Consider the following 139,900-nt stretch of genomic DNA (forward strand, 5'->3'; position numbering starts at 1 on the left):
GAGGGCAGGTTTGGGTGGACATCAACCACCCCTTCAGATGTTTTCTAAAAATACTAAAACTGGGGCATTCCCTAACAGTGGACCTTGACAGATGGAACCGAAGGACCCACTCTCCTTGCATCAGACCGGTGCACTCTCTATAGTAGGGGCAGAGCTGGAAACTGATGGAGGATCTTCATCAATTTTCCTGGTGGAAGTCACTGAGGTAGTCAAACAACTTCACAGTAGCAAAGCCCAGGGCGTTGATGAGATCCATCCAGAAACGTCAAAGGCTCTGGGTGTGGAGGGACTGTCTTGGATGAGACATCTCTTCAACATTGCATTGAGGTCTGGGACAGTGCCTAAGGAGTGGCAAACTGTGTGGTGGTCCCCATATTTACAACCCCAATTCCAATGAAGTTGGGATGTTGTAAAAAATGTAAATAAAAACAGAATACAATGACTTTCAAATCCTCTTCAACCTATATTCAATTGAATACACCACAAAGACAAGATATTTAATGTTCAAACTGATAAATGTTATTGTTTTTGTGCAAATATGTGCTCATTTTGAAATGGATGCCTGCAACACATTTCAAAAAAGCTGGGACAGTGGTACGTTTACCACTGTGTTACATCACCTTTCCTTCTAACAACACTCAATAAGAGTTTGGGAACTGAGGACACTAATTGTTGAAGCTTTGTAGGTGGAATTCTTTCCCATTCTTGCTTGATGTACGACTTCAGTTGTTCAACAGTCCGAGGTCTCCGTTGTCGTATTTTGCACTTCATAATGTGCCACACATTTTCAATGGGCGACAGGTCAGGACTGCAGGCAGGCCAGTCTAGTACCCGCACTCTTTTACTACGAAGCCACGCTGTTGTAACACGTGCTGAATGTGGCTTGGCATTGTCTTGCTGAAATAAGCAGGGATGTCCCTGAAAAAGACGTTGCTTGGATGGCAGCATGTGTTGCTCAAAAACCTGGATGTACCTTTCAGCATTGATGGTGCCATCACAGATGTGTAAGTTGCCCATGCCATGGGCACTAACACACCCCCATACCATCAGAGATGGTGGCTTTTGAACTTTGCACTGGTAACAATCTGGATGGTCTTTTTCCACTTTTGTCTGGAGGACACAACGTCCATGATTTCCAAAAACAATTTGAAATGTGGACTCATCAGACCACAGCACACTTTTCCACTTTGCATCTGTCCATTTCAAATGAGTTCGGGCCCAGGGAAGGTGGCGGCGTTTCTGGATGTTGTTGATGTTTGGCTTTCACTTTGCATGGTAGAGTTTAACTTGCACTTGTAGATGTAGTGACGAACTGTGTTAACTGACAATGGTTTTCTGAAGTGTTCCTGAGCCCACGTAGTAAGATCCTTTACACAATAATGTTGGTTGTTAATGCAGTGCTGTCTGAGGGATCAAAGGTCACGGGCATTCAATATTGGTTTTCGGCCTTGCCGCTTACATGTACAAAAAGTTGTCCACATTCTCTGAATCTTCTGATTATATTATGGACTGTAGATGATGGAACCCCTAAATTCGTTGCAATTGAACGTTGAGAAACATTTGTTCTTAAACTGTTGGACTATTTATTCACGTAGTTGTTCACAAAGTGGTGATCCATGCCGCATCTTTGCTTGTGAATGGCTGAACCTTTTGGGGATGCTCCTTTTATACCCAATCATGCCACTCACCTGTTTCCAATTAGGTGTTCTTTGAGCATTCATCAACTTTCTCAGTCTTTTGTTGCCCTTTCCCAACTTGTTGCAGGCATCCATTTCAAAATGAGCAAATATTTGCACAAAACCAAAAGGTCTATCAGTTTGAACATTAAATATCTTGTATTTGTGGTGTATTCAATTGAATATAGGTTGAAGAGGATTTTCAAATCATTGTATTCTGTTTTTATTTACATGTTACACAACGTCCCAACTTCATTGGAATTGGGGTTGTAAAAAGGGGGACCACAGACTGTGTGCCAACTACAGGGGCATCACACTACTCAGCCTCCCTGATAAAGGATAAGGGTCTACTCCAGGGTACTGGAAAGGAGAGTTCGGCTGATAGTCCAACCTCTGATTTAGGGATGCCCAAGTTCGGTCCTTGAGATCTACCTTCCTGACACTCTTAGTTCTGTCCCTGTTCCAATATTCCAACACACCTGAATCCAATGAAAGACTCGATAGCAGGCTTTTATTGAGCCTTTCATTTGATTCAGGTGTGGTGGAGCAGGGAGACAACTCATTGTTTTTTTTTTTTTCTTTTCTTTTCAACTTAACATTACTTAATAAACAACTCAGCTCATAGTCCTTATAGATTCAGCCTGTCAGGTGCTTTGACAGTGCGCGATGATCTTCTCAATACTGGCACGGCAGTCTCTACAGCTCTCTGGTGATCATCCGGCAGTGGATCATCTGATGCGGTGGGGCTGGATCTCCCTGTGAATCTTCATCTGTCTGTTCTTGCCAGGTGTCTTGTGTTTTTAGTAGACTCCGTTGATTTCTTCTAAGGACTTGACCATCTTCTGTTTTGACATTGTAAGATGTTGGACTCACTTCCTCAAGAACTGTTGCTTTCTTGCTCCAGGTGTTGGAATCATGTATTCTCACTGTGTCATGCCTAGCCAGTGGCACTAAGCTTTTTGTTGACTTGTCATAATTTGCTTTTTGTCTCTTTTGAAGATGTTTTTGCTTCACTTCCTTTTGTTTCTGTTCTGAGGTGTATGGAAGTGTGGTGCGTAGTCTGCGTCCCATAAGAATTTCTGCAGGGGACAGGCCATGCTCAAGAGGCAAAGCGCGATAACTCAGCAGAGCTAAGTATGGATCTGAATGACTTTCTTGCGCTTTCTTGAGCAGCTGTTTGACTATGTGCACACCTTTCTCTGCCTTTCCATTTGATTGGGCATACAGGGGACTAGAAGTCACATGACGAAAGTCATATTCTTGTGCAAAATCCTGAAACTCTTTGCAGCTATAGGATGGACCGTGGTCACTGTACACAACTTGAGGAATCCCATGCCTGGCAAAGATAGATTTCATGTACTTAATCACACAGGCTGCTGACATGTTGGAGAGCAGTGCAATCTCTGGATAGTTGGATAGGTAGTCGATTACAAGCAGGTAATTCTTTCCATCCAAGTAGAACAAATCAGTCCCAACTTTTTGCCAGGGCTCGTCAGGTATCTCTGTGATTGCCATGGGCTCTTTTGGCTGCTTTGCTTGATGTTTTAGACATGTGGCACATCTTGACACCATTCTGTCTATATCAGTATTTATACCTGGCCAATAGATCGAGGTTCTAGCCCTTCTTTTGCACTTTTCCATGCCTAGATGTCCTTCATGTAATCTTTTAAGCATGTCTGGTCTCAGAGACTGAGGAATGACTATTCTGTTCTTTCGCAACAGCAGTCCATTAACAAAGCTCAGCTCTCCTCTAATGTTGTAATATTGTTGACACTCACCCCGTGGCCAGTCTTCATTTATCAGCTGGATGACTCTCTGCAGGACGACATCCTTCTTTGTTTCATCAGCGATCAGCCTGGATTTCATGTCGGACATGGGCAGTGTCTCAGTGATAAGGTTCACATGAAGATTCACTTCATTTTCAGTGGAACACTCGGCCTGCTCCTCGCTCTGTGTGGTTGCGCTTGACAGAGCATCAGCTAGCACTTTGTGCTTTCCAGGTGTGTAAATCAGGTCAAAATCATAGCGTTGTAGCTTCATCATGAGCCTTTGAATGCGTGGTGACATTTCACTGAGGTTTTTCTTGATGATGGCTATTAACGGCTTGTGGTCTGTCTCTGCTCCAAACTTTGGTAGGCCATAAACATAGCCATGGAACTTCTGGAAACCCTACACCAGTCCCAAACACTCTTTTTCAATTTGAGCATAGCGGCACTCTGCACTTGTCATCGTTCTCGACACATAGGCGACGGGCTTCCAGTCTTCTCCACATGCCTGCAGCAGAACAGCTCCAGTGCCATCCTTTGAGTCGGTGGATATCTTTATCCTTTTAGATGGATCGAAAAACGTCAACACTGGCTCTGTTGTGAGAGTTGTTTTCAGACGGGACCATTCTGCCTCATGTTCAGACGTCCGCTTGAACTCACACCTGTCACGCAGTAGCTCTCTTAAGTGCACAGTCTTGGAGGATAAGTTCGGTATGAATTTTCCAATGAAATTGATCATGCCTAATGCATGCAGCACACCTTTTTTGTCTTCCAGTCTTGGCATTTCCAGTATTGCTTTGATCTTGCTTTTGTCTGGTTCAACACCGGCTGCTGATAACTTATCACCAAGAAAGGTGATTTCCTTCACTCCGAACTGACACTTGGATCTGTTTAGCTTCAGCTAGTACATCTGGACTCTCTGAAGCACTTTGATGAGCCTTTCATTGTGTTGCTCAAGAGTAGATCCCCATAAGATCAAGTCATCGACATACACACGTACACCTTCAATGCCCTCTATGATGTGCTCCATCGTTCTGTGGAATACTTCTGGAGCGGAGCATATGCCAAAAGGCATTCTCTGGAAGCAGTAGCGCCCATACGGTGTATTGAAAGTGCAGTACTTTGTACTGTCCTCATGCAGTTTTAACTGCCAGAAGCCTTGAGAGGCGTCCAATTTACTGAAGTATTTGGCACCGGCCATCTCGCTTGTTATCTCATCTCTGGTAGGTATTTGATAATGTTCTCTTTTTATGTTGTTATTCAGATCTTTTGGATCCATGCACACACGTAGTTCTCCATTCGATTTTCTGACACACACCATCGAATTCATCCATTCCATGGGCTCTTCCACTTTCTTTATCACACCCAGTGACATCATTCTATCCAGTTCTTGTTTCAGCTTTTCTCGTAGGGGAGCTGGAATGCGCCTGGTAGCATGGACGACTGGCTGTGCATCATCCTTCAGTTGTATCTTGTAGGTGAATGGTAAGACTCCAAACCCCTTGAAGATGTCTGGGTATTGGTTCACTATTGACTCCACACTGGTCTGGCTATTAACATTGTTAATGCAGTAAACCCTCTTCATTAAGCCTAAATTTTCACATGCAGTGTCACCTAATAATGAGTCATGTCCATCCGGAACAACTACGAACATAAGGTGATGCTCTTTTCCTTTAATTTTCACTTTTAGTTTGCATGTGCCTTTTGTGTCAATGTTGTGTCCATTGTAGGCTTTGAGCTTCACTGAGCTGGGATGGATGCATGGTTTCACCTTCATTGCTCTGATGTCGCACTCACTGATTAAATTGGCCTTTGCCCCTGTGTCTAACTTCAGCGGAATGACTGCACCGTTTATCTCCAGTGGCACCATCCACTTGTCCTTTCCAACACAGGTTGCATTTGTGCACTGTTCAATGTCTTTTGGCTGTGCTGCCATGCTATCTTCAGCCTGCACTACCATGCCGACAAAGAACGAATCAGCAAGCTCCGTTTCCTCCACTGTGTGGACTCGATCACTGCCACTCTGTTTCCCTTTGGAAAAGCATTGCTTAGCAAATTGATTCTTCCCTTTACATTTGCTACACGTTTTGCCAAATGCTGGGCATTGTTTAGGTGCATGCTGATTGCCACATCTTTTGCATCAAAACGTCTCCGTGTCTTTTTGTTGTTTACTCTGTTTTTTCTGTTTCTGCATTTGCTTATTCACTGCAGCCACGGGCACCATTGCACTCTCCTGATCCTTCTGCCCACTGAATGTTTTTGCATGCTGCTTAGCCAGTTCCCTCGCGTTGACAATTTTAATAGCTTCAGCTAACTTTAGTTCAGGTTCTCCTAGTAACCTCTCTCTCACTTTTTTGTCGTGCACTCCGAACACTATTTGGTCACGAATCATTGAGTCTTTCAGTTCTCCGAAGTTACATGTTCTTGCTTTCAGTTTCAAGTCCGTCACAAAAGCATCAAAACTTTCAGTTTGCAATTGCATGCGGGATCGAAACACATACCGTTCGAAGGTCTCGTTTTTCTTTGGTGAACAGTGTTCATCAAACTTTTCCACGACTTTGTCGAACTGTTCCTGGTGATCCCTTTCAGCAAATACGAACGTATTAAATACCTCCACAGACTGAGGTCCCGCGACGGTGAGAAGCAGTGCTATTTTCCGTGCGTCTGGCTTTGTGTCCAGGCCCAGTGCTTGCAGGTACAACTTGAATCATTGTTTGAACGTTCGCCACTCACAGTCCACATTTCCAGTCCAATTCAGAGGTTCAGGCGGCTTCACACTTTCCATGACAATTGGACCACTCCTGGTACCATGTAATGTTTCTAATGTTATGGAAGAAACTTGGGTTTGTCACTAGTAAGTCCCTTCGGCTGCTCCCTTGTTTGCACTCGGGGTGGCCACAGCAAATCCAAGGTGGATCTGCATGTTGAATTGGCACAGGTTTTACACCGGATGCCCTTCCTGACGCAACTCCACATTACATGGAGAAATGTGGCAGGGGTGGGATTTCTAACATAGCGAGTCAGGAGGATACAGGTACACCGTGATATGTATGTTTATTCTTCTTCTACTGATTACTTCCAACACACAGACACACATCCGGGGGTACATCATATCTGCAGCCATCTAGTGGCAGGGGGTAAAACTGCAACTCATTAACTTATCATTACAGTTTCTGGTGGGGGTTGGCCTCTGCCAGGGCTGTGCCTTGTCACCAATCCTGTTTCTGATATTCATGGACAAGATATCAAAGTGTAGTCACGGGGAGGATGTTTTTCAGTTTGGTGGGTTCTGGGTCTCATCACTGCTTTTAGCAGATGATGTAGTCCTGTTGGTTTCATTGCCCGGTGACCTCCAACACTCACTGGATCGGTTTGCAGCCAAGTGTGAAGTGGCTGGGATGGGCCCTTGGGCACATATTTCGGTGCTTTGGGATTACCTTTCACTGCTATGCTGATGATACTCACGTATACATGCCGATAACTGCTGGTAATCTCATCCACATTCAATCCTTAGAAAATTGCCTTGCATCAGTGAAAAGTTGGATGTCAAGAAACGTCCAACTTTTAAACTCTGATAAGACTGAAATGATGGCTCTTCGTCCAGTGAGACATCGAAATCAATTTGACCAGTTAACACTCAGCCTAGGCTCGTGTGTCATACATCACACTGACAAAGTGAGGAGCCTTGGGGTAATTTTTGACGCTACATTGTCCTTTGACCTCCACATTAGAAATATTATACTCAACAAAAATATAAACGCAACACTTTTGGTTTTGCTCCCATTTTGTATGAGATGAACTCAAAGATCTAAAACTTTTTCCACATACACAATATCACCATTTCCCTCAAATATTGTTCACAAACCAGTCTAAATCTGTGATAGTGAGCACTTCTCCTTTGCTGAGATAATCCATCCCACCTCACAGGTGTGCCATACCAAGATGCTGATTAGACACCATGATTAGTGCACAGGTGTGCCTTAGACTGTCCACAATAAAAGGCCACTCTGAAAGGTGCAGTTTTGTTTTATTGGGGGGGGGGGGGGGGATACCAGTCAGTATCTGGTGTGACCACCATTTGCCTCATGCAGTGCAACACATCTCCTTCGCATAGAGTTGATCAGGTTGTCAATTTGTGGCCTGTGGAATGTTGGTCCACTCCTCTTCAACCGCTGTGCAAAGTTGCTGGATATTGGCAGGAACTGGTACATGCTGTCGTATACGCCGGTCCAGAGCATCCCAAACATGCTCAATGGGTGACATGTCCAGTGAGTATGCCGGCTATGCAAGAACTGGGACATTTTCAGCTTCCAAGAATTGTGTACAGATCCTTGCAACATGGGGCTGTGCATTATCCTGCTGCAACATGAGGTGATGTTCTTGGATGTATGGCACAACAATGGGCCTCAGGATCTCATCACGGTATCTCTGTGCATTCAAAATGCCATCAATAAAATGCACCTGTGTTCTTCGTCCATAACAGACGCCTGCCCATACCTTTACCCCACCGCCACCATGGGCCACTCGATCCACAACATTAACATCAGAAAACCGCTCACCCACACGACGCCACACACACTGTCTGCCATCTGCCCTGGACAGTGTGAACCGGGATTCATCTGTGAAGAGAACACCTCTCCAACGTGCCAAACGCCAGCGAATGTGAGCATTTGCCCACTCAAGTCGGTTACGACGACGAACTGGCGTCAGGTCGAGACCCCGATGAGGACAACGAGCATGTAGATGAGCTTCCCCGAGATGGTTTCTGACAGTTTGTGCAGAAATTCTTTGGTTATGCAAACCGATTGTTTCAGCAGCTGTCCGAGTGGCTGGTCTCAGACGATCTTGGAGGTGAACATGCTGGATGTGGAGGTCCTGGGCTGGTGTGGTTACACATGGTCTGCGGTTGTGAGGCTGGTTGGATGTACTGCCAAATTCTCTGAAACGCCTTTGGAGACGGCTTATGGTAGAGAAATGAACATTCAATACACGAGCAACAGCTGTGGTTGACATTCCTGCTGTCAGCATGCCAATTGCACGCTCCCTCAAATCTTGCGACATCTGTGGCATTGTGCTGTGTGACAAAACTGCACCTTTCAGAGTGGCCTTTTATTGTGGGCAGTCTAAGGCACACCTGTGCACTAATCATGGTGTCTAATCAGCATCTTGATATGGCACACCTGTGAGGTGGGATGGATTATCTCAGCAAAGGAGAAGTGCTCACTATCACAGATTTAGACTGGTTTGTGAACAATATTTGAGGGAAATGGTGATATTGTGTATGTGGAAAAAGTTTTAGATCTTTGAGTTCATCTCATACAAAATGGGAGCAAAACCAAAAGTGTTGCATTTATATTTTTGTTGAGTGTATGAGGACTGCTTTCTTCTACCTGAGAAATATCGCGAAGATTCATCCCATCCTGTCTATGGCTGATGCTGAGACCCTGATCCATGCGTTTATCTCTTCTAGATTGGATGACTGCAATGTCCTATTTTCTGGTTTACCGCAGTCCAGCATTAGGGGTCTCCAATTGGTTCAAAGTGCTGCAGCCAGACTTTTGACATGAAGCAGAAAGTTTGATCACATTACACCCATTTTGGAGTCTCTTCATTGGCTTCCTGTCCCAGTGAGATCAGTTTTTAAGGTTCTGCTACAAGTCTATAAAATTTTTCACGGACTGGCACCTCCCTATCTAGCTGACTTAATTAAACCTTACGTACCCGCCCGGGCTTTGCGTTCTCAGGGTGCAGATCTACTTTGTGTCCCTAGGGTGAATAAGAAGTCTGCGTGTCATGTTGTGTTCTATGGAATGATCTCCCTGCATCAATAAAACAGTCAGGCTCTGTGGAGACTTTCAAGTCCAGACTTAAGATGCACTTATTTTCCCTTTCGTATGGCTAGCATACTGGCATAGTGTAGTTCTACAGTTTTTACTCTTTTTAAATTAATTTTATTAGGAAACGGAGCGGGCCACAACCTCAGCTTTGCCTAAATTCTGGGTCTTTTAGTGAAGCTTAGGGCCAGTGGCTGGTGATCACCTTAGTATTTCCTGTTTTTCTTGTTATTTAATGCTGACAAATTATACTGTATTTCTTGTCTTTCTGATGTCTGATTCTGTTTTTTTTTTTTCTCTCTGTTTAAGGCGCAGCTCCATCCAGAGATGGTTGTGGTATTTGTGCTGGAGACCCTCCTGTCCTGTGCACCAACAGCATTTCCTGTATATTCGTTTTGTGAATTGTTCTGTAATTTATGTCTGTAACAGCAGGTGAGTTCATCCCTTTGAGTCTGGTCTGCTTGAGGTTTCTTCCTCAGGAGTTTTTCCTTACCACTGCTGCTCTGGGGGTTAGTAAGCTTACACGTCACTTGTGTGAAGCGCCTTGAGGCAACTCTGTTGTGATTTGGTGTTATGTAAATGAAAACAAATTGAAATTGAAATTGAATTGAAATGAGGATCAGCACCTCTAAATTTGAGGCCATGGTTCTCAGCAGGAAACCGATGGATTGCCTACTCTGGGTAGAGAATGAGGTCTTGCCCCAAGTAAAGGAGTTCATGCACCTCGGGGTCTTGTTCACAAGTGAGGAGACAATGGAGTGTGTAACTGGCTGGAGAATCGGTGCAGCAGAGACGGTGTTGCATTCACTCTACTGTGCTGTTGTGACGGAAAGGGAGCTGAGCCAAAAGGCGAAGCTCTCGATCTACTGGACAATCTTCATTCCTACTCTCACCTGTGGTCATGAGGGTTGGGTCCTGACCGAAAGAACTAGATTGCGGGTACAAGCGGCCGAAATGGGCTTCCTCAGAAGGGTGGCTGGTGTCTCCCTTAGAGATAGGGTGAGAAGTTCGGTCATCCATGGGGAGCTCGGAGTAGAGCCACTGCTCCTTCGTATTGAAAGGAGCCAGCTGAGGTGGTTTGGGCAATTAGTAAGGATGCCTCCTGGGCGCCTTCCTCAGGAGGTGTTCCAGGCATGTCCACCTGGAAGGAGACCTCGGGGAAGACCAAGGACTCGATGGCGAGATTATATTTCCACACTGGCCTGGGAACACCTTGGGATCCCCCAGTCAGAGGTGGTCAATGTGTCACGGGAGAGGGAAGTCTGAGGTCCCCTGCTAGAGCTGGTGCCCCTGTGACCATGCAGATCCCAGATAAGTGGTTGATGATGAGTGAGTGAAAAAAACCTGTGACTTATGCACTGGAAAGTACATCCAGCCTGTTTACAGTTGTTCTGGGTGTGTGTATCAGGTATGATTCTGAATCCATTCTCATTTGTAGACAGTCATCTGGAAAGTGGGAATGTTAAAAAGGATTCAGTCCAAAAATTAAGTGATATTTTCAGAATGTCAACAAAACACAGTCGCAAAATGACGGAGTTTCCGCTGAGTGATGGAGGGTGACTGCCAGGTTTTGTCCTCTTTGTCTGAGTGTCACTCCAGTCAGTAACTATGGGGATTCCACAAACGGGCATGGTCCCGGACCCTCTAAGTTGGACTTTGCGACCTGGCATGCGCGGCCACACGTTGGTAATGTCACGGTTTCGGCCAGGTCTGGGAGTTTACTCTGGTTTTTCCCCTTTCTGTTGTTCTTTTCAGCTTTGATTTATTAATATTTATTTTCATCAGGAGTTATTCTGTCATGTTTTTCTTGTCACTTTGTTCTGGTTATGATTCACTAGTTACTTTGTTTTCTTCATATGGTTATTTTCTGTTTTGAATTGTCACTTTGTTTTGTTACTTTATTCTTTTGCCGTCCATTCTGTTCTAGTTGCTTTCAGTCATTGTTTATTAAGTTATCACTTGTTCCTCTTGGTTATTATATTTGTTGTACTGTTGTGTCAGGATTTGTTCTGGTTATTGTTTGGTCACTGCTTTTTCTTATGTTTTGTCTTACTGCCTTGTTTTCTTAAGTCAGTTTGTGTTTAATGTCATTTTAGTATTTTGCTCCATGTCTCTGGTTCTAATCTGTGTTGCCAGTTCATGTTTAGTTTAGTTCTCATGTTCATGCCTGCTTCCAGTTGTATTATGTTCTGCCATAGTTCCCTGGTTTTTCACACACCGCTCTGCACCTGCTCTATGTTTTCATCCTTCTTCCATCTCCATCTGTGTTGTCATGTCACTCCACTAGTTCTGTGCCCTCCTCTCAGACTTTGTCCCAGTCTGCTTTGTTTTCATTTAGTCACATTCTTGACACCTGTTCACACATCTTTGTCTTTTCTTCTCTCCACCATGTGTTCTCTTCCCTCACTGTCTTGCACAACATAGTATCTTTGTTCATTAGCCACGCCCCCTTTCTGGATCCTTCCTCTCACATGCACCTTGTTAACACCACCTGTTCCTAATTACTCCACATGCATATAAACCCTCACAGTCCCTCGCCAGATTGTTGTCACTTCCAGCATACTTTCCAGCCTCTCTTTGCCTTGTTTAGTCTTGCCGTGTACCAGTTCTTTGCTCTGAGTTTCTTGACCGCACCTTTTTGCCTCAGCCTACATGCCTGTGTTTGCTCGTGCCTCAGACCCCTGCCTGAAAATGACTACGTTTATGCCTCGCCCTGCTTGTACCTCTGCTCCGCTATCTGATCACCTGTGTGCCAAACCTCAGCCTGTAATAAACATGGCGACTTCTTATACCACAAAGCCTGGTTTGGGAGTTTGTAACATGGGTCCACCTGCTCCTGGTGTCGGGCAGCCGCCCTTCATGACAGGTAATTTCAAATGTTGGCAGGTATGAAATAGTTGCATCAGTGACCAGTGCGAATGTGAAATGACGAAACTCTTCAATTAAATGTTCCCATCAGGGCGATCAAATAGCAAGAAAAAGATGAAACGCCGATTATAATTCCATTCCAGGATGATTTTAGCATTTGAAATCTTCACCTAGCAAAGCTCCTGTCCATAGGGTGGGTAGTTTGCTAGTATGGTTTAATCAAATCAAATCAAACTTTATTTGTATAGCACGTTACAATAGTAACCACTGAACCAAAGTGCTTTACATGAATACATAAAATCAATAACAATAAACCAACAAAACAACAATCATAATAAGACTATGCACTAAAAGCAATTCTGAACAAATAAGTTTTTAACTTAGCTTTGGAGACAAGATACTGATCGAGTCCAGCTCAAGGGGCAAAGAATTCCAAAGTCTAGACCATGCCACAACAACAGAGCGGTCAACCCACTGCCTGCTTTTGGTCCAAGGACCTCCAGCTGATACTGACCAGCAGACCGCAAAGTTCTGGTGGGTGTGTATCCAGTTAACAGTTCACAAAGATAAGGTGCAAGTCCATGTATAGCTTTAAAAACAAATATTAAGAGTTTAAAATCAATCCTAAAATAGACTGGAAGCCAGTGGAGAGTGGACAAAACCGGAGTGATATGACTATGTTTGCGAGTGTTTGTTAGAAGGTGGGCTGCAGCATTTTGAACCCTCTGCAGATGTTGAAGTATGCTCTGGTTGACACCCACATACAATGCATTACAGTAGTCAATCAGGGAGCTAATAAATGCATGCAAAGCCTTTTCAAGGTCTGTCTGAAAGAAAAGGTTTAACTTTAGACAGAAGACGAAGCTGAAAAAAGCTGGCTTTCACTACACAGTCAATTTGCTTCTCATCAAATCTGAATTGGGGCTGTACTTAAAAGAATAACTGTGAACTTTCCTTTGCAGATGAAGACAGCCGCATGGCTGATGAACTGTACAAAAAGGTGCGTATTCTTTGCTGGGTGATGACTTTCCCCAAGAACTTGAAGACCAAGGCTCAGTATGCGAAATCTACGTGGACTTGCCACTGCAACATTGTAATCTTCATGAGCTCTGTGTACGATCCAGACTTTGCCACAGTGGGTTTGGGTACTGGCGAGGGTCGTAACCAGCTGTACTGGAAAACTATCCGAGCCTTCCATTATGTCTATGAGCATCACACCCATGAGGCCGACTGGTTCCTTAAAGCGGACGACGACACCTATGTGATTGTGGATAACCTACGGTGGATTCTCGCCAACCACACACCTGATGAACCCATTTACTTTGGCCGAAGGTTCAAGAAGGGCTACATGAGTGGTGGTGCTGGCTATGTGCTCAGTAAAGAGGCTCTTCATCGGTTTGTAGAAGGTTTTAAAACCCAAAAGTGCACTCACAATATCCCTATCGAAGACATGGCAATGGGGCAGTGCCTGGACAAGGTCGGAGTGCAGTTAGGAGACTCTAGAGACACGATGCACAGGGAGATGTTTCATGTTTTTCCACTCGCACACCACCTCACTGTCAAGTTTCCTCCAACTTGGTGGTATCTGAACTACTGCTACTATCCAGTCTCACAGGCAAGTGCAAGCTTTGTGTATTTTCTCCATGTTGTCCAAAACTGCTTCTGTTGAGCTTGGTGACCTACTAAGAGCATTTCATGTGACACATTGTTCTCCAGCCTGGTGTGTACACACACCCGAGAGTAACAATCTAGTGATAATTCTGGGACAGAAAACGTTACTTTGATATCTTGTGTCTGAGTGGATTATGGAGAGAGGGCAAGCGACCGTGTCCGTGGCTGTTCCACTCATTCACGGTTCATTGTTCACATGAAAATTCAGTAAGGTATATCTTATATATTATATTCCAATTCTAAGGTGCAACTATGCTAGTATATAAAGGTATATGTAAATATCTAAAAGGGAGAGAGTAGAGTAGAGAAACTTAGGTGCCTGGTCTTGAGAACACTGAAGAACATTTACAAATTCTTTCTCTCTCCCCCTCAGGGACCAAACTGCTGCTCAGACCTTTCGGTGTCTTTCCACTATACATCTGCTTTACAGATGTATTTAATGGAGTACTTCACCTATCACCTGCGTGCGTTTGGCTACAGACACCGTTATCAGCCCCGTGCCCAACTGGGATCCTGGGATGTTGTAACAAAAAAGAAACGGGGAGACGAAGGGACTGATCTGCTCACAGCTGAGAAGGAAGAAGATGCAGACCCCACGTCTTCAGCTGAAAGTCCTCCTGATAATCCAGTAGGCAAATGAAAGTGAGTGTGTGGGTGTGTCCAGGGGCTCATCGTGGGACTCTGTTAATTCTGATGATGATTTTTGGGTCATGTTTCAGCAAACGTCCGCAGAATGAATGTGACTGATCTGCTGGAACAATGGAGCTGGTTTATGGTGCCTTTTGTCACTGGAGATGATCTTTAAAGAATGGACAGAGGTAAAAATTACTTCCTTTATGTTAACTTCAGTAACTACAGAAGTGGTCAGAAATTTACATACACTAATCATTATTCTTTTAATGATGTCTCTGAACTGTTCTTTTTGTTGTGGTGGAATGATTGAACAGCAAACATCAATGACTTGAGGTGATGACAAATGACACTGGAATTATATTAATAATTATATCTTCTTGCTTTTTATTTTACCTTGGGGCTGTCGTTGTTCTTTTAGCCTTGGCACTGTTGTCATTTTGTCTTGTTCTGTGTTTCTCTGTGTGTTTACAAAACAAGATGACTCACTCACTGTAAACCAAATTTACCCAAGGGTATAATAATAATCTGAATCGAATGGTTTTAATCTTTTTTTTTTTTTGTATTTTGTTCTGTTTGGTGTTTTTAGATCTTGTGAAGTACTTAGAGTTTTCTCTGGAATGAAATGAGGTTTATAAATAAATATGACTTGAAACAAGTTGGCTACCGCTTCTTCAGCAATTTGAGTTTGGCTGCTCGCGAGCCAGTGAAGAGAACAACAGTGATACAGAACTGGGCTGGATGACAGTCAACCAAAGGACAAAGATCAACAAGAAGAAAAATAAATAACTAGTGTGTTGCCCGTGGTGATCCACGGGCTCTAGATTGGGTAACATTTATAAAATAGGTAGCTGACATTTTTCCAAGGGTGGTAATAAATTAAGCAAAGTTTCTATGAGTTGGAATGGTGTGTGAGTCCAGAATGTTTTTAGAACCTTAGACCTTAACAGTTTTTAGAAGAGAAACTCAACTCTTTAATTTCCTGTTAATTATGTAATTTTTTTAATGTTAATTTACCATCTTAATGTATTTATAAATTGTTTAGGTTCTTGTTATCATATACATCCTAATATGCATATGTCACAGACATGAACGCGCAAAGCTCGTCAGCATCTCACCATGTCATTTACAGTAGTGTTCAGAATAATAGTAGTGCTATGTGACTAAAAAGATTAATCCAGGTTTTGAGTACAACCCCTGGCAAAAATTATGGAATCACCGGCCTCGGAGGATGTTCATTCAGTTGTTAAATTTTGTAGAAAAAAAGCAGATCACAGACATGACTCAAAACTAAAGTCATTTCAAATGGCAACTTTCTGGCTATAAGAAACACTATAAGAAATCAGGAAAAAAAATTGTGGCAGTCAGTAACGGTTACTTTTTTAGACCAAGCACAGGTAAAAAAATATGGAATCAATCAATTCTGAGGAAAAAATTATGGAATCATGAAAAACAAAAGAACGCTCCAACACATCACTAGTATTTTGTTGCACCACCTCTGGCTTTTATAACAGCTTGTAGTCTCTGAGGCATGGACTTAATGAGTGACAAACAGTACTATCCATCAATCTGGCTCCAACTTTCTCTGATTGCTGTTTCCAGATCAGCTTTGCAGGTTGGAGCCTTGTCATGGACCATTTTCTTCAACTTCCACCAAAGATTTTCAATTGGATTAAGATCCGGACTATTTGCAGGCCATGACATTGACCCTATGTGTCTTTTTGCAAGGAATGTTTTCACAGTTTTTGCTCTATGGCAAGATGCATTATCATCTTGAAAAATGATTTCATCATCCCCAAACATCCTTTCAATTGATGGGATAAGAAAAGTGTCCAAAATATCAACGTAAACTTGTGCATTTATTGATGATGTAATGACAGCCATCTCCCCAGTGCCTTTACCTGACATGCAGCCCCATATCATCAATGACTGTGGAAATTTACATGTTCTCTTCAGGCAGTCATCTTTCTAAATCTCATTGGAACGGCACCAAACAAAAGTTCCAGCATCATCACCTTGCCCAATGCAGATTCGAGATTCATCACTGAATATGACTTTCATCCAGTCATCCACAGTCCACGATTGCTTTTCCTTAGCCCATTGTAACCTTGTTTTTTTCTGTTTAGGTGTTAATGATGGCTTTCGTTTGGCTTTTCTGTATGTAAATCCCATTTCCTTTAGGCAGTTTCTTACAGTTCAGTCACAGACGTTGACTCCAGTTTCCTCCCATTCGTTCCTCATTTGTTTTGTTGTGCATTTTCGATTTTTGAGACATATTGTTTTAAGTTTTCTGTCTTGACGCTTTGATGTCTTCCTTGGTCTACCAGTATGTTTGCCTTTAACAACCTTCCCATGTTGTTTGTATTTGATGCAGAGTTTAGACACAACTGACTGTGAACAACCAACATCTTTTGCAACATTGCGTGATGATTTACCCTCTTTTAAGAGTTTGATAATCCTCTCCTTTGTTTCAATTGACATCTCTCGTGTTGGAGCCATGATTCATGTCAGTCCACTTGGTGCAACAGCTCTCCAAGGTGTGATCACTCCTTTTTAAATGCAGACTAACGAGCAGATCTGATTTGATGCAGGTGTTAGTTTTGGGGATGAAAATTTACAGGGTGATTCCATAATTTATTCATCACAATTGAGTGAGTCCATATTTTTTCCCTCTGCTTGGTCTAAAAAAGTAACTGTTACTGACTGCCACAATTTTTTTTTTCCTGATTTCTTATAGCGTTTCTTAAAGCCAGATAGTTGCCATTTGAAATGACTTTAGTTTTGTGTCATGTCTGTGATCTGCTTTTTTCTACAAAATTAAACAACTGAATAAACATCCTCCGAGGCCAGTGATTCCATAATTTTTGCCAGGGGCTGTATATTTCTTATTGTTATATGGGAAACAAGGTAACAGTAGATTCAGTAGATTCTCACAAATCCAACAAGACCAAGCATTCATGATATGCACACTTACGGCTATGAAATTGGGCTATTAGTAAAAAAAAAAAAGTAGAAAAGGGGGTGTTCACAATAATAGTAGCATCTGCTGTTGACACTACAAACTCAAAACTATTATGTTCAAACTGCTTTTTTAGCAATCCTGTGAATCACTAAACTAGTATTTAGTTGTATAACCACAGTTTTTCATGATTTCTTCACATCTGTGAGGCATTAATTTTGTTGGTTTGGAACCAAGATTTTGCTCATTTACTAGTGTGCTTGGGGTCATTGTCTTGTTGAAACACCTATTTCAAGGGCATGTCCTCTTCAGCATAAGGCAACATGACCTCTTCAAGTATTTTGACATATCCAAACTGATCCATGATACGTGGTATGCAATATATAGGCCCAACACCATAGTAGGAGAAACATGCCCATATCATGATGCTTGCACCACCATGCTTCACTATCTTCACTGTGAACTTTGGCTTGAATTCAGAGTTTGGGGGTTGTCTCACAAACTGTCTGCGGCCCTTGGACCCAAAAAGAACAGTTTTACTCTCATCAGTCCACAAAATATTCCTCCATTTCTCTTTAGGCCAGTTGATGTGTTCTTTGGCAAATTGTAACCTCTTCTGCACATGTCTTTTATTTAACAGAGGGACTTTGCGGGGGAATCTTGCAAATAACTGTCTTTGATCATCCTGGAGCTGATCAATGGGTGAGCCTTTGCCATTCTGGTTATTCTTCTATCCATTTTGATGGTTGTTTTCCGTTTTCTTCCATGCGTCTCTGGTTTTTTGTCCATTTTAAAGCATTGGAGATCATTGTACATGAACAGCCTATAAGTTTTCCCCTCTCCAATCAACTTTTTAATCAAACTACGCTGTTCTTCTGAACAATGTCTTGAATGTCCCATTTTCCTCAGGCTTTCAAAGAGAAAAGCATGTTCAACAGGTGCTGGCTTCATCCTTAAATAGGGGACACCTGATTCACACCTGTTTGTTCCACAAAATTGATGAACTCACTGACTGAATGCCACACTACTATTGTTGTGAACACCCCCTTTTCTACTTTTTTTTTTTTTTTTTTTTTTACTAATAGCCCAATTTCATAGCCTTAAGAGTGTGCATATCATGAATGCTTGGTCTTGTTGGATTTGTGAGAATCTACTGGTACCTTGTTTCCCATGTAACAATAAGAAATATACTCAAAACCTGGATTCATCTTTTTAGTCACATAGCACTGCTATTATTCTGAACACTATGTGGCTCTGCCCTCTTTTTTTTTTTGTTCTTTAACCCTCTGGGGTCCGAAGGCCAGAGGTGTCAAGTAACGAAGTACAAATACTTCGTTACTGTACTTAAGTACACTTTTTAGGTATCTATACTTTACTCCATTACTTATTTTTCTGCCTACTTCTGACTTCTACTCATTACATTTTCACACAAGTATCTGTACTTTCTATTCCTTACATTTTTAAAACAAACAGCCTCGTTACTCTTGGCTTCAGTTTAATGTTTATATATATATTTTACGTCATGTGCGCCTGTAATCAACTTTTCTGCAGCGCGGCTTTGCTTTGAACCGTGAACCAATCGAAGCAGTGGTTCGCAGATTGAAGCAATGCTTCGACCTATTGCTTCGTTTATTCTTTCTTTCGCTTAATTTTCCCCTGAGTATTATTTACCTTTTCTATGTTAAACCGAACTGTTATGGTCTTCTGAAACAGTTGATAGATGTATTTTATAACTTAAAAACGGGAGCGATGCTAACGCGTTAGCATGTCTATGGCATTTTCAATGTTAAAAGTTAGCATTACGCAACTGCAGCCGTCATCACGTTCGGGTGCATTTGTTTTCAAATTATAATATTTCTTAAATTTATTTTTGTTTATATATTAATAATCTTATGATTATTATATACAATTTTAGAGAAAGAGGCAAAAACCTGACACAACAGAAAATATAAAAGCAACTAACAATGAACATACATAAATACATACATACATAAATAAGTGTTTCCTGTGAACACCTAGTGACTCTTACTCCTCCACTTCATCCCTGTCTTATTTAATGACAGTTTGTTTCGGTCAAACCATATTTTCAATTTGTTAATTTCTTCAGTGATTTCCTCCAGAACTATCTGCCAAACTAGAAAACTGTTGCATCCTAGTAAGAGCAGAATACTACTGAAATAAATTTGAACAAGGAAAGTTTTGGGGTGTTTTTTTTTTTTTTTTCCTTCACTAAATGGATGCTGCACTCACTGCAGTTTATTGTCTGGAATAGTCCCAGATTGCATTTCAGAGCTTCTAGAATTCAAACATTTTTGTGCAGGTGGTGTTGGGGGGTAATTTGGGTTTTGGGTCTTGGGCCACATGTAGAACGAATCAGTTTTTAAATTAAGCTTTCAATTCATATAATGGCATCTACCTTTTTTTTTTAAGGTTACTTTATACTTTTAAGTAGGTTTTGGAGCACATACTTTTTCACTTTTACTTGAGTAAAGAGGTCGAGTTGATACTTCAACTTTTACCAGTGTTTTTAAACTGCAGTATCTATACTTCTACTTAAGTAACAAATGTGTGTACTTTTGACACCACTGCCGACGGCATTTTTTGGACAGTTCACTCGCCTGGCATAAATGTTTTATTATTGCTGTTAACTGCTCTCCCTGCATCCCACAATCAAGTTTTATCAAGTTTTTTTCAGGACAACCTGTGCTTTCATAATATATATGCTTTTTTTGTGTTTTATAAGTGTAATAAAGGTTTACAATAAGAAATAAGAAAGGAAGAAGTAAAGTGGAAAATAATTTTCCACACATTTATTCAAAACACACAGCAAACTATAATAAACAACTGTTTTGACACTTTATAAAGGCAATTTGTCTTGTGTGAAAGACTGTACAACAAAAGGTTCAAACAATAAACACAAATGCACATTTTGAACAATATATACAAAATGGTCTATGCATTTTGTTTGTCCTCATCTCAAAGCAATTTCTGTCTGCTATTCCACAAAGGTTACATCACAACCTTCTACTGTGTTTTGGAGTGCTCCTAAAGCAGCTTTTCATTCACACTTTGGCTCAAACCTGGGTCCCACCGAATAATGAAGGATGAATAAGGAGCCACGCATGGGTGTGGAGTGATTATTCAAAGAATGACCCACGTTTTCATCTTAACACGTATCCACTACTAAGGTGCTTCTCTATACCCCGCACGTGCCACGTAGAAGCCACGACCGACAGGTCATTAGAGCCTCGAATGGCTCGTATCAGCCATGCTAAGCCACGTATGAACCACGCAGTGCTGTGTAGTGTGATGTTATCAAGCTATAAAAACATTAAAAATAGTTACCTTAAGCTGTTCAAAATATATTCCACATGGAGCAGGAAAGAGAGGGGAAAAAAGTGTCCAGATGAAACAGTCCTCTGTGATTCCAGAAGTGATTAGAGGTGTTTTCAGCATCCAAGGTTTGGCAGAAAATGATTACATTATTTATATAGAGCTCAGCGCACAGAGCAGGTGGAATTGTGTAACTGCCAGGCGCATGGATAATGGGCTTTTAGTAGACTCATAATCACCTCTAATGCCTCCAAGCCGTCGCAGTAACTCGAACACAAACTGTGCCACGCTGTTGTTGCTAAATTTTGAACATCTTGAAATTAGCGCCACGCTCAGAGAGGAGCCTCGTCAACTGAAGATAATGCCCCTAAGAGCCACTCTGAGCCACTATACTGCCACGATAGCTCACGAAACAAAAAAAACAGGGTGCATGGCTCCTTCTTCACTCGGTGGGACCGAGGCTTTAGTCTGAGGAGCGGCCCTCCTCCTCGCTCCATTGATAAGGTAAACAGTGCTTTATGCAGAGAAAGCAACAGAGGTATCCAGTAACATTCACATGCAAACTCAAGGAGCAATCCTGATAGTTACACACTCTTTGTTTGAGCATGTGAGATTGTCATCAGAGGCTCTCCGTCTGCTTTCACTGATTGCTGTGCATAATGGCGCAGGGTGCATTGAAGCCCAATAGCATGTACTCATTGGAGCACCCAGGGGGCTATTCAAACGGGCCAACTAGTAACACATCACTCCTGAAAACAATCTTTGGCTTTTCACGTGAGGTAAATCTGCCCTACAATTGGATTTTAGAAAACCATGTGACGGTGAACCAATTCCGACTGGACACACATTGCTCACGTCATCACACAGCTTCTATGAGGAGTACAAAGATGGCTGATGGCTGGCTTGAAAGTCTGCAGAGTTTAACTTTAACTTTTCAGCAAAAAAAGTAAGTTTCTATCTCATATCATTCAAGTTATTTATAATTTAGTAAAGCTTGGTCTTAGCCATCGTATACGACGGCGTCTGCCCCAGTGGGTTAAAGATATTTAGGTGTACCTTAGTAAACACTAGTAGATTTGTAATGTATAATAGAAGATATACCTTACCAAATTTTCATATAGGTGTGATATATGATATGACTATGATTTGACAAAAAGTGCAGCAACAGTGAAAATTAAAAGTAATAATACCACTCATTTTGCATTCATCATAAGGTTAGGATACTGTGCCCTCCAAAAGTATGGGAACACTTGGAACTTCACACATTTTAATTTGTTTGTCATTTTAAATACAAGACATGCAAAAAATAATTAAAATTTCTAAAATTATCTTCCTCAAACTCAAACTGAAAGCAAATCTCTAAAACTTGATAAAACCTGTAAATAATAATCAGTTTTATTGGCAGTTTTCTTCAGACAAGTCAGGGGATGGAAACATGAACATTTCCAAGTCACTGAATATGTCTTGGACTTTATTTACATCAATTACGAAGAAATACAAAAGTTTTTTTCACCAAAACATCAAATCCAATCTTTCATCCCAAATGTACGTACTTTGTCAAATTGTAGCTGAACTTTCAGGTCTTCTTTTTAAGAAAATCCTCCTCTACACCACTCCTTACATAGGGGACACCTGATTCACACCTGTTTGTTCCACAAAACTGACAAACTCACTGACTGATTGCCACACTACTATTATTGTGAACACCCCCTTTTCTATTTTTTTTTTACTAATAGCCCAATTTCATAGCCTTAAGAGTGTGCATATCATGAATGCTTGGTCTTGTTGGATTTGTGAGAATCTACTGAATCTACTGGTACCTTGTTTCCCACGTAACAATAAGAAATATACTCAAAACCTGGATTAATATTTTTAGTCACATAGCACTACTATTATTCTGAACACTACTGTATGTATTGTTATTTACTTAAGAAATTTACACTTCCAGATTCTTATTTAAAGTTTCTCAGTTGAGTAAATTCTATTGTGCAGTTATTTTACTTATGCATGGTTATTTACATAAGAAATTTACACTTTCAGATTCTTATTTAAAGTTCCTCGGTTGAGTAAATTCTATTATGCAGTTATTTATACTTATGTATGGTTATTTACTTAAGAAATCTACCCTTTCAGGTTCTTATTTAAAGTTCCATGGTTGAGTAAATTCTATGGTGCAGTTATTTGTACTTAATAAGTGCAAATTTCTTCAGTAAGTAATACACAGAAGTACTACATATGTAGTACTTGTACTACTTACTTTCTACTACAAAGCATTTGTGCTTAGGGCACCCAAACGGCTAGCACCATCCCTGCTGAAAAAAAGAAAAAATATATTCTGACCATACTGTCGAAGCTCCAATACCAAAACTACAAATCATTTTTATACAGAGACAAAAACCTTTAGAATGATTTAATTTAACAAAAAATGATTAGTCAGAAATAAGAACAGAAAACGTATGCATGTATATAATACACAAGAAGTAAAAACACTATGTTTGACAAAATGTTTTCTGCCATTAAAAAAAGAAGAAAAAAAAAAGCTTGGACACACTTTTGGGTTTCACGTCAAACGTTTTCTCTAATTATTCCAGAGCGACACATGCTGGCATTCACAGAGAAGATTCTTCACCATGCAACATTTGTCACTGAAAAAGGAAATGTCTCATCTCAAAAAAAAAAAAAAAAAAGCAAAGCCAGTGTCGATTAAAAAGAGTGACCTCATTGTAAGAACATAAAACGTTAAAGATGGGTGACGTTAACTTGAGCGATGACGGGTGGAAAGGTTTTGTTACCGGCGGGCAGGTTTGGGCATGATGTACACTTTTACCGACTTGCTAAATGGAATGGTTCCCTCTACGGCAGCCTCTGGTGGTGGGAGGCTGTCAATACTGTCACTAAAAACCAGTTTTGAAGAAGAGGAGGAGGCGGAGCTATAGGCCAGCAGAAGGCGCACTTCCACCTGAGACGGCTCTGAAAGACAAATGGGGACATCAGCACTCTAAAGAATGAGTCACACTAAACTTTTTTTTTTTTTTAAACGCACCTGTCCACGCACTGTGTGACAGGTAGACCTGCGTGATAAGTCTGTGTCGGTCCGGCCCAGGCTTCCTGAAGTCTCCAGGTTTAGGATGGATTACATGACTCTGGCCATCTGGATACCGTACCTACAGGGGCAGAAGGCGCTTCTCAGGTTAAATCTCGCTACATAGCAGAATCCCCACATCCACAGAGCCTGTTTTCATTTTCAATTTCTCAAAGTGACAAAGGCTCATATCACCCCACCGACGGAAAAGGCACAGCATACAGCAGCTTTTTCCCCAAAGTGTGCCAGATTTTTTCCCAGCTATTCTGAGTGCCTTAATATGCAAATCTCTACACTTTTCAGAAAGGTGCTGTGTCATCACTGCAACACCTTTTCAGGCAACTAATCAGATCAGAAGGACAGAAACAACAGAAACAGAAAACCTGATCTGGGACAGCAGATTAGACTATGCTCCTGATGAGGGTGAGTGCTTTTGTGACTCAACGCATAAGTTGTTAGCTGTTATCACAGAAATACATCCCAAGAGGACATAAAGAGTGCGTTTTGCTTTTAAGAAATTGCTGAGATGAGGCACTCATATTGTTTGTTGGCGCCCTCTCCAAAACAAACACAACTTCAACAAGCTCGCACATCAAAGTCCACACCCACTGACGATAGCAAATATACCTGTACAAACATTTGAGATGGTTGCTGCCCTCCTAAACTCATTTGTTGCAGTCAGAGTTTTTAATTTTCATGGTGGGTTAAACTGGTTTTCTTTGATAAGGCAGATAAATATTTACACTGCTACTGTCAAAAAAGTATGCTGAAGTTCAAGTAATAAGCTCACTGGTTTCTTCGGACTTCATATTCTTCAAACTAGCATCATTATCAAATTATATGTCCTGATAAACATCAAAATCGGTCAATGTCAATGTATTTTTGCTAATATCACCCAGCCCGAGTCTCACTAAGTAACCGTTTGTTCAACACAAAGTCATTCCAGCGGTTTCCAAAGACCCTCTAAGACCTGCTACCAAAATTATCCAGTGGGCACCTTAAGTCACTGGTTAGAGTTCAAGTCTCACAACCATACAGCAAGACAGAAAAGCACCAGAACCCCAAAGACTTGGACTTTCATTCTTCTGAAAAGAAGAATTTCTGAGTATATTTTTTTTTTAATATAGGCGTCAAACTGACAAAAAAATCTGACAAAAATTTTGCCCCACCTGCACTTTCACAGAGTTCTGGGGATTGTGCACATGCTCCAGCGTTGCATCAATGTCTAGCGCCACCACCAGGCCAGAGGTGAACCTCAGCGGGTTGTCAGACTCTCCTGTGGGCTCTATGATGGTGGCTGTAGCTCGATGGATCTGTTCACAGCACAAAGTATAACACTTTGAAGGCCATTGGACATTACCATCTTTGTCCTCGACTTGTCACATGTTTGATACCTGCTCAGGCAGGCGCAGTTGCAGCAGGCCACTCTGCCTCAATGTAGTCTGGAGGATCTTTACCAGATCTACTGGTTTACAGGAGGACAGCCGGGGCATCAGCTCCAGAACCTTATCCACAAAACTGTCCTGGAGGTGGGGCAGTTCAGTCAGAAACATCCTGAGGGGACGACAGGAAAAAAAAATTACACCAAACTAAACATCTGGCCTGGAAACCTCTCAGGATCCTCCAGCCACATGTAAGCGATAGAAAAATATGGAAATATCGATGCTTTAATGATGAATGTTTATGCTGGCATGCAACATGCAAAGAAGAGTGTTGGATTACCTCTGAAAAGATTCCACTTCCTGCAAAAACTTCTCACTGCTGCTGATGAGAGGATCCAACCTGGAGAGGAGTCAATGAGGCATGAACAGTGCTGGTGAGTTATTAAAACAGCCTTATGACTCTGTCATTGTTAGTTTATTGTAGGAGAATGAAACCAGTCATGGACCTGTTGTTGATCACTTTGGCAGGTGGTGTGAAAAGTCTCACCTTCAGCTGGACACTTTAAAGTCTATAGATATGATTGTGGATTTCAGAAAAACCCCTGTACACCTGAGGCCATAGTCAATAAGGATCAGAAGGTAGAACTTGTGCAGTCGTATAAATACAGTGAGGAAAATAAGTATTTGAACAACCTACGATTTTGCAAGTTCTCCCACTTAGAAATCATGGAGGGGTCTGAAATTTTCATCTTAGGTGCATGTCCACTGTGAGAGACATAATCAAAAAAACAAAAAAAAATCCGGAAATCACAATGTATGATTTTTTAATAATTTATTTGTATGTTACTGCTGCAAATAAGTATTTGAACACCTACCAACCAGCAAGAATTCTGGCTCTCACAGACCTGTTCATTTTTCTTTAAGAAGTCCTCTTATTCTGCACTCTTTACCTGTAATTAATTGCACCTGTTTGAACTTGTTACCTGTATAAAAGACACCTGTTCACACAATCAATCACACTCCAACCTGTCCACCATAGCTAAGACCAAAGAGCTGTCTAAGGACACCAGGGACAAAACTGTAGACCTGCACAAGGCTGGGATGGACTACAGGACAACAGGCAAGCAGCTTGGTAGAAGACAACAACTGTTATGATTATTTATTATAAAGTGGAAGAAACACAAGATGACTGTCAATCTCTCTCGGTCTGTGGTCTAAGGATGATTCTGAGAAAGCTCAGAACTACACAGGAGGACCTGGTCAATAACCTGAACAGAGCTGGGACCACAGTCACAAAGATTACATTAGTAACACATGATGCTGTCATGGTTTAAAATCCTGCAGGGCAGCAAGGTCCCCCTGCTCAAGCCAGCACATGTCCAGGCCCGTTTGAAGTTCACCAGTGACCATCTGGATGATCCAGAGGAGGCATGGAAGAAGGTCATGTGGTCAGATGAGACCAGAATAGAGCTTTTTGGAATCAACTCCACTTACCATGTTTAGAGGATGAGAACAACCCCAAGAAAACCATCCCAACCATGAAGCATGGGGGAGGAAACATCATACTCTGGGGGTGCTCTTCTGCAAAGGGGACAGGACAACTGCACTATTGAAGGGAGGATGGATGGGGTCATGTATTGTGAGATTTTGGCAAGCAACCACCTTCCCTCAGTAAGAGCATTGAAGATGGGTCATGGTTGGGTCTTCCAGCATGACAATGACCCCAAACACACAGCCAGGGCAACTAAGGAGGGGCTCTGTAAGAAGCATTTCAAGGTCCTGGAGTGGCCTGGCCCATCTCCAGACCTGAACTCAATAGAAAATCTTTGGAGGGAGCTGAAACTCTAAACCTGAAAGATCTGGAGAAGATCTGTATGGAGGAGTGGACCAAAATCCCTGTTGCAGTGTGTGAAAACCTGGTGAAAAACTACAGAAAACGTTTGGCCTCTTTAACTGCAAACAAAGGCTACTGTACCACATATTAACATTGATTTTCACAGGTGTTCAAATACTTATTTGCAGCAGTAACATACAAATAAATTATTAAAAAAATCATACATTGTGATTTCCGGATTTTTTTTTTTTTTTTTTTAGATTATGTCTCTCACAGTGGACATGCACCTAAGATGAAAATTTCAGATGCCTCCATGATTTCTAAGTGGGAGAACTTGCAAAACTGCAGGGTGTTCAAATACTTATTTTCCTCACTGTAACTGGGGACTACGGTAGACTGTTAACTTTGAGACCAATTGTGAAGCTGTGTGCAAAAAAGGGCATCAGTGGTTGTTTTGTTAAGCCCTGGTCCCACCGAATAATGAAGGATGAATAATCAGCCACGCAGCATGTTTTTTTGCTAAGAGAGGGTTTATTCAACTGTCGTGGGAGAACAGTGGCTCCGAGAGGCTCTCAGAGGCAGAAAATTCGGTTAACAACGCTCATCTCTGAGCATGGTGCTAATTTCAAGATGTTCAAAATTTAGCAACAGCAGCACGGGACAGTTTGTGTGCGAGTTATTACGAGGACTAATGAGAATTATAGAGGCATGTTTGTGGTGTGGACGAGGCTGCTAAAAGCCCATTAGTGGAGCGCCTGGCAGCTACGCGGGACCTGAGAGGCTATTTTTGGAGCGGCGTCCCTCTGCCGTACACAATCCCATCTGCTTTGTGCGGCAGACGCTGCATATAAAATAATTATTTTGTAGTGGATGAATAATTTTCTGTCAGTTTGGATGTTGAAAACACCTCTAATCGCTTCTGAGAAGCGATTCACAGAGAATCGTTTCATCTGGACCCTTTTTGTCCCTCTCTCACCTGCTCCATGAAGATTTGGGAACAGCTTAAAGGTCATTAGTTTTATTGTAATAGCTTGGTAAAACAGTTGCATGTTCATTCCTTCTTTATGAGCTGCTGTAAAAATATGTTTATGATAGATTTAACATCTTGTTAATGATCAGATGAGCTCCTCCGCCGGCGGTGCTGGTGTGTGGTGTGGGGCTTCTGCCACTGCATGTGATGGGGCGAGTGCGGCTGCTGTCATGCCGTGGTACTGGCCAGCAATGAAGAATTTGTCGGCGTCCCTCGCCAGCGCACAGCAGTCTGTGATTGTGGTGCTGGCCAGCGCTGTGCGCATGTGAGGAGGGAGTTGGTAGTAGGGCTGCAGCTATCAATTATTTTAGAACTTGAGTATTCTATCGATTATTCTGGCAATTAATCGAGTAATCCGATAAAAAGTACTTTTTTGTTTTTAACAACATCAACAGTCTAGGGTTCTCCCTAAGTAATGGCACAATGTCGCTGCGTCATCACGGAGATTGTCAAATTTAGTGTATCTCTTTCTGTTTTCCTGTCATCATTCATTTTTTTCACATCTTTACAAGTTTTGGATCTTTCCTGGTGTCAGGAGTTCAGCCAGTCAGGCCAAAGTTTTTTAAGGTTGGTAAACTGGGTCCCTGCGTGCTGTTTTTATCCCTCTTTCACTGTGATTCAGCAGATGCATTTCAGGTGGAGACTGAACATGCAAGCCTCGCAGTTTTTTTTTTAATTATTATTTTATTAGAGTTACCGTGTTTGTGAAGCGTTGTGTGTTGCCCAAAAAAGTGAAAATTAAAAAGTGAAACACTCAGTGCGAGTGTGAGTAAAACACAGAAGGAAGAGTGGACTTCTTACAGAGAGCCGCTCACACCGGGCAGAAAGAGGCAGCCGCCGCACGAAGAGCCATTCCCCATGTAGAGCGGAGAGCAGGCAGCGGACAAAACAGTGTTGTTTTTTTAAACAGACAAACACACTGATTCGCTTTAAATGCGCAGTAAGCTATTTCAAATGATCAGCATGGCACATTCTTCTTCTGTTTGTTTTTCTGGGGACGTTACAGCACCACTTACAGGCCTGGCATATGTACTACAATGTTAAACAACGCTTTGAGGCACAGAATTTGCCTTGAACATTTTTGTAACTGAATTATTTGAATTACTCGACTAATCGTTTCAGCCCTAGCTGGCACACAAAAAGTCCGGCCAGTGTCCTCTCAGGAGCTTCAGCATTCTGTCCACCAGCCCGTGCAGAGAGAAGACCCTGCTGGCCCTTTTTTGAGGAGGTGATCCTTGATGGCTGCATATTTTTTTGCACTGGAGGGGGGGTGGGAGCTTTGCAGGAGCGTGATCAGCCTCACTGCCGTGGAGCTGCTGAGAGTTGACACAACATAATATTTCGTGTCGTCTGTGGTGATCTCTCAGAACGAACTGCGCCTCGGTTTGTGAAAACAAAAAAGCCTCTTTCACACCGGCGCAAACGTAGAGTTGCGTATTGTGGTGTACCATCTATGCAGAGTTAAGCAGCTCTATGCCCAGTTTAAGCAGCTCTATGCCCAGTTTTTGCACCCTGCACAGCAGTATGCTAAGGGCTATGTGTGGAGGACACAAAAAATTAAACCTGTTTACTTTTTTCTGTGTAGAGCGCTGGACGCAGAAAGCACACAGTTTTTAAGCAGGTCTGTGCAACACGGTGCTACTATACACATCCAAAAACTGAGTGCGTGCATCCAGAGTGAATCAGCTGGAGAACAGGTGTAGAGTGTGTGTGTGACTGCATGATCACGCAGCTCGCAGCGCCTCTGTGTGCTCAGAACAGGTGATCGAAGCTCAACTCATGAATCCAGAAACAGCAGGTCTTGGGAAAAAAAAGAGCGGAGACACAGCACTCTCTCTCTCTGACTCTCTCTCTCTCTTTCTCTGTTGCTCTCTCTCTCTCTCTGTCGCTCTCTCTCTCTCTCTGTCTCTCTCTCTCTCTGTCGCTTTCTCTGTTGCTCTCTCTCTCTCTCTGTCGCTCTCTCTCTGAGTCTCTCTCCTCTCCTTATTGTCTCTTTCTCTCTCCTGTCTCTCTCTCTCTGAGTCTCTCTCTCTCTCTCTCTCTGTCTCTCTTTCTGTTGCTCTCTCTCTGAGTCTCTCTCCTCTCCTTACTCTCTCTCTTTCTCTCTCCTCTGTCACTCTCTCTCCCCTCTGTCACTCTCTCTCGCTCCTGTCACTCTCTCTCCTCTCTGTCGCCCCCCCTCTCTCTCCGTTGCCCTCTCTGTCACACACTCTCTCTCTGAGTCTCTCTCCTCTGTCGCTCTCTCTCTCTCCTCTGTCACTCTCTCTGTGTGTCTCTCTCTCCCTCTCTCTCTGAGTCTCTCTCTCTGTCGCTCTCTCTAAGTCTCTCTCCTCTCTCGCTCTCTGAGTTTCTCTCCTCTCTGTTGCTCACTCTCTCTGTCACTCTCGCTCTCTCTCTAAGTCTCTCTCCTCTGTCACTCTGAGTCTCTCTCGCTCTCTGAGTTTCTCTCCTCTCTGTTGCTCACTCTCTCTGTCACTCTCGCTCTCTCTCTAAGTCTCTCTCCTCTCTGTCACTCTCGCTCTAAGTCTCTCTCCTCTCTGTCACTCTCGCTCTCTCTCTCTCCTCTCTCTCTCTATCTGTGTCTCTCCTCTCTGTTGCTCTCTCTCTCCTCTCTGTCGCTCTCTCTGAGTTTCTCTCCTCTCTGTTGCTCTCTCTCTCCTCTCTGTCGCCCTCTCTGTGTCGCTTTCTCTCTCCTCTCTGTCACCCTCTCATGTGTCTCTCTGTGTCTATGTCTCTGTCTTTCTCTCTCTCCTCTCTGTCTGTCGCTCTCTCTCTCTGTCGCCCTCTCATGTGTCTGTCTCTGTCTTTCTCTCTCTCCTCTCTCTCTGTCGCTCTCTCTCTCTCCTCTCTCTCTCTGAGTCTCTCCTCTCTGTTGCTCTCTCTCTCCTCTGTCGCTCCCTGAGTTTCTCTCCTCTCTGTTGCTCTCTCTCTCTCCTCTCTGTCGCCCTCTCTCTCTGTCGCTCTCTCTCTCTCTCTCCTCTGTCAGTCTCTCTCTCTGTGTCGCTCTCTCCTCTCCGTCGCCCTCTCATGTGTCTCTCTCTCTGTGTCTATGTCTCTCTTTCTCTCTCTCCTCTCTGTCTGTCGCTCTCTCTCTTCTCTCTGTCACTCTTTCTCTGTCTGTCGCTCTCTATCTGTCTCCTCTCTGTCGCTCTCTCTCTCTCTCTGATCACACCTGATTGCGTTCGACTGGTGTTTTAAAAGTTTAATTCACCACAGGTCTGTGATGACCTGATCAGAAAGCAACCAGCGCTTTAAAAGTTTAAAGAGTCACAGCACTTCATTCACAGCAGTGTTTACCACAGCCAGACAATGAAAATGATCCACCAAGACAAAAAATACAACGTTAAATTACTCTGTTTCTGACCTGCACCACACCGTGCAGTACCAACCCGAACCACTTGGTGGAAATGGGGCTGTCGGCGTCCGCTGGTCATCAAGGTGATTTTTAATAAATGGTTTGATGGAGCAACCATATGCTACTTACTATAAGCAAGTCTAGGAATGCAACCATGTGCCATCACACACCAGCCTACACAGGGACTACGCCAAATGTATGCAACTTTCCGGCGTACTACACATTTTAGCACAACTGCATGCAAGTCTATTATAAATGTCCAGTCACACCCTCTCCATAGGGAATTCCAGCTTCTTCCCTCTGGTCGGAGGTTTACAATCCCGAAGTGTAGGACAAAGCAGGAACGGTTTTGTTCCAGTCGCTATTATTCAGATGAACAAATCATCAAAGTAAATTTTGCACCATTTTAGGTGGTTACCAGGCTGTGGTCCAGTGTGGCTCTGAGCAGTTTCATGTCTGTGTCAGGTCTCTGTGTATGTTTAGTGTTGTCATATATGTTTATTAAGTTGGATGTTCTCTATTACTACAACACACATCTACCTACGGGTATCAATCAAGTCACCTGAACCTCATTTTTTATTGTTATTTTTGTCAGATTTGTTGAGTCCTTTAGACCACAGTTCACAGTTCTTATGCTGTTATTGACTGCAGAAAATCTGTTCAGTAACTTCTATAATTTTGCTCAAATATTCTTTCAAAAGCCGCTTGCAAACAAAAAAAGTCATTGTCCTTGAATCGTTCCATAGAAGTAGAGAGATGGAACACCAACTCCTGATCTCAGGGGCTGAGGTTGTGCCACGCGTGTGCGAGAGGACTTGGGGTTTTTCACTTCCGGTCTTTTGCTCTGTAGCGCTTCGTCCACAAGTATTATAAACTTCTTCTGCTTTGAATCGACGATATCAAACATCACAAAATAAGGTTAAAGGTTATGATCAATTATTCTGAATAATTTACTGAGCCTAACATTTTGTAGCTGCCCCGATTATCGCTCACACAGTCACGCTGCTCTCAGAATGAAAATGCTTCATCGGTGCCGAACTGTTATGCTGCGAAGGTTTGGACACAAACAGTTACGTTGGAAGATCAAGATATAACCCATGTATCCCACACGTCGGGAATTATTCAGATAAAATATAACTTATATAAAATATACATCTTGGAGTTGATTAGCAACAAGGCAAGTTTTAAAAGACAGTTAGTTAATTTCAGTCAGTTCAGGAAAGATGAACAAAACCCCTTTTATTTGTTTTTATTTTTTCTGTGAATAAATAAAAAAGTTTACACTTATACACTTTATTGGTATCCCAATGTAAACGATCATATATATATATATATATATATATATATATATATATATATATATACTCAACAAAAATATAAACGCAACACTTTTGGTTTTGCTCCCATTTTGTATGAGATGAACTCAAACATCTAAAACTTTTTCCACATACACAATATCACCATTTCCCTCAAATATTGTTCACAAACCAGTCTAAATCTGTGATAGTGAGCACTTCTCCTTTGCTGAGATAATCCATCCCACCTCACAGGTGTGCCATATCAAGATGCTGATTAGACACCATGATTAGTGCACAGGTGTGCCTTAGACTGCCCACAATAAAAGGCCACTCTGAAAGGTGCAGTTTTATCACACAGCACAATGCCACAGATGTCGCAAGATTTGAGGGAGCGTGCAATTGGCATGCTGACAGCAGGAATGTCAACCAGAGCTGTTGCTCGTGTATTGAATGTTCATTTCTCTACCATAAGCCGTCTCCAAAGGCGTTTCAGAGAATTTGGCAGTACATCCAACCAGCCTCACAACCGCAGACCACGTGTAACCACACCAGCCCAGGACCTCCACATCCAGCATGTTCACCTCCAAGATCGTCTGAGGCCAGCCACTCGGACAGCTGCTGAAACAATCGGTTTGCATAACCAAAGAATTTCTGCACAAACTGTCAGAAACCGTCTCAGGGAAGCTCATCTGCATGCTCGTCGTCCTCATCGAGGTCTCGACCTGACTCCAGTTCGTCGTCGTAACCGACTTGAGTGGGCAAATGCTCACATTCGCTGGCGTTTGGCACATTGGAGAGGTGTTCTCTTCACGGATGAATCCCGGTTCACACTGTCCAGGGCAGATGGCAGACAGCGTGTGTGGCGTCGTGTGGGTGAGCGGTTTTCTGATGTCAATGTTGTGGATCAAGTGGATCGAGTGGCTCATGGTGGCGGTGGGGTTATGGTATGGGCAGGCGTCTGTTATGGACGAAGAACACAGGTGCATTTTATTGATGGCATTTTGAATGCACAGAGATACCGTGACGGGATCCTGAGGCCCATTGTTGTGCCATACATCCAAGAACATCACCTCATGTTGCAGCAGGATAATGCACGGCCCCATGTTGCAAGGGTCTGTACACAATTCTTGGAAGCTGAAAATGTCCCACTTCTTGCATGGCCGGTATACTCATCGGACATGTCACCCATTGAGCATGTTTGGGATGCTCTGGACCGGCGTATACGACAGCGTGTACCAGTTCCTGCCAATATCCAGCAACTTCGCACAGCCATTGAAGAAGAGTGGACCAACATTCCACAGGCCACAATTGACAACCTGATCAACTCTATGCGAAGGAGATGTGTTGCACTGCATGAGGCAAATGGTGGTCACACCAGATACTGACTGGTATCCCCCCAATAAAACAAAACTGCACTTTTCAGAGTGGCCTTTTATTGTGGACAGTCTAAGGCACACCTGTGCACTAATCATGGTGTCTAATCAGCATCTTGATATGGCACACCTGTGAGGTGGGATGGATTATCTCAGCAAAGGAGAAGTGCTCACTATCACAGATTTCGACTGGTTTGTGAACAATATTTGAGGGAAATGGTGATATTGTGTATGTGGAAAAAGTTTTAGATCTTTGAGTTCATCTCATACAAAATGGGAGCAAAACCAAAAGTGTTGCGTTTATATTTTTGTTGAGTGTGTATATATATATATATATATATATATATATATATACACACACACACACGCACAAACTATACACTTATTGCTGCTTACATTAACTGATGAGATTATAATGTCTTTGCAATTTGCATGTTTAATCGAGCTCCTCAGTGTTGTCAAGTTTTAGTCTCACATGAACCACAGTGGAAAAATAATTGTGTCATCCGTGTATCATTGATATATTCACCTTTCTGTGTTTATATTGATTTTATAAAATAAACTGCAACTCTGTAAATACTGATGATTTCTGCTGTACTCTAAATACTATTTTATCTGAGGGAACAAGGCTGTCCATGGTGCCAGACTGAGAACTGCTCGACTCAGCATCCAACAGTTTGGTGAACACCCGCCGTGCCAGCCACATGGTCAGCTGGTCTCTGGTGACAGCTGTCACCTGTGTCATCCTGTCAGCCGCCGTCTGGTAGAATGTCACCTATGGGGCCTCACAGTTGATCCCAGATATCCTGGATGTCTTGATGATGCAACGACACAGATGCTTCTCTAGCAATGTGCAGAGTTCTGAAACTACAAAACTTTTATGTCAGTTTATATCATAAAACCTTGCTGGTGATTTTTCCACAGTTTTGGCAGCTTGAGAGAAACTGAAGGCAGGTGTCAGGTCCTTCATGATGCCTCTCATATTGTCTTTGATTTGTGTCAACTGAAATAAATGATGCATATTTCATCATGTTGACTGTGTGATACCTCAGTGATATCGAAATGAAGACGATTTAAAATCAACAAGAACTTCATTCAAGCTACACTTTGATCATACTTCGAAGGGAAAACTTGCTGAAGCCACGGCAGAAAATGTAAAAAAACACACAGAAACTGTCCTTTAAAAGCGCATCTGTTATTATTGATGGCAGATGACCGGAAGTGAATTATTCCAACTCTCACGGCTGAGTGGCTGAAATCTCGGGGTCGCAAGATCACAAACAGAACTCAATGGAACGAGATCATGAGTTGGCATTCCAGTCTCTCTACTTCTATGATCATTCTAAGCCCCGCCCCCAATGCTCTCCCAATGGACCAAAATCACTTTTTGCACATTTCTCTATTTTGTCACTGAAACACTCTTCAGTAATGTTTTCTGGAATTCTGGAAATTGATTCCTTGAATCAACATTAACCTAAACAAAGATTTTCATTAACCTTGAATCATTCTAAAGGACCCCATGCCCCCTCCCCACCCCCAAATGGTAAAAACAAAAAAAACAAAAACAAAAAACTGCCATCCAATGATGCTCTCAAAACCTATTTTCTAACATTTTGCACAGACATTCCTTGTGTCTGACCAGGGTAAGTTGGACTTTCTGATTGGACCAATGTGGGGTTTAATGTTTCGCCATATTTGGTGAAAATTACTCTCTTTGTCCAAAGGACTTCAGAGCCTCTAGACGCTATTTTTTTAAATTCCTCTTTCATGTTTTATATTCTAATTTGGGTCCCAGCCACCCTGACGTTGTGGGTGTGCCCGCAGATGTGTCTATACCAACCCTCGCCTGGTGCGGGCCATCAGGACCAGCTGCAGAGCTTTGGCCTGCAGACGGACATGATGTATGGTGGCCACCTGCCTGCTCTCCAAACCACTGTACAGGAACTCCAGCTTGTACGTTTCCTCCAAAATCTACAAAAAAAAAAAGTATGTAAAAACCTACTGACGTGAGGTGGTAACGCAGGTAATCTGTGTCTCTGACATACTGACAGTTTTTATTGTTTTTGACCAATAATTGGTGGAAAATAGAATACGTTTATTATTTATTTTAGGTGTTGTTTTCGTCTACAACTTACTGGTACAAAAGGTCGGACTTGCAGCCAGTTGGACTATAGACCTAGTCCTATAATGACCAGTCTTGGGTTAGGTGTAGATCAGCTTTTGTTAAGCAGTGGTCCACAAGTGACCCCTAGAGGTCCTTCAGAATACTGGTAAAATATCACATTTTAAATTAATATATCTAACTGAAAAGTGTTCAAATGGTTTAAAATGACTCCTAAACCCAATAGATAGCAGCATATATATACTATTTTTCATTATTAACTAAAATAATGTTTTAGGCATTTTTAAAAATTGGTTTTAAGTGGTCCTTGGTCTGAAAATGTCTGAGGAAAAACTGGTGTAGATGAAGCTACATTTTACTACAGCAGGGACCTTTGTTGAATCCAGTCTGTGACCATAAACCAGTAAAGTTGGTCGGTAACTAGTTTAGTTACATTTTGTGTGGTTTTGGCTCTTTGTTCACACTGGTTATAGGGTTTTTTTTTGGGGGGGGGGGGGGTAAGGTGGAGCACGCTGACCTGCTGAGCTGCTGCCGTTGCCATGACGTTCTGTTTGAGGCAGAGAGGAACGGCCATGTTCCAAAGCTTCTCCTGCAGAGCCTGAGAAAACACAGGCCAAGGATCAAAGGTTAGAGGTCAACATCCTCATTTTCCTTCTCCTAATAAGGGATAAAATAAACCTTATTGAAACCTATTTTTCCATTTAAATAAACAAGGATTCCACCCTGTGTGGTCCCCTCCATCGATGGCGAGCACGTGATGATTAAACACCATTGAGTTCTGACGTGGATCCAGGTTCAAAATGCTTCTATTAACAGTGAATAAACAAGATGTTTTGGGTCGTACAAGAGGAATGTCAGCTAATTAATATCTCCATCTCCATTCCATTTTCTTCCGCTTTATCCGGAGTCGGGTCGCGGGGGCAGCAGCTCAAGCAAAGCCGCCCAGACCTCCCGATCCACACACACCTCCCCCAGCTCGTCCAGGGAAACCCCAAGGAGTTCCCAAGCCAGCCGAGAAATGTAATCCTTCCAGCGTGTCCTGGGTCTTCCCCGGGGCCTCCTACAAATGGGACGTGCCCGGAACACTTCTCCAGCGAGGCGTCCAGGGGGCATCCGGAAAAGATGCCCGAGCCACCTCAACTGACTCCTTTCGATGTGGAGGAGCAGCGGCTCGACTCCGAGCTCCTCCCGAGTGACCGAGCTCCTCACCCTATCTCTAAGGGAGCGCCCAGCCACCCTGCGGAGGAAACTCATCTCGGCCGCTTGTACCCGCGATCTCATTCTTTCGGTCATGAGCCAAATCTCATGACCATAGGTGAGGATCGGAACGTAGATCGATCGGTAAATTGAGAGCTTTGCCCCCCTACTCAGCTCTCTCTTCACCACGACGGTCCGATACAGCGACCACATCACTGCAGACGCTGCACCGATCTGTCTATCGATCTCACGCTCCATCCGTCCCTCACTCGTGAACAAGACCCAGAGATACTTTAATTAGACTCCGGGGGTCTCGGGGTCTAATTAATATCTTTAGTTTTTAAATAGCATTTATGGCTGATGTTTCCAGTACAAAATGATAAACTGCATGTATATTTGAACTGCAACTAACAACTACTTGATAACTGATTAGCAAAACATTTATTATTTATTCATTGAATAGCAGTGACAGTAAGATTTACTAATTATTTCTTCTTCAGCAAAACTTTACTCTGGACTATCTTCACTTTCAAGTCCACTCCTTCAAAGTTACAATCTGAGTGAAAAACTTAAATGAACCAAAGATTTTTAGTTTTGTTTAAAGATCTGTGGCTGTGTTAATTACCGACTGTTAAGACTTAACGGAGTTGGCAGCACAAAAACATTCCTTGGTTCAGTTCAACAGTTGCCATGGGCATCTATTTTTAACACACTGAGCACTTGCGCACCAGTTATGTGCACACGTGTAAAGTAATTTTACTCTCCAGAACACGAGGAGTGAGAAAAACGATGAATAGGTAACACAGACCACCTCCATCTGTGACTCGGATCACAGCGACTGATCAGAGCTCCACCAAAATGTTTACTGATCTCAAAGTTTACACAGATTTTCATGCCTGTGGTATTTTTCCTTGATGTATTCAAAAATAGTGTGTTCTGTATTATCATGACATTGACAGTAACAATCCATATGGTGGCGCACTTTGACCCTGCTGTCCCGCCTACCCCTATTTCAGATTCTGGACCAGTTCTTCTCACAACAAATGACATAGAACTTTTGGCAATAGTATTAACATTTTCAAAACATTTTAAAAACAGAAAATGACTCATTTTACCTTCATGAGCAGCAGCTGGCAGCGCAGGTATGTAGCACAGAAATCAGCAGCTCCTGCCAGTTCGGTCTGCAGCTCCCCGAGTCGTTGCAGGTCACTGAGCGCAAACCCAGAGATACTCGGTTAAAATATGATGTTATTCATCAGGATAAACTCACACCCGAAAAGTCTCTAGATGATCAATTAGAGAAATGGTCGAGAATTTCTACATGCCGTATGGTGAAGTCCAGCAGGTCCTGGGCTCCAGGCGCTTCCAGGTTCTGGATGGTGCTAACTCTATTAAGACTCTGCTGCAAGAAGAGCTGAGCTGATTCCACAGAACCAGAACCGCCACCCGAGTCCACCGAGTCCAGGCCGTAAATCTGTTTTCGACCTGGTAACTGAACAGGACAGGTGACACAGGAACACATTGACTGTGTGAACCTGACAGAGTTCTTATTTTGGTTCTTGCTAAAAGTCTAATTTAACCACTAGGGGGCACACCAGTGTATTCTGAGTGTTGACCCTATCCTGTACAAACGAGGAGGGTGGAGCCAGGAAAGGCCAAACTAAACATGAAGCTCACAATTTCAATGTCCAACTCGGATCAGTTTAATGAGGACTGTGGGAGGGTTCGTGTTTTAGGGTTCGGGATCAGGTTTTGAGACCTGGATACACTTGGGACAGGGAGCAATTTGAGGCTCGATGTCTTGGTTACAGACACTTCAAGAATAACTAGTGATGGATCCGCTGAATTTTCAGTAAATGTTGCTGGAACACTTCAGACATGGTCGCCTCAAGTTTCACATATTTTTATTTTAAGGTGATTATTAATACACACATCGTTTTACTCACCTTTAAAACATCTGCTCTCACTGTAATTCCATTACCATAAAACTGCTCAGTAGAAGTGACATTGAAGTTTGGAAAATATTTCTATAGTGGATAAACTGGTGCTTTACAAATGGGATATGGTCCATGAAAACATAATACCCTCAAATTTGTTGGGCAGAAGATAATAAAAAACAATGACCATGATGCAAAATAAAATTTGAAGTAGGACGTGGGCAGTGTGAGCCACCCACAAGTCTTCTAACAAAGCAGGCAGAAAACCTAAGAACCTTATGAATACCTGCTTCTAAGTTTGCAAGTTTGTCCTTTGGTGTGAGATGGCCTATTACACATTCATAGGGAACAATTACACAGCGCGTTTACGCACAGCTAGAAGAAGTAGGTCCCACATCAGCATTGATTATGTGTTGGTGGACGGCGTTTTTCACCCTGAGTGGCGGTACGAGGTGTGACAAGCTGTCTCTGAGGTAGGCGTAATGTCTGAACGTGTGGTCGGAGAACAATGCTGGCATCGTAGGACACGACTTAGCGGCATTGAACACCAACACGAGTACTGCAATATCTGGCATCAGGAATGAGAGTCAAGGATGCAACAACCAAAGACAAAAAAAAAAGAGAGAGAAAATGCAACAACACTGAGATATTATAACAATATAAAACATACACGTATTTCCAACTCAAGTCAAAGACGTAACCCGACAGAAACAGAAAACCAGAACTGCATTAGGCCTGAAAACAGCCCATCTCACAATGTGAAAAACATTGTGGAGACAATTTTCTGAGGGTGTAGTTAAGCCCCTTTCACACAGGGGAAAATGTAGAGTTGCATATTGTGGCGTACTGACTATGCAGAGTTAAGCAGCTCTACGCTGAGTTTTTACTCCCCTACGCGGCAGTATGCTTAGGGGTACGCAACATGTTTAATTTTTTCTGTGTAGAGCACTGGACGCACAATAGACTCTGAACTTTGCGATCTGATGTTCCAGCCCTGACGAGGCAGCAATGTCTCGCTGTACATCTGGAAACATGAGTGCTGTTTGCTTTCACCGTTTTGAGAAGGGAGGTCATTTTACACAATACAAAAAAAAAGTAGGCAGGAGTGGACTGTGAAAAGGCAGAAAAATACCAGTGAAGGTTACATATGTGGCAGTAAAAGCTACAGTAAGCAACTGTAAGCAAGACGAGGAACTCAACCATATGCAATCACACACCAGCCTACACAGGGAGTACACCAAATCTGCGCAATTTTCCAGCATACTCCATACGCATTTTAGCACAACTGTACGCAAGCCCGGTGTGAAAGGCGCTTAAGTCCATCTGGTAACTCAGCCACATGGGTGTGTAGCCAGTACATTCTAAGTGCCAGTCCCAAGCCACTACCAAATGCCACTCCCAAATGAGGAGAGTTGTGTCAGGAAGTGCATCCGGTGGAAAAAGTGCCAAAATTAAAGATGCTGATAAATCAAATTTCACTTTATTTAGTTTATATAGCACCAAATCACAACAAAACTGCCCCAAGGCACTTCAAAGAAGTAAGGTGTAACCTTACCAACCACTAGAGGAAGCACACAGGCGACGGTGGTCAGGGAAAACTCCCTCTGATAATATTGAGGATGAGACCTCAAGCAGAAGATATTCAAAGGAGTGACCCACTGCTTACTGGATACATACTGCATCTGTTGAGGCCCGTGTTAAAAGTGACTACCACCGGAGCCAACAGGGTGCCTGTGGAAATTGGGCTCCTGCTGGGTGAAGAAGAAAAGGAGGAAAATATGTCCAGAGACAGCAGGAGAAGAAGAAAACTAGAAGGGTGGAAGTGAGAGTCGGGACACTGAATGTTAGCAGTATGACTGATAAATGGAGAGAGCTGGTTGATATGACAGAGAGGAGAAAGGTAGACATATTGTGGGCGCAAGAGACCAAGTGGAAGTGAAGTGAGAGCAGGAGCATAGGCGGTGGGTGGGTTCAAGTTGTTGTAGCATGGTGTTGGGGTTATTTTAAAGGAAGAGTATGTTAAGAGTGTGTTGGAGGTTACACGAGTGTCTGACAGGGTAATGAGTGTGAAGTTGGAAATTGAAGGGGTGATAATGAATATCATCAGTGCATATGCCACACAGGTAGGTTACAAAATGAAGGAGAAAGATTTCTGGAGTGATTTAGATGAGGTGGTGGACAGTGTGTCCAAGCATGAAAGAGTGGTGATAGGAGCGGATGTGAATGGGCATGGTGGTGAAGGGAACAAAGGTGATGAGGAAGTAATGGATAGATATGGTATCAAGGACAGGAATGTGGAAGGACAGATGATAGTTGATTGTGCAAAAATGATGGAAATGCTCTGCTCAGGATATTACGCATTACCAAGGTCAGAAGAATAAAAATCAGCCGTATTACTTTGTCACTGTATATAGGCCTCCTGGCCCATATTCTGAAATCTTAGATGAATTTGGTGCATTCATCCCTAACTTGTCAACTAGTGCAGATAACATTCCTATCATTAGCGAATTTAACGTTCATATAAATAAGCCTTCTGATCACCTCCGCAAATCATTTATGGAAATTGTGGATGCATTAGGATTTCGGCAATGCATTCGGAACTCGACACACTTTAGTGGAAATACCCTGGATTTGGTTCTCGCACGTGGTATTGCTGTCAAGAATGTTGACATCATGCCTCTTACATCAGTGGTCTCTGATCACTCACTTATTAAGTTTACAGTTTTGCTGCCGTGTTTAGTGAAACAACAACCTTATATATCATTACGGCGATGCATCAACTCCTCAACTAAGACTGAACTCGAAGCAAGACTGCCTGATGTCTTAGCTTCACATTTGGCAAATACCCAATCAGTAGACAGACTTGTGGATAGTTTAAACGCAGTGCTCAAAAACTACACTCGACATGATTGCGCCACCTTTGTTAAAACCATGCCCCCCAAAAAACAGTCACCTTGGTTCAATGTCTACTTGCATGACCTCAAGCATAAGGCTAGAGGTCTAGAATGGAAATGGCGTAGTTCAAAATTAGAAGTATTCCACCTTGCTTGGCGTGATGCGATATTAAGACTATAAGCATGCATTACTGGCTACAAAGTGGACCTATTACTCTGATTTGATCAACAAAAACAAGCATAGCTCAAAGTTCTTGTTCGACACGGTGGCAACACTTATTCATGGACAACCACCCGTAGTTCGCTCTCCATTTACAACACAAGATTTCCTAGATTACTTTGAGAAGAAAATAGAAGACATTAGGTTAAACATATCCCAGCATGCCTTAACCCAGCCACTACACCCTGCGATTGAGGTGGGCGCCATTACTGAGATTTTACCTAGATTTACAGAATTTGATAGTATCTCACTGGGCATGCTGACAAAACTCATAACTCAACAAAAAGCACAACCTGTTTATTTGATCCTATACCAACAAAACTGTTTAAGGACCTGTGGCCCACTCATGGGCCGACTGTGCTGGAAATTATTAATCTTTCTTCAACTTCTGGATCTGTTCCTAAATGTTTCAATCTACATTGATTAAACCATTACTTAAGAAACCTAATCTTGACCCTGGCCAATATCAAATCTATCATTTTGCTCTAACATTCGGGAAAAAGTGGTGTCACGGCAGCTGATGGACTATCTTACTGAGAATAATCTCTTTAAGTCACTGCAGTCTGCTTTTATAAAATATCATTCCACAGAGACGGCTCTCAGTAAAGTGGTGAATGATCTTCTGCTTGCAATGGATTCGGACACCACTACGGTTCTAGTGCTGTTAGATCTCACTGCTGCATTTGATACCATGGATCATCATATTCTACTTGATAGACTGGAAAATCATTTTGGGATTACTGGGAGTGCCCTTGCATGGTTGACGTCATGCTTGTCCAGTCATTCTCACTGTGTTTTGTACAGTAACACTACCTCTAACCTTAGTGACATGACATGACATTTGGGGTTCCACAGGGGTCCGTCTTAGGCCCCCTGCATTTCTCCCTTTATATAGCACCCCTTGGGCATGTATTGCGGCGTATTGAGATTACCTTTCACTGCTATGCTGATGATACTCAGTTAAACATGCCGATAACCGCTGGTAATCTCATTCACATAAAATCCTTATAAGATTGCCTTGCCTTACTCTCATCAGTCCACAAAATATTCCTCCATTTCTCTTTAGGCCAGTTGATGTGTTCTTTGGCAAATTGTAACCTCTTCTGCATGTCTTTTATTTAACAGAGGGACTTTGCGGGGGATTCTTGCAAATAAATTAGCTTCACACAGGCGTCTTCTAACTGTCACAGCACTTACAGGTAACTCCAGACTGTCTTTGATCATCCTGGAGCTGATCAATGGGTGAGCCTTTGCCATTCTGGTTATTCTTCTATCCATCTTGATGGTTGTTTTCCGTTTTCTTCCACGTGTCTCTGTTTTTTTTTGTTCATTTTAAAGCATTGGAGATCACTGTACAACCCCTGGCAAAAATTATGGAATCACCGGCCTCGGAGGATGTTCATTCAGTTGTTTAATTTTGTAGAAAAAAAAGCAGATCACAGACATGACACAAAACTAAAGTCATTTCAAATGGCAACTTTCTGGCTTTAAGAAACACTATAAGAAATCAGGAAAAAAATTGTGGCAGTCAGTAACGCTTACTTTTTTAGACCAAGCAGAGGGAAAAAATTTGGACTCAATCAATTCTGAGGAATACGTAAATTATGGAATCAACCTGTAAATTTTCATTCCCAAAACTAACACCTGCATCAAATCAGATCTGCTCGTTAGTCTGCATCTAAAAAGGAGTGATCACACCTTGGAGAGCTGTTGCACCAAGCGGACTGACATGAATCATGGCTCCAACACGAGAGATGTCAATTGAAACAAAGGAGAGGATTATCAAACTCTTAAAAGAGGGTAAATCATCACGCAATGTTGCAAAAGATGTTGGTTGTTCACAGTCAGCTGTGTCTAAACTCTGGACCAAATACAAACAACATGGGAAGGTTGTTAAAGGCAAACATACTGGTAGACCAAGGAAGACATCAAAGTGTCAAGACAGAAAACTTAAAGCAATATGTCTCAAAAATCCAAAATGCACAACAAAACAAATGAGGAACGAATGGGGGGAAACTGGAGTCAACGTCTGCGACCGAACTGTAAGAAACCGCCTAAAGGAAATGGGATTTACATACAGAAAAGCTAAACGAAAGCCATCATTAACACCTAAACAGAAAAAAAACAAGGTTACAATGGGCTAAGGAAAGGCAATCGTGGACTGTGGATGACTGGATGAAAGTCATATTCAGTGATGAATCTCGAATCTGCATTGGGCAAGATAGTGATGCTGGAACTTTTGTTTGGTGCCGTTCCAATGAGATTTATAAAGATGACTGCCTGAAGAGAACATGTAAATTTCCACAGTCATTGATGATATGGGGCTGCATGTCAGGTAAAGGCACTGGGGAGATGGCTGTCATTACATCATCAATAAATGCACAAGTTTACGTTGATATTTTGGACACTTTTCTTATCCCATCTATTGAAAGGATGTTTGGGGATGATGAAATCATTTTTCAAGATGATAATGCATCTTGCCATAGAGCAAAAACTGTGAAAACATTCCTTGCAAAAAGACACATAGGGTCAATGTCATGGCCTGCAAATAGTCCGGATTGAAAATCCAATTGAAAATCTTTGGTGGAAGTTGAAGAAAATGGTCCATGACAAGGCTCCAACCTGCAAAGCTGATCTGGCAACAGCAATCAGAGAAAGTTGGAGCCAGATTGATGAAGAGTACTGTTTGTCACTCATTAAGTCCATGCCTCAGAGACTGCAAGCTGTTATAAAAGCCAGAGGTGGTGCAACAAAATACTAGTGATGTGTTGGAGCGTTCTTTTGTTTTTCATGATTCCACAATTTTTTCCTCAGAATTGAGTGATTCCATATTTTTTTCCCCTCTGCTTGGTCTAAAAAAGTAACAGTTACTGACTGCCACAATTTTTTTTCCTGATTTCTTATAGCGTTTCTTAAAGCCAGAAAGTTGCCATTTGAAATGACCTTAGTTTTGTGTCATGTCTGTGATCTGCTTTTTTTCTACAAAATTAAACAACTGAATGAACATCCTCCGAGGCCGGTGATTCCATTCCATCATTTGCCAGGGGTTGTAGATGAACAGCCTATAATTTTTGGCACCTGCATGTAAGTTTTCCCCTCTCCAGTCAACTTTTTAATTAAACTACGCTGTTCTTCTGAACAATGTCTTGAACGTCCCATTTTCCTCAGGCTTTCAAAGAGAAAAGCATGTTCAACAGGTGCTGGCTTCATCCTTACATAGGGGACACCTGATTCACACCTGCTTGTTCCACAAAATTGACGAACTCACTGACTGAATGCCTCACTACTATTATTGTGAACACCCCCTTTTCTACTTTTTTTTTTTTTTTTTTACTAATAGCCCAATTTCATAGCCTTAAGAGTGTGCATATCATGAATGCTTGGTCTTGTTGGATTTGTGAGAATCTACTGAATCTACTGGTACCTTGTTTCCCATGTAACAATAAGAAATATACTCAAAACCTGGATTCATCTTTTTAGTCACATAGCACTGCTATTATTCTGAACACTACTGTATGGCCACTTCCAATTGAAAGTTTGGTTACTGGCAAATCAGACATGCAACCATCTGCAGCCTAAAACACAATTCGACGTGAAGGCACTATTCCAGTTTCTTTTTCAGTTATATGTACACAATAACCTTGTGTATTTTATTTTATTAAATGGTTTAGTTGTCTTTACACAATAAACTTGTGTATGACATCCTGTGCAATATTTACACATGTGCATGTGCAAATGAATGCATTGGGCAAAACAACCTAGTACTGTAATGTGCAATTACAACCAGGCACTGAAGCACTTTGCACTTAGCACTTGTCACTTTACTACAGTACTTTTGCACCTCAACATCCATCATTAAACTTTTTTGGTTCCTCCACCTGTTGGCTACTTATTATCTATCAATTATTGTTACTTTGAATTGCAAATATTTGTATGTGTATTCTGTTTTAAATGTTTTTCTGTCATGATTAATTTATTTTGGTATGTTGTGTGGTCTTAGTCTGTTACTATGTTACTGGAAATGAACTAATTCATTAATATGCATTGTCCCATTTCAAATAAATATATATATATATATATATATATATATATATATATATATATATATATATATACAGTGAGGAAAATAAGTATTTGAACACCCTGCAATTTTGCAAGTTCTCCTACTTAGAAATCATGGAGGGGTCTGGAATTTTCATCTTAGGTGCATGTCCACTGTGAGAGACATAATCTAAAAAAAAAAAAAAAAACAGAAATCACAATATATGATTTTTTTTAAATAATTTATTTGTATGTTACTGCTGCAAGTAAGTATTTGAACACCTGTGAAAATCAATTTTAATATTTGGTACAGTAGCCTTTGTTTGCAATTACAGAGGTCAAACGTTTCCTGTAGTTCTTGACCAAGTTTTCACACACTGCAGCAGGGATTTTGGTCCACTCCTCCATACAGATCTTCTCTAGATCTTTCAGGTTTAGAGTTTCAGCTCCCTCCAAAGATTTTCTATTGAGTTCAGGTCTGGAGACTGGCTAGACCACTCCAGGACCTTGAAATGCTTCTTATGGAGCCCCTCCTTAGTTGCCCTGGCTGTGTGTTTGGGGTCACTGTCATGCTGGAAGACCCAGCCATGACCCATCTTCAATGCTCTTACTGAGGGAAGGAGGTTGTTTGCCAAAATCTCGCAATACATGACCCCATCCATCCTCCCTTCAATACGGTGCAGTCGTCCTGTCCCCTTTGCAGAAGAGCACCCCCAGAGTATGATGTTTCCACCCCCATGCTTCACGGTTGGGATGGTTTTCTTGGGGTTGTTCTCATCCTCTAAACATGGCAAGTGGAGTTAATTCCAAAAAGCTCTATTCTGGTCTCATCTGACCACATGACCTTCTCCCATGCCTCCTCTGGATCATCCAGATGGTCACTGTTGAACTTCAAATGGGCCTGGACATGTGCTGGCTTGAGCAGGGGGACCTTGCTGCCCTGCAGGATTTTAAACCATGACAGCATCATGTGTTACTAATGTAGTCTATGTGACTGTGGTCCCAGCTCTCTTCAGGTCATTGCCCAGGTCCTCCTGTGTAGTTCTGAGCTTTCTCAGAATCATCCTTACCCCACAAAGTGAGATCTTGCATGGAATCCCAGACCGAGGGAGATTGACAGTCATCTTGTGTTTCCTCCATTTTCTAATAAATAATCATAACAGTTGTTGTCTTCTACCAAGCTGCTTGCCTGTTGTCCTGTAGTCCATCCCAGCCTTGTGCAGGTCTACACTTTTGTCCCTGGTGTCCTTAGACAGCTCTTTGGTCTTGGCTATGGTGGACAGGTTGGAGTGTGATTGATTGAGTGTGTGAAAAGGTGTCTTTTATACAGGTAACAAGTTCAAACAGGTGCAATTAATACAGTTAAAGAGTGCAGAATAAGAGGGCCTCTTAAAGAAAAATTAACAGGTCTGTGTGAGCCAGAATTCTTGCTGGTTGGTAGGGGATCAAATACTTACTTGAAGCAGTAACATACAAATACATCATTAAAAAAAAAATAAAAATAAAAAAATCACACATTGTGATTTCCGGATTTTTTTCTTTTAGATTATGTCTCTCAAAGTGGACATGCACCTAAGATGAAAATTTCAGACCCCTCCATGATTTCTAAGTGGGAGAACTTGCAAAACCGCAGGGTGTTCAAATACGTATTTTCCTCATTGTATACGTAAGACTCTGAAAACTGTAATGGTGCATTACACATAGGCCAGACGCATTACGAATGTCATATTTGCGTCATTCTTGGCACATTCCTGACATTCTTAACGTGACTTAACGCATCTGAATAGGTTTCTTAGTGCGTGTTGGTGTGTGATATTCGAATTTTGGTGGAGCATGTTTTTGGCTGTCAAAAAATCTTCCACCAATGTCACGCACCACCCTCATTTCGCCTCATGTCGTGAAGGTCGCAACTGAGCGTGTTGATCCATTTTGATTAGTGGTGATCCTTAACAGAGCATGACAGACGTATGCACAATTAATCCTGCTGCACCGCATTCAGTTTCATTGCTGCAATATGCCGAAGGACAGTGACGCCAAATCAGCTAAAAGTCTCATTCCAGTGCTCCTCAGTGTGTTCCACCTGCTGCTGCTGTGCCTGATGTTTGGGAAAACGAGTGAGACAAGAGCCACACATATGGCTCTCAGTCTCCTCCTCCTCTCTGCACCACTCCATGGCACAGAGCCCATCTAAGCATGCAATCACAAAGTCCTTCTGCTGTGGATTTTGAGGAGCAAACTGGAGCAATCTGAATTGTTCAGCAACTGACGGTAAGATGAATATGGGTGTGTGTGGAGACAATTCACCTCATTCATAACGTGACAGAACTTAACGATGTGCTGTTACGCATGATAGTGCACAGAACATTATTCTTGACCGTGCGTGATGGTTCCTGATAATTCTCCAGCAACACGTGCCATTAATCGTAACGCGTGGTAACAGGTTGCAGCAGTTCCTGAGGACACCTGACGCCTCTGCCTCAAATATCACATTTGTGATCAGCAGCCAAGAATGTATACATCGTGGCATTCGTGACGTGCCGCCATTATGTGTAAATGCAGCTTAAAGGAACTGAATCCTCAAGTTCGTAAGAGTGTTCCACCTGTGTTGTGAGACGTGTCCTCACTGCTGTCAAGCTGTAACATGAAAAGAAGACAGCCAGCGTCTGAAGCTGACGTAAATAAAACAGATCCTGCTGCTGTGACCACAACGTGTGTGTGTAAATGTGTGTGTGAAGGATACAAGCTGGATCGTCCATGTCTGGCTCCGGCGTGTCGAAATACGGGTGAGTGCTGAGCAGCTCAGGGACCAGAGGCAGCACAAGTGTTGGGTGGCGGCTCCCCAGATACTTCAGACACCTGGACAATTAAATAAATAAATAGATTTTAGAAAGTTGTCCAACTGTTATCAGATTTTTTTTCATCCACTGAGCCAACAACAGTCACGTTCTCTGTTAATTACTCGGATCCTGTGCTAATTTATTTTTGTTTAATTCGTTATTGTGCCATTTTGACAGTTTGATTTTTATTATTATTATAAATAACTGGCTTGGGAATGTCTCAGGATCCCCCGGGAAAAGTTAGAGGACTTTAGCTGAGGACAAATGATGGCACTATCAGTCTCACTTTCTTGTCCAGATTAAACTTTCCTAAAGGTTCTTGCAGAAATTCCTGCAACCAGAATCTCAACTTGCTCCTGCATGTCCTGCATGCTGTGTTCACGTGTATGTATCCGCTGTTGGTCCACGGCCTGGTGGCAGACTGGCACTCCAACTACTCAAAAACCTTCAACCAGCTCAAAACCACGTGAAGGTGGAGACATGTTCATGTTGGGCGCCACAACCTCAAACCCTGTAGTTGCCCTTTGGAACAAAAACAGCCAAAGTATTCAGGATAAATAAAAATATTTTTGACAAAACACTGAACCAGACGTTTTCTAAAGTGTTGTATTAGCTACAGCGCCCTCCTGTGCTGGTTAGACTGAACTACAAAAGTTTTGGGTGACACCAGATAAGCTGATCATCAGAACCACAACGGTAAAGCGTCTTACTTCCAGACGGAGTTGCGGTCGGTGGGGTACTTGTTGAGGTTCTTCAGCAGCTCCAGCAGAGCCAGCTGGATGCACTCCTTCGTGGAGACGTTGGTGTAGCACAGTAATTCATGGAGAGCTTCCCGGATGTCACGAGACAGGTCCTGCAGACACACGACAACCTCAGCAGTGCACGTGTGTTTAACATAAAGGCTGCGGCACACGACATCAGACAACTCGCTTGAGTCAAAAATCACTCTGCTGAAAATGGAGCCGCTTTAACCAACAAATACTCAGGTGAAAAAATAAACCCCGAAACGACACACAAGAAGTGTGGGATGCATTCTGTGGAATGCATGCGGTGAGGCCTGTACCTCCAGCACGGCCAGCACCGTGTCCAGCTGATCCTCACGGAGCGTTATATGAGTGGAGATCTCCCGCAACACGTGGATCGACTGCAGTCGAACTTCTTCAATCTCATCGTTGAACATATCAACCAGGAAGTCCAGACACTTTTCGGCAAAGCTGGGAGATGAGCGAGCCAGCTGGCATAACGCCTCCACTGCTGCAATACGGACCTCTGAATTCAACGCAGGAGAAAAACAAACAAACACTAGATGGCAGCATCCTCAACTCAGACAAGAGATTGAAGCAGCAGGACCTTCGTGGCCGGGATGACGGTGGGGATCCAACCCACGCGGCTCGCACAAAAGACCGTTCCTCTACCAGGTCAGCCAAAGGGGAACTCCCCGTTAGCCAAGCTAGCGGGAACGTCTTTTCAATTGGGACCGGGGACTTTCATCCCGCTACACATCTCCCCACCATTTTTGACTTCGTCCCGAAGTCACAGGTGCATGTTAGCATACTCTGTGACCCACATCCTGTTCGTGACGCCAGATTGAAGCAGCAGTACCTTCGTGGCCGGGACGACGGTGGGGATCGAAACCCACGCGGCTCGCACAAAAGACCGTTCCTCTACCAGGTCAGCCAAAGGGGAACTCCCCGTTAGCCAAGCTAACTGGAACGTCTTTTCAATTGGGACCCGGGACTTTCATCCCGCTACAATATGAAGAAATATAAGAAAACAGTTTAATTTACTGTTCACACAACACGTGGGAACTGTAGCTGCATACAGAAAATTAGAACATAGTCATTTCATCTTATGTTAAGGGAATGTAAATCCGATTTATTTCATAACTACCTACAGTAACAACCAGACGTGATGAAATATCCCTAAAATTTAAAGTGTCTGTACATTTTGTCTGGGTGACTTCAATTACTTCTAGAATTAGAAGTAATACTTCGACTTATGTGTCACAGATATCAAAATTAGCTATATTCTGTTATGCAATAATGAAAAGATTTTAATAATAATAATAATAAATAAGTATTTGAACACCCTGCGATTTTGCAAGTTCACCCACTTAAGAAAACATGGAGTGGTCTGAAATTTTCATCTTAGATGCATGTCCACTGTGAGAGACATAATCAAAAAAAAAAAAAAAACCGCAAATCACAATGTATGATTCTTTAAGAAGGCCTCTCATTCTGCACTCTTTACCTGTATTAATTGCACCTGTTTGAACTTGTTACCTGTATAAAAGACACCTGTTCACACACTCAATCAATCACACTCCAACCAAAGAGCTGTCTAAGGACACCAGCGACAAAACTGTAGACCTGCACAAGGCTGGGATGGACTACAGGACAACAGGCAAGCAGCTTGGTAGAAGACAAAAACTGTAATGATTATTTATTAGAAAGTGGAAGAAACACGAGATGACTGTCAATCTCCCTCAGTCTGGGATTCCATGCAAGATCTCACTTTGTGGAGTAAGGATGATTCTGAGAAAGCTCAGAACTACACAGAAGGACATGGTCAATGACCTGAAGAGAGCTGGGACCACAGTCACAAAGATCACATTAGTAACACATGATGCTGTCATGGTTTAAAATCCCGCAGGACAGCAAGGTCCCCCTGCTCAAGCCAGCACATGTCCAGGCCCGTTTGAAGTTCACCAGTGACCATCTGGATGATCCAGAGGAGGCATGGGAGAAGGTCATGTGGACAGATGAGACCAGAATAGAGCTTTTTGGAATCAACTCCACTTACCATGTGTAGAGGATGAGAACAACCCCAAGAAAACCATCCCAACCGTGAAGCATGGGGGTGGAAACATCATACTCTGGGGGTGCTCTTCTGCAAAGGGGACAGGACGACTGCACCGTATTGAAGGGAGGATGGATGGGGTCATGTATTGCGAGATTTTGGCAAACAACCTCCTTCCCTCAGTAAGAGCACTGAAGATGGGTCATGACTGGATCTTCCAGCATGACAATGACCTCAAACACACAGCCAGGGCAACTAAGGAGGGGCTCCGTAAGAAGCATTTCAAGGTCCTGGAGTGGCCTAGCCAGTCTCCAGACCTGAACTCAATAGAAAATCTTTGGAGGGAGCTGAAACTCTAAACCTGAAAGATTTGGAGATCTGTATGGAGGAGTGGACCAAAATCCCTGCTGCAGTGTGTGCAAACCTGGTGAAAAACTACAGGAAATGTTTGACCTCTGTAACTGCAAACAAAGGCTACTGTACCAAATATTAGCATTGATATTCCCAGGTCTTCAAATACTTATTTGCAGCTGTAACATACAAATAAATTATTAATAAAAAAAAATCATACATTGTGATTTCCAGATTTTTTTTTTTTTTTAGATTATGTCTCTCACAGTGGACATGCACCTAAGATGAAAATTTCAGACCCCTCCATGATTTCTAAGTGGGAGAACTTGCAAAATCGCAGGGTGTTCAAATACTTATTTTCCTCACTGTATATAAGTCCCATCACCTGCTCCCTTGTTTGCACTCAGGGTACCACAGCACCTTGTGGCCAATGTTGAATTGGCACAAGTTTTATGCTAGATGCCCTTCCTGATGCAACTCGACATTACATGGAGAAACGTGGCAGGGGTGGAGTATATATATATATATATATATATATATATATATATATATATATAATACACCACCCCAATTCCAGAGTGAAGTTGGGACCTTGTATAAAATGTAAATAAAAACAGAATACAATTATTTGCAAATCCCCTTCAACCTATATTCAACTGAATACACCACAAAGACAAGATATTTAATGTTCAAACTGATGAACTTTATTGTTTTTGTGCAAATATTTGCTCATTTTGAAATGGATGCCTGCAACGCGTTTCAAAAAAGCTGGGACAGTGGTATGTTTACCACTGTGTTACATCACCATTCCGTCTAACAACACTCAATAAGCGTTTGGGAACTGAGGACACTAATTGTGAGTGCTATGATTGTGTATAAAAGGACCATCCCCAATAGGCTCAGCCATTCACAAGCAAAGATGGGGTGAGGATCACCACTTTGTGAACAACTGCATGAAAAAAATAGTCCAACAGTTTAAGAACAATGTTTCTCAATGTTCAGTTGCAAGGAATTTAGGGATTCCATCATCTACAGTCCATAATATAATCAGAAGATTTAGAGAATCTTGAGAACTTTCTACACACAAGTGGCAAAGCTGAAAACCAACACTGAATGCCCGTGACCTTTGATCCCTCAAGTGGCATTGTATTAAAAACCAACAGCATTGTGTAAAGGATCTTACCGCGTGGGCTCAGGAGCACTTCAGAAAACCATTGTCAGTTAACACAGCTTGTCGTGACATCTACAAGTGCAAGTTAAAACTCTACCATACAAACCGAAACCCAAACATCAACAACATCCAGAAACACCGCCGCCTTCTCTGGGCCCGAGCTCATTTGAAATGGACAGACACAAAGTGGAAAAGTGTGCTGTGGTGTGATGAGTCCACATTTCAACAAAAGAAGACAAAAGAGGAAAAAGACCATCCAGATTGTTACCAGCACAAAGTTCAAAAGCCAGCATCTGTGATGGTATGGGGGTGTGTTAGTGCCCATGGCATGGGCAACTTACACATCTGTGATGGAACCATCAATGCTGAAAGGTACATCCAGGTTTTGGAGCAACACATGCTGCCATCCAAGCAACGTCTTTTTCAGGGATGAGACTGCTTATTTCAGCAAGACAATGCCAACAGTGTGGCTTCGTAGTGAAAGAGTGCGGGTACTAGACTGGCCTGTCTGCAGTCCAGACCTGTCGCCCATTGAAAATGTGTGGTGCATTATGAAGCGCAAAAAACAACAACGGAGACCCCGGACTGTTGAACAATTGAAGTTGTACATCAAGCATGAATGGGAAAGAATTCCACCTACAAAGCTTCAACAATTAGTGTCCTCAGTTCACAAATGCTTGAGTGTTGTTAGAAGGAAAGGTGATGTAACACAGTGGGAAACATACCACTGTCCCAGCTTTTTTGAAACATGTTGCAGGCATCCATTTCAAAATGAACAAATATTTGCACAAAAACAATAAAATTTATAATTTTGAACATTAAATATCTTGTCTTTGTGGTGTATTCAATTGAATATAGGTTGAAGAGGATTTGCAAATCATTGTATTCTGTTTTATTTACATTTTACACAACATCCCAACTTCACTGGAATTGGGGTTGTATATATTTGGAGGCAAAATTCACTCTTTTTTTCTTTACCATACATCTCGTCCTCAAGGCCGTGAACAAAGGCCCCACAGGCCCCCGAGGCAATGAGGTTGACAGTGTTGGTGTCCAGTTTCTCCTTGGGGGCGTCGTCAGCCCACTTCCTGCCAGAGGAGAACTCTCCAGAAGTGAAGAGCTCCTTGGCCCGTTCGTGTGCAGTACGCTTTCTCTGGACAGGAAGACGAGTCTGTTAACTCTCTTAATTTGAACTCGTCTACTAACACAGACATTTCTGGAACAAACATGTCTTACCCTGAGATCTGACATCAGCTTCTTGTCCAACGTCTGCTCAAGAAAGTGAGGGCTGACCTGCAGCATTGAACCCTGACCGATGCAAAAAGTAAAAGGCTTTCACCTGGAGTATTCAACATTTAACAGAAGTACTACACAGGCTTTACAGAAATGTAATATTAAAACAGATTGTTTTTACATTCATCAAAACATTTTTCATCTAAACCACAGATGCTGAAAGTTTGTGACTTAATGGATAAAATGACAAAATGTGCAATGTGGCAAAAAAAAAAAAAAAATTCAATCAGGCAATACTGAGAAGTGATTCAACAAGTAAATACTGTATTTTTCTGTGGTATAAGTCACATCTAAGTTTTTCTGTATTACCAGCTCTTTAACTTGGGATTTTTGTGCACTGATGTGTTTTTATTAATGCCATTTGTTAAGCGTTTATTGTCATGCTTTAATTGATGGGAATGCTCTATTTAAATAGTAATTACAATTATTGTTATTAATAACAAACATATATAAACTGAATTTTAAACCTACACCCCCATTATTTTGAACTACACTGACCACCTCTTCTGTATTACTGACTATTACTACTGGTTTGTTCAGATATCACAGGATTTTTACATAAATAAGATATTTTAATTTTATCAAAAGGTAATACTAAACTAGTCCACATACATACCAACAACATGTTAATGGTCCATGAGCCAGAAGACAGGTTTGACCTAACCAGTAGCATCTAAGGGGACTAAACATCAGAGTAATAAGACCTACACAAAATGTATGGTGGTTGTCCAGGGTGGCAGTCAGTGAAGAATTAAACAGAGATCAAAACTTAAAAATGCTCCAATCATTTTGAAACACTGTGTCTGATCATAACGACACTGAAAACCTGCTTGGCCCGTGGACTATACCCCAAGATTTCTTCTTCACAGACATTTGCTCAAGAGTGTAAAAGTACACAGGTTCAGGGCCTCACCAGGGTTTTGGCAGCCTGCACCCGGACCATCCAGGAGCCATCACTGATCATGTGACTGATCTTGCCAAACGCATCATCAACCAGTCGGATCTCCTCACTGGATGAGGGGATAGGAACAATGCTGATCGGAGTGAGAGGACATGAAGCCAGAATCAGTCAGTGAAGAAGAACACCAGGACTGGATGTGACTCCTGAGTACGGTTTGCTGGTTTTGTCCTCACCTTTCTGGGTACAGCTGACTCAGCACCCACACCATCTGCACAGCAGCAGAGCGAACCTGCTCGTAGTCGTCAGAAAGTAATCGGCAGGCCTGAAAACACACACCATAGACGTGTTTTTCAAAATCCATTTTTTTCTATCAGGTTAAATTCTACACCAAGTACAGACTGGTTCACAGCACTCAGACAAAACTTTGCACCGTGTGGACTTCCTTCTGAGTGACACGCCCACACAGACGCCTGGACAGTAAGACGAGGATGAAAGAGCTGAGCTACACTGGCTTGGTGAGAAGGTGTGTCACGTGACAGCTTTAAATGAATGACAGGAAAATAACAGTTAGTTGTTGTCACCTGCTCGTAAATGATCTGATGAACCTTCATTCCTCTTTCATGCAGCTGCAGCTACAAAAGAAGCAGCAGGACTGTGATTAGTGGGTTTGTAAGGACTGTTCTGGTCACGAAATACGACAATGTGCTTCCGGCTGAGTGCAGACACTCGCGGTGGACTACCATGGCTTTTAGGGCTGCGGTCCTGACTCGAGGGTCCTGGTCTCCAAAGTAGTCACTAATGATGTTCTGGACGTCCCTCACTGCTCCTGAAGCACAGACATAAAAGTGACATCACAACAAAACTGGCTAATGAATAAATACGACGGCACACTGAAGCAGTCTACGTGAAGACACTCACCTATCGACATCCCTGCTCCATCGTCTTTGGTCAAAGGAGCGTCCACTGTGCCGAGACACCCCAAGAGCTGCAGACATTTGTTCCTCACCCCAAAATATGAATCAGACAAGTGCTGGAATGAAACATTTGGTGCAAAAACTAAAGCGTGAATATGTTCATACATTTGCATCATTCATATATTCCACAGAGTGAGGCTGCTGTGAGCGTTCATACAGTCATGCTAATGACTCAGCGGCAGTCTAACAGCTATAGTGAGGAAAATAAGTATTTGAACACCCTGCAGTTTTGCAAGTTCTCCCACTTAGAAATCATGGAGGGGTCTGAAATTTTCATCTTAGGTGCATGTCCACTGTGAGAGACATAATCTAAAAAAATAAAATAAAATAAAATCCAGAAATCACAATGTATGATTTTTTTTTAAAAATAATTTATTTGTATGTTACTGCTGCAAATAAGTATTTGAACATCTACCAACCAGCAAGACTTCTGGCTCTGTTAATTTTGTTAATAGTTAATAATGTTAATAATTGGTGTTAATAATTTGGTGTTAATAGACCTGTTAATTTTTCTTTAAGAAGGCCTCTTATTCTGCACTCTTTACCTGTATTAATTGCACCTGTTTGAACTTGTTACCTGTATAAAAGACACCTGTTCACACAATCAATCACACTCCAACCTGTCCACCATAGCCAAGACCAAAGAACTGTCTGACACCAGGGACAAAACTGTAGACCTGCAAAAGGCTGGGATGGACTACAGGACAACAGGCAAGCAGCTTGGTAGAAGACAACAACTGTTATGATTATTTATTAGAAAATTGAAGAAACACAAGATGACTGTCAGTCTCCCTTGGTCTGGGATTCCATGCAAGATCTCACTTTGTGGGGTAAGGATGATTCTGAGAAAGCTCAGAACTACACAGGAGGACCTGGTCAATGACCTGAAGAGAGCTGGGACCACAGTCACAAAGATCACATTAGTAACACATGATGCTGTCATGGTTTAAAATCCTGCAGGGCAGCAAGGTCCCCCTGCTCAAGCCCTCATACTCTGGGGGTGCTCTTCTGCAAAGGGGATAGGATGACTGCACCGTATTGAAGGGAGGATGGATGGGGTCATTTATTGCAAGATTTTGGCAAACAACCTCCTTCCCTCAGTAAGAGCATTGAAGATGGGTCATGGCTGGGTCTTCCAGCATGACAATGACCCCAAACACACAGCCAGGGCAACTAAGGAGGGGCTCCATAAGAAGCATTTCAAGGTCCTGGAGTGGCCTGGCCAGTCTCCAGACCTGAACTCAATAGAAAATCTTTGGAGGGAGCTGAAACTCCAAACCTGAAAGATCTAAAGAAGATCTGTATGGAGGAGTGGACCAAAATCCCTGTTGCAGTGTGTGCAAACTTGGTGAAAAACTACAAGAACATTTGACCTCTGTAATTACGAACAAAGGCTACGGGTACCAAATATTAACACTGATTTTCACAGGTGTTCAAATACTTATTTGCAGCAGTAACATACAAATAAATTATTTAAAAAATCATACATTGTGATTTCCGGATTTTTTTATTTTTTAGATTATGTCTCTCACAGTGGACATGCACTTAAGATGAAAATTTTAGACCCCTCCATGATTTCTAAGTGGGAGAACTTGCAAAATCGCAGGGTGTTCAAATACTTATTTTCCTCACTGTACAAGCAGCCATGAGAAGAAAAAAAACAAACACCCTAGATCAACTTCTGTCACTGCAAGTGGATTGAAATGGAATTACAATGTCAGCAAAATCTGGCCATATTTAACTCACCATTACACATGAGGCCTGATTGTAATTCTGTTAATTGTCCTTGCTTCTGATGAAAACTATCCAGGTGTGTCAGCTCTATAGAGGCTTTGCAGACACGTGACCAGGCCACTCCCCATCACCACGCTGCCGGTCAAGCGCAGGGCTTCCAGGATTATTTCCACTAGAAATAACATACATTCTGCAAAGTTTTGGATAAGAATTGGATTGAATTTGGATAAGAATTTGGATTGAGGTAAACTCAGGGGAGATAAACTTAGGTGATGGTTAAAGCATTGGGCTTTGGACCAGAGGATCCTCAGTTCAAATCCCATCCTGACTGGAAAATCACTAAGGGCCGTTGGTAGTGTAGTGGGTGCCTTGCACGGCACCAGCCTCACAACGGGTGAATGTGAGGCATTATTGTAAAGCACTTTGAGCGTCTGATGCAGATGAAAAAGCGCTAGATAAATGCAGTCCATTTATCATTTATAAACTCATCATCTCTGATGGCTTCATGGAGTATTTGAATGTACCAGGCATCTTTCTGGCACTGAATGACTGACTGACTGAATGACAGTTTGTAGGTGCTAGTACACAGCGCCAGACGTGTTGTTTCCTTTTGCTGACTGTACCTGGAGAACACTGTTATCACTGCACACGTTTTTGTTTTGTTTATATTTTATTTTACTCTTTCTAACTCTAACCTTACTGATCATTTTCATCATTAACTTTACTGAATTTTGTGTTTGCTGGTGTGGTATTGTGGAAAAAAAAACCTCAGCTTACTTCCCACACACTATTTTTAACCCTACTCATAGTGTAATGGAAGTAAAAAAAAAAACAAATGGTAAAAACAGAGGAAAGAGGAGGCGGCTAAACTTGACCTGCAGCTGTGGGTGGTCCCGCCCTGCACATGACCTGTGATGTCATGTGCAAAGCCGCTATTGAAATAGTATTGGTACAGAGATCAAAAATACGATTCCTGCCTTATCAGAGCGTCATTCTGCTGACAGGACACGATTGATCTGCTGTGGTGACCCCTAACGGGAACAGCCGAAAGACAAAGAAGAAGATTCTGCTGACAGGACGACGATCACAGCGCTGTGTCCTCTGGCATTTTGATGACATGTATGTTGAACTTTTTTGTGCATTTTTCTTGTTAAACTGTGGTGTGAATTTGAAAGTGTGCATCACCTTGCAGGCCACGTCTATGAGCTGCTGTCTGACTGCGAGGCCATCAGGCAGCTCGGTCCCAATGAGCAGCAGAGTGTCCAGCAGCTGGGCGAGGACCTGGTGAGACTCTACACCCAAAACGCCATTTATTAAGATTTCAATGGTAAAGATCATTTAACATAAAAAACCCTTATATTCTGCATCCTGACCATCTCCAGTGGTGTGTATCTACTGTGTCTTACTCTCGCTGCTGAGTGTGCTGATGGCGTCATCTACAATGCAGTCGGGACTGAAGCCTGGCGTTTTGGACAGCAGACCCAGCAGAGAGGCAATCTTCAGCCTCACTGAGTTATCGTTCTCCTACAAAAGAATTGACGCAATTATTGCAGTTTCACCAGAAAGATCGTCAACCTACTTCAAACTGGTGACCAAAGATCCACAAGCACACCTGTGGACACATTTAAATGGAATTTGTTGGAGGAGAAGGTGCGCATCTCCAGATTCTGTCACATGAAGTGGACAGAGTCTGTAACCCCCCCACCCTGAGACACAATGGCAGTCCGACGCTGGTTATCTCTTTAGACAAAGTTAGTACCCATTTACAGCTGGGTGGACTGAGACAATGCAGATTAAATGTCCTGTCCAAGGTCATAGCAATGATGCACAGATGCGGTTTTTCCACAATGATTGCTTCAAAAGCAGGTGTGAGAATGAGACATCCTGAAAAACACTGAAAGTCTGGCGGAGGAAATCTGAGACCTGCTGTAGGATCTCCGGGGTTTTAGGCAAAATTAGAACTATTTTAAGCCTTAATCTGGCATCCCAGCAGACGCTTGAAAGAAAAAGTCAAGAATACTTTGTCTAGATCAACCTAAAAAAAAAAAAAAAAAATCTGAAAATTCTCAAGACACATCATCATCACTCAAGATGGACTTTTCTGATTCGTGGACTCTGGAAGACATTTTTGGAAAGGCCAGTTTTCAGGATGCACACACGCACATCAACAGAAATAAAATGTGAAGAAAACAGAACCAATACAAAGTCAGCCAACCTTGTAGTAGTGCTCAAGCAGAATTCTGACCACACCCTCCACGCTTTCTGCCTCCACGGGCTTGCGTGCGAACTGGAGCAGGTACTGGAGGGCATCTGTGGAGTTGGTAGCCTTACAGAGGTCAATGTGCAGCGCCGCAGACTTACTGGGTTTGGAAAGACGCAGCTTCTTGGAAAGAGTTTCTTCATGCGGAATCTGTGGGGACAATATGAACGGAACAGAGCAATATGTTACATGTAAACTACAAACTGTAAAAACTTTGGGGTCTGCAACATTGATGTTTTAATGTGATGCCCCTTTTTATCTTGCAAAAATCACTGGCTGCAGGATCTTTAACTCACAACTCTGGCTGAGCTTTTCTGGCATCCCTCTGGAGGGCACCAAATTACTGGGGTGCACCAAAAAAATCAGTGGATAAAAGTGCCAAAAACACACACCTTGTCTCAGTCCTCTCCTGTGAAGCAGCATAAGTTTTGGAATCTGGACTCAATCTGTCAGTGTGATTTGGGGTAAACACGTTTTCCAGTGCGCCTGTTTAACTTTTATCCTTCACAAAGTGAGGATCTTTGTGCCTTTTCTACCTCAGACCCCCACCACCACCACCACCACCACCACCTTTTGCATAAACCCAAAAGACTTTCGTGTTTTTCCCCGTGTTAAAGGAAACTGCTTAAACTTTCGATGTTTTAAAGAAATAAATAAGATGATTGGATTGCATTTTCCCCCCTTCAAACATTTTAGAGGTGATGTCATCGCGCTGTGTTTGGAGGATGCACAGAGAACTGCAGCAGCCAGGCGGTAACCAGCAGCTAAGGATCACGGGAAGTCCGGAAAACTGGGTGCAAAGTGCGACTGTCAGACGCTGTTAGTCTGTGTCACCGACTGGAGCCAGCATGGGTACGCAGTCATGACACACACTGGCACGCTGCCTTGCATTGTGCTGCGCCACCAGAGCTCCCATCTCCAGCTCACAGTTTCCTCCATCAGCGAGCTCACCTCCAACAGTGCTGCCCTGACCCTGCCCCGCTGGGACTAAAGCCAACTCCTGCTCCTGTCTGCCCGAGGACAGACCCACAACTCTGTTCTTTTCCTCATAACAATAATTTTACGCACCGGATTAGCAGAAGTGGTGGCCAAGTGGTTAATGCACTTGGTTTCAGTGCGGAAGGTTCCTGTTTCAAATCCCACGCCTGCCACATTTCTCCATGTAATGTGGCCTCCATGTAACGTGGAGTTGCATTAGGAAGGGCATTCGGTGTAAAACTTGTGCCAATTCAACATGCAGATCCAGTCATGGCAGCCAAACAAGGGAGCAGCCAAAGAGACTTACTTTACGCACTGGATTACACATCTGCCCATGTGGCCAGGTATGCCGGTGGGGGTCAACAAGGTTGCCTGGAGTTGCTCGTTGGGTGCGCTTTCACCTGTTACTCTCCCTGTCGTGGATGTGCAGCACTTAAGAGCTTTGGTCCCCCGCCAACACCGCACCTGCTGGACTCTTCACCACGTTGGGGAAAGATGTCCAAGGTTGAGATTAATAAGTGCAAATTTCTTCAGTGAATGTTACTGGATAACTCTGTTGCTTTCTTTGCGTAAAGCACTGTTTACCATATCAATGAACAACAAAACGCATAGACCATTTTGTATATATTGTTCAAAATGTGCATTTGTGTTTATTGTTTGAACCTTTTTGTTGTACAGTCTTTCACACAAGACCTCAAATTACCTTTATAAAGTGTGAAAACATTGTTTATTATAGTTTGCTGTGTGTTTTGAATAAATGTGTGTGGAAAATAATTTTATGCTTTATTTCTTCCTTGCCTATTTTTGATTGTAAACCTTTATTACACTTATAAAACACAACAAAAACATATATATATATATATATATATATATATATTTTTTTTTATTTTTTTTTTTTCTGAAAGCACAGGTTGTCCTGAAAAAAAGAGACATAAAACTTGATTGTGGGATGCAGGGAGAGCTGTTAACAGCAATAACAAAACATTTATGGCAGGCGAGTGACTGTCCAAAAAATGCCCTCGGACCCCAGAGGGTTAAAACAGTGATTTGATTTGAAATTATTAATTCCGGCCGGACTGTAACTTGACTCGGCAGAGAGCGGTGCAGTGTCTGGAGCTGTGCGAATGGAACAGAGGATGATTCTCGTTTCTTGCTCGCAGCAAGACAAGAGACCCAGTTAGTGACATTAATCTGCACAAAAGTGACTCATGATTGACATATTGAAATGGCTTTGAGAGGGATTAAAAAGCGGATTTTCCGCTTCTGAAAAACAGTGAAGCAGAGAACCAACAAAGCAGTGGGTCAGAGCACTGCTTTGCTGCTTCAAGCTTCAAGCAGAGCTGCTGCAGAAGCGGTTGATTGCAGACCTGCTGCAGGGTCTAAACCAACGTGGAGAAATGATCATTTTCCCGATAAAACACCCTCAAAAACAACAGCCGCTCTGAAAGACTGATAAGGGATTTGTTAAGCAAAAAGGATATTGATATCAGTGGATCGAATCCAGATTGTTACCAGCACAAATTTTAAAAGCCAGCATCTGTGATGGTATGGGGGTGTGTTAGTGCCCATGGCATGGGCAACTTATACATCTGTGATGGCTGAAAGTTACATCCAGGTTTTGGAGCAACACATGCTGCCATCCAAGCAATGTCTTTTTTAGTGACGTCCCTGCTTATTTCAGCAAGACAATGCCAAGACACATTCTACACATGTTAGTAGTAGTAAGTAGTAGTAAAAGAGTGCGGGTACTAGACTGGCCTGCCTGCAGTCCAGACCTGTTGCCCATTGAAAATGTGTGGCACATTATGAAGTGCAAAATATGACAACGGAGACCCCGGACTGTTGAACAAATGAAGTCATACATCAAGCAAGAATGGGAAAGAATTCCACCTACAAAGCTTCAACAATTAGTGTCCTCATTTCCCAAACGCTTATTGAGTGTTGTTAGAAGGAAAGGTGATGTAACACAGTGGTAAACATACAGTCACTTGCCCAGTTACGGATCATTGCCCGTTCCGGATCACTGCTGTAGTTTTTGCGCCACCGTTTCTCGTAATCAGCACGAATAAGCTAATACTTGGTACCAATGGAAAGATTGATGTTTTGTCTACAAACGACCACAAGCTTGACCGGATCCAGCCATCCTTGTGATCAGCAGAGGAATCAAAACATTCCGGTGTCTGCGGTGTGCGCGCTTTTTCTGACTCACTCATTCCTGCAAGTTTTAAAGTAACGATCTCTAAAACGTTGCAAAGGTGAGTTAGCCATTCAGTGTTTTTGGTTCTAGAGTGGGAAAATACTTACTTACTTGGGTAGAAAATGTCAGTGTGTTATGTCTTGCTGTTTAATTGCTGCGCGCATTTATCACCGATGCGAAAATTTGCCGGTTGCGGATCACTGAAGCAGCAGCCTCGTGTCTGTAGTTGTGAGTCATGTGGACTTTGGGGGTCATCTCAAAATCACGAATGGGCATGAATGTGGCTTTTACTTTTTAATTCGGGAGAAATCTCACTTCCACACTTCATTTTTTTGCTTGTAAAAATGTATAACGGCGCCTTTCGAAACTAAGTAAATTCTCATTTAATACGTATAATTTCTATCATTTTGTGTTCAAAACACATTCTCGGGCACAGTGTGTATCATTCTGCATTAGAAGGGCTCCAGCCAGATGCCAGGAATGCCCCCAATGTGACACAGAGTGTCGTGATCCGGAACCAGGCAAAGTGATCCATTTCTGGCAAATGTTTGCACCACAAATAATGTGGCTTCACACTTTAAGTAGAAGCGCTACTCCACACAGACTTTTTTCAACTAAATAACATCCAAATACCCAATACAACAATAAAGGACATTCAGTTGCATTATGGCTCCGTATAGCGGGACTTTAAAAAAGGTGATCCGGAACTGGGCAACTGACTGTACCGCTGTCCCAGCTTTTTTGAAACATGTTGCAGGCATCCATTTCAAAATAATGAGCAAACAATAAAGTTTAGCAGTTTGAACATTAAATATCTTGTCTTTGTGGTGTATTTAATTCAATATAGGTTGAAGAGGATTTGAAAATCATTGTATTATGTTTTATTTACATTTTACACAACGTCCCAATTTGTACAAACAGTTGTTACATTGATATTCAACACCACCGAATCCATTCCCGGTCATTTATTTTTGGCTTTTGTCTCTTTGTGTCCGAGTTAAGACGCAGTATCGACGTTGTATCCACTTTATTCATGAATTATGATAATTAAGTTTGTTTATTGTTTGCTAGCCGCTTAGCATCAGCTAAGAGGCTCGATGGCTGTTGTGAAACATGAATGTCAGCTTTGCCAAAAATAAATAAATAAATGTGTAACTTAATCGATTTGGGAAGATGAACTCACTTGAACAACTTTGGAAAATTCCTCATAAACACGTTTTTTCAGATGCGCTGCCATGTTAAAAGAAAGATTTCTGACTGAACTAGCTTAGCTGGCGGTGCAGCTCCGCTTCTTCGTTTGAACACACGGCCGGTCTCAAACCGACACACTGGCGCGTTACCGCCGCCAAGTGGCCTGGAGTGCGAACAAAGGTACACTGCCCCCCCCCTCCCAAAAAAAGTTTTGACAAGTCATTCCCTGGCGGTAAAAGTGTATCTTTATGATGTGGAAGTGCTGAACTTTCACCAATGTTAGATATAGTTGTGTTTATGTAACGGAGGCCAGCAGGTGTCGCTGTGCAGATGTAGTTAATAAACATCACTCCCAACAGCTCAAAGGGATTCTCTGGTCACAAGGTCAGAACTACTAATTTTAGCCTTCTGGTTAGAGAGTCCGACTCCCATGCCGAGGATCATGAGTTCACTATCTCCTGAACAAAACAGGTTTGTATCATCTGCAAAGAGAATTACTCTGAACACATCTGAAACTTTAGGTAAATCGTTAATGTACAAAATAAATAACTTTGGTCCCAACACAGAACCCTGGGAAACCCCACAAACAATGTCCAGATATGAAGAACAGTATTCCCAGAGTTTAACAAACTGCTTCCGGTTTTCTAAATAGCTTTTAATCCAATTCAGAGCCACTCCTCTGATCCCATACAGTTCTATCTTTTGAAATACTATGTTGTGATTGATTGTGTCAAAAGCCTTTCTTAGGTCAATAAATAAACCTATTACTATTTCCCTTTGGTCCACATGTTTATTGATCTCTTCTATTGCATTGAGCAATGCCAGTGCAGTGGACCTTTTTGCTCTAAAGCCACAATGACTGTCATCAAGCAAGTTATGTCGTTCTATAAATTTATCCAACCTGCTATTGTAAAGTTTTTCCAATATCTTTGAAAATTGTGACAATAAAACACAGGCCTGCAATTAGTAAAAATGTTTGTCACCAGATTTGAATAAAGGTATCACTTTTGCAACTTTCATACCATTTGGTACAATTCCAGTTTGAAATGATTTATTAAATATATATGCTAATGCTTTGGCGAGTTCAGTAATTATTTGCTTTGTTAAGGACATATGTATGTCATTATGATCAGTTGACTTTTTGCTTTTACATGTCCTGACTACTTTAATAATTAAGAAACATTGTAAGTGGATTTCTATCAATTAATTAGTGATTTTCCCATGTGCTGTGTTAAATAACCATTTAATTTACTTAAATGGTTACATTCTTAGTTTGGTATACTTTTAGTCTGTTATTTGTCTAAATGTGCATGTCAAACTGGGTTGAACTGGTTTTACCACTTAGAACAAAGAGATTCAAGTTACAATATAAATTATTATAATATGTCTGGTTATCTTGCGGGTTATGGGCAGGGGCTGGACGTCCCATTAATGCCCACTGGGACCAATAAGGGAAGGATTTTGTGAAATAAGGTCCGCCTTTGTCACACCTATGTTGTGTTTTATAAAAACTGTTTTAGTCCTTTATTCAAGCTTCTGAATGGATGGATCTCCTGCGAGAGAGAAGTCCTTCAGAATCCAGGCCTGTTTTTTCACTGTGACTTTGAATAAACTTAAATTGAGAAATAGTTTGTCTTTGCACTTTGTTGAAATTAACACCCAGAAACATTGAATGATCTGAGCAGTGACATTCGTGCCTCTGTGTCCTCTGGCTTTGAGATCTGCTGATGTCTTTGCAGGAGAATGAAGGTTCGAGTCTTTCAGGGCCTTGTGAGTCTGCATCGACACGTCTCGGTGTTTGATGTTCAGCTTGTAGTGTTTAACGTGCATCACAGCAGCATCTTGGTAAAGAACATAATGCAAACTACACAAAAAAGTAGACAAAATGATACTTTATTTCTTTTAAATGACACTTAGTGACACTCTTCCAAGCAAATTATTCAATATACCAATGCAAACACACACACACACACACACACACACACACACACACACACACACACACACACACACACACACACACACACACACACACACACACACACACACACACACACACACACACACACACACACACACACACACACACACGTGACTATTTCTAGGCTTTTCCAAATGGACTGCATTTATAGAGTGCTTTTCCATCTGCATCAGACGCTCAAAACACTTTACAATAATGCCTCACATTCACCCCAATGTGAGGCTGCTGCCATACAAGACGCTCACTGCACACCAGAAGCAACTAGAAGATTAAGGACCTTGCCCAAGGGCCCTTAATGACTTTCCGGTGAGGCTGGGATTTGAACCAAGGATCCTCTGGTCTCAAGCCCAACGCTGAACCACTAGACCATCACCTCCCCTAAGTCTAGGCATGTACTCTGTAATATGCAGTGACCAGAAACGAGACAGACGATTTGTCTCTCACAAATTATAAACACAATAAATCAAAACCAAGAACCACCATTAAATTTTTCACTCTTCAAATGCAAAGGATGCAAAATGAGGATGGAGTCAGGAAAATTTGGTGAACTTTGATATAACTTTGCTTTTCTTATGTGATATAGTGCAGATATGTTGCCACCTGCTGGATGGTTAGTGGATGCAGGTCTGATGATGGATGAGGAACAGGCGCGGTTGTCAGTAAGCGAAAGACTTCTGCACAAAAATGTGCAAACTCAGAGAACTGTTACTTTGGGATTGTTTCACAGTGGCTATGTTCTAAAAGTCAAACAACATGGTCATGTCTCCACACAACCCTGCAGAAAGGATTTTGTTTGAAACTAACTGAAGCAGACACATCTCCCTTCTCTCACTTTCCCAACATTTATGTGGTTTTGAAGTTACACGTTGTGTGAAATGAGCCTGTTTGTCAGTTTCTTTTATTTCCAAAAATTAGGTCTGGTGACCACCAAAGCCTAGGCCTGATGGCCACTAAAGCGTAGTTCTGGTGATTACTAATGCCTAGGCCTGGTGGCCACTAAAGCATATTTGATGTGCCCACTGGCCACTAAAGCTTAGTTCCAGTGACCACCAAAGCCTAGTCCTGGTCCCCACCAAATCCTAGATCTGTTGGCCACTTAAGCTTAGTTCTGGTGAGCACCAAAGCATAAGCCTTGTGGCTACTACAGCCAAGGTCTGGTGACCTCCAAACCTAAATCTGGTGGCCACCAAATCCTAGGCCTGGTGGCCACCACAGCCTTTGAAGGACGATTGAGATGTTTTGAGCCTGACCCAGAAAAAATAAAGCGTGGTTCTCCATAATTTGCATTCTAAGAAACCAACATTTCTCAACACCACCCAATGAGTCAAAACTTCACACATTCTCATTTTTCAGAATGCAAAAGAGTGAGAACTACATCCTTTCTGGGCCAGGCTCAAAACCTCTCAGTTGCCCCTCATAAGTTTGGTGGAAACTAAAGCTTAGTTTTGGTGACCATCATACCATACACCTTTTGGCCAATGAATCCTAGGTCTGGTGACCTCCAATCCTTAGTTCTAGTGATCACCAAAGCCTAGTTCTGGTGACCAAAAAGCTTTGTTCTGGTGACCATCAAAGCTTAGTACTAGTGACCACTAAAACTTCATTCTGGTGATGATCAAAGCCTAGTTCTGGTAAAAACAAAAACTTAGTTCTGGTGGCCATCACAGCTTAGTTCTGGTAACCACCAAAGCCTCATTCTGGTAGCCATCAAGGCTTAATCCTGGTGACTGCCAAAGCTTTGTTTTACTGACTACCAAAGCTTAGTTCTGGTAACCATCAAAGTTTAGTTCTGGTGGCCATCAAAGTTTAGTTCTGGTGGCCACCTAAGCCCATGTCTGGTGTCCTCAAAAAGGTAATTACTGCTTGTTTCACTGACATTTCCAAAATGATATTCCTTTATTTATTTTGTGAACATTTATGTGTTTCTGTAAATACACATCATGATAGAAAATAAGTTTTTGAAGCAAAGTTTTCAGACTACATGGATACAATAAGAATAGCCAGAATGCAAAGCGGCTGAATTATGCGGTGGATGCACAGTGCCACTTGACACCTGGAGCAGACATTATCACGTTTCTTGTCCTACAGATGGAAAAATGTGTTACCAGTCTGCAGTGTGACTGCCCACGAATCCTGCTGACAATCCAACCAATACCTGTGTGCTGTAACATCCAGAGGGAAAAGAAAAAACAGAATGTTACAGATGTAAGGAGGAGCACCATGAGGACCAACTGCTTGTTAGTTAGTGAGCTGCAGCTCCAAGGTATTGACTGATTCCTTGGCTGTTTTACCACCCTGTCTCCACGTGAAGACGCACACAATGAGCACCACCACTGTCAGAGCTGCACACAGCATGATGCGAGTGACGGGCAGCTCCACTGTGCGGCCTGTGTCAGTGGCCGGGGTCAAACCCTGGCTGGTGGAAGGCCACTGGAACAAAAAGGTGGACGTGAAGTCCAGAAATGTCACAGCACCGTGCGTGGTCTTCACCTGACACCTCCATGTACGGTCATTGTCCTCCTCCTGCAGCTTCATAGTCAGAGTGACGTTGCAGCGAGAGGCGTTAAAGAGCTTGAACCTGCAAAGAGCATCACCAAAGAATCCTCAGTGATTGGTACCTATGCCAGCGGAGTTGGAGGAGGTTATACGTTTGCCCCTGTTTGTTTGTTTGTTTGTGAACAACCTGGAGCCCACAATTTTTCATATGTCACTATTCTTTTACTGAAGATTCCTATCCTGATAGGTAAAAACTGATTAAATTTTCAAGGTCATGGGGCAAAGGTCAAAGTCAGGAAAAATCTTGAAAATTGGAAAAATCCCTATCTTTATAACATAAAACGAATTTTCAAAAATTCATAACTGTCAAAAAGATAAAATGGCTTTCATATTTGAGAGTGTTATGAAGTATGGTATTCTTTATCTACTGAAAAATTTTGATCTACATCCTGATCCAGATTACAGGTTTTGTGGCCTTTTTTTTTTTAATAAACAGATTATTTATCAATGATATCAGTACACAGATAGTACACAGAGATATAAAACAGCAAAAACAGAGGAGTCAATGAACACATTCAAAGAGGAACTGTTCAGTCAGAAGTGAGACGCAATATTGAGGGTAAACAATATTGATAAAGCCTATGAAATGTTCCTATACACTTAAATCATCACATGATAGACACTGTACAATAAAAAACACTCTAAGAAAGGTCAATAGTTAGATACACCATAGATCACAAAGGGATTGCAAAGTGCCTGTAAAAAAAAACAAAAGACACTTTGCAGAGAATTATAAAGTATAGAACTACAGAGGTAGAAAATAAATATAAAACATAAGAATAGGTTACTTCATGAGGATAATAACCATATAACATAAAACAATACAGACATGATACATAAGGAGGTATATACACATATGCATACATACATACCCATATATATATATATATATATACATACATACATATCCACATGCACACACATCTACAAAACACATATCTGTGTATATTAATAGCAATAATCATAACAACATCAATCCATACCACAGCAACAACAACGATTAAACAACTTTTCAAAATAGTGTGACATTGATTATTGCGTTGTATCTGACCCATTCTTCTTTTTTTTTGTCTGTGTGTGGGTCTCATCTTGTATGGTGCATTAAAAACATTGTGGAATGTAGTGCATTAAAAACAGACATAAATGTAGGGTTAGAATGGACAGGATCCTTGAATGTGCAGTGTTTTATTTTTAATTATCTTTAATGTATATATATTAAATATACATATTAATTCAACCTGTCCTTGTGTTGTTGTCACTATTAGTATTTCATGCAGCCGTTAATCATATAAGTAATTGTAAAATCTCATACATACATATACACATACACACACATATCATGTCATATATCATATGAAAACAATTATTATAATAATATCACTGGTGTGAGGTTATGAGAGAAAAGTTATTAATATTGACCAGATGCCAGTGGGCTCTGTGAGGGGGGTAGAGGCGAGTGTGCTGTCAAGAGTGACGTGGTTTTGATTTTTTTTTTCCTCTCTCTCTCTCTTCCTTCCCCTCCCTTTTTTTTTCCTTTTTCTTTTCCTTTCCCTTCCCCTCTCATTTCCTTCCCTTTCCCTTCTCCTTCTCCCTCCTTCCTTTTCTTTCTTCTTCCCTCCTCTCCGAAAGGAAACTAAAACAATACCAGGTCAGTTAATGTTGAGTGGGAGGGTTGGGATTCTGCTGAGTCATTGTAGGGAGGTGAAGAATATTGCATCGTGATGAAATCTGTGAGAAGATTTCTCCAATAATTGATGTTTATACGGTTTCGTGTTTTCCACTTCATGAGGATAGTTTTCTTGGCGATTGTTAGAGCTATGAGAACCAGTTTGAAATCTATAGTTTTTTTGGTAAGTGTCCCCTAGCAAGCAGAGTGCGGGAGATAATGGGATGTGGCAGTCCAACAAGGATGAAAGTGCCTGTGTAACCTGTTCCCAGAAGTGTCTGATGGGGGTGCAGTGCCATGTCGCATGAATGTGAATGTATGAATGTATGTGTCTGTGCAGTTCTCTGTGCAGTGCATGCAAATTTCTGATGTGAGTCCCATTTTTGATAGCCTTTCCCCCGTGTAATGTGTTCTATGCAGTGTTTTGTATTGTATCAATTGTAAATTTGCATTATTAGTCATAAAATAAATATTTTTACAGATTTGATTCCAAAAGTTGGCATTGGCATAGGTTTTGTGGCCTTTTAAATTTAACAGTGAAAACCCCATTTAATGTATATTTTACATTATATCTTAACTTAGCTTAGATAGATATGACGGAGAACATTAAAAGGGTCACGCGCATGTTGACATCATTGCACGGCACAGAGTTACGGAGTTGCAGAAGCAGAAATCAGGCTTTAGGATTTTAAGGTACCACTCAGTGGTGGGCACAGATAACCAAAAAATTAACTTCGATAACAGATAATCAGATAACTGAAAAGTTATCTTTGATAAAGATAAACTGATAAACCACCCAAAAATGTATCGTAAGTTACAGATAAGTGACAAAAAATAAATTTCAGTATTGTCTCTGGTACATTTGCAACTACGAACAAGCTGAATTTGAGTTTTAACACCACTATTGCTTTTAGAACCATCAAAAGCGACGACAGATCCAAACAGTGAGCCCACATTTATATGTTTGAACATTCTGCCCCCTGCTGGAAGCTCTTGTTTACATGGCTTCCAGCACAGAAACACCCTGAGAGCAGCCACAAAGCCAACTCTCTACCAATCACAGTGCTCCGGTCAGGCGGAGGTCTTGGAAAATAAAGTCATGCTGACTTATGGTTTGGTGTGAATACTGATAGAATAACTCCATTAATGTCAATTCTGTGTTTTGTACAGTTAAAATATAACATATATCTTTTAATGTTGAATAATGCACTAATTCTGAGGTTTTGTAACAAACACAGACAGATCGCAAAGGATTCTGGGTAAAAGTGCCTCTGCTAAACACTGATTGGTTCACTCATTCATTATGTAAACCAACACGTTAATGTGACGTGTGTCGTGTGTTGGTGTTTACAGATAAATGTGCTTTTGTAAAATATTCCATTTTTTATTTGTAAAAACAGGCATTTTTATGGAGTCCTGGAAGTGTCATCGCAAAATGTTTTGCATGTGGAGAGAATGTGCGCATGTTTTATGATGTTGTAAAACGTGCACTCAATATTGTCTTGACATATAAATGTTGGCTTTACACTGTGCGAGTTTTGGCCCTTTTTCAGATGATTTTTCATTCGTGCGAGAATTTTTTGGACCAAGTTTCAGGTTAATCGCATGTCCTGCATCGTGTAGTGTACATGGAGTAACAAGCTGCGTTTAACATCTCACAACCACCTCCTGATCACCGATCGTATAGTCGAATGAAAATCAAACCTGTTTGATATTATTCTGGTCGGCCGTCGTGAGGGTATCCTGCTGCTGAAGAGCTACAAGCATCCAACTGCTCGCACTGTGCATGTGCAAACACCGCAGAGCTGTCTTGTAATGTTTTTTGTTGTTGTTTTGTTTTGTTTTTAAACTTTGATGTCTCCCATTGAGAGTTTTTGTAAATTAAGTTTGAAAAAAAAGCTTATGTTTTGCTTTTGTAAACACGAGTTTGACGTGTGGTTTTTGAACGTACAGTGTGTGTGAGAACATAAATCGTGTGCTCTGAACTTTTGTGGTACAGTTTGAACTGAGAGTACAGTGATTAAAAATATCATACAGTGTCTGCTCAGCTTCAGGACGAATACTGCCATGAACACTACTGGCCAGTAGATGGCAGTAGAGGCCTTGAAAACTTACCAAAACAAAATTCCAGATAATCTGTGTCTGCTACATTTAAAATGTGCGGAATTTAACAAACGCAAATACAATAACAACGTCTATAAACCCAGAGAATATATTCACGAGAGTTTTAGGCACTAGAGTTTAATGCTGTTGTCCGTGGAGCCTGAACAGAATGTCTGAAATGCATTTCTCATGTCATGAACGTACTGAGATTACCCTATCCTACCCATAATGCACTGCTGGGCACAGCATGTGCTCACTAAAACCTTAAAAATTAGCATATTTCTTTAAAACTAAAACATATATCTGATATTTTCACTTTATAAAACTTCAGACATGACAGTAATTTTAAATAACTTGTCCAAAATTAGTTTGGTTAAAATTTGAACCATAAGTTAAAAATGTATGCCTCTGGATGACTTGGGTGATATTGCCAGCGTATCAGTATGGTGTTAAAGGAAAAGTTTTTTTTTTTTTTAATGACCAGTTCTCCTTTATCTGCAGAGGATAGAGTGGTTTCTCCTGGAAGCAGCTCTTTTGTGTTTGCAGATGGCCAAACTATACATATGTTAGGAAACTTTTAACAGGTAGGTGCTCAACTGATTTTACATTTTAAAAATGTTTGCCACTGTTCAGCTTTCTTTACTACATTATTGGTCTAAAAGTAAATCGGACAAAAATTTATCAGAAGATAATTAGTCCGATAATGGTTTTTAAAGTTATCTAAAAAGATAATCCGATAATGAAAACATTATCTTCGATAATTATCTGTTATTGGATTATCGGAACTGTGCCCACCACTGGTACCACTCCACAGCAGACTTAAAAAAAAAGAGTGACTCAACCAAATGTAATATTTTTAATGCACAAGGCAGGCCTTTATTTCTTTTTCAGATGAAGTTTTGACCATCATTAAATGAAGCAGGTCCTGATTCAGGATTCCCCATAGATTGTTTGGTGCCTTCTGAGTGTAACTAACCCGTTACATACATACATCGAATTTTGTCTGTTTTATACGTATAACGGATTTAGATTATAATCGGCACAATTTGCTGGTCCAAGTGCCTTAATCACCCTCATTTGTGACATAGTGCAGCAAATAAGAGATGTCAAATATGTCCATAATTTAGTTTATGAAAAATCACTTCTAACAGGACTTTTACCTTGGAAGATGTTTCCAAAGTAAAAATGTAAGGAATTGGAAACTAGTGTTGGCGGAGGTTTGTGCTCTTTGAGCGCGTTGCTCTAGTTACTGTTTGTATTTCCATTTAATAACAAACATTAAAGTGAGGTGCAATCAAAATGCTTTTGCCTCCGTAATAGTACCCGAGGGATTGAAGACAGCATTTTTTTGCCCCATGACCTTGCCCCCAGTGATTGACCTTTGTCAAATTTGACCACACCTGAAAATTTCAGAATCCACTTCTATCCGAGTGCCATTTTGATGCAAATCCAGAGTGAAAAGCTTCAGTTTTGACCTTTGACCCCAATGATCTCAACCCCAATGGTTACTTTGGTAAATTTCATGTCACCTGGAAAATTCCAAAACCCAATGAAATATGTGCCATATCTGGTGGACCTCAGAGTGAACAAGCAAACAAACCAAACCTTAATTTTGACCTTTGATCCTAATGACCTTGGCCTTTGCCAGTACAATTCTGGGGTTGACTGTCAACCACATATTAAAATGGGAGGAGTCGGGGATCAAACAGATAAACCAAACCCTTGGCCTCTGACCCCTAAAGAGGTTGGCACCTCTGGGGCCAAACTCCATGGTCCAAAAACACATTTTTCCCTGTATCTCAACAACCAAGAAGTCAAGATCGACAATCTAAAGCATATATTGATCAGTCTGATTGGTCTGTGTGACTTCACGTCTATTTATTTGTCCATTTGGATGGCGGTGTGTGTGGCGCGTGCACGTAAGACTGTCAGCCCTCCGATAACCTTGATTCAGCTGTTAAAATTTAAAGTGAATTCCTCCAAAGTGTAAATGTTGAAATGCAGCTTTGAAGTTTGAAAATGACTCGGTGATTACCTGCTGCCGCTGAGCAGCTGGGTTCCGTCCTCGGACGTCCAGCTGAGGCTGAACTCGCTGCTGGTGTACGTCTTACAGTTCCCAGGATCGTAGAAAGTGAAGATGATGCAGCTGAGGACGAGGTCTCCTCCGGGCTGGAGCTCTGTGATCAGTGACGGTGAGGAGATGGTGAGCAAAGACAAATAGACGTGGGTGGTTACCGGCTGCTCTGCCCCTTCTGCCAGGACTGCCTGGCACATGTAGGTGCCAGCGTCCTCGGCCTTCAGGTTGCGGAGGTGCAGAGAGCAGTTGTATGTGAACGTCACGCGTTTGGACATATTTGATTTCAAGTTCACCTGCCCCGAGCTGACCACCTTAAAGTAGTGCACCTGCGTCTCCTTGTAGAAGCTCCAAGAGATGGATGAGCAGTTTGGAGAAACCATGTTGGTGCAATGCAGGTGGACCTCACCTCCAATTCTGCTGTGAACAAACACGACCTCTTTCCCACAGGTCACACCTGCACACAGAAGCATCTCAGTTACTCCAGCAGTAAGTTCAGAAGGGGAATTTTATCGTGGTGGAAGCAGGACTTTGTTTTTGTTGGTTTGGTTTTAATGCAAGATGGGACATTTTGGATCTTAGCAGAGGAACACACTCAGAACGTTCCCTTCTAGTTTGTGATTATACGGCCTTCATCTGACGATGTCACTGACCTGTTTCATTTGGAAAGAACATAATAATAATTACATACATCAACTTAATTTGTTTTTATATACAGCCTATAAATCATAGACCAATCCATAAAGTTAAAGGGTTCAGATGCAAAATTAAGTGACTTTTAGTTTCGAATGGGGATTGACAGGAAAACACATGAGAAAATGCCTGTCCAGTCTCACGTTTTTTTTGTTTTTTTGTTTTAGTGCGGCCGTGAAGAAATTAGTCAAATTTTCGTGATGGAGTTGTTTTTAACTCACTATTACTAACCCTACTCCTTCCCCCAACACCTAACCTTAACCACCCCCGACTCCCCCCCGCTTCACTTTTAATTTTGTGCAGCCATCATGGAATTAATTAGAATGAATTCATGCTGCCGTGACGAAAATGAGGCGCTTTTCGTCACAATATCATGAAGCAATAGATTAATGTATATTTTGTGCTGCTGAATCACGACCAGGTTGGAAAATGCATAGATTTCTATAAATTAAATGAAAATGGTGTCTTCAAATTCTTTCATATTTTTGCACACTGATGCAACCAAAGTGCATGTTGACTTCAGTTTAAACATTTCGTGCTTTGTGGAGATACCGGGGGTTTGAATGTGAACCCTCCGGTTCCTCTGTATATTATTCTGCAGATATTTCACTGTATCTTAGAAGGTGCTCATCACACAATTTTCACTTTGGTGTCAAATTATTCACAAATTTCTATCAGCCTTTGTGGACCGTTTCAATAGACACTGAAGTGTTACCATGGAAATATCCAAAAACCAGCAAAAATACAAACATAAACTCCTGTTTTGGTTGATTGGTGCTGGTCTCTGGATTCTGTAGCGTGAAGCCGATGAGAATCTAAGACTATTCATGGAGGAGACACCCGTACAACACGGGGTTACTTCCCCAACCAAGACTGACGAGCTAGATGAAATGAAGTGTCTTGTCCAAGGACACAGACAGGTACTGTGACCGGGACTGGAACAGAGGTCCACATGCGGACAGACCACCTCCTCATCATACTATACTCTACTAAAACCAGCATTATAAAGTACTATAACTTAAAATAATAATAATAAAAACTATTATTATTATAATGTTTATTCAAACATAAACTACAATAAGACAATAAAACATCAACACAAAACACTGATTAAAAACAAAAAAAGTATTTTAAATTTACATAACAAAAATTAAGATTTGCTGGAAATTCAATCAGATTTTTAAAACAAAGATTTCGTTGTTAAATATTTAAGTATTTCAACCTGTTTTGCCCCACTTGCCACACAAGTGTTGCCAAAGTGTATCACTGTCATTTTCTACTCACAATAAAAAAATCGCAAAGGTACTAATGCAACTTTTTCCGGGTTAAATGTCAAACTGCAAAATCACTGGATATCTCAGCTTTTCAATACACATATCAGTAAAAAAAAAACTGCCCGTGTAAAGAACCACAGTACCACAGGACTTCAGGACGGGGTTCCTGGACCTGGTTCTGGTCCTGGTCCTGGTCCTGTCGGGTTCTGGTAGAAGTGGACTCACCTGCAGGAAGCAGACAGGTGAGCAGCACAAACAGCTCTGTTGTGTCCATCGTGCATCCACATTCACTGTGTGTCTCTGCTGTTCCTTTCACACGAACATCTTCATTTCCTGCTTTCTGTGAACTCAAAACAACGTGCGTGAAACCTGCAAACTCACAACACGTCCACCAGAACACAAGAGCTGTGCCTGACATCATGTCACACAGTACCAAATGCTACAAACTGTACTTACACAAATACTGCCAGCATGACGGGACACTTTCATTTTCGGCTGCTTTACTTTTCAAAAGCCAATATTTAGTTTTATACTGTTGTTTATTTATCTATTGTCTATCACTGAATTCTTTATAGACAAATAAATTTATAATTTATTGATAAAGGTTTGATTAAGTTTCAGTATTAGAGTTGTATGTAAAAGTTTGGGCACCCCTGATATTCTCCATGATTTTCCTTTATAAATCATTGGTTGTTTGGATCAGCAATTTCAGTTAAATATATCATATAGCAGACAAACACACTGATATTTGAGAAGTGAAATGAAGTTTGTAGGATTTACAGAAGGTGTGCAATAATTCTTTAAACAAAATTAGGCAGGTGCATAAATTTGGGCACCACAACAGAAAAAATACATCAATATTTAGTAGATCCTCCTTTTGCAGAAATAACAGCCTCTAAACACTTCCTATAGCTTTCAATGAGAGTCTGGATTCTGGTTGAAGGTATTTTGGACCATTCTTCTTTACAAAACATCTCAGGTTAGTTGGTTTCCGAGCATGAACAGCCCGCTTAAAATCACACCACAGATTTTCAATAATATTCAGGTCTGGGGACTGAGATGGCCATTCCAGAACATTGTACTTGTTCCTCTGTATGAATGCCTTTGTAGATTTTGAGCAGTGTTTAGGGTCGTCGTCTTGCTGAAAGATCCAGTCCCGACGCAACTTAAACTTTGTCTCTAATTCATGAACATTGTTCTCAAGAATCTGCTAATACTGACTGGAATCCATGTGACCCTTAACTTTAACTTGCTTGATTTAACTTTAACCACAACCCCACATCTGTCTGCCATGATTAAAGAGGTGGGCAAGGCAGTACAATCTCAGACTGCGTTAACTTTTGAACTTCAGCCAAAGTTGGAAACCATCTCGGAGCAATTATCTGCCCTGCAAAGGAATTGATGTGGGAGACCAGTGAATATTCACAATTGGATCTGGACAGTTAAAGAGAGGCCATATTGGAATTCTATGTCTCTTTGCCCTGCTGTTTTCCTCCAGAAGGATTTCATTGGCCTTGGTGAAGCATTTGGCTCCCTCTTCATCTGCCTTCCCCTACAGCACACACGGACAGGGACTGATATGAACTCATCTGCCCTTCCCTACAGCACACACGGACAGGGACTGATATGAACTCATCTGCACACATGACGCACAGCCCCCCACCCCTACCCCTCCTTTGTGTTTCTGTCTCCACCCCCGCCCCATCTCAGCCTCCACTCTGCCACTCCTTCTCCCTCTGGGAGGCCACACGGCACAGCTTGCAGCAACCTCTCACCTCCACCCCCAAGCTTGGTTGCGCGGCATGAAGCTGCTGCAACCCATACTCACATTGCCTCAATTCAGATGACGGACTGTTTCAAAGTTTAGCATACATAAACAATCCAATGTATATGTGCGGTTGTTTAATTCTGATGTGTTCCATTATTACATTCAACTAGAAATAATTGTGGATTAATTGCTGTACTTTTGTCTGAGGTAATTGGATGTGATATGAATTGCCCTTTTAGGGATCAGTAAAGTTGTTTGAATCTTGAATTGAATCTTAAAAAGATTCCCAGTACCTGCACTGGCCACACACCCACACAGCATGATGAAACCACCTCCAACTTTTACTGTAGGTACCAAGTGTTTTTCTTGTAATGCTGTGTTCTTTTTCAGCCATGCATACCGCCCCTTGTTATGTCCAAATAACTCAATTTTAGTTTCATCAGTCCACAGCACCTTATTCCAAAATGAAGCTGGCTTGTCCAAATGTGCTTTAGCATACCTCAAGCAACTCTGTTTGTGGCGTGTAAGCTGAAAAGGCTTCCTTTGCATTACAGCATCATACAGCATCTCTTTGTGCAAATTGCGCTGTATAGTTGAATGATGCACAGAGACACTATCTACCTCACTTCTTATGTCTTGTACTGTTACAAGTATTATTATCATTGCTTATCTTGCACACGCTGTTTGATGAACATTTTCCTCTACTTGCACCCACCTTGTGTGTTTTCTTAAGAGCTGACATAACGTGAATTTCTCCTCTGTGAGATCAGTAAATCTCTATGACTGTTCTCACCATCCTTCGCTTCAGCTTATCTGAGATTTTTCTTGGCCTGCCACTTCAGGCCTTAAGTAGTACTGTGCCTGTGGTCTTTCATTTCCTCACTATGTTCCTCACAGTGGAAACTGACAGCTGAAATCTCTGAGATAGCTTTTTGTATCCTTCCCCTAAACCATGATGTTGAACAAAGAAGATCCTATTATCTTATGTACAATTTGTACATGTTCAATCAAGCCCCTCTATTTTGTCACGTGATAATTTCACAAGGACCATATTGTTAATTAACAGCCACACGGCGCTCTTACAAGTTTAAAATGTCTAAATAGATTCATGGCTTAATTCATGGTGTTTTTCCTCCAGATTCTAATGTTCAACAGACAGATTTAAAAATTAAATAGTGTTGATCCAGTAAGTTAATTTTTAAAGGGGCCATATTGTGCTAAATCAGTTTTTATGTCTTGTACATTTTCAAGTGTTCGATATTTGTAATTTTTCCCCATTGTGGAATCAATACAGATGATGATATCTTATCTTATCTATATTATAATAGCCAAGTGGCCTCTGTTTGTGTGTGTGTGTGTGTGTGTGTGTGTGTGTGTATGTGTGTCTGGCTTCGATCATGCGGAAACTGGGGAAAACTGACAGGACTGTTTTTGGAGAAATTAAAAATTTTATCTTACCAGTAAACAATGGACGTTGTGCTGCAATGCACCATGGGAGTTTGGAGTTTTAAATGTTGTTGTTGTGGTTCATGATAGTTTAACAGTGTTATTAGTGTTATTGATTTATTGTGTTTTTGTCATTCAATTGGTTGAGACAGTTTAGTTAAGTGTCATGCTGCTGGGACCATTGCTATGGTTAGGGGTTCGGGTGGAACTGAACGTTTCAGACTATGGACCCACACACAGGGAGCTGAACGCAGATAGAAATTCAAAATGAAAAATATATTTATTTAAAATAAATAAATGAAATGCTGTGTTGAGATGCCTGCAGTATAGAGAGTGACCCGCCTCCTGGCGGTGAAATAAGGGAGCTGCAGTTTCCCGGGCCAGTCTTGAAGGAATAATGTCAACTAAGGATTTTATGAACAGGGCTAGGTGGCATGCTCGCCTTAGCAACCAGGAACTAATGAAGAAAACACACAGGATGAGTGAAAAGCACTCGTAACGCTGTCCTCAAAACAGTCACAGCTCAACACAGGCTCAACACAGGTTACTTCAGGGGTCAGCAAATAAAGTTCTCTTCTTAAGAAATAAAGTTCACTGTTCAGTAATTGTTCATAGTTTATAAGTTGTACTGAAATGTCAGAGGTCAAGTGCTGCGTGTGGAAACGCAGTTTCAATTAAGCAGGACTTGATACAGCTGGGGTCTCAGTGGGTTGATATCAGAGTTCATGCAGTTCTTAGGGAGAGTTCTTGGCATAGTTCTTTATCATAGCACAGTCACAAACAGGACAAATGAGAATGGGATCTCACTAAGACGAGGGGAACTTAACTGGCATGCAGTCGGGACGTGCTCTACGCCGAGAGCAAAGGAATTCCCAAAGTGACGTAGCTGTGCAGGTAGTCAGAGCCAGGATCCAGGTCCACTTGGGAGCTGTCCTGGAATAGTCTGGAACACCAAGAAAAGACATTTTGCTCTTATACGGGAATTAGAATCAGAATCAGATTCAGAATCAGAAAAGTTTTATTGCCATATGAGTGAACAAGGTCACAACATTAGGAAATTGCTGCGGTATTTGGTGCTAACATAAAAGAGAAAAATAAATAAATAAATAAAATTGAGCAGTAAAACAAATGTTATTCATTCGGCTGCTCCCAGTTTTGTTCGGGGTCGCCACAGCGGATAGAGCCAGATCCGCATTGGTAGCTGGCACAAGTTTTACGCCGGATGTCCTTCCTGATGCAACTCCAGTTTTACCTGAAGAAACACACACAGTCGCTGGTGTTCCAAAGAGGTCTCCCATCCAAGTACTAACCAGATCCTGCTCTGCTTAGCTTCTGAGATCTGTCGGGATCAGGCTGACACAGAGCAGAACGGCTGCTAAGCAGTAAAACAAATAATATATAATTAAAAACTTTGCACTATAATAATGTTACAAAATGTATAGAATGTATATGAGCTAAGATATATATACACTCAACAAAAATATAAACGCAACACTTTTGGTTTTGCTCCCATTTTGTATGAGATGAACTCAAAGATCTAAAACTTTTTCCACATATACAATATCACCATTTCTCTCAAATATTGTTCACAAACCAGTCTGAATCTGTGATAGTGAGCACTTCTCCTTTGTTGAGATAATCCATCCCACCTCACAGGTGTGCCATATCAAGATGCTGATTAGACACCATGATTAGTGCACAGGTGTGCCTTAGACTGCCCACAATAAAAGGCCACTCTGAAAGGTGCAGTTTTATCACACAGCACAATGCCACAGATGTCGCAAGATTTGAGGGAGTGTGCAATTGGCATGCTGACAGCAGGAATGTCAACCAGAACTGTTGCTCGTGTATTGAATGTTCATTTCTCTACCATAAGCCGTCTCCAAAGGCGTTTCAGAGAATTTGGCAGTACATCCAACCAGCCTCACAACCGCAGACCACGTGTAACTACACCAGCCCAGGACCTCCACATCCAGCATGTTCACCTCCAAGATCATCTGAGACCATCCACTCGGACAGCTACTGGAACAATCGGTTTGCATAACCAAAGAATTTCTGCACAAACTGTCAGAAACTGTCTCAGGGAAGCTCATCTGCATGCTCGTCGTCCTCATCGGGGTCTCGACCTGACTCCAGTTCGTTGTTGTAACCGATTTGAGTGGGCAAATGCTCACATTTGCTGCCGTTTGGCACATTGGAGAGGTGTTCTCTTCACGGATGATGCGAAGGAGATGTGTTGCACTGCATGAGGCAAATGGTGGTCACACCAGATACTGACTGGTATCCCCCCCCAATAAAACAAAACTGCACCTTTCAGAGTGGCCTTTTATTGTGGGCAGTCTAAGGCACACCTGTGCACTAATCATGGTGTCTAATCAGCATCTTGATATGGCACACCTGTGAGGTGGGATGGATTATCTCAGCAAAGGAGAAGTGCTCACTATCACAGATTTAGACTGGTTTGTGCACAGTATTTGAGGGAAATGGTGATATTGTGTATGTGGAAAAAGTTTTAGATCGTTGAGTTAATCTCATACAAAATGGGAGCAAAACCAAAAGTGTTGCGTTTATATTTTTGTTGAGTATATATTTAAATATATACACATATATACACCCATATGTGATCCGTGCAAACAGAGCAATTAGAGGGGGAGGCCAGCATTATTACCTGAGCATAAGCTGCGGGAAGCTTCGCCGTCTTGAGCGCAAAGCTGGAAGACGCAGTCAGGGTCACAGGGCAGTGATCAGATTTGGTCCTCCTGGTATTAGTCTGGATCATGGAATGAGGCTCTGAAAGCGGTCAAGGCAAGAATGAGGAAAGCAAGGCAACAAACAACAAGTCTCTGGCAGTTCATGAACAGAATGTCAGGGTTTAAATAGTCCATCAATAATCAGTCATTTATCCGATCCAGATGTGAAAACAAAACTAGGGGTGCCATCTGGTGGAGAAACAAACACATGAAACTGGTAAAACAGAGTAAAAACCAGAGTCCTGGGGAAGTCCTGACAACCATGGGCGAAAAGTGTATAACATTTGATGTTTTCCACCACCATCTCTGTTTGTGCATGGCTAACATTAGAAGCACCTGCTTGCAGCAGAATGTGAAAAAGACAAAAAGCTGTGTGTGTGTGTGTGTGTGTGTGTGTGCATGTATGCCTAACTTCAATCACAGAGAAACTGAGGAGAGCTGACATTTACCGTTTGGTATGCTTATGTATTTTGGGTCAAGAATGAACACTGCCAAAATGGAAAGTTGATAGGACTAATATTTCTGTGAAGGTTCTCAGTTGTCCAGGTGGTTTCCATAGTAGAGAAGCTTGAATCTTCGACTGGACTTCGACAGTCCAGTCGAAGGACGTGCCACTCAGGCCTGTTGTATGTAGCACTGATTCTATCACTTACAATTTGGCCAAGCACCTCAAGTGGATTTTTGGCTCCTCTAGTGAGTAACTCAGACCACCATGTGGAGAACACAAAAGACTTTGTGAACAAGATCAAGGACCTTCAGATGGAGGCAGATGAAACTATGGTGTCATTTGATGTGACATCGTTGTTCACCTGCATTCCCATTGTGGAGGCCATCACAGCTGTGAGGCAGAGGCTGCTGGAGGATGCATCTCTACTTCAAAGGACCAAACTTACACCAGACCACATCTGCCAACTCTTGGAGATCTGTCTCAACACCACGTATTTCCTGTTTAGGGGGAATTACTACAGGCAGATCCATGGTTGTGCGATGGGCTCTCCGGTATCCCCCATTGTGGCCAATCTGTACAGAAGAGAGCCTTGGAGTCGTTCACGGGCATCGCTCCCAGTCACTGGTTCAGATATGTCAATGACACATGGGTTAAAATCAAGCAACAGTAGGTTGAGGACTTTACAGAGCACATCAACTTGGTGGACTCCAATATCAAGTTCACACGTGAAGATGCCAGAAACAAGCATTTAGCCTTCTTGGACTGTGATGTTACGATTGGAGAGAACAGGCAGCTCCAGACAGGGGTTTACAGGAAACCCACTCACACTGACCAATATCTGCTCTTTGGCTCAAACCACCCCCTTGAACACAAGCTCGGGGTGATCAGGACTCTTCAACACAGAGCCCTACAGGTGCCCACAACTACAGAGGGAAGGGCTAAAGAAGAACAACATGCCCGGAAAGCCCTCACAGTATGTGGGTACCCACGATGGTCCCTGGATAAAGTGCAAAAGTCTCAAAGAACAAAGAGATCAGACAGACATGAGCCGGAGCCAAGAAGAAGAGGAGTGTCTCTCCCTTATTTAGCAGGAGTAGGGGAGAAACTACAGAGGATCTTCAGACAGTACAAAATCTCAGTTTACTTTAAACCTGTTAACACCTTGAGACAGAAATTAGTTCACCCTAAGGACAGGATCCCTAGTTACAAACAGAGCAATGTAGTGTATTCTATCAGATGTCAGGAAAACTGTAAGGAACACTACATAGATGAGACTAAGCAGCCGCTACACAAAAGGCTATACCAGCACCGCAGAAAGGGCACCGGTGGACCTCAGTTTGCAGTTCATTCCCACCTTAAAGACACTAACCACACTTTTGAGGACAAGGAAGTTAAAATCTTAGCCAGAGAAAGGAAATGGTTTGAGAGAGTGGTGAAGGAGGCATTTTATGTGAAACATTTGAAACCCAGCCTTAACCGGGGAGGGGGTCTGAGACACGCTTTGTCCCGTTTACAATGGGATACTCAGGTCAAAGCAGCTTCAGTCTTTTGCTCATGGTAATGAGTCATTCACGTCATCAGGAGAGTCATCAGGGGAGTCGTCAGGAGAGGCATCCGTCCCATCATTGGAGAGACAGCTGCCCTGTCATTAGGAGGGTGCTAACTAGAGCACAATAGGTGCTAATTAGAGCTATTGTTTAGTCACTAGCCTATAGCAGTCTGCCTCTCAGTAGGAGGGGTATGGTTAGATTTAAAACTCCAGCTTTTGTGGCTTCTGTTATTCTTCTCTACAAGAGTCAAGACAGAAGTCAGACTACCAGAGCAAGAATTTTAGCTGAGGAAGCTTCTGCGATTTGAAGCGAAACGTCCTCGCGTCAAGCAACCCAGTCCAGTCGAAGATTCAAGCTTCTCTACTATAGGACTAATATTGTTCGGAGAAGCTACGTATATTAGCTAAAAACACTGAATAATGGACATTGCTAACTACATTCTGGACTCACACACCATTCCAGCAGAGGGCAGTAAATCATCTTTATATTAAAAGTGTGCATTTGTGATTTTATTTAGTAAGTTCAATGCAAGTACATAATATCATTGTAAATACCTTAAAAATACATAGATAACACAAGGAACTGAAAACACATTTCCATTGTGGTCCATTTAAAAATCAACTGACAAGATAGAGGAAAAATAAAATAAAATAATAATAATAATAATAAGGGGTTGTTCTTCTGAAACCTGTTGAGGTATGAGGTTCTAAAAACATTCTGGACTCACACACCATTCCAACTCATTATACAAGCTTTGCTTAATTTATTACCACCCTTGAAAAATGTCAGCAACTTATTTTATAGGTTCCAATCTGGAGCCCGTGGATCACTATGGACAACATGCTAGATATTATTTAATGTTCAGCATCTCCAAAGTCACAATTCATTGAGTGTTTTTACAGATGTTCTCCTAATTTAAGACAAATTTATGTTACAGCTTGTTTAACACCTCTGTGACATATATAAGTGAAATACCCCCCACCCCCCACATAACCTCTAATTTCCCTCAGGTTACGAAAAGCGACCCCCCCCCCCCCCCCCACACACACACACACACACTTTCCCCATAGCCCAGGATTACAGCTATTTACCAAAATCACAAAAAAACCCTGACGTCCAAGTGAAATTGCTTCTGTGTCACACACCCGCCATGTCCGCCTACTCCTCCAGCGACTCCTAGAAAAAGAAAGGCTGTGAAGGCTGAAAAATGTGAATTCAGCCAAGAAACCATCTCCTTCCTCTGGTTTATTATTTCACCCAACCATATTGAACCTGACCCAGGCCAAGGTTACCGCTGTTACTGACTGGCCCATGCCATCAACCTGCAAACAACTGCAACAATTCTTGGGGTTTGCTAATTTTTACTGACACTTCATTCGAGGGTACAGCCAGGTTGCGGCACCCCTCACAGCATTAACATCACCCAAAGTAACATTCCACTGGTCATCCCAAGCAGACACAGCTTTCAACACATTGAAACATCCCTTCTCCACAGCTCCCATTCTTACTCAACCAGACCCCAAAAGACAGTTTATTTTTGAGGTGGATGCCTTGGAATTAGGGGTAGGGGCCATCTTGTCACAACGGACCGAGGGGGATGGACCCTAATCTTGGACCCTTCTCTCCTCCGAGAGTTTTATGGACTGCAGCCTGGGAAACCTGGGAAGTCGCAAGGAGGCTCCAGTTTGGGGGGAGGGGGGGAGTTATGGCATGGTCTGCCTCCTAATCCTGTTTTTATCCTCATTGTAGTTTATGAGTTTTTCCCACAGATGGTGCACTCAAAGCCGATTCACATCTGCAGCACCTCACCGCTCATCACGGCTGCACACCTGCTGTGTATGAGCGGCTGATGAGCAGCAGGCTATTTAAACTCAGACTTTCATTTCTACTGTTGCCAGATACTTGATGATCATCTTCCTAGTGTTTCAGACCTCCCTGGTGTTTTTTGAGACTCCTGATCTTGACCTCATCTTCCTGTTGCTCCCATGCACTAAGACGACAGAGCTTCCCGCAGCTAAACTCAAGGTAACCCGGCCAGCTCTCTAATTCCCATATGAGAGTGAACTGTCTTTCCTGGTGTTCCAGACGCTATCTCGTGCTGCTCCCACACTGCCCTGGTTCCTGGCTCCTGGCTATCTGCACAGCAACGTCACTTTGGAACTCTACTGCTCTCAAGCTTGGTGCGCACGGCTCTGCTCCGCTCTAGTTAAGTTCCTTCGTGTCTCTGTGGGATTCCATTCTCTCCTCCCTGCCTATGACTGTTAAATGTTAAAGAACTCTTCCTAAGAACTCTATGAACTCTGACATTGAACTCTTAAGAACTTTCCAAGCCACCAAGTCCTGCTTAATTGGAACTGCGTCACAGACGTGTGGCACTTCACCTCTGAAGATAACTCATGAACTGTGAACGATTCCTGACAATAAACCTTATTTCCTAAAAGCGGAACATTATTTCCAGAACTGTGAACACTTCTGCTTAAGCCTCCTGTGAACTGTGAACTATTAAAGGCATCCTGTGTTACGAGTGTAATCACTCACCATCTTTCTCCTCTGTTCTTCAAGTTCCTGGTCTCGGCTCTGTGCGTCCCACCTGGTTCCTGGCTCTGAACCTCTCAAGCTTTCAGTTCATTTAAAAGACTGGCTCGGGAACCTGCAGCTCCCTATTTTCCACCACCATGAGTGGGCTGACTCTCCACTCTGCAGGCACCCCCAGCTCAGCATTATTATTTTCCTTCTTGTAAATAAATATCTTTTCATTCACTACCCACTCTGTTCTTTGCTCCCAGTCTGTAGTCTGAACCAGTCTGGTCCCGCCTGGACCTCTAACCATAACAGTGCGGATAAAAAAAAAAAGTTAACAGGATGACAGTTCAGGATCAAGGGTGAGGACAAAACAATGAGAGATCAGGCTCAAAGTCCAGAATCACAGATGGGTGATCAGGGTCAAAGGTCAGAATCAAAGATGAATGATCAAAGTTTAAGTTCAGAATCAAAGGTGAGTGTTGAAGAGCACAGAGGCACATGATCTTTAACACTCACCTATGATCACATTACTGTTGGTTGTCGGTGCACCTTGGTCCAGATTCAAGTATAAAATTGTGTTTTTGGGGCTTAAGCATGGCAGCAGCAAAATCTCATTATTTGCAGATGACATTTTAATTTATTTGGCAAACCCAGAGAATTCTTTGTTCAAACTATTTTCACTCTTAGATGATTTTAGCTCTATCTTAGGGTATAAATTGAACATTAAAAAGACTCAAGCGTTAAGTTTTCAGTACAAGCCAAGCCAGTTCATAAAACCTTGAATCGAATTAAAATGGGACCAAGAATACATAAACGATCTAGGGGTAAAAATACCAAAAGAGTTGATACCAATACTATGTTTTGAGTCAAGAATTGAGTCCATAAAGATGAAAATTTTGCCGATAATATTATACTTGTTTCAGACCCTTCCAATTGAAATATCTGATAAGCAATTTAATGAGTGGGATAAATTATTGTCAAGATATATTTGGCACAGAAGAAAACCTAGGATAAGATTTCAAAATCTTCAATTGAGAAAGAGGGGCGGACTTGCTCTCCCATGCCTCATGGACTATTATAGAGCAGCCCAGCCACAGGGACATTCAAATTCAAGCGAGGTTGGGAGATAAAAGATTAATTAAAATTTAGTGCAAATAGGTAATACTTGGATCAATTTATCTCTGAAGATATGATTAAATAGGGTCAATAAAAATGGTCTGAGGGAGCAGAGTAAGATGCTTGGTTGGTGCTCTCATGATGTTGATTTTACTCCAAACAAGTTGGATATAAGTTTTAAGGGATGGGCTCATCAGGGCCTCTTGTGATATTGTACTTTTTTTAATCAGGGTACATTGAATGGCTTTCAAACACTTAAGAGACTACATGGGTTAAAATATAGCGATTTTATAGATTTCTACAGCTACGTCATCATATTAATAGTTTCATGACAGAGAGTAGAGTTGCCTTAGAAAACAACCGATTGAAAGTCTTTATTACTGCATATAAAAATGACTCGGGGCTTAAAGTGCTGTCAAGAATCTATAAGGGACTACAGGATGTAAAAATAGTAGATAGCACATACAGCAAACAAAAATCATCAATTCATCATCATCAATTTTATTTATATAGCGCCAAATCACAACAAACAGTTGCCCCAGGGCGCTTTATATTGTAAGGCAAGGCCATACAATAATTACAGAAAAACCCCAACGGTCAAAACGACCCCCTGTGAGCAAGCACTTGGCGACAGTGGGAAGGAAAAACTCCCTTTTAACAGGAAGAAACCTCCAGCAGAACCAGGCTCATGGAGGGGCAGTCTTCTGCTGGGACTGGTTGGGGCTGAGGGAGAGAACCAGGAAAAAGACATGCTGTGGAGGGGAGCAGAGATCAATCACTAATGATTAAATGCAGAGTGGTGCATACAGAGCAAAAAGAGAAAGAAACAGTGCATCATGGGAACCCCCCAGCAGTCTAAGTCTATAGCAGCATAACTAAGGGATGGTTCAGGGTCACCTGATTCAGCCCTAACTAAGCTTTGGCAAAAAATGAAAGTTTTAAGCCTAATCTTAAAAGTAGAGAGGGTGTCTGTCTCCCTGATCCGAATTGGGAGCTGGTTCCACAGGAGAGGAGCCTGAAAGCTGAAGGCTCTGCCTCCCTTTCTACTCTTACAAACCCTAGGAACTACAAGTAAGCCTGCAGTCTGAGAGCGAAGCGCTCTATTGGGGTGATATGGTACTATGAGGTCCCTAAGATAAGATGGGACCTGATTATTCAAAACCTTAGGTCAGGTCAGGGTAATGCCATCCAGAGTAAGGATCTGGTTAGACACCATGTTTCTAAGATTTGTGGGGCCAAGTACAATAACTTCAGTTTTATCTGAATTGAAAAGCAGGAAATTAGAGGTCATCCATGTCTTTATGTCTGTAAGACAATCCTGCAGTTTAGCTAATTGGTGTGTGTCCTCGGGCTTCATGGATAGATAAAGCTGGGTATCATCTGCGTAACAATGAAAATTTAAGCAATGCCGTCTAATAATACTGCCTAAGGGAAGCATGTATAAAGTGAATAAAATTGGTCCTAGCACAGAACCTTGTGGAACTCCATAATTAACCTTAGTCTGTGAAGAAGATTCCCCATTTACATGAACAAATTGTAATCTATTAGATAAATATGATTCAAACCACCACAGCGCAGTGCCTTTAATACCTATGGCATGCTCTAATCTCTGTAATAAAATTTTATGGTCAACAGTGTCAAAAGCAGCACTGAGGTCTAACAGAACAAGCACAGAGATGAGTCCACTGTCTGAGGCCATAAGAAGATCATTTGTAACCTTCACTAATGCTGTTTCTGTACTATGATGAATTCTAAAACCTGACTGAAACTCTTCAAATAGACCATTCCTCTGCAGATGATCAGTTGGCTGTTTTACAACTACGCTTTCAAGAATTTTTGAGAGAAAAGGAAGGTTGGAGATTGGCCTATAATTAGCTAAGATAGTTGGGTCAAGTGATGGCTTTTTAAGTAATGGTTTAATTACTGCCACCTTAAAAGCCTGTGGTACATAGCCAACTAACAAAGATAGATTGATCATATTTAAGATCGAAGCATTAAATAATGGTAGGGCTTCCTTGAGCAGCCTGGTAGGAATGGGGTCTAATAGACATGTTGATGGTTTGGATGAAGTAACTAATGAAAATAACTCAGACAGAACAATCTGAGAGAAAGAGTCTAACCAAATACCGGCATCACTGAAAGCAGCCAAAGATAACGATACGCCTTTGGGATGGTTATGAGTAATTTTTTCTCTAATAGTTAAAATTTTATTAGCAAAGAAAGTCATGAAGTCATTACTAGTTAAAGTTAAAGGAATACTCGGCTCAATAGAGCTCTGACTCTTTGTCAGCCTGGCTACAGTGCTGAAAAGAAACCTGGGGTTGTTCTTATTTTCTTCAATTAGTGATGAGTAGTAAGATGTCCTAGCTTTACAGAGGGCTTTTTTTATAGAGCAACAGACTCTTTTTCCAGGCTAAGTGAAGATCTTCTAAATTAGTGAGACGCCATTTCCTCTCCAACTTACGGGTTATCTGCTTTAAGCTGCGAGTTTGTGAGTTATACCACGGAGTCAGGCACTTCTGATTTAAAGCTCTCTTTTTCAGAGGAGCTACAGCATCCAAAGTTGTCTTCAATGAGGATGTAAAACTATTGTCGAGATACTCTATCTCACTTACAGAGTTTAGGTAGCTACTCTGCACTGTGTTGGTATATGGCATTAGAGAACATAAAGAAGGAATCATATCCTTAAACCTAGTTACAGCGCTTTCTGAAAGACTTCTAGTGTAATGAAACTTATTCCCCACTGCTGGGTAGTCCATCAGAGTAAATGTAAATGTTATTAAGAAATGATCAGACAGAAGGGAGTTTTCAGGGAATACTGTTAAGTCTTCAATTTCCATACCATAAGTCAGAACAAGATCTAAGATATGATTAAAGTGGTGGGTGGACTCATTTACATTTTGAGCAAAGCCAATTGAATCTAATAATAGATTAAATGCAGTGTTGAGGCTGTCATTCTCAGCATCTGTGTGGATGTTAAAATCGCCCACTATAATTATCTTATCTGAGCTAAGCACTAAGTCAGACAAAAGGTCTGAAAATTCACAGAGAAACTCACAGTAACGACCAGGAGGACGATAGATAACAACAAATAAAACTGGTTTTTGGGACTTCCAATTTGGATGGACAAGACTAAGAGTCAAGCTTTCAAATGAATTAAAGCTCTGTCTGGGTTTTTGATTAATTAATAAGCTGGAATGGAAGATTGCTGCTAATCCTCTGCCTCGGCCCATGCTACGAGCATTCTGGCAGTTAGTGTGACTCAGGGGTGTTGACTCATTTAAACTAACATATTCATCCTGCTGTAACCAGGTTTCTGTAAGGCAGAATAAATCAATATGTTGATCAATTATTATATCATTTACTAACAGGGACTTAGAAGAGAGAGACCTAATGTTTAATAGACCACATTTAACTGTTTTAGTCTGTGGTGCAGTTGAAGGTGTTATATTATTTTTTCTTTTTGAATTTTTATGCTTAAATAGATTTTTGCTGGTTATTGGTGGTCTGGGAGCAGACACCGTCTCTACGGGGATGGGGTAATGAGGGGATGGCAGGGGGAGAGAAGCTGCAGAGAGGTGTGTAAGACTACAACTCTGCTTCCTGGTCCCAACCCTGGATAGTCACGGTTTGGAGGATTTAAGAAAATTGGCCAGATTTCTAGAAATGAGAGCTGCTCCATCCAAAGTGGGATGGATGCTGCCTCTCCTAACAAGACCAGGTTTTCCCCAGAAGCTTTGCCAATTATCTATGAAGCCCACCTCATTTTTTGGACACCACTCAGACAGCCAGCAATTCAAGGAGAACATGCGGCTAAACATGTCACTCCCGGTCCGATTGGGGAGGGGCCCAGAGAAAACTACAGAGTCCGACATTGTTTTTGCAAAGTTACACCGATTCAATGTTAATTTTAGTGACCTCCGATTGGCGTAACCGGGTGTCATTACTGCCGACGTGCATTACAATCTTACCAAATTTACGCTTAGCCTTAGCCAGCAGTTTCAAATTTCCTTCAATGTCGCCTGCTCTGGCCCCCGGAAGACAATTGACTATGGTTGCTGGTGTCGCTAACTTCACATTTCTCAAAACAGAGTCGCCAATAACCAGAGTTTGATCCTCTGCGGGTGTGTCGTCGAGTGGGGAAAAATGGTTAGAGATGTGAACAGGTTGGCGGTGTACACGGGGCTTCTGTTTAGGACTACGCTTCCTCCTCACAGTCACCCAGTCGGCCTGCTTTCCCGGCTGCTCGGGATCTGCCAGAGGGAAACTAAAGGCGGCTAAGCTACCTTGGTCCGCACCGACTACAGGGGCCTGGCTAGCTGTAGAATTTTCCAAGGTGCGGAGCCGAGTCTCCAATTCGCCCAGCCTGGCCTCCAAAGCTACGAATAAGCTACACTTATTACAAGTACCATTACTGCTAAAGGAGGCCGAGGAAAAACTAAACATTTCACACCCAGAGCAGAAAAGTGCAGGAGAGACAGGAGAAGCCGCCATGCTAAACCGGCTAAGAGCTAGTAGCTGCGCTAAGCTAGCGTCCTGAAAACACACAAAGTGAATAATGTGTAAATAATTTAGAGGTGATTCAGCAGAGGGAGTGCTTTAGTTAAGGCATGTAAAGATTACACTGTGAAACAAATCGTTATCTAGTTAACTAGATCAATCTAACTGCGCAGATTAAACAGCTAACAGATGCAGCAAAACACCGCTGTGCTCCAGAACAGGAAGTGATACAATACCGCAGTGAGAGCCAACCACCAGTGAATGGGAAAAATGGGAAAGGAAAACTAACAAGTGCGTCCCATAAGAAGTTTGGAAGCAATATTGTGAATTTTTGGGCTTTTAACCTCCAAGGCCACAAATATTAGATCTAAGAAACTGTTTGGAATATTGAATGTGGCAGCTAGAAAAGCAATTACAAAGAAATAGCTTAAACCAGATACCACATCTATTAAGGAGTGGTATAATATCATATATGACATCTATGTAAAGGAACAAATCACCTTTTCTTTGAGGCTCTGGGACAGTGAATTTGAGGAAATTTGGAGGAACAGTGTATATTTCCCTGAAATGCCCAACTTTTGTTCAATTAAAAAAAGGGAATGCTATATTTTGTTTCTTTTGGTATTTGGACATGAGAACAACCTGTGTTCTGTTTAAGTTATAATACTGTATGATGTGTATTGATATTGTAAATAAGAACGCTGGGGAAAAAAACATGGATCAGATGTAAAAACAAATGTGACTCTTGACTAATGTATGTTTATTTTCTTATAATGATCCTAAATAAAGAAAACATTTCAAGAAAAGAAAGAGTGGCAGCAGCAGCTGCACTTTGAGTGACATTTGACTTACAGGAAATCACCACCACTTAAATAATCTGTTGATCAAAGCAACACTGCCTGAGGATGCTGGGAGTTTTTTCTGTTTGTTGATCATCAGCGTCACTTTTTTTTATCAAGGTTGTTATAATGTGATCAAAGGTGTGAAGTGCAACAGTCAACAACTTTCCTTGTCTGAAGGGTTTAAAGAGGAAATGTGACACATTGTGGTGAACAATCAGGTCGCCAATCCACAGAAACATTTCTGTGTATAAAGGAAACACAATGTACAACCTATTTTTTTTTTTTTTTGAGAATAAAATACCTGACCAGACAAGTTGGCAGCATCCAAAAGCAGACATGGACATCTATCTGTGTATCACCAGCATAGCCGTTTGGTCCTGTTGTCACATATAATCTGAACCAGAAGTGTGACGCACAAATGGAACAGGAGAAGATCAAGAATGGACGTCTGCGGTACCCCATACTTCACTTTTAAAAATTGCAACTGCTCTGAGGGGAGGCCTCAACCATGCAATACTCAACCACAACTGTCAAAGTACTTGTCAGCTGGACCAGCTGTCTGCCTGGTAGCTGTCTCCCAGGACAAGGGGAGGCTCTGTAGGGAGGTGGATGCACTGAGACACCTTGCCATGTTCCCATGTTGAGGGGATGTGATGGTCTAGCGGTTAAAGCTTTGGGTTTGAGATCAGAGGGACACCCCACCCCCCCGAGGACTACACGGCAACAGCGTCACCACCACTTGGGCTCCCCCACCATGTGCCCACGCCCACACCATGACCCACTGCCCAGGGAGATGATACAAAGCACCTGAGGGCCACAGCCAGAGATTCCTCAAAGCTGAGAGTCTCCAACATCCCAGAACGCCGTCTGAACCCCAAACCCCGTGTGTCTAACATGGAATTAAAATGCAAGACTGGTGGGAAAGCACTGAGTGAACCCAACTGCACCAGGGAAGCCAAACTCCTCAAAAACCACAGTCTAACCACCCTACAAGCCCTACTTGTCCAGTTAAAACATGGTTGAAGGGAGGAGGCAAAGGATACCTGGGGTGAAGAAAATTTCGAGGGGAATGATTATATTTTATTATTTTTGTTATTATTATTATTATTATTATTGTCTGTAGGGAGCCTCCCAAAGAATCTTTTTGCAAAATTGAAGAAAAAGTTATTGACAAGGATTCACCAACTAATTTTTAAGTGTAAAACTGTTTTGTTTTTTTTTAATTTTGGGAGGTGGCAGCACGGTGGCTTAGTGGTTAGCACTGTTGCCTCACAGCGAGAAGGTCATGGGTTCCATTCCCGTGGCCTTTCTGTGTGGAGTTTGCATGATCTCCCCCTGTTTGCGTGGGTTTCCTCCGGGTGCTCCGGTTTCCTCCCACATCCAAAGACATGTGGGTTAGGCGGATTGGTATCTTTAAATTGTCCGTAGGTGTGTGTCTGTGTTTGTTTGTGCCCCTGCGACAGACTGACGTCCTGTCCTGGGTGTACCCCGCCTCGCGCTCTATGGCTGCTGGGATAGGCTCCAGCCCCCCGCGACCATTAATTGGACTAAGCGGTAGAAGATGAATGAATGAATTTTGGGAGGTCCTGGTGGCACCAGGGAGCCTCAGTCCATTTGGGGTTTTCACGTATCCCATAATCGCTTGCGTACCAGAGAGTCGCTGCAGTCAAAACAACAGAGAATCCACACGATGACGGTTGTAAATTAATACTACAAAGATGTATTTTTTATGCTCTTTGTCACGTTAATAAGACTGCTGCATGATACCCCGAAAACTTGCTAAAACAATTATAACAAATAATCCGTGTCTGTTACGTTTAATCTGCGTGGAATTTAATAAGCGCAAATTGAATTTCAGACATATTATATTTATTAATCTGGAACAAAGAGGACAAACTGTGTTGTAAAGAACAATAATCAAGACGTTAAAGAGCAAACTTCACTTTCTCCCAGAACGACATGATCAGGAAGCGATTGTAGCTCACAGCAGCTCCCACTGAAAATAACGGAGAGACAGACTGTGATTCTCGCATATTTACATAAAATAAACACAATAACAACATCTATAAACCCAGAGAATATATTCATGAGAGTTTTAGGCACAATATAAAAATAGTTTTATGTTTCGATGTTAATGGTGTTGTCTGTGTGCAGCGGTTAAAGTGCAGCGTGATCAGAGCGTCTCAGTGCAGTTCTCAATGTTACTGAGATCTCGCAGCGCGGCGACCTCGCCGAGGTTTTGCGGGATTTGAAACCTGAAAAGCCTCAATAAGTCCAAACATCCACAACTAGACAGGCCCTGAAGGAACATTCACACTAAAGATCAGGAAATTACACTCACAGTTTTCTGCAAAAATGTCCAGAAGGTGCACTGTGCACAAATTTTGTTAACATGAGTGCTTTTGGCGTGCCCTGGCTCCACCCCTTTGTGCTGAAGTGAGTCATCCTGTTATGAATCCAACAAACACAAATGTGGTGAAAAAAGAACATTGACAGAAGTAAAAAGAAGTGTTTATAAACAACTTGATTTATTAGAAAATCTAAATTTGTCAAAACACCATCAGTAAGTTAGATGTCTAAACAATTTCTTTAACTTGCAAAAATGTGACTTCAAAATGTACCTGAAAAGTTTCACACAAAAAACATCCACTAACTACTGTACTTCTGAAACAGTTTTGTGTTGTTATACTTTATGAATTAATAACTTTTTTCCTGTTTAGACCCAAAAATTGGTCTGCACTGATTCTCCTTCATTCATGTTGGTTTGTTGGGTTTTACTTTTTAGGCTGCTTACTTCACGTCGACTTCAGAAATGTATTACACTTCAGAAAGCTCAGTTTTCTATCCCATAAAAAATAAACAAACAAAAATAAACCAGGAGTTCACCACCAGGTGAAGGTCAGTTTGTAGAAGAAATCGTAGGTTTTGGACAGGAAGGTTTTCTCCATCACATGAGGCTGGATGCTAATTTTGTAGCCTTGGCTCTCGATGTCCATCTTGATACAGTCCAGCAGGTCTTTAACGGAGGGGATGGCCTTCCAGGGCCCAAAAGTCACCACTGACTCCTTATTGGCGGCCAGGCTATTGATGGCGCTGTCATAGAAACCCAAATCCTCCTCCGTCCGCAGCACGCAGATCATGATGACGGACTGTCGGGTAGCAATGGCCTCTGCCCGAGCGACACGAATCAGCACCTACAAAACCAAGAAGGTCCATTGACAGCCAAGTCTAAATAAATAAATCCTCATCTTCGTAATTAACAGTTTTACTATCGAAAGGAGAGAAGGTTACATTGAGGAGATCCTGCAGAGTTACCATGTGGTCATAGATGATGCCATGTTTCCTGATTAAGGATGATGATAAGTTTCCGAGGTAATGAGTTACAGCGTGCGACACAGCTAACCAAAAGGTTAGCTTCGATAACAGCTAATCAGTTAACTGAAATCTATCTTTTATAACACTAAACCGATAAACCACCCAAAAATGTATCTGAAACTACAGCTAACCGATAACTTTCAGTAATTCCTCTGGTACACTCTCAGCTACTAACAAGAATCACAAACCCAAACAATGAGTCACCACTTCTGTCTTTGTGTGCCCTGTCCACTGCTGGAAGCTCCTGTTTGCTACATATTTTGCAGCAGTAAAGCAGCTGAGAGATGTTAAGCTCAACTCTACCACAGCAAAAGGAGCCTGATCACCAGGTTGCCACAAAAAAGTCATTACTTCTTAACAGCACGTAGCAGCAGCAGCCCCCCTTCCCCCCGCTGCCGTGAGGCAGAAGTATTTGAAAATAAAGCAGTTTTGACTTATGGTTCTGATTTATAAATCAAATTAATCCAGATAGAATGACTCCATTGATGACATTTCTGTCATTTGTACAAAGTTAAAATAAAACACATATCTTTTAATTTTAAATAATGCACTAATTCTGAAGTTTTGTAACAAACACACACAGATGTCAAAGGGATTATGGGTAAAATGAGCCTCCGCTAATGCTGATTGGTTGACTCATACATTATGTGTAAAAGCCAACACGTTAATGTGATGTGTGTGTTGGTTTACATATAAATGTGCTTTTGTAAAATATGCCATTTATTTTATTCAACCATCTGATATAACCAGGGTCAAAATGCATAGAACACTGCCATCTACTGGTGCCCAGACCCTAACCTATAATCCTTTGCATGCCAGAGAGTTGCTGCGGTTTAAACAGCACAGAGAGAAAACACATGATGACAATTATTATTATTAATTAAACATTATACAACTAAAATGTACATTTTTATTTATTTTCATCAGCTGCAGCAAGAGGCTGCAAAAATTGCCTGGTGTGCAAAGGATTATGGGATATCTCAATACTTAGGGCGAATACTGCCATGAACATGACTGGCCAGTAGATGGCAGAAGAGACCTTGCAAACTTGCCAAAACAAATATTCCAAATAAATAATCCGTGTCTGCTATGTTTAGTCCGTGTGGAATTTAATAAACTCAAACTGAATTTCAGACATCTTATATATATATATATATATATATATATATATATATATATATATATATATAAACAGTGTTGTAAGGGCAATAAGCAGGACTTTAAAGAGCAAACAGGAAGTGATTGCAGCTTACAGTGATTCCAATTGAAAATAACCCTTACCAAAAAACAGTACTTATAAGTATATAAAAAGTAAACTAGAAGTATACTTGAAACATACTTGCATATACTACTTTTTGGTAAGGGAATGGAGAAGCAACCTGAGCTTCTTCTGGCATTTTTAAATAAAACATACACAATTATCAATGTCTGTAAACCCAGAGAATATATATAGAGTTTTAGGCACAATATACAAAGGGTTTAATGCTGTTGTCCGTGTGGAGCCTGATCAGAGTGCCTGAAATGCATTTCTCCTGTCGTGAATTGTTACCCATAATGCACTGCTGAGGCATGTCTACACTAAAACCTTCCAAATTACTGCAATACTTTAAAACTAAAACATATAGGTGATATTTTTACTTTATAAAACTTCAGACGTGAAGTTAATTTAAATAACATGACCAAAATTAGTTTGGTTCAAATTTTAACCATAAGTTAAAACTGTCTGACTCTGGATGACATTGCTGACAAGTTAGTATGGTGTCGAGAATTTTTTTTTCTTCTAGTAAATTTTTTTTAACTGTTAAAGCTTTATTCACTACGCCTGCAAACATATGTTAGCGGTCTAAAAATTAATGGACCAAAATTTCTCGGAAGATAACTGGTCCGCTGATGGTTTTCAAAGTAATCTGAAAAGCTAATCTGACAATAAGAACATTAGTTTTGATAATTAGCGGCTAGTGGATTAGCGGAACTGTGCCCACCACTGCATGAAGGTAGATGAAGAGCCAGCTTGTTGGCAAAAAGGAAAAAGAACCTCATGCACCTACAGCGAAGCTGCGACACACGCCTTGGATTTCCTTTTCTGTGTGCTGTCACAACAATATCCTCAGATATACTTTCAGAACTGGGACAAGTGAGATGTATGGGGAACTACAGAGGTCCGGATCATGCTGAACACTTATGGAAGTTCTTGCAACCACTGGATTCTACATGTGTATGGTTGCTTAGCTGCAATATTTCTGTCTCTGCATGTTTAACAATTCTTCATTGTGCTTTCTTGTTGTCACTAGTACTGTCAAAGCAGATGGTCACCCCATTGAGTGTGGTCGGGAGCAATGGAGCAAAATTTTCAAGGACATTTTAATATTGCAAAATAGGCTGTTTTTGATAATGAATGGGTTCTTATTTCTCATTTACAACATTTACAAAATATAGAGCTACATTCTAAGGTAGATTTGTGAAAAAAATATTAAAGACCAGGAAATTTATTTTCTTTTAAAATATTGCATTTTTTAAAGAATAAAACAAAACAAAAATTAATAATCAGAACTGGTAGTGAAACCAGTGCATTTCAGAGATAATCTGCAGAAGGAATGGAGTCAGGATGTGCCAAAAATAATTTTAATGTTGTATGATTGGTTTAATAATGAAGGGGTTTTTGAAGATTTACAAAAGATAGTGCTACATTTTTAGGTAGCTTTGGGTAGAATATGAAAGACTGGAAAAAAATGTAATATTGTGATATAAATTTTTAATATTGAACCCTTAAAAAAAATTTAACCAATCTTGGTATCGAAACAAATACATTTCTAAGCACATCTACATAAAGGGGTGGAGCCAGGAAATATTTAGTTTTTCACCAACATTGGGTTGGATAAGATGCAGCTTTGGTCAAATGCATTTGGGTTCAAATCTGGAACATGCAAATAAAAACGACAACAGACATAAAGCCTTAATTGGCACAATAATCTTGTTTTACTATTGCTACGCCTGGAAGCCGACACAAAATGAAAATGACGACGACAAAATGCAGTAACAGACCGAGAGAAGCACTTTTGCAACAGTCTTTCAAACTGAACCCCCCCAAAAAGAACATGTCCCACTTCTGTTGCAACACAGATGAGGTTTGCGGTTACATGATGACCCTGTTTGTTTGTGCAAACGTTGCAGATTCCTGTCTTGTTTTTTTGAAGGGTACCATAACGTTTCAGCTGTACTCACCTCGATGTTTTCTTTGTAGTGAGGGACCGCAGACAGGAACTGCTGTCTCGCCACCAACTCCCCAAAAAGCTGAGGACTTTCTTCCAGCTGCTTGATCAGTGGCGTGATGTTGTAGTAGATCGCCTCCCGGTGAACCTGCGTTAAAATGGTAAAATACCCCAACTCTGAACATAAACTCTCTGTTCTTGTTTTTAGAAAAGCTGAAATCCTTCAAATTAAAACAAAATTCTCAACAAAATGGTCAAATCTCAATACAGTGTGTTTATCTGATATTATGATTATAGCTGAAATTGACATTAAAAGTGCAGCTTTGAGCAACAATTAGGAACTCTGGACTTGAACCTCCTGGATGTCCTTGGTGGGTGGCCGATCTGTACGCAGGAACTCCAAGATGGCTCCAAAATAGGAACCGTCGTGGTCTATGAAGTACCGTCCCTGCAGGTCGGTGTGCAGTTTGGGCTGGCCGCTGAAGAGGTTGGCCAGCTTTGATTCTGGATGTTTCCTGAGGACGCTCAGAGAGGTGGTGAACAGGTGACCTCCGACATTCAAGTGCACGACAGGCGTTAGCTGAGGGCAAAACCATAATTTGGGTTTATGGGTCTGATGAAGGCAACACCATCAAAAACGCTATCACAGGAAACAGAAGTAGGCGTTCAGCCGCAGGGAACAAAAAGTCAACTAACCCAGATGTTTATTGGCTTTTTAAAGGTCATTTGCAGTTGCATTTTGCAGTTGCAGTCCAGTTATTCAACAAATGTGGGAGAATAGTGGCTCTGAGAGGCTTTCAAAGGCAGAATATTTGGTTAACGAGGCTCATCTCAGAATGTGGCGCTAATTTCAAGAAGTTCAAAATTTAGCAACAACAGCATGGGGCAGTTTGTGTATGAGGTACTATGAGGACAAACGAGGATTTTAGAGGCATGTTTGTAGTGAGGATGAGGCTGTTAAAAGCCCATTATCTGAGCACCTCGAGGCTACGAGGCAGGCTATTTTGGACAGGCTATTTTGGCTCCGCCCTCTCGCACACTACAATCCCACCTGCTTTGTGCGCCGGACACTGTAGATAAAATAATTATTTTGTAGCAGAGTAATCATTTTCTGTCAGTTTGGTTGTTGAAAACACCTCATCGATTCTGGAATCACAGAGGGCTGTTTCATTTGGACCCTTTTTTCCCCCCTCTCTCCTGATCCATGAGGTGGAGAACATATTTGGAACAGCCTGAAATGTAACTATTTGTAATGTTTATATTGCAATAGCTTGGTAAAACAATTGCATGTTCATTCCTTCTTATAAGCTGTTATAAAAGTATGTTTATGATAGATTTAACATCTTGTTATAATGGATCAGATGAGCTCCACCGAGTGTGCGGTGACGCAATCACTCGCACTCAAGGCGAGCACTTAGGCAGAACGCGAGCACGCAAAAGAGCGATTTTGCAGACAACAGCAGATGAACACAAAGTTAAAAGTTGGATCAAAATGACTGTAAGCCATGGAAAATATAAAGCCAGCAAGAAGAAGCGTAGAGGTGACTGTTCAGGAACCTGTGGTTCGGTTCTAGCTGGTCTATGGATGTGTTTTGTGTTGTGCTTTTTTTTTTTGGGGGGGGGGGGGGGTGATCTGCACAGTTGTGGGTGTATATAATTAAAGCAGCCACCTCATTGTGGTGTCTTTTTTTTTTTTGGTCACAGAGAGCTGGATGAACATGCAGATCTGCTGCATTTCATGACTGAACTGCAGCCTGATGCATGGATGCGCACACCGGCCAGACTGTGCAGGAGCATCTTTTTTTGGACTGTGCTTAAAAAAATGTGACAGCATCTTGAATGGATGCTGTGAATTGTTTCTGTGTAGGCTCTCAGTTGTCCAGGTGGTTTCCATAGTAGAGAAGCTTGAATCTGTGTGGACTAGAGAAGATCCCAATTAAACTAAAAATGTGTGCATCCAGTTTTTTTGCTGTACAATTGATCCACTCTGACAAAAGAACAGTTCAAAGACATCATTAAAAGCCCAAAGTTACCATGATGGGTGTAAATGTCTGACCACAACTGTATACAAAATAAAAACATCTTATTTTGAAATTATTTAAATCATACTGCAACTTTGATTACACTAGTGTGTCTTGGTTTTCTGGCCTGACCCAGACGAATAAGGGGAGGTTACAAGTTATGCAGAATAAGATAACAAACGTCCTTCTCAGTGCACATCCCCGGTCACATATAGGCCTTGGTTCATATGTTGACAGATTTTAGAGTGGACCAAATTAAATTAAAATCACATGTTCTCTGTGGTACAGAACTCTGGTCCAGACTACCTTACTTCTTCATTTATGTTAAATTCAGAAAACCACAGCATGAACAGTAGATCTGGTGCCTTGTCCTTGGTTATCCCCTCGGTCGGGTCCTTTGGGGTGACATCTTTCTCTTACACGGGTGCTAAGGTGTGGAACCGCCTCAATCTACAAACTAAATCCTACAGAAACAAACTGGATTTTAAAAATAGAACAACTTTTTTTTTTTTTATCCCCGACGATCAACAGTTTTACTGATAACTTTGTCTATTTTTAGACTTTATTTATAAATATACTGTATATATGGTTTTAATAATGTGTAAATATCCAATATATTAGGTTCTGTGTTTCCATTAATTGTTACATTTCATTTGATCTGTGATTTAGTGTATATGTCACTTTTTTTGTTACCCTGCATATTACTGTATTTTAGTTATAACATTTTTATACTAATCAAGTCAAATCAACGTTATTGGAAGCTGTTTTTGTTTTTTCGTCCAGCAGTTGACCTTAAATTACATCCATACGACAGAAAGATTGGAACAGCTCACCATAACTTTCAGTAAGCCCCTTTGGCTGCTCCCTTGTTTTCCCTCGGGGTCGCCACAGCAGATCCAAGGTGGATGTTGATTTTGGCACAAGTTTTACGTCGTATGCCCTTCCTGACGGAACTCCACATTATATGGAGAAATGTGGCAGGGGTGAGGTTTGAACCGGGAACCTTCCACACTGAAACCAACTTGGCCACCACTGCTGCTCTCACTATAGCTATTTAATAAATTTTATTAAATTACACCCACAACAACAACAATATAACACATAAAAATAGTAAGACATCCTACAAAGATGTTGGATCTTTGTAAGATTTCTTACCATTTTTAGGGGTTCTGTTTTTTTTAGATTTTTGGTCACCCTATATTTGGATAAGGCGCCTTTAATTTAGATTCATTTTTTAAGAATTTCGGGGTTAAATCAGCCAATTAAAGCCACACCCGGAGGTTTAACTTATTCATAATTACTTCAACAGCGGCCAGAAGAACATTTATATTTAACGCCAGACTTGAGGAAACTAATCAGCACTTTGATTCAGCTTGTTTAAAGTTTTAGTTTGTTTCGGATCGTCGGAAGTCGTATTTTAATCTCTGTGAAATTAAATCAGTCCGAACTTTTCTTACTGGTTTCGGGGCTTCGGACGGTCTGCCAGCTGTCTTGAAGTCCTGGAGGCTCATTTTGTCCGCAGTTTGCTCAGGTGGGGACTACCTGCTCTGCAGGTAGCCAGAGGGCGTGGCCTAACCCGGACCTACAGGCAGTGTGTGCTGAGAAGATGCCTCACTCGGTACCCAAAAACCTGGACCGTCTGGCACTGCGCGCTGACGTCACCAGTCAGAATGACAACAGAAAAGGATTTGTTAAAGAAGAAATAAATAAAATGTGAAATGTCATAAACTTCCCAAGAAAACAAAACACTGTAGCCTTGATTTCATACTGACTTGTGAGAAAGTCAAACTCCTCAGTTTTGGATCGTCTCCTTTTTTTTTTAACCACACTGTGACAGAAATGAAGACCAAGAGAATGTTTATGTATCCATCAAGATTATGAGCCTCAGTCATGTATTTTACTTATAATTTTTATTTCATTATATGAATTATTTACCAATTACTTCTGACCAAAGTATTTTCTTTTATTGTTGTTTATGCACCAATAACATTAAATTCCTTGTATGAGAGAACTGACTTTGCAATAAATTCGATTTTGAAAGAATTTTCTGATGTTCCACAACTGAAATCTGATGATTTTCAATTGACTTCATTTCATTTATATAGTGCAAAATGATACGAAAGATGCCTTATGGCGCTTCATACAAGTAAAGTCTAACCTTATTTTCATTTATTCCTCCACATTTTAAATTCTCCATTTAAATCTATACCAACACAGACCAGGACTGTATATGTAGTTTTTGTAATTGCAAAAAAGGGCTACCAGCTACTTCAACCACCTTTAAATTAACTAATATGCAATTTCAAATACATTTTTCTGCACACTGCAAAAACTCCGCTTTACAAAAAGGGATCCATCCCTTGCTGAAAATGAACAAATTTATCTGCCAAGGGAACAAGAAAATATGACTTAAGTAAAAAAAACAAAAAATATATATCTACATTAAGAAAACTAGTTAAAGAATATCTTATAACTTGTGTGTTAAAAACAAGAATAAAACCAAGAATTTCTTGAAGTTATTGTCTCAATATAAGAAAATGTTCTTAAATTAAATTTTTTTGTTAGTTAGGGAATAATCCTGTTGTGTCTGATGATTTGTAGATGTTAATGTTGGATTTTGGTTGCAAATTGAGTTTTAAAAGGGATAACTGATATTTGTGGCCATAATCCAGTATTAATGTCCGCAATCAATGGGGTTATTCCCATTCTAATCCAATTCCATCGTTTACACTTTTTTTTCTGTAATTCGGTTGGCGAAGTTTACCGTAGCAACAGTATCTTCATGCCAAACTGGAAATCCTGTGAGCAAACCCACAGATTTCTCCATCTCGTCAACTGCATTGAGTAATTCTGTATCGGAATCCTCATCAATACTTTCGTATTATCGATTAAATTCACCTATTTCAGCATAGTCATCGCTGCACTAGTTTCTCTCTCAGCTGACAGCGCCATTATTGACATCTGCATAGCAACACGGTCAAGGCGCGGAGTAATACATCAAATGTGAAATGGTCAAATATTTTGACAACGTCAATGCCATATTTTGTGGTCTGAAATCTCACATGATTAACCAATCAGATTTGTGGAACAAATGTAATTGGAATAGAATGCTGAATGTATGTCAGGCAGTTCACCTTGAATCTCAGACAGCTAGACTTCAAATAAGGACGAAAATGCTTTAAACAAGTGACACTTTCTATACTACAAAAACTGGTAAGAAGAAAATTTCTCAGCAGTCTAAAAATACGTACAACCCCTGGCAAAAATTATGGAATCACCGGTCTCGGAGGATGTTCATTCAGTTGTTTAATTTAGTAGAAAAAAAGCAGATCACAGACATGACACAAAACTAAAGACATTTCAAATGGCAACTTTCTGGCTTTAAGAAACACTATAAGAAGTCAAGAAAAAAAAAGATTGTGGCAGTCAGTAACAGTTACTTTTTTAGACCAAGCAGAGGAAAAAAAATATGGACTCAATTCTGAGGAAACAATTATGGAATCACCCTGTACATTTTCATCCCCAAAACTAACACCTGCATATCAGAGCTGCTTGTTAGTCTGCATCTAAAAAGGAGTGAACACACCTTGGAGAGCTGTTGCACCAAGTGGACTGACATGAATCATGGCTCCAACACGAGAGATGTAAATTGAAACAAAGGAGAGGATTATCAAACTCTTAAAAGAGAGTAAATCATCACGCAATGTTGCAAAAGATGTTGGTTGTTCACAGTCAGCTGTGTCTAAACTCTGGACCAAATACAAACAACATGGGAAGGTTGTTAAAGGCAAACATACTGGTAGACCAAGGAAGACATGAAAGCGTCAAGACAGAAAACTTAAAGCAATATGTCTCAAAAATCGAAAAATGTACAACAAAACAAATGAGGAACGAATGGGAGGAAACTGGAGTCAACGTCTGTGACAGAACTGTAAGAAACCACCTAAAGGAAATGGGATTTACATACAGAAAAGCTAAACGAAAGGCATCATTAACACCTAAACAGAAAAAAAAACAAGGTTACAATGGGCTAAGGAAAAGCAATTGTGGACTGTGGATGACTGGATGAAAGTCATATTCAGTGATGAATCTCAAATCTGCACTGGGCAAGGTGATGATGCTGGAACTTTTGTTTGGTGCCTTTCCAATGAGATTTATAAAGATGACTGCCTGAAGAGAACATGTAAATTTCCAGTCATTGACATGGGGCTGCATGTCAGATAAAGGCACTGGGGAGATGGCTGTCATTACATCATCAATAAATGCACAAGTTTATGTTGATATTTTGGACAATTGAAAGGATGTTTGGGGATGATGAAATCATTTTTCAAGATGATAATGCATCTTGCCATAGAGCAAAAACTGCAAAAACATTCCTTGCAAAAAGACACATAGGGTCAATGTCAATGAGCAGATCTGATTTGATGCAGGTGTTAATTTTGGGGATGAAAATTTACAGGGTGATTCCATAATTTTTTCCTCAGAATTGAGTGATTCCATTTTTTTCCTCTGCTTGGTCTAAAAAAGTAACCGTTACTGACTGCCACAATCTTTTTTCTTTATTTCTTATAGTGTTTCTTAAAGCCAGAAAGTTGCCATTTGAAATGACTTTAGTTTTGTGTCATGTCTGTGATCTGCTTTTTTTCTACAAAATTAAACAACTGAATGAACATCCTCTGAGGCCGGTGATTCAATAATTTTTGCCAGGGGTTGTATATTTTGAGATGATTTACACTGGCTTGCAAAGTATTCAGCCCCTTGGTATTTCACGCATTTTATTTTTTATGGCACTGCAATACAAAAACGATCAGGCTTCTCAATATAAAAATTTGGTAAATTATGTTCCTTAAACTCAAGAAATACAAATGGTATGACTCTATGGTAAATCTGTATGGAGCAGACAGTTCTCAAAAACTGAGTGATTGGAGAAATTGTGCATTGTGAAAGTTTTGCATTTTGCATCACCAGTTGTACAGCTTCATGATGAAATGGTATAGAGAAGGATTTTCTTAAAAAGAAAACCCGAAAGTTCAGCTACAATTTGCCAGAAGGTATATCTGAGATGCAAGCCCAGATTTGATGTTTTGGTGAATGAAAATCTTCCTTTATACCCGTTCATCATGAAGCTTTATAACTGGTGATGCAAAATGCACAATTTCGCTAATCACAGCCAGAGAAACCTATAACTTGTCATGGCTTTCCTCACTCTTCTTCTTGCACAGTCTGTCATATTGTTTGTATTTCTTCATAACTGATGTAAATAAAGTCCAAGACATATTCAGTGAATTGGAAATGTTCATGTATCCATCCCCTGACTTGTCTGACGAAAACTGACAATAAACTGATTATTTACAGGTATTATACCAAAGTGTTCCATTACGTATGCAACCCATCATCTTGGCTTTTATACATATACATACATATATATCAAGTTGTAGATTTTTTTCAGTTTAAGGAACATAATTTTCATGTTGAGAAGCCTGATTTAGTTTTGGTAACTGAAATACCATAAACAAATTAAAATGCGGGAAATACCAAAGAGCTGAATACTTTTGCAAGCCACTGTACTTTTTGCAGTGTATTAGTGTTGAATTTAATAAAAAAAAAAAAAAAAAAAAAAAAAGATGAAATGCATACGTGGAATGGTGTTAACACACATCCCAATGTGGATTCACTGAAAGATAAAGATTCAATTCAATGTGGAAATAAAAGCACTTTTGAGTTACGGTGTCAGAAAACAGCAGCAGAGTGAGACCTATCTGTGCTGAGCTCACTGCGCTCTGATGGGTTTTCCACAAAAACTAGACATGACAGTTTTACTTCAGACCGCCTGTGGACTCTACTCTGAGGTACAGAAACTTTTTTTTTTGTGAAGGCACTGCATGAGGTCAAGAATCTTCAGTTGAAGCCCAAATTTTCTGATCACAAAATATTATCATTTTTATGAAGAACACATCTTACAGAGCTGTGAGGAAGTTTAACCCATTAATAGCTTTATGACGTGTTAAAAAAAGGGGGTAAAAGAGAAAGACTTCACTGGAGCAGACCCAGGACAAGGTGGATTCCCCAACTGGCTTGGGAATTCCTTGGAATCTCCCAGAAACTGTTACAGGACTTAGCTGAGGATAGGGAAGTGTGGGATGAGCTGCTTGCCCCACAGGCCCTGATAAGCAGTTTTCATGTGGGAGAAAAAGTTAGCTCTAAGATGGAATTGTAAGTCATTTCACTTACATTTTTAATTTATCTATTAAAAAAATGGTTTTGGATTTCAAAATGAGTACTATGTACGTATATATAATTATCACACTCATACAACATTACATTTAGCAACCAGAAAGGGTTAAAAAAGGTACACTGCTTCATAACCACATGCTCGGGATTGACCACCCATTAACAAATTGAATTTATTCTGACTTTTCTTTCATTGCAGATTTATGTTTTCTCCCAGCTCACCATTATGTGAAATATGTGTCTATAAAATATGTCAAACATTTTAATACGTAAAGAGAATAAATATATAAAGTAAATTGAATGTCAAATATTTAAGGTGCATAAATCATGATTCAATAATTCATGCTGATGTTATATTCATTTTAAAACAGACAATCCAGTCTAGTGTGCACGCACACACACTTCACTGCAGAGTTTATGGATAATAAAGTCACTACACAGAAATGTATTTTCCAGATTTTATTGTTTTATACACAAAAACAACTCTGTTCTTCCATCTGAAGAAAACCTGCAACACAAAACAACAACTGTTACAATTTCCACAACAACACAAATGAGTAATTCATTCATTATTTCACCTGCTGATTGTTTCGCTCTGTTCACTTGGTAACAGCTAAAGATTTTCCTCCTGTACTTTTGGAGGAGTAACGTTTCCGCTTAAACCCTTCTCAGACAAATGCCTCAATGTCTTCAACCGGGAAGGACCTTCTGATTTGATGACCTGGACCAGAACCACAGAACATAGATCTGAACCAGTCAGCACCAGAACCAGAGTGGATCCTGTTCCGACTCGTCATCGTATCATCACTGAAGGGTGAGGAAAAAAAAATTCCTCTGACGCATCGATTACAAGACACACAACAACAGAATAATTCACTTGTCACAATGAGTTTAAGGGAATCTTAAAGTAAAAGGGATTCGCCGGCATTGATAAGACACACACAAATCAGATGGACCGGAACATATGGAACCGGTTCACGATTCTCATCTCAAATTACAGCCGCTGAAACTTGTGACCCCTTTCTTAATTTCATGAACAGATTGCTGACCGATTTCACATGCCCAACCTTAGCTAGTTTGCCTCAGCTACAGGTAACGCAACCTGCGACCCGAACCTTTATCTGAAGGCTGAGCTCTTAAAGTTGAACTTTTCAGAAAGGCGCTGTGTTGTTACCGCAAAATGAGAACTGTTTTTACCGTTTCTCTCTAAAGTTAGTGAATACATCACACAAATTCCTGCTGCTGTCCACGTCTGTTCAAATGCTCTCCGTTCTGGCACTCCCCTTAAAACTATAACTACGCTCTTCAAGCTCTTTTTCAACCAACCCTGTTCACATCAGACATCTGTGCTGCTAAATCCAGCAGCATTTCCTGCATACTGTTGTGATTAAGTCTGTCACTGTGCTCAGCCTGAAACAGAGTTGCTAACTGGCGCCCCGTGGGCCACATTAGACCCAGACTCCATTTGTGGACATGATTTATCATGATGTCTGAAGGTCTGTGTGTGTGTGCTTTCCACCTGAGGGGCACTGAAAGATACATCTTTACCGAAAACATATTAAACAAATAAAAGGCCTGAATTAATCTTTACCAATTTGCCAATTTATACTTTAGCTGAAGATGTTCCCCAAATCTCATCAGTATGTTTACTCACAAGATTAAAATAAAATAAACATTTTGTCCCCTTTTCAGTAAATCACAGACAAGTGACCAAATTAAAGATGAAAGAACCTGAAGAACCCCTATAGAGACCAGTGGCCTAATGGGAAGCTGCCGCCTCTTACCCTCTTACGCGGTGGGCACAGGGGCACCCTGGGGCATGACTGGCACCTCTGGCTTGGCCCCCTTCTGCTCAGATATGGGTGTGGTGGGCAGGGTCTCCTCCTTAGGCTCCACAATGCTGACGTGGTCGGGCAGAGGCTTCTTGGGACCGATCTTCCCGCTGGGGTCCCACGGCAGCATGATCTTCACCTTGATGCCAAGCACACCTGAAGACCACACACAGGCCCAACACCACGTAACACAACCGGCTGAAGCTACGACGCACAAGGTCAGACCTGATAACCCTCGATGAAGTCTGACTCCAAAACCAAAAACAGAGTATATATAAGAAGTAAGTCTTATATATGCCATCAGGCCTGTTGGTAGCGGTGCTTATCTCCGGATTCGGTAGCACCAAGGAGATGAGAGTCCCCCCCCAAAGACGTCAGTCTGACACGTGTTACTTCCCCACTCTAGGGCAGTACCCATTTACAGCTGGGTGGACTGACACCATGCAGATTAAAGTCTACTATTTGGCAGACCAGCTCATTTATACATTCACTTAAAAACACAACCACTTACAGTAGCTCTGACCAAACCCTGTCTCAGTTCTGGCACAGCCATATTGTTTAGTATTTTGGCAATCCGGTAACATCTTTTTAAACAATGGTTCAGTGTGACCAGCTACAGAAAAGCACAAACTGTGCTCAATGATGAATTAATAGGTCATAACGATACCAGAAATTTATCAGTCAAATCCAATACCATTGAAATAATTCCCTGATACCAAATTTGGAAGACAAACTCAATACAAATGGAGGTCAAATAGAGTTGATGTTTATATAATAAAAATATCTATTCTTTTTCACTTTAAACATTCACAGAGAGTATTACCTAAATACAAACAATACAACATTACGAGCCCCAGATGTACAGAAGAACTAAGTGCTAGTTAACCTGTAGTTGTTATAAACTGTGCAGAGTATCTACAGAGTAATGACTGGAGAAGCCAAGTTTTAAAATATTATAGTATTGTGCTACAAATTATTTGACCAGTAGATGGCAGAATGACAGTGAGCTGCTGCAGTGACACTGAACAGGAGCAGCTGGAAGAAGACATCAGTGTGACATTTAAATTTTTTATTCAGACACGTTAAAACATGTAAATAACACAATGTCTGTATACATCATGTCTGATTTATTTTTTTATTTCTTCTTTGGCTACGTGTCACAAACTGGCACACTTTGTTAAGAATGCTCAGAGAGCACAACCCCCCCCCCCCCCCCCCTTACTGGAAAGTGCTGCTTTGGTACAAGTGCTCTTGCTACATTCTGATCACATTTCAAGGTATGTGACAGTTGATTTTAGAATGCAGACACCAACTCATGAAACTGTCAGTGTCTAAGGGCCACGACTCTGGCAAAACAGGCCCAACTTGAATGATATGATAACGTGTATTACCAACCTATAACAAGGACTTTCGTTCAGTCAGTTTCACAAAATTCCTCCTAAAAATGTACCCGTTTTGAGATAGACAAATGGAAATCGCCACAACATAATCCCCTCTTCGGGCCTTTGGCCAGCGGGGGATAAAAACGAGCTGCACTCACCCTGTCTGAGCAGGACGTGACGGACGGCTGTGTCGACGTAATAGTTGACGGGATCTCCGCTGTGAATCATCAAACCGTCAACAAACTTCATGGACTTGGCCCTCTGACCCCTCAACTTGCCCGAGACCACGACCTCACAGCCTTTGGCCCCGCTCTCCATGATGAACCTCAGAACACCGTAACATGCCCTGAAGACCAGACGCATTAAAGAAACCATTACGACACCATACACGGTTTGAAAATACTAAACCTTCCATAACTGGGAACACTGAACTTCACACAAACAAACCTGACACAGCTGAAACTCGTACACTGTACATATGGAGCATGAGGAAGATTTTGTTTCACCTCACCCAAAGAATACAGACAACTGCATTATTTTTGCAACTGTTTTTCTTTTCCTCCACTTTTGACACTCTGTGTGCGTCTTACCCTGTGTGCTGATACACAACGCTCCTGGAATGTCAATTTCCCTGAGGAAATCTTCCCAGGGGATTAATAAAGTTCTATGAACTTCTATCTAATATAATTATACAGTAGGAAAGCCACCTAATATGCACAGTGCATTTTTGAAAAGTGACTGAAAGAAGGAGGAAAATATCACACAGCCCTCAGCTCGTCACAGTATTTAATGTAATGATTTCTAAAAGAAGTCAAAGCACTCTGTAGAGAGCTGCTACACTGATTAAATAAACAAACTGCACTATCAAGATAGTTATTGGCAGCAACTCAGATGTGATTTACAATGACAAGAAAGTGAACTTCAAGCAATTTCATGCATGCACTTCAAGTAAATTTGCCCCCCCCCCAATTTATGGCGCCCCCTAGTGACCTACTGCTACCAAATTTGGCAGACAGCCTTTGCTAATTCCTATGTAATTCAGTCCCTTCCACTCAGGGTCGCCACAGCAAAGGTAGATTTGCATGTTGAACTGGCTCAAGTTTTACGCTGGATGCTCTTCCTGATGCAAGAAGGCATAGGGTTCGAACCGGGAACCTTCCACACTGGAAAAAAGTGCACTAACCGCTTGTCCACCACCCCTGTGCAATGCTTCATGTTTATGTCAAGTTTCGAAGATATGTAAGATTTTCTGTTTTGACTGCAGTAGGTTCTCCTTTATAAAGTTGGCAGCTTTTGACCCACCAAACGTATGTTAAAAACGGCATATTCAGTCAAACTCTGAATATGCCATGAGAAGAGGTGCAGTGTGTCCATGGTGCTGTGCAGATTTTGTCTGACGGTACAACGCCATCAAATTCACATATCAACCCAACACACACAAGCATGAGAGAAGTTACAGCCGTTGAGTTTTCTTAAAGTATTTTTTTTAAACTACAGACTCAAACCCCGAACAAGAGGAAAACAGTTACTTGTCCATGCCTCTAAACATAACGGCAGTGAGCTGTGTTTGTGCAGCAGAATTTACCTTCTGACGGCCAGACCTCCCAGGAGTTTGTAGCGCAGAGACTCTGCCTGAGCGATGGCACACAGACCGCGAGTGGCAACTTTCTCAGCATACAGCTGACAGAGAAGAAACAGTGCAGTCATATATTCAGCACGCTGGTGATGGAAAAACTACAAAATTTCCAGTATGCCTCAATTCAAATGATGCTATTCTTCAGTGTCAGAGTCGCTGTGTGTCACAGTGACGACACGAGTCATTTCTGGCTGCAGTTATCGGTCGGCTCGGGTCCAGTTTAAAATCATGACTGTGGCGGCAGAGTCGTGCTCCAGTGCCAACAGCATTGTTAAAAGTTCCCAAAGACCAGAAGTACCATATTTCCAAGAGGTCCCGTGCCTCGTATACAGTGGTCCCTCGCTATAACGTGGTTCACCTTTTGCGGCCTCGCAGATTTTTTAGTCCAATTTTGCATGCTGTTTTTTTTTTTTTTTTTACAGCTTATTGTGTTCTGCGTCCTCACCAAGCAGGCCGGTCACGGCACCGCGAAGGCAGAGCACGTGCATTGTGTTCTGCGTGTCTGTTTATAATAATCTTCTCACCCAGAAGATAAAAGAGCTCCAACAACTACCCATAACTGTGTTCTTCACTCGGAAAAAGACACCTGCACCGAGGTGTGACTCAATGGAAAAAGACGCGACAGCAGAGCGGCACCAGGACGAAGAGGCGCGGTCAGAGGAACTGTGAAATACTCATCAGTCACTATTAATAATTTCTTATGTGTCCAACCTAGTAGGTTGATTGTTAAAATTAAATTCGTTAGTTCTAAAAGCCATCATAATTATTTATAGGAAAATGTTCTATTTTTATTTCTCAAACAAATGTTTGGGCCTGAAAACAGGTTGGTCTCATTTTTCTACTAAGGTTTGAACTTTGAGAGTGTTTACACTTATTTTTTACAGGTGCAACTTATTACTTTGGTAAATACGGCGTGTGATTAAAAGTCGCCATACCCAGCACGGAAACATGGAGGTGCAATTCCAGATAATGGCCCAACAGAAAAACCAGTCACCATAAGTACCGTCTGTTCACGTTTATTATTTATTGATTTCATTAGTCCACCTTTGCCATTATCAGGCAACTTGACAAGATCTGAAGTAGGGCTGCACAATATTGGAAAAATTAATACTGTGATTTTTGTTTTTTTTTTGCCAATGGTGATATATATTGAGACATACGAGTATCTTGCAGGATTTTTCAGGATGCACTGAAAACACCTGAAAACTCTGTACATATGCCAGGCTTGTAATGCTTCCACTGTGGAAGCATTTTGTGGAACTTCCACAAAAAAACAGAAGACACGGCGAGTATAAACAGCTACTAAATGTAGAAGCTACAACTTTTGTATAGCAGCACACTGAGAAAAGAAAAATATGAAACCCCAGATCCATTCTGATGGTGCATTTTCAGGTCTATTTACTCCCCGAAAGTATTTTTTTTGGGTCAGGTCAAGTTTTCCACCCGTCTTTTCAACAGAACTTTTATTGTCTGTATTTTGCTTATTGTATTGTGCTTACAGTTAAATTAAAATTAAAAAATCTAAAATTAAAGTTGAGAATTTTCTTGCAGTCATGGCAGTAACAATTAAAAAAACTGCAGATTTATTTGGTAAAAACAAAAATAGGTAGAACAATTTACAAATATAAAATGCTCGCTCTACAGTGATTGATTTAACTTCCTGCAGCTAAAAAGCGAACGTTAGCTGATGAACTTCAGCAGGGCATCAACGTCACATATTTTTAATCACTCACCTCAGACCAATTTTTGTCCGTTGCTCAAACTCATTAATCTTGTGGTTTTGATTTGCAAACCGAGTAAGAGTTAAACTCTTTTCTGAATGCTAATAGAGTTAGCATTTCTAGCAGCTGGAAGAGTCTCCCATTAGCTCCACTTAATGTATCATTACTGGAAAAAAAAATGCAGCTCATAACTTTTAATGTCCACAACAAAGTGGAACCACACGCAGTCCCCACAAATATGACTTAATAAACTTCTAAAACAAAATAATCTTTCTTCTTCTTTGGAGATTACTGATGGCTTGCAAACCAACACGGCACATTATTGCCACCATTTGGGCATGGAATTGATTAATTCAGTTCACCGATTATACGGATTCCGACGTATGCTATCAAAACATTCACCATGTGAGTAAAAACCCGGATTTCCAGTAATTTCCAGAAAACTTTCATCACTGATATGTGTATACAGTGGTCCCTCGTTTATCGCGGGAGTTACGTTCTAAAAATAACCCGCAATAGGCAAAATCCACGAAGTAGTCAGCGTTGCGTTTTTTTGTGGGGCAGTGTGAGTGGCCCGCTGTGGCGCTTACCGAGCCCGCACTCAGTAAGCGCATCGGAGGCAGTGAGAGCAATCGCGGTGATGACGACCTGTGCCGCAACCAGCCCGCCTGATAAGGATGCAGAACACAATGTGCTGTAAAAAAAAAAAGAGGCATACAAAATTGCACAAAAAAAAAAAAAATCTGTGAAACAGCGATCCCGTCAGACCTCAGAAGCTAAGTAGCGTGGGGCCTGGTTAGTACTTGGATGGGAGACCTCTTTGGAACACCAGGGGCTGTGTGTGTTTCTCCGGGTAAAACTGGAGTTGTGCCAGGAAGGGGATCTGGCTGTATCTGCTGTGGTGAACCGAACATACGCGAGCAACCGAAAGGGCAACGACGACTACAACAACTCTGATTTGATCAGAGTTTTGATCAAGTTGAACAGCAGATTTATCAGCTTTTGTAGAAAAGCTGCCCTCCACAGCCCAGTTTTCCACATGCCAGGTTCAACTTCACACAAAGCCCGTCTGCTGACTGGATTAAAGCTACGAATCTTGTAACAATGTGAAAAAAATAACAGGAGGCTAGAATGTTTTAAAGTGGAAAACTGAGCAAATAAAGTTTTTGATTCTGAACTATTTCATCGTTTCAGCTGGATACATCATCAAAACCTGCTAAAAACTGTTAACAGTAGATGCCGTTTGAAAATACTTCTCCAATTCCTCATTGTCCCTTGGTGTTAAAATACGGTGCTCCGGGTGCATTGTTTTTAGCCACCGAAAACAAGACAAGCTGTCTTTTTTTCAGCTGAGAACATGATTGATGCAGAGCAGTGAGGGAGAAAGTGCGTGTCACACACTTGCATTATCAGTCATTTATTCGTATAAACTCAATGTTTTAAGTTAGTCATGAAAAAGGAAAGCAGATTTTTATCCTTATCACTTGGCAACGTAAACATCCACGCAGACACTAAAAACTAAACACTAAAATGCATTTTAGGGAAAAGTCTAGCTTTAAAATTATCAAACCAAAACCTGTAAGTTATCGGTGTACAGATTCTAACTGAAAACACCCGATGTGAATCATTCGAACGTCAAGACGACAGACTCTGTTCAGATCTTTATGTTTTTCTCCTGCTGTTTTTAACAACAGTGTGAAGTCCACTCGATGTTTCAGCCCTTCTCAGACAAATGCCTCTATGTCATCAAAAATAAACGAGAGCCTGGTCTGAGGAACTGGAGCAGAACCATAAAACATGACTCTGAACCAGAAGCCCACAGAACCAGAGATTCGGCTCAGTCTCGTCATCATATCATCACTGAAGGGAGAACAATTAGAATTCTGTGAATTGACAGTTAGATAACACCTCTTGTTCAAATCAACAGTCTGCCATACTTTACATGATCAAAGTCAAGCTTTAAATTCAGGGCATTTTATTCTTTAATGTAGTATTTTTGGTGGAGTTAAACTCAATTTTGTAGCTTGACAGTCGCACATTTACATCCAGCAATTATTCGGAGCAATAATAATCAAGTTCCTGTTGCTTCCATGCAGAGCAATGTGCTTATCAATGCTTTTACTGCACACACACACACACACACACACACACACACACACACACACACACACACACACACACACACACACACAGTGATAAATGGCATCACGGTGAAATCAACAGGGTGACTTTTCTCTCTCTGTCACAATTATTACAATATTCGTCAATCGCGATTATTTTTCATATTCGCGATTACCGTGAATTATTTATTTTATCCACAAAGCATAAAACGACTCAGAATCTGACGTCATTGTGCTGCAGCCTCGCTCTCGTCTTAAGGCGGGACAATAACAAACAACAATGCCGTCTTCTTCAAAAGCCATCTAAAATGCGGAGCCGTCGGTGTGTGTGTGTGTCTGTGTGCGCGCGCGGAGTTAACAGGCTGCAGACTGCGAGGGAGGGGGTGGGTGAGAGAGATTCCTGAATGCAGGCGCGACACGTTCAGTGTGCAGCGAGCGCGGAGCAGAGAGAGGATTTTAACCCGAGTGAACATGTTAACAAAACGAAAACGTGAAGCTGCCTTTACTTCTCTCTGAACTTTCTCTAAAGGTGTGATTCTGCCGTTACCGTCCTGTTCACACCATGTGCGTGTCGTATGCTGAATTTATGAGATCATGAGATGAAATAAACGGTCAAATATCTTTAAAAACATATTTAAAAAATGAGAATATATGAATGAACTGAGCCAGAAAAAAAAACAAAAAAAAAAAACAATGTTCAGACGCACAGATCACAAAAAGCAGGTGAGAACTCTGAACTTTAACAGCTGTTATTTTCCAAAGGTATTTATTTGTTCAATCTTGAGCTTAATGCAGTGTTTAAGCACAAAACGTGACTGATGAGGAGAAACAATTTCAGAAATGCAACAGAAACAACCACAAATCAGAAAAAGTTGGGACTGTATGTAAAATGAAGATAAAATAAAAATGTTGCACCATTCCCAGTTTCTCCACTCATAGAAGCCAAACGTTCTTCCAGAGTTGTGTAATTATACCATTGATTCTCAACAGGAATGCCGCGACACCCTAGGGTGCCATGATCGATCATCAGGGGTGCCGCGGGCAATTATCAAATATCACCACCATTATCGGGTGTATGTGCTGTAAGTGTGGCAGATGGTGTAATGCTCTTTTATTCCAGTAGATGGCAGCAAAGTGTGCAGTAGCGCTGAGCCGTGTGCCGACAAGGAGGCGTGATTGCCATTTTAATTCCGGGCAAGTTAGTGATTTGTGTGCTTAGAAATTCACTTAGTCTCGTCAAGAAACAGGTGGAATATGCCGGAAAGCTGCGCATGTTGGCAAAGTCACAAACGGAGGAACAAGGGAGACAATATTTCCTTCCATAAGTAAGTGGTTTTGGTTATTGTTGTCACTTTGACCGTGATATTTGGATGATAAACAGCTGTATGTCTCCTGCCGTACCTGTGTCACCCGATGACACGGATCATTAATTTCACTTATGTCTAGTTGATATTTTCCACTGCTAGACCAATGTCTAGTTAAAATTCTTGTCGTTAGTGACTAAAAATTGTTCGACAAGACTGGGGAGTTTTGTTTTTTTTTTGTACCTTAAAATAATGAGATTAATGACCCGCGCTGTGCTGCCACACACAGAGATGTGCACACACACACCCACCGCTGACTTCATGAATGAAACTCGGTCAATAAAGGATAATTGTGTAAAAATATAATATATATAAATGTATTGTAATGGTTTTAGGAGCCGCGCTGCGTTGAACACAGCAGCAGCTCAGCCGAGCAGCGTAGCTTATCAGCGCAGATCCGTGTAACTTTCAACACTAATATTTGTGAATGTGTGTGTGTCAGAGTAAGTTTAATACTTTCCTGACATAATTTAATGTAATTTAATTTTACTGGCTCGATATCCAGGACAAAATGGCATTTTAACATGTATTTTGCGAGCATTTTTCTGTGTGTTCAGTCGCGAATCTCCATTGAAAATGCATTAACATCCGGGTACTTATCAATATTTTGACCGGTTAGAAGACGTCATGTCGCTGTCCATGAAGGGACGTTTTCGTTTAGTGTGCAGCAATGGGACTGCGCTCTCTAGTTCTTATATACAGCTCCATGACTATAGTATACTATGTTACGTCATATCTGTACCGCACGTGTTGCTAACGCACCGTGTAGAGACAGTCGAGTTAGTGGTGCGTGACACGTGACAGTGGTGTGCCGCAGGATTTTGTAAACATAAAAAGGGTACCGCGGCTCAAAAAAGTTTGAAAATCACTGAATTATACTACAATAGTAGAATATAAAGAAGGGGGGAGGAAAAACAAAATAGACAATATATTCGTCAATCGCAATTATTTGTCTGACAATTAATCGTCTCCAGAAATTCCTAATCGTGACAGCCCTGTCACTTAAATCTGCATTTCAGACAAACAGTTCTTGTTCTTACCTCCACACTGCCCTCAGGGAAGCCAAACCTCTTCTGGACCACAGCAGTCAGCTCTCTGATCCGACGGCCTTTCTCTCCCAAGACATTCTGGGTCCTGAGTACAGCAATAACAGGGGGAAGAAAAAAAAAAAAATCCTGTCAATTTGATGTTATTTAGCGACACTGAAGAAATTCGACTTCAATATTCGGCCCATGAACTCTCACCTTGTGGCCAGAATAATGATCTCTGTCCTCGTTGGCGTTACACGCACCTCCACACCAGAGTATCCGTCCTCTGCAAGTTCACGAGTCAGGAACTCATTCAACTCAGCCTTGAAGATGCCATCTGAAACAAACTAAAGACAGTCGGGGTTACACAGCTGAAGAACCGAAAGCACAAAACATGCTGGGATGATCAGAACAGGTCAGGCACCAATGCTCAGCTGCCAAAACACAACAAATCACCAGAATTTTGGGAGAAGCTGGTGCACACACACACACACACACACACACACACACACACACACACACACACACACACACACACACACACACACACACACACACACACACACACACACACACACACTCTATCTACTTGTCCTGAAAATGTTAATTTGGCCTGTAATGAAATACTACATTTTACACAAAGTAAAATTCTAATACAAACCAACACACCCCCATGTCTTTGTGTAAAACAAAAATTTTGTGTGTGTGGGGGGGGGGGATTATGATACTTCAGTCTTCTTCAAACTATACTTCTTAATGATCCAAATATTTCTGTTAAAAGAGGGAATTGCAGTTAAAAAAAATGCTTGAGGGTTACCTCACTACTGAGCAACTTCACCATTCACATTTCGCAAACTGCACTCCAGTCATCATCTATCTCAGCAACAGATTTCTGAAGCTTTGTACGACAATCATTCCCACATAAATTCACCATTATTTAATAAAAAAAGGCGGACCGATCAGAGCACCACAGCTGTAGCTGCGCCTATGTCATTTCAAAGCATCAATAACGACTCACCAATTATCGCCTTGTTTCTGCTTAAAACAGGGCTGTGGAATGAAAACTGTAAAATCCGAGGAAAATTTGCAGGGGGTCGGGGGTGCACAGCAACCAGGAGCTGGGGTCTAGGGCCCTGTGGGGCCCCAGACACAGACATGCTGCACAAATCTTTTAAAAACTTGAAAGCTCTAAAAGTTTGGGATGTCCACATGCTACATTTAACTTAAGCGCCGCACAGGAGCCACACAGCGTCGCCGCAGCAACCAACCAGTCCTGCATTATGACAACTGTCGAAACAGCTACACTTTGAGTGGCATTTTTCCTCTGCGAAACGCCGCGGATCCGAGGAAACTGATTTGTATCTGTAACACACAGATCACTGTCCGTAGACTTATAAAACTTACACGATGTCATAGAAAAAGAGAACGCCTTGCGATAAGCATTTTAAAAACTCAAGTGATGTTCACGATTAAAGAGTACATCACTAACACCCCCCCCACTCCCCATGATGTAATCCGCAGAGTTTTCACAGCCCTGGCTTAAAACAGCCTCATTTCTGCTTAAAACTGACTTGAGAAATGATTTAAGAGGTTTTACCTTGTCATCTGATGGTTAATAATCCCATTAATCCATTTGATCACTTTGGATGGACAGAGCCTGCCTGTGGTTTGAAATGACGCATGTGCAGTGAAGGTAAGGCGGACCAATTTTTAGGGGGGAACCATTGGGTCTGCGACACCAGATGTGACTTGTAATAATCATAGCACTTTTTTACTGGATGGTCAGGAATCACGTGTCATACAAAAATATGTCCCACAGTGACATAGCTGCAGGAAAACATTTACAATGTAGATGCAATACAGTTACAGCTGTTAAAGGTCATCCAGAGGTAGAAACCAGCACCTGCATGGAGTCACAGGTCAAACCAGCGGACCTGATTTTTGATAGACATCGTTAACTAGCCACACTGTGTATACATATATGCGCGCGCGCACACACAGCGTCTTTAAAGCACTTAAACGAACATATTTAACTGTCATCGTAAAAACTTTAGAGACATTTTCTCACTTTCTGTTTGCCTGCTGCACTTTATCCTGTTCGTGTCATTACTTTGCAGCCGCCAAAAACAAGTGGTAGGATTCGGCGCAGACGATTACTTTGAAATATCACTAATATTTGTCAGCCCCTCGTGCTAACTGCTAGCTAGCCAAGACCGAGACCCGTTCGTTTGGCCGCACCGGTACAAGATGACTTCTAAACACAAAGTCGGCACACTCCCGTTACTTTTTCAGTCTGTTAAAATTACTAGTAGCGCAAAAACCCTGTTTTATCACCTCCTCCTCCGCCGCGCTGCCATATTTGCTGCCTGACTGAGAAGGAGCGAAGCGCCGGCAGCATCGGCATTAATCCTGCCCCAAAAGCGAACCTGTAACAGTCGACAAAGTCCAGGCGACTGCAGACCGCAACCATTCTAAAAGCTGAGAGACCATTTTTACATAACACCACTCTGTTTGGAAGAGAAACTGGGATAAAACAGGGCTAACCTTCCTCTTTTTAGAGATCTGCACCGCCATCTTCAAACAGGCCGGAGACAGGAAAGGACCCCCAAGCAATCCGGAAATGCTTTTGTACCAAACGTTCAACTGCCGGTGACGTCACTTACTGCTTCTAGTGGGATTTGTAGTTTTAGTTAGCATTAATGCCATGCTATGGATTAATGTAAATTTCATATGTTTCTTATTAATCCAAAGTTTTCCAGACAGTCAGTCAAATACAAAATCATTTTCCACTAACTGAAAATAAATAAATATATACTAGTGTAGTATACTAGTCCTCTCCTATGGAACCAGCTCCCAATTCAGATCAGGGAGACAGACACCCTCTCTACTTTTAAGATTAGGCTTAAAACTTTCCTTTTTGCTAAAGCTTATAGTTAGGGCTGGATCAGGTGACCCTGAATCATCCCTTAGTTATCCTGCTATAGACTTAGACTGCTGGGGGGTTCCCATGATGCACTGTTTCTTTCTCTTTTTGCTCTGTATGCACCACTCTGCATTTAATCATTAGTGATTGATCTCTGCTCCCCTCCACAGCATGTCTTTTTCCTGGTTCTCTCCCTCAGCCCCAACCAGTCCCAGCAGAAGACTGCCCCTCCCTGAGCCTGGTTCTGCTGGAGGTTTCTTCCTGTTAAAAGGGAGTTTTTCCTTCCCACTGTCGCCAAGTGCTTGCTCACAGGGGGTCGTTTTGACCGTTGGGGTTTTTCCGTAATTATTGTTTGGCCTTGCCTTACAATATAAAGCGCCTTGGGGCAACTGTTTGTTGTGATTTGGCGCTATATAAATAAAATTGATTTGATTTTGATTTAGCGTGTTGCCCATGGGGATCCACAGGCTCTAGATTGGGTATTGTTTATAAAATAGGTAGCTGACATTCAAGGGTGGTAATAAATTAAGCAAAATTCCTATAATGAGTTGGAATGGCGTGTGAGTGCAGAATGTTTTTAGAACCTTGAATGATCTAATTATGGATCATCACTTAGATATGATTGGGTTATGTGAAACCTGGCTTAAACCTACAGCTGTCCTCCCCTTAAATGAGGACTGCCCACTGGCGTACACATTTAGTCACATCCCTCATGATCCGAAGCAAGGCGGGGGTATTGCTTTTATTTATGAATCTAGGTTTAGTTTATTAGCTGTTGGGGGTCACACATATAACTCATTTGAACATCTGATTCTCCGCTCTGCCCACGATGTATTGCCAAGATCAGAAGAATAAAAATCTGTTGTATTACATTGTCACTGTATATAGTCCTCCTGGCCCACACTGAATTCTTAGATGAATTTGGTGTGGTCACCTCTTATGTGCTGACTAGTGCAGATAACATTCTGATTATTGGCGACTTTAACATTCATATAAATAAGCCTTCTGATCCCCTCTGCAAATTATTTATGGAAATTGTGGATGCCTTAGGACTTCAGCAACGCATTCAGGATTCGACGCACATTAGTGGAAATACCCTGAATTTGGTTGTCGCTTGTGGTATTGCTGTCATGAATATTGACATCATGTGTCTTGCATCACTTATTAGATTTACAGTTTCGCTGCCATGTTTAGTGGAACAACAACCTTATTTATCATTGTGATGACACATCAGTGTTGGGGAAGTGTCGTGACACGGACCCACAACAGGGGGCGTTAATGAAGGGACAATGGAATAGCCAAAAAGTAACAATTTAATGTTGTGAAGGTGCACAACGTAATACAGACAGATACAAATATGTGTTATATCAATCCAACAAAAAGGTGACGTGTGGCAGGCTCGAAGATAGGAGACGTCCGGTGAGAGAGAAGCCGGAACCCACACAAGCCTCACCACCAACGGACCTGAAGAACACCGGAGCCGCCAAGCCCTGCGCCCCAGGTGGCCACTGTCTTCAGCAGTCAGACCCGGTACTGCTGGCAGAAAACAGAAACAGTTCTGGATGAGCGTGAGTCCGCACACTCAGTAATCCTACAGTCTGTGTTCAGTTAAGGAGGGAGAACCTCCACCTCCAATCACACACTTGTGCAGCTCCTGAGATAACCACTTATCTGGGTGGGGTGTGAGGCGAAGCCGTCGCAGTCCACACCAAACGCCAACTCCGCAGACAGGGTATCCGTCCCAGGAAAACGGCTGCAAAAAGAGATCAGACTAATACTCAAAGTTTAAGTCAGCAGAGAAAATTACCTGTATGGTAGAAGATTTCTCGGTGAGGAGGTGGAGTTGCAGTCCGGTCTTTATAGTGGTGGTGATGGGTGACAGCTGGTGTTGATAGATGACAGCTGTCACCTCCAGCGGCTCCGACGCCCTCTCGTGCTTGGAGCCCGCACTCCAAGCAGGGCGCCATCTGGTGGTGGTGGGCCAGCAGTACCTCCTCTTCAGCGGCCCACACAACAGGACCCCCCCCCCAACGGGCGCCTCCTGGCGCCCGACCAGGTTTATCCGGGTGCCGGGCATAGAAGTCGGCCAGGAGGGCCGGGTCCAGGATGAAGCTCCTTTTCACCCAGGAGCGTTCCTCGGGACCATACCCCTCCCAGTCCACCAGATACTGGAAGCCCCGACCCTTGCGACGGACATCCAGAAGCCGACGCACGGTCCACGCCGGCTCCCCGTCGATGATCCGGGCAGGAGGTGGTGCAGGTCCAGGGGTGCAGAGCGGTGAGGTGTGGTATGGTTTGATCTGGGACACGTGGAAAACAGGATGGATCCGCAGTGAAGCTGGCAGCCGTAGCTTCACTGCGGCCGGGCTGAGGACTTTGGTGATGGGAAAGGGTCTGATATATCTGTCCTTCAGTTTTTGTGAATCCACTTGAAGGGGGATGTCCTTTGTTGATAACCATACCTCCTGCCCAGGCTGGTATGCAGGGGCCGGGGAACGCCGGCGGTCTGCATGGGCCTTGGCCCTCGTCCGGGCCTTCAACAGGGCAGAACGGGCGGTCCGCCACACCCGGCGGCACCTCCTGAGGTGGGCCTGGACCGAGGGCACACCGACCTCACCCTCCACAAGCGGGAACAATGGGGGCTGGTAACCCAAACACACCTCGAACGGGGAGAGGCCGGTGGCAGATGACACTTGGCTGTTGTGGGCGTACTCGATCCAGGCCAGATGGGTACTCCAGGCCGTCGGGTGCGCGGAGGTAATGCAACGGAGGGCCTGCTCCAACTCCTGGTTGGCCCGCTCTGCCTGTCCGTTCGTCTGAGGGTGATACCCGGACGAGAGACTCACGGTGGCCCCCAGTTCCTTGCAAAAACTCCTCCAGACCTGAGAGGAAAACTGAGGGCCACGGTCTGAGACGATGTCCGCTGGTATCCCATGCAGATGCATGACGTGGTGGACCAGGAGGTCTGCTGTCTCCTGGGCCGTAGGGAGCTTCGGGAGGGCCACGAAGTGGGCCGCCTTGGAGAACCGGTCCACTATCGTCAAGATGGTGGTGTGGCCCTGGGACGGCGGGAGGCCCGTGACAAAGTCCAGGCCGATGTGGGACCAGGGGCGATGAGGCAGCGGTAGGGGTCGGAGTGTCCTCAGGTCCTCTTGTGGTCTGCTTTGCCCCTGGCGCAGGTGGTGCAGGCCTGGACGTAGTCCCAGACGTCGGCTTCCATAGACGCCCACCAGAAGCGCTGCTGGACTACCGCCATGGTCCTGCGCGCTCCAGGATGACAGGAGAGTTTGGACCCATGGCAGAAGTCCAAAACCGCAGCTCTGGCCTCTGGTGGGACGTAGAGCTTGTTCTTCGGGCCGGTCCCCGGGTCCGGGTTCCGTGCCAGGGCCTCCCGGACGGTCTTCTCCACGTCCCAGGTGAGGGTGGCCACGACAGTGGACTCGGGGATGATGGTTTCTGGGTGGTCTGACAGCTCGGCCCTGGCTTCCTCTTCATGCACCCGGGACAGTGCATCCGACCATTGGTTCTTGGTCCCGGGGCGGTACGTAATCTGGAAGTCAAAGCGCCCGAAGAACAGTGACCAGCGGGCTTGCCTGGGGTTCAACCGCTTGGCGGTCCGGATGTACTCCAGGTTCCGATGGTCCGTGAAAACCGTGAAGGGCACCGTCGCTCCCTCCAACAGGTGTCTCCACTCCTCAAGAGCCTCCTTCACCGCCAAGAGTTCCCGATTGCCGACGTCATAATTCCTCTCAGCTGGGGTCAACCTGCGGGAAAAACAGGCACAAGGGTGGAGGACCTTATCGGACTCTCCCCGCTCTGGGACAGCACGGCTCCTATCCCTGAGTCAGAGGCGTCCACTTCCACTGTGAACTGGCGAGTAGGATCGGGCTGCACCAGAACTGGCGCAGTCGAGAACCGGCGTTTCAACTCCCTAAACGTGGCTTCGCACCGATCCGACCAGGTGAAGGGGACTTTAGTGAAGGTCAGGGCTGTCAGGGGGCTAACTACCTGACTGTAGCCCTTAATGAACCTCCTGTAGAAATTGCAAAGCGAGGAAAACTGTTGCAGTTTCCTACGGCTTGTTGGGTGGGGCCAGTCTCTCACCGCCGCAACCTTGGCCGGATCAGGGGCGACGGAGTTGGAGGAGATTATGAACCCCAGGAAGGACAAAGAAGTGCGGTGGAACTCGCACTTCTCGCCCTTCACAAACAGCCGGTTCTCCAACAACTGCTGTAGGACCTGACGTACATGCTTGACATGAGTCTCAGGGTCCGGAGAAAAGATGAGGATGTCGTCTAGATACACGAAGACAAACCGGTGCAGGAAGTCCCGCAAGACGTCATTAACCAAAGCTTGGAACGTCACAGGGGCGTTTGTGAGGCCGAACGGCATGACCAGGTACTCAAAGTGACCTAAGGGGGTGTTAAATGCCGTCTTCCACTCATCTCCCTTCCGGATCCGAACCAGGTGGTACGCATTCCTAAGATCAAGTTTAGTAAATATTTGGGCTCCATGCAGGGGCGTGAACACCGAATCCAACAGAGGTAACGGGTATCGGTTGCGAACCGTAATGTTGTTCAGCCCTCTGTAATCGATGCATGGACGGAGTCCGCCGTCCTTTTTACCCACAAAAAAGAAACCAGCACCCATCGGGGAGGTGGAGTTCCGGATCAACCCGGCAGCTAATGAGTCCCGGATGTAGGTCTCCATTGATTCGCGTTCCGGACATGAGAGGTTGTACAGCCTGCTGGCGGGTACTCAGCGCCCGGAATCCAATCGATGGCACAATCATACGGTCGATGCGGGGGAAGGGCGAGTGCCAGATCTTTGTGACGATGTCAGCAAGATCGTGGTACTCACATGGCACCGCCGTCAGCAGATTGGGCGGGGACTTTGACCTCTCCTTAGCTATCTCAACGGGTGGAACCGAGGATCCTAAACACTCCCGGTGGCAGGTTTCGATCCACTGCGTCACAACCCCAGACAGCCAATCATCCGGGGCTTGTGTTTCAACACCCATGGAAAACCCAAACCACTCGGGAGGTAGAAGGTGTTACAAAAAACACTATCTCCTCCCTGTGATTCCCAGACACCACCAAAGTCACTGGCTGTGTCTGGTGTGTGATTAATGGAAGAAGAGTGCCATCTAGTGCTCGTACCTTCCAGGGGAAGGCAGAGCCACCAGAGGGAAGCCCTTACTTCCTTTGCCCATCTGCTGTCCAGCAGATTCCCCTTCGACCCCGTGTCTATAAGTGCTGGGGCGTGAAGGGTTAAATCCTCACAAAGGATTGTGACTGGGATTCGTGTGATTTTCAGGGTTCCCCGCTTGCGTGTTATGGCCCACCCTTAGCCCAGTTTCTAAGGACGGGCGTTTGTAGTTTGACCGTTTTGGACAGTTCCTCTGTATGTGCCTGTTAGACCCACAGAAACAACACTCCCTGCGGGCCTGCCTCCCTGTCTGTCCTTTGATTTCATTTTGGCCATGCTCGTGTCCATAGCTTCATCAGCAGGGGGAGCTGTAGCCACACGGGGCCCTCTGGCTGTGGAGCGTGGGGACGACGGCACCCTTTCGGACCCGGAAGGAAGAGGGACGGCCCGTTGCCCGGGTCACGCCCCCCCGCCCTGCTCCCGACGGTGTTCCTCTAACCGGCTGTCTAAGCGTATAACCAGGTCGACAACCAGTCAAAATCCCGCGGTTCCTCCTTAGCCAGCAGGTGCTCTCTTCAGGACCGGAGACAGTCCGTTTATGAAGGCGGCGCGGAGCGCAACTGTATTCCAGCCGGACCTCGCAGCCGCGATGCGGAAGTCGACTGCATACTCGGCTGCACTCCGGCGCCCCTGTCGCATTGACAGTAGCACGCTCGAAGCAGTCTCGCCTCTGTTGGGATGATCAAAAACCTGTTTGAACTCCCTTACAAACCCAGCGTATGACGTTAGGAGCCGTGAGTCTGCTCCCAGAGCGCGTAGCCAGGCGCGTGCCTCTCCTCAAAGCAAACTAATGACATAAGCCACCCGGCTAGCGTCTGATGTGTACATGACGGGACGCTGAGCAAAGACGAGCGTACACTGCATCAGGAAGTCCGTGCACGTCTCAACACAACCTCCGTACGGCTCCGGAGGGCTTAGTATGCTTCAGGGGATGGTGGGGGGGGTCGTTGAACGACCAGTGGAACGTTTGTGTCTGACAAAGGACCAGTAGGAGGAGGTGCTGCAGCAGCACCTTGATCGCGCGCCTCCACCCTGGCGGTGAGAGCCTCCATCCTCTGATTGAGGATAACGTTCTGCTCGGTGACCAGATCCAACCGAGCAGTGAAAGTGGTCAGTATTTGCTGCAGCTTCCCTAACACGCCTCCTGCTGGTGCCTGTGCACCTTGCTCTTCCATTGGCCGTTCAGGCTCGAGTTGACGCCCCTCGGGATCCATGACGCTGGCCGAGAAATCCTGTTGGGGAAGTGTCGTGACACGGACCCACAACAGGGGCGTTAATGAAGGGACAATGGAATAGCCAAAAAGTAACAATTTAATGTTGTGAAGGTGCACAACGTAATACAGACAGATACAAATATGTGTTATATCAATCCAACAAAAAGGTGACGTGTGGCAGGCTCGAAGATAGGAGACGTCCGGTGAGAGAGAAGCTGGAACCCACACAAGCCTCACCACCAACGGACCTGAAGAACACCGGAGCCGCCAAGCCCTGCGCCCCAGGTGGCCACTGTCTTCAGCAGTCAGACCCGGTACTGCTGGCAGAAAACAGAAACAGTTCTGGATGAGCGTGAGTCCGCACACTCAGTAATCCCACAGTCTGTGTTCAGTTAAGGAGGGAGAACCTCCACCTCCAATCACACACTCGTGCAGCTCCTGAGATAACCACTTATCTGGGTGGGGTGTGAGGCGAAGCCGTCGCAGTCCACACCAAACGCCAACTCCGCAGACAGGGTATCCGTCCCAGGAAAACGGCTGCAAAAAGAGATCAGACTAATACTCAAAGTTTAAGTCAGCAGAGAAAATTACCTGTATGGTAGAAGATTTCTCGGCGAGGAGGTGGAGTTGCAGTCCGGTCTTTATAGTGGTGGTGATGGGTGACAGCTGGTGTTGATAGATGACAGCTGTCACCTCCAGCGGCTCCGACGCCCTCTCGTGCTTGGAGCCCGCACTCCAAGCAGGGCGCCATCTGGTGGTGGTGGGCCAGCAGTACCTCCTCTTCAGCGGCCCACACAACAATCAGCTCCTCAACTAGGACTGAACTTGAAGCTAGACTGCCTGATGTCTTAGCTTCACATTTGGAAAATGCCCAATCAGTAGACAGTCTTGTGGATAGTTTAAACTAAAATCTACATCAAAACTACACTCGACATGATTGCGCCACCTTTATTAAACTGCCCCCCCCAAAACACAGTCACCTTGGTTCAATGATTATCTGCGTGACCTCAAGCATAAGGTTAGAGGTCTCAAACAGAAATGGCGTAGTTCAAAATTAGAAGTATTTCACCTTGCATGGCGTGATGCTATCTTAGACTATAAGCATGCATTATTGGCTACAAAGCAGACCTATTAATCTGATTTGATCAACAAAAACAAGCATAACTCAAAGTTCTTGTTCGACACAGTGGCAACACTTATTCATGGACAACCATCTGTAAGTCGTTCTCCTTTTACAGCACAAGATTTCTTGGATGACTTTGAGAAGAAAATAGCAGATAATTAAGTTAAACATATCCCAGCATGCCTTAACCCAGCCACTACACCCTGCTATTGAGGTGGGTGCCACTACTGAGGTATTACCTAGATTTACAGAATTTGATAGTATCTCACTAGGTGTGTTGATGAAACTCGTAATGTCTACACAACCTGCTTATTTAATCCTATACTAATAAAACTGTTGGTATAGGATTTGCGGCCCACTCTTGGCCTGACTGTGCTGGAAATTATTAATCTCTCATTAACCTCTATATCTGTTCCTAAATGTTTCAAATCTGCAGTGATAAAACCATTACTTAAGAAATCTAATCTTGACCCTCGTGTATTGAAAAACTATCAGTCCATATCAAATCTATCATTTTGCTCTAAAATTCTGCAAAAGGTGGTGTCACGGCAGCTCGTGGACCACCTTACTGAGAATAAGCTTTTTGAGCCACTGCAGTCTGCTTTTAGAAAATATCATTCCACAGAGATGGCTCTCACTCACAGAATGCAATGGATTTGGACACCACTATGGTTCTGGTGCTGTCAGATCTTAGCACTGCATTTGATACAGTGGATCATCATATTCTACCCAATAGGCTGGAGAATCATTTTGGGATTACTGGGAATGCCCTTGCATGGTTGTCGTCATACCTGACCAGTCGTTCTCACTGTGTTTTGTACAATAACACGACCTCTAACCTTAGTGACATGAAATTTGGTGTTCCACAGGGGTCCGCCTTAGGACTCCTGCTTTTCTCCCTTTATATAGCATCCCTTGGGCACATATTACAGCGTTTTGGGATTACCTTTCACTGCTATGCTGATGATAGTTCTAAATGCTGATAACTGCTGGTAATCTCGTCCACATAAAATCCTTAGAAGATTGCCTTTCATCAGTGACAAGCTAGATGTCTAGAAACCTACTACCTTTAAACTCTGATAAAACTGAAATGATGGTTCTTGGTCCAGTGAGACATCGGCATCAAGTTGACCACCTAATGCTTAGCCTAGGCTCATGTGTCATACATCACACTGACAAAGTGAGGAACCTTGGGGTAATTTTTGATCCTACGTTGTCCTTTGACCTCCACATTAGAGATATTATGAGGACTGCTTTCTTATATCTGTGAAGTATAGTGAAGATTTGTCCCATCCTGTCTATGGCTGATGCTGAGACCCTGAGCCATGCGTTTGTCTCTTCTAGATTAGACTAATGCAATGTTCTATTTTCTGGTTTACCCCAGTCCAGCATTAGGGGTCTCCAACTGGTTCAAAATGCTGCTGCCAGACTTTTGACAGGAAGCAGAAAGTTTGACCCACATTACACCCCATTTGGCATCTCTTCACTGGCTTCCTGTCCCAGTGAGTTCAGGTTTTAAAGTTCTGCTACTAACCTATAAAACTGTTCATGGGCTGGCACCTCCCTACTTAGTTGACCTAATTAAATCTTACGTACCGGCCCGGGCTTTGCGTTCTCAGGGTGCAGGACTACTTTGTATCCCTAAGGTGAATACTAAGAAGTCTGCGGGTCACAGAACTTTCTCTTATCATGCCCCTGTTCTGTGGAATGATCTCCCTGCATCAATTAAACAGTCAGATTCTGTAGAGACTTTCAAGTCCAGACTTAAGACGCACTTATTTTTCCTTTCATATGGCTAGCATACTGGCAAAGTATGTTACTATGCTTTTTACTCTCTTAAATTAATTTTATTAGTAAACGGAGCGTGCTGCGGCCTCAACTTTATCTAAAGTCTGGGTCTTTTAGTGAAGCTTAGGGCCAGTGGCTGGTGATCACCTTTGTTTTCTTCTGTTTTTCTTGTTGCTTAATGCTGACAAATTATACTGTATTTGTTGTCTTTCTGATGCCTGATTCTGTTTTTTCTCTCTGTCTGAGGTGCAGCTCCATCCAGAGATGGGTGTGGTGTCTGTTTCTGAAACCCTCCATTTCCTGTATGTTCATTTTGTAAATTGTTTTGTCAATTGTGCCTGTAGCATGACCCAAGCAGAGGGTCACCCCTTTTGAGTCTGGTCTGCTTAAGGTTCTTCCTCAAATCATCAGTGGGAGTTTTTTCTTACCACTGTCATCTGTGTTCTTGCTCTGGGGGTTAGTACGGTTAGACCTTACACGTGTGAAGCACTCTGAAGCAACTTTGTTGTGATTTGGCGCTATATAAATGAAAATAAATTGAAAATAAATTGAAACTGAAACCTTAGACCTCATCAATTTTTAGAAGCGGGACTAAACTCTTTTATTTCCTGTTAATTATGTATTTTTTTAATGTTAATTTACTGTCTTAATGTATTTATAAATTGTTTAGCTTATTGTTATCATATACACACTATTATTATTGTTATTTTATTTTTACTTCTATTGTGTCATTTGATTTTTAAATGGACCACAAGGGAAATAAATGTTTTCACTTTCTTGCGTCATCCATGTATTTTTAATGTATTTACAGTTCTATTATATAACCACTTGGCCCCACCCCTGCTGTTTTACACTTATATAAATACTACATTTTGTTTGGACAATTGCATTTGGAAATGAGGGTTCAGGTTCTTTGACCAATTTGCACCATTTGATACCTGAGGTCAAAGGTGACACATTTACCTTCACTTCCAGTAAATCCTTTTTTCCAACGTGTGCATGTTTCTGGGTTCTCGGTTCTGATTCTGGATGAGTCCAACCATCAACCCAATGAGGGTAAGCTGGTGGGAGAACACAGAGGTGGTCAGTTTAACTGAGAGAATGACTGAGGCAGACAATCTATTTACCTCCAAGTTAATGAATAAAATGTGTCATTGCCAGCGTAGTGACATTGCACTGACTGAACAAACTGTGCACACCTGCAGAGATAAGTCTGCATGAAGAACCGATGTGCACTCTCTTCATCTTTTCCTGACATTTGGAAGAAATAAATTCTGACCTTACCTGCATGAAAGATGCTTCAGGTCCAATTGATAATAAAGGATGCATGCTTGAGAAATGTAAGTTACCACTTTAACAAAGCAAATTGCTTTTTAATATACAGAAAATTAAGTCAATATTAATAATAATTATTATTATTTTACTGCTATTATAATAATTATTATTGCTACCACCACTACTACTGTTGTTATTGTTGTTGTTAGGGGAGGTGATGGTCTAGTGGTTAAGCATTGGGCTTGAGACCAGAGGATCCTCAGTTCAAACCCCAGCCTGACCGGAAAATTACTAAGGGCCTTAATCCCCTAGCTGCTCCCGGTGTGCAGTGAGCCTTGTATGGCAGCACCCTCACATCGGGGGTGAATGTGAGGCATTAACGTAAAGCTCTTTGAGTGTCTGAGCAGATGGAAAAGCGCTATATAAATGCAGTCCATCTACCATATAGTTACAGTAATATTATTTGTTGCTATGCTATCAACATGTTTTGGGAATAATTTATGTGAATAAAGTAAAATATACTACAACCACGAAGTTCACTACATTGTTGTTGTTGACATAAAGACAGGTTTTGTGCAGTTGAAGAAACTGTGTATCTGACAAACAGTTTGACGAGGTGATACTTTCATATGAGACATAGACATTTTTAAATCTTTCAAAGTCAAATGTGTTGAAAGTAACACTGCAAAGAAGAAATGTAAGATATGTTCTTGTAAAATGGTACACATACGTGTAGTTGTAAACAGTTTGTAAAAGTAATCCATCATGATATATATCACATACAAGTTGTACAATTTCCATAACTTGAAATAGGACATGCTGGAAGATATGGTATCACTTTAGTTGTATATGTATATTTAATTGAAAAAAGGCAAATTCTCAACTCTCCCCTCACACACACACACACACACACACACACACACACACACACACACACACACACACACACACACACACACACACACACACACACACACACACACACACTGGGTCGTGGTGACACTATCTGTGGCATTTCACTTTGAAATGTCACTGGAGATCAAAGTAAAAATGTCAGAATGTGTTTCTGTTAAAGTTTGTTCTGACCGCGTCTGTCATCAAACAAACATAGATTTAGATAAGAAGTTAGAAATCACTCAAAGCCAGGGGGCATGTTATTTATATCCAGGACAAGCTATATGTAGATGTGGGCTCATCAAAAACATGCACATTAGTGTCTGCTCCTCTCTCTGCCCCTGACCATGGCAACATCTCTACATCTGGAGTTGGTTCCTGGGCGCTGGAATGTGGCTGCCCACTGCTCCTCGTAGTTGGATTGTGTCTAAATGTAATGAGGATGGTTATATGCATATGACAAACGTTGTGTGTACAATGACAATAAAGCTCCTTCTTTTTTCTTTAGTATGGGCATTCAGTTGAGAGCATGATTCCTCAAATTTACTTGTTCAAACAAAGAGTAACTATTTTATTTAGATCTACTTTTTATCTTCCAGAATGTGAATAACAGCATGTCACACATATAGATAGCACCATCCTGTGGTCATAGATGACAGTGCAGTATTTTTACACACACACACACACACACACACACACACACACACACACACACACACACACACACACACACACACACACACACACACACACACACACACACACACACACACACACACATATATATATATACATACACTCAACAAAAATATAAACGCAACACTTTTGGTTTTGCTCCCATTTTGTATGAGATGAACTCAAAGATCTAAAACTTTTTCCACATACACAATATCACCATTTCCCTCAAATATTGTTCACAAACCAGTCTAAATCTGTGATAGTGAGCACTTCTCCTTTGCTGAGATAATCCATCCCACCTCACAGGTGTGCCATATCAAGATGCTGATTAGACACCATGATTAGTGCACAGGTGTGCCTTAGACTGCCCACAATAAAAGGCCACTCTGAAAGGTGCAGTTTTGTTTTATTGGGGGGGGATACCAGTCAGTATCTGGTGTGACCACCATTTGCCTCATGCAGTGCAACACATCTCCTTCGCATAGAGTTGATCAGGTTGTCAATTGTGGCCTGTGGAATGTTGGTCCACTCCTCTTCAATGGCTGTGTGAAGTTGCTGGATATTGGCAGGAACTGGTACACGCTGTCGTATACGCCGGTCCAGAGCATCCCAAACATGCTCAATGGGTGACATGTCCGGTGAGTATGCCGGCCATGCAAGAACTGGGACATTTTCAGCTTCCAAGAATTGTGTACAGATCCTTGCAACATGGGGCCGTGCATTATCCTGCTGCAACATGAGGTGATGTTCTTGGATGTATGGCACAACAATGGGCCTCAGGATCTCATCACGGTATCTCTGTGCATTCAAAATGCCATCAATAAAATGCACCTGTGTTCTTCGTCCATAACAGACGCCTGCCCATACCATAACCCCACCGCCACCATGGGCCACTCAATCCACAACATTGACATCCATGACCTTCTCCAGAAAATCTCATCTGGAGAAGGTCATGGATATGCCCACATATCCTTTGGTGGCAGTAGATATATGATTATATTGGATACGTGGGGATGATGTTTTCTGTCTAGGTCAGGGGTGGGCAACTTGTTCCAGAAAGGACCAAGAGGGTGCAGGTTTTCTTTGCAGCCACTGACTCCACCTGGTAATTTCACTGATTAATATCACTTTGAGCAGATGGAATAAGTTAATCAGTGAAATCACCTGTTGGAGTCAGTGGCTGCAAAGAAAACCTGCACCCTCTTGGCCCTTTCTGGAACAAGTTGCCCACTCCTGGTCTAGGTTGTTGCCATTCACGACCCACGAGAGTTTTGTGGTGTCATGGATGCATCAACATGCAGAACCAGAGCATGGTCCCAGACCTGCCTCCTGAAGTTAATTAAAAACATTTCGCATCTCACTCATCACTCATAAGGCTCGTGGGGGGTAACAGGTCCTGCAGGAGACTCAAAACTTCCCTTTCCCAGGCCACAGTTTCAATCTCTGACTGCCAGATACCAAGGCGTTCCCAGCCAGTGTGGAGATATAATCTCTCCACCTAGTCCTGGGTCTACCCCAGGGTCTCCTCCCAGATGGACATGCTTGGAACACCTCCCTAGGGAGGTGCCCAGGAGGCATCCTTACCTGTTGCCCAAACCACCTCAGCTGACTCCTTTCAATGTGAAGGAGCAGCGGTTCTACTCCAAGCTCCCCACTGAGCTCTCACCCTATTTCTAAGGGAGACATCAGCCACCCTCCTAAGGAAGCCCATTTTAACCTCTTGTAGCCGCTTGTACCTGTTTGTACCTGCTTGAGGATTATCTTTTAACGTGGATAACCAACGAAAGCACAAAACTTATTTCCAGAAGGGCCCACGGCACGTGTCTCCCACTCCACCCCAGCACTGTTGTTAAGAGTGCCAGTCGGGAGCATGGCTGCGATCGGGAAGCGAACCCGAGTCGCTGGCATTCCAGTCCAACGTGCAAGCTGTTACGGCACCACCTCCCTCAACCCTCTCCTGCTTGTACCTGCAATCTAGTTCTTTCGGTCATGACCCAACCCTCATGACCATAGGTGAGAGCAGGAATGAAGATTGACCAGTAGATTGACAGCTTCACCTTTTGGCTCAACACTGGTTTCGTCACAATTGTAAGGTAGAGTGAATGCAATACCGCCCCTACTGCGCCAATTCTCCAGCCAATCTCACGCTCCATTGTCCCCTCAGTTGTGAACAAGACTGTGAGGTACTTGAACTCCTTAACTTGGGGGAAGACCTCATTCCCTACCTGGGGTAGACAATCCATCGGTTTCCTGCTGAGAACCACAGCCTCAGATTTAGAGGTGCTGATCCTCATCCCATCTGCTTCACACTCAGCTGTGAACCGATCCAGTGAGTGTTGGAGGTCACCGGCCGATGAAACCAACAGGACCACATCATCTGCAAAAAGCAGTCATGAGACCCTGAGCCCACCAACCTGAAGACCATCCTCTGCCTGACTACGCTTTGATATCATGTCTATAAATATCACAAACAGGATTGGTGACAAGGTGCAGCCCTGGCGGAGGCCAACCCCCACCAGAAACGAGTCCGACTTTACTGCCTAGAATCCAAACACAGTGCTCAGTTAGTGAGTACAGAAATTGGATGGCCCTGAGAAGGGACCACCTCACTCCATACTCCCTCAGCACCTCCCACGGTACCCGAATTTAGCATCTACGGGGTGAATTCTGTATTTACTACTGGGTTTTTAATCTAGATTGCTTTGGTCTTGTAATCAGGGTCTAAGTGTTCAGGATAAAAGATCACACTTTAACTTTAATCGTGCATTATGGACCCATTCATGGTGATGTAATTCACTGAAGTTTCATCCACTGAGGCTCCAATCTCTGGTTATAACTTCCATCTGACATTAAGACCTCGAAATTGCTGCCAACATTCATGAGATGAGCCAAAAAATATTTTTTTTGAGCAAGTCCTAGCATACGTTCAGGGTTAGAGAAATATTTTTTTTAGCTTACTGGTCAGGACCAGTAGCAGTAACTGTGTTACTGTTTCTCCTGGTCCAAGGTTGTGGCCCTGGGCATTTGGAAGCTCAGAGCCTGACATTTACTTTGACTTCTATTTACTGCAGACTGTATGAAACCAATATATTTTATGTTTTGTGTGGTCAGCAGCTTTATTTTATTTGTTAATATATATCCATTCCTACATTTAAGGCCTGCAGCATTTTCCAAGAAAAAAAAGTGGGACAGGGCAGTTTATTTTAAATGTAAGTATTAATTAATCATTTTTTGCAGCCAGTTTTCTAGAGAAATGTCAGGGGATGAAAACATGAACATTTCCAAGTCACTGAATATTTCTTAGACTTCATTCACATCAATCATTCAGAAACACAAACAGTGTGGTACGTTATGGTAAATCTGGTAAGACACAACTCTGGAAGAACTTTTGGCTTTTGGAGTTTTGGAGTGGAGAAACGGAGTACTGCAACATTTTTATTTCATTTTACATACAGTCCCAACTTTTTATCAGGCTGGATGGTTAGGAATTGCTGGACACAAATGCACAGCTCAAACAGACAGCTCTGATTGTAAAAAGGCTTGACTTGAGTGGATAGCAATGGTCGGTGCACAAGTAAGCAGTGCACCGACCATTGCAAAGCAGCAGTACAAAAATCATCAGGCTATCAGCGTGGATGAGGCAACAGGCTCGAGGTCAGGTACACATAATGAGGCAGACAGGCAGGACTAGGAACGCAGGAACAGAGCTGGAATGAGGGTACAAGGCACAACAAACTGGCAACTAGCAAACACACCCTGTGAGCTTATATAACCCCAGGTGATAATCAGCAAATCAGGAACAGCAAAGGCAAACTGTGAGGCTTATAAAGCACCCAGGTGATTAAGTGCAAATCAAGAACAGGTGTGTGGAGAAGCTCCCAGAATTAGGGTGTGGCCAGACAGAGAGAAACGCCCGCCACCAAGAGCCAAGAGAGAGGGAAACAAGAAAGAGCAGGACGGAGAAAACCCAAGCAGAAGAATAAAACAAGCAAACAGAAAACAATAAAAATAAATAAAACAGAACACATACCAGCTCAAATGCAGATTCTGACAAAGTGAAGTTAATAATTTGTATTTTCATATTTGGAAAACTTTTCAGAAACTGTCTATCTATCTATATAAATGGGAAATGGACTGAATTTATATAGTGCATTTCCATCTGCATCAGATGCTCAAAGCGCTTTACAATAATGCCTCACATTCACCCCGATATCAGGCTGCTGCCATACAAGGTACTCACAACACACTGGAAGCAACTAGGGGATTAAGGACCTTGCCCAAGGGCCCTTAGTGATTTTCTGGTCAGGCTGGGATTTGAACCGAGGATCCTCTGGTCTGAAGCCCAACGCTTCAACCACTAGACCATCACCTCCCCGATCTATCTATCTAATGGGATTATA

General features: G+C 42.3%; 5 protein-coding genes and 2 non-coding genes across 9 annotated transcripts; 1 reads left to right on the forward strand and 6 right to left on the reverse strand.

Moving 5' to 3' along the window:
- Positions 1-13,108: 13,108 nt before the first annotated feature.
- Positions 13,109-21,787, forward strand: LOC117509314 (glycoprotein-N-acetylgalactosamine 3-beta-galactosyltransferase 1-B-like). Its single transcript, XM_034168978.1, has 3 exons — positions 13,109-13,759; positions 14,189-14,312; positions 21,726-21,787. Exons 1-3 carry the CDS (start codon positions 13,121-13,123, stop codon positions 21,785-21,787), a joined length of 825 nt encoding a protein of 274 aa, XP_034024869.1. The 5' UTR covers positions 13,109-13,120.
- A 1,346-nt stretch (positions 21,788-23,133) lies between these two features.
- ints4 (integrator complex subunit 4) lies at positions 23,134-65,313 on the reverse strand. 3 transcript variants are annotated; one of them, XM_034169051.1, is made up of 24 exons: positions 65,181-65,313; positions 60,778-60,972; positions 59,969-60,086; positions 59,748-59,854; positions 56,773-56,884; positions 56,595-56,680; positions 56,436-56,480; positions 56,088-56,176; positions 55,867-55,987; positions 54,897-54,968; positions 54,639-54,813; positions 50,403-50,608; positions 50,050-50,192; positions 49,243-49,358; positions 39,782-39,915; positions 38,736-38,902; positions 38,526-38,619; positions 36,731-36,811; positions 35,932-36,062; positions 25,542-25,601; positions 25,214-25,373; positions 24,989-25,132; positions 23,781-23,901; positions 23,134-23,707 (listed from the first exon to the last, which is right to left on the reverse strand). In XM_034169051.1, the coding sequence occupies exons 1-24, from the start codon at positions 65,232-65,234 to the stop codon at positions 23,526-23,528; spliced, it is 2,913 nt and encodes a 970-aa protein (XP_034024942.1). In that variant the 5' UTR covers positions 65,235-65,313; the 3' UTR covers positions 23,134-23,525. The 3 variants fall into 3 exon arrangements, with proteins under 3 accessions (XP_034024942.1, XP_034024941.1, XP_034024940.1); XM_034169050.1 differs by having other exon boundaries at positions 24,989-25,139; positions 25,221-25,373; positions 56,436-56,486; XM_034169049.1 differs by having other exon boundaries at positions 56,436-56,486.
- Positions 65,314-67,515: 2,202 nt separating this feature from the next.
- Positions 67,516-77,834, reverse strand: LOC117509379. Its single transcript, XM_034169052.1, has 3 exons — positions 77,761-77,834; positions 75,530-76,025; positions 67,516-69,747 (listed from the first exon to the last, which is right to left on the reverse strand). The coding sequence occupies exons 1-3, from the start codon at positions 77,807-77,809 to the stop codon at positions 69,408-69,410; spliced, it is 885 nt and encodes a 294-aa protein (XP_034024943.1). The 5' UTR covers positions 77,810-77,834; the 3' UTR covers positions 67,516-69,407.
- Positions 77,835-96,994: 19,160 nt separating this feature from the next.
- Positions 96,995-104,907, reverse strand: kctd14 (potassium channel tetramerization domain containing 14). The gene is made up of 4 exons (XM_034169053.1): positions 104,541-104,907; positions 101,418-101,642; positions 101,076-101,210; positions 96,995-97,672 (listed from the first exon to the last, which is right to left on the reverse strand). The coding sequence occupies exons 1-4, from the start codon at positions 104,592-104,594 to the stop codon at positions 97,361-97,363; spliced, it is 726 nt and encodes a 241-aa protein (XP_034024944.1). The 5' UTR covers positions 104,595-104,907; the 3' UTR covers positions 96,995-97,360.
- A 4,854-nt stretch (positions 104,908-109,761) lies between these two features.
- Positions 109,762-123,009, reverse strand: rps3 (ribosomal protein S3). The gene is made up of 7 exons (XM_034169054.1): positions 122,942-123,009; positions 120,614-120,744; positions 120,410-120,503; positions 114,114-114,208; positions 112,687-112,874; positions 111,099-111,302; positions 109,762-109,822 (listed from the first exon to the last, which is right to left on the reverse strand). The coding sequence occupies exons 1-6, from the start codon at positions 122,969-122,971 to the stop codon at positions 111,103-111,105; spliced, it is 738 nt and encodes a 245-aa protein (XP_034024945.1). The 5' UTR covers positions 122,972-123,009; the 3' UTR covers positions 109,762-109,822; positions 111,099-111,102.
- Positions 109,978-110,127, reverse strand: LOC117509676. The gene has a single exon (XR_004560469.1). It is a non-coding gene; the product is annotated as a small nucleolar RNA SNORD15 (small nucleolar RNA).
- LOC117509677 lies at positions 117,605-117,751 on the reverse strand. The gene has a single exon (XR_004560470.1). It is a non-coding gene; the product is annotated as a small nucleolar RNA SNORD15 (small nucleolar RNA).
- Positions 123,010-139,900: the final 16,891 nt, after the last annotated feature.

This window comes from Thalassophryne amazonica, chromosome 4, assembly GCF_902500255.1.
Source record: "Thalassophryne amazonica chromosome 4, fThaAma1.1, whole genome shotgun sequence".
In the NCBI taxonomy this organism is placed as follows: domain Eukaryota; kingdom Metazoa; phylum Chordata; class Actinopteri; order Batrachoidiformes; family Batrachoididae; genus Thalassophryne; species Thalassophryne amazonica.

Bases quoted from the DNA above. Each gene is read 5' to 3' on its own strand.
- LOC117509379 (XM_034169052.1), bottom strand. From the start codon at position 77,809: ATGGACACAACAGAGCTGTTTGTGCTGCTCACCTGTCTGCTTCCTGCA. The intron at 76,026-77,760 runs GTGAGTCCACTT...TTCTGTGTGCAG, and splicing joins CACCTGTCTGCTTCCTGCAG to GTGTGACCTGTGGGAAAGAG. The intron at 69,748-75,529 runs GTAATCACCGAG...TGCTCTTTGCAG, and splicing joins CAGCTGCTCAGCGGCAGCAG to GTTCAAGCTCTTTAACGCCT.
- LOC117509314 (XM_034168978.1), top strand. From the start codon at position 13,121: ATGGCTGATGAACTGTACAAAAAGGTGCGTATTCTTTGCTGGGTGATG. The intron at 13,760-14,188 runs GCAAGTGCAAGC...TCTCCCCCTCAG, and splicing joins GCTACTATCCAGTCTCACAG to GGACCAAACTGCTGCTCAGA. The intron at 14,313-21,725 runs GTGCCCAACTGG...TTTATAATTTAG, and splicing joins CAGACACCGTTATCAGCCCC to TAAAGCTTGGTCTTAGCCAT.
- ints4 (XM_034169050.1), bottom strand. From the start codon at position 65,234: ATGGCAGCGCATCTGAAAAAACGTGTTTATGAGGAATTTTCCAAAGTT. The intron at 60,973-65,180 runs GTGAGTTCATCT...TTGTCCCCACAG, and splicing joins AATTTTCCAAAGTTGTTCAA to ATTCCGCATGAAGAAACTCT. The intron at 49,359-50,049 runs GTAAGACGCTTT...TTAATTGTCCAG, and splicing joins GACCGCAACTCCGTCTGGAA to GTGTCTGAAGTATCTGGGGA.
- rps3 (XM_034169054.1), bottom strand. From the start codon at position 122,971: ATGGCGGTGCAGATCTCTAAAAAGAGGAAG. The intron at 114,209-120,409 runs GTAAGAACAAGA...CTTCTCTGTCAG, and splicing joins TCCCTGAGGGCAGTGTGGAG to CTGTATGCTGAGAAAGTTGC. The intron at 111,303-112,686 runs GTGAGTGCAGCT...TGTGGTCTTCAG, and splicing joins TCACGTCCTGCTCAGACAGG to GTGTGCTTGGCATCAAGGTG.
- kctd14 (XM_034169053.1), bottom strand. From the start codon at position 104,594: ATGAGCCTCCAGGACTTCAAGACAGCTGGCAGACCGTCCGAAGCCCCG. The intron at 101,211-101,417 runs GTTCAAGTCCAG...ATTTTAACGCAG, and splicing joins CCACCAAGGACATCCAGGAG to GTTCACCGGGAGGCGATCTA. The intron at 97,673-101,075 runs GTGAGTACAGCT...TTGGTTTTGTAG, and splicing joins ACTACAAAGAAAACATCGAG to GTGCTGATTCGTGTCGCTCG.